Raw genomic sequence first — 144179 nt, forward strand, 5'->3', positions numbered from 1 at the left:
TAATGTGAGATTGTGAAATACAATACTCAGCAACCCTGTCAAACTGTTTCTCCAAATGATAAGATATTTGACTCTGAGATATATATTGTGTGGAGTTCAAAGTATTTTCTGTGAATTACAATGAAAAGACTTGCCTACAGAATTTACAAACCAGCCTCACTTGTGTATGTCTCCCATTCCATATTTCTAATTCTCTCACGCAGCTTGAGGGCAGAACACACACACACACACACACACACACACACACACACACACACACACAGAAAGTGATTCCCTTAGTATAATTCACCAAGTACTGCTTTGACTCTGTAGCCATTATTTCTGTTGGAATTCTTCAAGCAGAACATGCCTTGTTTTTACCAAGAAAATGAAAAGCAAGATGTTTTCTATTAGTTGTGTAAAAGGGAGTTGTTAGAGCCCACGCACCTTTTCCATACTTGCTTACTTCTCACTTCCGATTGCTCTGTCACCTATAAGTTGGGGTATCAGAAACTCCGTCATAGCCCCCTACTCAATTGGTTGCTTCTGAATCTATTTTTGAATTATGGACTTTCTTGAAAATATAGCTATCCACATCACTCCCTCAAAAAAAGGGAACAAATGTGAATAAACGTGTTTGCATCCCCCCACTGCCTCCTTAATGCCATCTAAGGAGTCCTGTCCAGAGGTCCTGGGTAATGAACTCCTGCCCATGAGTGAAACCTTGAGAAAGTAAAAGGATGAGTGGGCAGGAGAGTACCGCGTGTGGATGTGAAATCTATGATATATTTCACAATGTACATATTTATGTCCAAACTCTTGAGCAAAAAAAAAAAAAATTCTAAAGGGAGAAAATTATTCTTTAGTATTTTAATTCTCAATAACAGCACCTTTGTTGAATTCTGAGTGGAATCAATGATACAGGGAATATCGAGGGGGAAAAAATGTGCTGGTGAGTATGGTGAAAACCTCATATTCCACAGTGTTTTAGCAACATACCTTTTCCAAACAGATAAAGAATTCAATTTAAAGAATTCTTCTGCTGATAACATCATTTATTTTAATAGTAAAATTTAAAGTAAATAAATCGCATTTTAAAGCAAATTTACACTTAACAAGAGCACCAAAATGCAAATCTATTAAAAATAGACCTTATCTTTAATGTTTATTTCACATAATCCAAGTACATCCAGTTATGCAAATTTACATTTTTCACATCTTTGCCCTCCTGATATACATATAACAGTACAAAGAACAACTTTTGTAAAATCTTGGCTGGGGAAACAAGATTCTTGACCACTTTATTCTTCTGCATGTGGACAAATAACTTCTAAATTATTGGAGTGAAATCAAGACTCGTAAAAGTGAAAACTGACTAAATTTTTATTCCACCTGAGGTTATTTGAACTGTTTTTGAAATGGTCTTCTAGTTGTTGGATTACAATTCAGTGGGAGCATATTTTGGGGAGCTCCTTGAAATATTTCAAGAGGCTTAGTTGGTTATTTCTAGAGCTCTTGTAATCTGCATGAGTTGAAAGTAGCTACCCATTGATGATTCATAAGCATCATAGTGCTGTATATTCGCCTAAAATATTTCAAACAGTGGTAATCAACATTATTATCCCTCTTTGGTGAAAACATATTGCCAGGCTAGAAAACGAGCAATTATTTCTTCAATTAGGCAAAGAAAAAGAACGGACTATTTATTATAATACAGTACATATTTTAAAAAGGAACAATCACAATGAATTAAAGAATTTAAAACTTTAGTAACAAATTTTTTAAAATTCAAACATAACAAAATCACATTATAATATTAGATGACCACGTGTTCATTCTGTTCAATGTTGCTCATGAGATCTTTCATATCACTGGTTCCTGGGCTCGATTGACTGTTAAAATACAGAGTGTTCTCAAAGGTGCCCTCTTGAGGTAGGTGCACACGTCTTTTCTTATGCAAGAAATAGGCAGCAATGCCAGCACCCACCAGAATCAGGAGGATCACAAAGACCACAGCTCCTGCCACGTTGGAAGACGGTTTGGAAGGTTCCATCTTCCTTGAGTCAGCTATAAATAAAATCATTAGGAAACAAGTGGAGAGAGAGACAGGGTTATGCAATAGCACACAATACAACTTTCCTGGGCTGGGGATGTGGCTCAAGCGGTAGCGCGCTCGCCTGGCATGCGTGCGGCCCGGGTTCGATCCTCAGCACCACATACAAACAAAAATGTTGTGTACGCCGATAACTAAAAAATAAATATTAAAATTCTCTCTCTCTTCTCTTTCTCTCTCTCTCTCTTTGAAAAAAAAAAAAACAATACAACTTTCCTTGTTGAAAAACTAAAATACATGAATATTCTTTCAAGTGATATTTATCAAGCAGAAATGCAAAGCATAAAAACAAAATCAGCAAGATATATAGGATAATTTAAAATGTTAAGACTATGATTCAGTTGCAGGAATGTTGTATGTCATACCACTGAGCTAACTAACCAATATTTTAAAAATTATACACACATACACATAAACACACACACATTTTATTTCCAAGTAATTTAAGACAAACACATTATAAGAAGATAAAATAATACAATAATAATGGTTATTTAAAATTAATTAAAAATTTAGGAAAAATCTAAGAATAGTGGAGATTTAAATTCATGAATATAATTAGTACACAAATAGCACTCATGAGGATAATAAGGGCATTAGAGGAGGGCGATAAATTTCATCTTGAGCTTTTTTTAGCAGTCAATAAAATGAGTAAAATAGGATTAATTACCTAGGTTCAAGTGGTCTATAAAAGTCAAAGACAAAAACACAAAAGAAATTTTCTATAAAAAGAAAAGATTAGCCAGGTGTGGTAGTGTACATCTGTAATCCCACCCAGTCTGGGCAACTTAACAAGATTCTGTCTCAAAATTAAAAAAAAAAAATTAAAGGCCTGGGGATGTAATACTTGCCTAGCATATCCAAGGCACTGGGTTTGATCCCCAGTACCACCATCACCACACACACACACAAAAAAACTACAAGCATTGAGAAATTTCAAATTTCCTCCAGTGGTTCTCATAAATTCTTTGTAATAGAGTCAATGATGTCTTCAATGACTTCTTAGTGTAAAAATACCAACATGACTCCCAAAAATATCAATCAAGGTAGGTTGATGACATAATGAGAAAGGTTAGTTAATTAAAACAATTTTACTTAAAATGCAAGAAGAGTAGGAAGTAATTATTATGGCTTTTAAACTAAACTGTATCATAGTTTTCTTACCTTTTGTTGTCATTAATGTCTGAGTAGGTTCAGCATCAACAACTATAAAAAAAAATAAAGAATATTTATAAAAATCCATAGTAACTGCGTGTAGATAGCAATTTTTATTTGGCTCAGTGATACATGGAATCCTCCATTATTTGGTGGTATGGTATGACATGGGATGGATGGATGGATGGGATAGATAGGATAGGATAAAGAGAGAGATACAGACATAAAAAAAACTATCTCCATCTATTCTTTTGTCTATTTATGCTATAGCAGCATCCTATAGATAAATGGTAATTCTGAACACAGATTAGAAGATCTGAAAATGTGATCCTCCAACTTGTATTTGAGCACTAATACTTTTAAGAAACCTACCAAATCTACCCAGAAATAAAATATCCTAAGCTAAGAATTTTTAAGTCAGCCTACTGAAGCCTAAGGCATCACAAGGCATTTGAATGAAAAGTAAAATAAGGCAAACTTAGACCCCAGGGTGCAAACCAAACATTCCCAGAGGAAAAACCTACCAAGGAGACAGAATTAGTGTATCTAATTCGTGTACTTAAACCTCTATCTAACTAATCATTTTCTCTCTCAGAGGATATTATGCTAGGTGGAATAGCATCAAAATATTATTGAAGTCCAGACAGTGACACATGGTGAACAATTAACTATTAATTTCTTCAATTCCTTTCCTTCCATAGTTTTCCACTCTATTTCAGAGGGAGACTGAGCTGGTCTTAGATGACTTCCTCCATGATCAATTCTGTTTTCTCTTGAGAATCCCGGACTCTTCTGTTTTGGACTGGTCACTACTTCACCCCTTTCCCCCTGTACAGTAAGGCTTTTTAAATGGGCTGTCCAAATCACTTGCAATTTTGCAAATCTATAGGCATGAATATCCCATTATAAACATATTGAGAAACCAAAATTACTCTGTCGGCTAGCAGACAGAATACTGCCGGGGTCCTGCCCTAGCGGGGTCCAGGGAGTCCTGAAGGATGAGTGGCGTCGGCGAAAAGATGAGACAGGAGTCGTTCCACTCGAGCAATCTCCAGAGAGAGAGCTAATGCAGCTTTCTCTGGGTCATCTTTTATTACAATTTTTCTCATCATTATAGATTCAGAATACGTCATTGATTATATAATTTAAAACTTTGCCAAAACATGACATTTCCTTAACCATGATTGGGGGTACAAAAAAATGTAACATTAATTTACATTTTTCCAGGATATGTCCTTCAGTTATATAATTATTAAAAGTACAGAATCATTAATAAAATACGTCACTAATTTACATTTTTCAGATTTTCCCAAGATTTACTATTTTTCCCAAGATACGTTATTTTCTTATTAACTAATGCCAAACTACGTAACCAGACTCTAAGTCTCCTAACCAATCATTAACCTAAAGTACATTTGTACTTTATTTCTAATCTAAAATTCCCATCTAAAAAAGTCCCTTTAAATCTTATATTTAAAATATCCTAAAGTTTATGAATCATTCTTAAAACATATCAGAAACCTATACAACTCAAAACTTAAGAATTTCTAAACTTAAGAATCTAAATAAAATAATATTTCTAACATTATTCTAAAACTGTGTCTTATAAAGCTATTTTAATTAATTCCTAAATTTATTCTCATAAAACTGGTTGAGCTGCTTTCTCAAAGAGTTTCTTTGTTTCTCAGTCAAGGTGTACTAGTTCTCATATCTTTATAATCTTTCTCAATAGAAAGTAAATTCTAAACATCAATCCACTTTCCACCAATATTAACTATGGTCATCATATATCCCTATGTAAAGTAAGAAAGAGTTTATAAAAAGAGAAGAATATATCTTTATATGTTTTAACTTTCCTAAATGTAAAAATGAGACTACATGTGGTAAACTTTGTAAAATAAGCATACTGATTAGGTTTCCTAAGAGGCCGGAAATATGGGCTTGGGTTCTAGTTGATATAATCAATGTGGTGCCTAAAATTCTCATGACCTTTCAAAGGATGACTGATGTCCATTATCAGGTTTGTCCACAATGTACTGAGATAGAAGAACAGCCTTCTACTTTGTCCTTGATATGCTGAGGGGTAGTAGAACAGCCTCCAAGACATGAACTGCCTGTTATGTTCTAGCCATCTGAAATTTAATTTGTTTGGCATTTAACATACTCATGCCTCCTGTCAGAAACATAAGCATGAAAATATGAAGTCCCAATTACATAAAAAAGGGTCTCGTGGTTTCGGTTGCCCACCAACCAGCGTGGCTTTGCCAGCATTCATCCTCACTGTGACCCTGTCAAGACAGTGGGAGAGCAGCTTTGCCAACACTTTTTCTCACTGTGACCCTGTCAAGACAGTGAGTGGGGGATCGCCTTCACCAGAATACTGTTCACTCACTCACAGCTGGGCAGCAAATGATCGCCACAGCAGAATGGATTTTTCACTGATAATGGGAGAAAGCTTGCAATGGATCTGTAATCAGTTATAATCCCATCTTACTATATGAAAAAAACTGGCCCATGAACATATTTGCCCCGTGATAAGCTTCTTACTTACTTTTTGGTCTTTTACAAATATATCCTTTGTAGGAAGAACAGTGAATATTATTCCAAAATCCAGAAGATGCATCTACAGCTACACAATCATTCCGTTCACCAGAGGGATCTCCAGTATTCCAGTTGACAAAGGAAACTGGATTGTTGTTTATCCAGAGCCACATCCCTGATCACCAGATAAAACCAATAAAAACAGAAGCTAAAAATAACCCATCTCAAAACAAGTTCAGTTTACTATGCAGAATTTCTAAGCATATTATTTTATATTAGAATCAATAACTGTTCACAACTAAACAGGCAAACTATGATTATTATAATGAAGTAAACCACGCACAGAGAATATGTTTATTATATAGCTTGAGTTGAAAACATTTTTCTAATTAGCACAACTATTTATGCCTATCCTTCCTAGCTTTTTTATTTTGGAAAAAAAACGTTCTTTAAACCTTCTTAAACTTAGATAGAGAATACATTTTTTAATTAGCAACTATGAAGATAGTATAATATGATAAAAAACTTTAGGTTCTTATCTCAAATAATTATGAGAGTTTGAATTTTCAGACTCATCACAAATTAAGCATTATTTAAGGCAAGACTTTCCAAAACTGAAGCTTGTTTTTATACATACAACATTCTGAACTATTTGCAAGTAAATAAGAGTTCTGCAAAAGTTACCTTCAACATTTCTGAACAGTCCTATCCAAAAATTGGTTTTACTTTTAAGAGGTTCAACCCGATATGACAGAAAACTGGATTCAGCAGCATTTTCAATGGAAACCAGAGTGGAACCTGCAAGGGATAAAAGGAAATATATGAAACTTTAAGTAGCTGAAAATAATTTTATAAACAGTATTGATGGAGGCAATAAAAAATCAACCCAATAAAAAAAACTCTTCATCCACTAAAGAGGAAGAATTTCAAAGTGAGCATTTTGTTTTCTTCAGTTTCCATTCTGGAAAATGTGGCTTTTAAGACATCATTTGTGTACAAACATTGGACTAGTACCTGCAAACATGAGGAAGACATAGAATAAGTCAATAAAGTTATGGGTCAGGGACCAGTTACAAATTCAGAGTACAAAAGAATGTAATAGGAGAAAAAAAATCAGTGCAATATGCTTCAGCCTCATCAAATACCCACTCCAGGTGGTGAAGCAACTAAAAAGCAGGATGGAAAAAAATAGAATTTAATAAGATAGGAGTGCAGCATTTTACGTACAAGGGACAGAAAATAATTCCAGGAAGAAATAATAAGAGGAAAGGCAAAGAAGGAGGGAAGCACAGAACTTCTTTAGGATCAGAGATACAGGTTAGGACTGTCTGCAGATGGCAAAAGATTGGTATTTAGAGTAATGTGGTAATAAAGAACATTTTTTGAGGCTCAGAATGATGCAATGTATTATAGGAGTATTATTCCAGTTTCATTCATGAATGTCACCCATAGGACAGTTCAAAGGAAGAACAGAGAGCAAAGTGGAACACCAGACAAGCTGAAATTAATAACTCACGATGAATGATCAACATTAGATTTTATAGTAGTAATCTATAGATTTATAATAATAACTAGTATACTTCAAGCACTTAATGACAGACATTTTGTTTTGGACTTTAGAAGCATTATCTCATTAAATTTCACAAGGCCTCATTAAGTAGGTACTATTAATACCCCATTTTGTAGATAAGGAAAATAAAGTACAGAGGATAAGTAATTTGCTAAGATCCTCACACAAACAGGGTGTTAGGTTATGGTACAACTAAGGCACCCTGAATAAATTATATACCTACACCCCATTCTACTGGGTCCTGAGTTGTTCCCTTGGTTTTTATTTTATTTTTTTAATTTTTTTGCATTATTTTATAATTCATTCTTAAATATATTTTATTGACATTATCCATTAAAAATACTTGTGACATACTTTGATGAATGAAGATCATTCATCTTTTTGACCAGATAATACAATTACCTGAAAATGAAAACAAAGTTCCTATACATTCATTACAAAAATTTTAAAATGTTTAAAACATGAAATAAAACTTTTTTTAATTTTAAAACTCCAAAGCAGAGCAGGGTAAGGACTTCTAAAAATCATTTCCTTTACAAAAACACTGAGAATGACAACAAATTTGTCAAAATCAACTTTTGTCAAAAGCAACTTTTTCAGAATGCTGAAAATTAGACAGAGGCTTGCATTTTATGTAAGAAAATGATTAGATCTTGGTAATGACAGTAAGCTTTGTGGTGTTTTTCACTTGTCCTAATACCATTGCCATTAAGGTCTGTAGTGACCTTAAGCACCAACAACCCTACAACCACAGTAAAAATCAGCAGCTTACAAGCACTAAAAGAATGAGGATGGGATTGGAGCCCTTTCCAAGCTGCATTCTCAAAGAATGTCCCTTATTTATCCTGTCTGATAATTTCCTAGAAAACTCCACTTGAAAAGTGTATCCTTATTTGACCTTATTCAGAGATCACTTGTTGTCACTTTTTTCCTGGGAATGAGTTTAAAAAAAAAAAAAAAACACAAAAAAAAAAACAAAACAACTATCAGTGGCAATTGCCTAAGACATTGATAAGAGTAGGGGCAAACAATAAGCTAACTAAAAATGAAAAGCAAGAGCTAGAGAATAAAATATCCACAGGGAACTTTAAAAGTATTGACACATTTGTAGGGAACTAAAAGGTCACAGACACGCATTGGGTGTGCATGTGCCCAGGGCTGTGTGCATGCCTGAGAAAGATAAGAAAAGGTCTTAAGTTTTCACTTCCATCTAATCTTGAGGCTTTAAAAAAGCAGGAAGTGAAGGCTAATGCAGAGTTTTAAATAGCTTGGATGGGTGTTGAAAGCACATCCCAGCACACACAGATCCCCTCAGCAAAACCTGGGAGGCTTAATTAGTTCTAGGCACTATGAAACATCTGTGTGTACCATGTCTAAGAAATCCACTTCTATGCACATCATAATCAAATTGTCAAAAGACTGAGCATCATGAAACTAGCAAGAAGGACATGATTCAACACATACAGAGATTTTTTTTTTTCTTTTCTATACAGAAGATTGACCCCTGGGCCTCACACATGATAAGCAAGTACTCTACCGTGTCCCTAGCCCACCAGATATCTTAACACTGATTTCTCATCAGAAACCATGGAGGCTAGAAAGCTGTCAGAGGAAATATTCAAAAGGCTAATTGAGAAAATGAGAAATTTTCTATCCAGCAAAACTATATTTCAAAAATCTCAAGGACTTAGGAAGCTGAGGCAGAAGGATCAAAAGTTCAAGGCCAGTCTCAACAAATTGATAAGATTCTGTCCCAAAATAAAACGTAAAAAGGAGGCTGGCAATGTAACTCAGTGGTAAGTGCCCTGGGTTCAATTCTTAGTCCATAGTACTGAAAAATAAAACAAGGAAATATTAAAACATTCCTGGCTTGCTTTGTCTTGTTTTGTTTTAATGAAGAACCAGGCATGGTGGCATATGCCTGTAATTCCAGTGACTCTAGAGGCTGATGCAGGAGGATCACAAATTCAAGGCCGTCTTCAGCAACTTAGCAAGACCTTCAGCAACTTAGTGAGACCTTATCTCAATATAAAAAATAAAAATGACTGGAACTATAGCTCAGTGGTAAAGCAATCCTGGGTTCAACCCTCAGTACCAATAAATAAATAAACAAACAAATAAATAAATAAATAAATAGAAATTTTCACTATGAGATACTAAAGAGGATCCTTCTGAATGGAAAGCATCACGCTAAGTGAACTAAACCAGACTCAGAAAATCAAGGGACAAATGTTTTCTCTCATATGTGGAAGTTAGAGCAAAATAAGGGAAAGAAAGAGGTGGGGGTGGATTTAGATATAAAGATTAAGGGAAGATCAGTGGAGTAGAAGGTGGAAAACATGAGGGAGGCAGAAGGATAGGAAATATAGGATGAATTTAACATTGTTAGGTTCATATATAAATGTACCAAAGGGAATTTCACCATTATGTATAAGTGGAAAGCACCAATAAAAAATAAATAAAGGATTGAAAAGAAGATCAATAGAGGAAGGAGACGAGGGGAAAACAGGAGAGGAGGGAAAGGCAGAGCAATAGGGATTAAAAACAAATTCCTTGCATGTATGACTTTGTCAGAATGAACCCAACTGCTATGCATAACTATAATGCTATTTTAAAAAAAGGATCCTTTGGTCTGAAATATAAATCTTTGTGAAATTCAAATCCACAAGAAGAAATAAAGAGCACTAGGAAAAATTAAGTACATAGGTTAATGTAAAAGATGGTACAAATGTATATTTTGTTTATAATTCCTTTGTATTGTATCTAATTTAAATATAGCTACATACAGCAATAATTGTCAATCTGTGTTGTTGCTACAAAGTATAAAGGTGTTTTTATATGATAATAACAGCACAAGGAGGGCAGAGGAACTGGAGACTTGTAAGAGAAAATCTTATATACAACTTAAATGAAATTTATGTGAATCTGATCTAGATTGTTGCTAATAAAGAGGTTAATTGCACTTCCCTGGGCAACCACTAATAACTAAAATATATACAGATGTTCCCTGATGTAATGAAATTATAGCCTAATGATCACAATGTAAAGTTGAAAAAATTTAAGTTGATCCATAATAAATTAGAAATTATCTATATAATAAAAGAAACAATTAAAATTAAAAATTAAAAATTATCTATTTAGCATAAAATGGCAGTAACAGAGAAATAGGGAAATCAAAATGCATAAGACATACAAAAAAAAAATGGCAAAATAGCAGACCAAATCCAACCTTATCAATAACTACACTGAATTTAAATGGAGTAAACACTAATGGAAAAATTGGAGACTGGTAGTAAATTAATGCTAATTAATTAGAAAGATCCAAATAAATAATGAAAGGAGATACAAAGACACAAATAGTTTGCATAGAAAAGAATAGGCTATACAAACAATAACTTAAAAAGAGCTGGAATAGCTATACTAATCCTAGACATTTAGAAAAAAAAATTATTACTAGAAGCAATGAAGACATTCTGTAATGATAAAGTTTAATCAGGAAAAGATGATAATTGTAGACATATGACCTTATTTCAGAGCCTCAAAATTTGAGAAATCAGACTTCATCTCACTCAGAATTTAAAATTAAAGGTTAAGGTTGACTTTTGAATGAACCAAAAGGAAATGAGAATATAACCCTAACACTTACATACCTCTGTTGGATGAAGAACCCCCAGTTGGGGCAATAAAAGTGTAGCAAAGTTAAATCAGTAAATATTCAGGGGAATTTAAGTGACTTTTAAATGCACCCTGAAAACTTTTATTTTTCTTGGACTTTTCCCCAGAAGGAAAATCATTCATCTATGTCATTTCTATTTGAGTTTTGTTTTGCTTTTTTTTTTCACTAATATTATAGCCAAATGTAAAAACTTGTCTATTAACAGTCAATTACTGATAAGAGTTTGAGCATATTCTGGAAAACTGAGGATGCGCATCCAAACAATTTAGAACTCTGACAAATAATTGATTTTTATCTGCATTTCCTAAAATTTCAAAGTTACAAAATTAGAAATTACATTTAAGGGACATGATGTGGACCATTATGTTACCCAAAAAATCATTAAAAAAAAATAAATAGGTGGGCTGGGAGTGTGGCTCAGCGGTAGTTCACTTGCCTGGCCTGTGTGAGGCTCTGGGTTTGATTCTCAGCACCATGCATAAATAAATAAAATAAAGATCTATCAACAACTAAGAGAAAATTTTTTAAGTAAATAAATAGTTGATTTTACATTCCTTTTATTTGTAATTTATAATGCTATTAATGTCCTTGTACTCTATACAATTGTGGAACTTTCTTTTAGGAAATGTGGCTCTTACCCATTCGAAGACACTCCAGAGAAGCTTGACCCCAGTTTCTTGTAAATGAAGACTCAATATAGTAACAGTGACCATGGAAAGGAATCCATGCAGAGTGCTCTGACTCTGGACATCTGCCAGGTAGTTGTGGGGGTTCAGTGGCAGGTATTTCTATTAATAAAAAAAAAAAAAACATTTAAAGCAAAACCTGAAGTTTCTACAGTATAGAGAATAATATTTTCACAACTAAGGAAAATTATTATCATCTAACATAATAAAAAAGAAACTTCTAGTGCTCATCATATGGCTCCACCATTTCTATTTTTCATTTTTTACTTATCATTTTAAATACATTTTAACAGAATGCATTGAGACAGAGGATCAATAATACTTACAATTAAAGAGTATAAATCTATAAATATCAATAGTAATATTAAAAGTTTAGAAAATAATTTTTATAAAGGAATTCCCTTTTTCAAGTCACTCTTTTTTTTCTGGAACCCTAACTTCTTAATTGTCATAATGGTCTTGTAATATAATTTATGCTGTAGTTAGAATTCTAGGGCTGTGTCCATGATATCATTGGTTCTAGTGAATCTGCATGCATTATAATATAATGATATAACTGGGGGGGGGGGCTGTCATTATATATTCAGAGGACAACCTCAATAGCAGACATTCAGGGATTTAAAAAGAACGATTAAACTCTAGAAATGAAAAAATTTTCCTCTTTCCATTATTTTGACCTGTATGTATAGGTTGACAGCCAAGTCAGTCTTTTGTTAGGTGAAGAAAAACGTTTTAGTTTATTTTTAGCTATGCATGACACACTATCATTTAATAACATCAACAGTGCTAGTGCTGTGTAGGAGGTTATTCAGAAAATTCCAAATTTTCCAACTGTTTTTGTATATTCAATTACCATCTGATCTTTTGCAGAGAAAGTAAAAACTTTCGTTGCAGTATGATGTCTTCCAGTAACCATCAACATCCAGGTAAACACATGCTGATTTCATCTTTGGCTCATCAGCTGCCCAATTAGTGTACCTCATCCTCCATTTATCAGTCCAAACATATTCATTATTGGTCTGCAAGAATAAAAACAACTATGAACATGGACATCTTGCTTCATTTAGAAAATGCCAAAAGAATCAAATGAAGAAAAAATATATTCAAGGCTGTTATTGGACCAAGAGTCTTGAACATATGGGGGAAAAAATTATAAATCATTTCTACCAACTCAAATTCAGAAAAGGCATCCTTTCTTATAAAATGGTTATTTCTTGGAGATTCCTAGGAATACATCTTTTGAAGCTATTTTGAAAAACACTGACTAAAAAAGAAATCTGTCTTCTTCCATGAAACTTTCTTTATTTAAGCCTTTAGGGTGTAAGTTTGATCATTATAACAAAATATTTCTTACATTATTGAAATTATAATAAACTTTAAGTAATTTTCATTGATTCATGGACCCCTGAGAGAAGCACTAATCTCTTCTGATCTTTTCATTGTTCTGCTTTAGAAACGGCACCAGTGATAAATGACAGGTAAGGTAATTTAAGTGGGTAAATAATAGAGGCACCATGGTCTCTTGACTCCCAGTTAGGTGTCCTTTTAATGATGTGAATCATGCCATTTTTTTAAAAAGCTGGCTGTTTTATTCCACTTGCACACTAATTTCTTATCACATTTTTAAATTTTTTTAGTTGTCAATGGACCTTTATTTTATTTATTTATATGCAGGGCTGAGAATTGAACCCAGCACCTCACACACAATAGGCTCTACTGCTGAGCCACAACCCCATCCCCAATTTCTTATTACCCAGACAAATTTATGGTCACAAATGATAGCATCAAAAATATTATTTATGTCTTTTTAACAGTCAAAGGTATTTTATAGCTAAAACGTAACATTAACTAAAGATAACTGAATTTTTAAAATACTTCAAACATTTCCCCCTTTTAACTGCATTATTTAATTTACCAAGTCAATTGTCAAAGATCCAATGACAAAAAATTAAAAGTATGTGTCATCTCATTAGAATTTTTTAGTAATGTCCCATGTTTAATCAAATAATCCCTGAAAATCATTGATTCCACAGAAATAAGGGAAATAACAGTATTGCTTTAGTCATAAATATTAGCATTTTGGAGAACTAATCATTTTAAAAGCAAAGAAAAGCCTAGTTTAAACTCAAGAGAACTAGGGCCATGTCTATGAGAAGAAAATGAACAATTTATCAAGCAGATTAATTATTAAAAACACAGATAACAGAGATGTAAAAATGTCTCACCTAAGTTTAATCATAAAAATCATATGGATGATTTTAAACATTCACTTCCCTGCTTAGGAAACAGTCACTGTATAATAAATGTCCATCTCCGAATCAAGTCCCTGGAAGCTAATAACGTCTGACAGCAATCTCTTTTCCCGTTTCACCTCCCTCTTCTCCTTTTCCCTCTTCTTGACATTCCTTCTGTTCTACCATCCTATGCTACATTTAAAAAGGTTGACTTTCCCTAAGAAGCCCTCTTGGTCCTCTCCCCTGGCCCAACTCCTTCAATAACACTTCGTAGGTGCTCTCTTTAGCACTTATCTTATCGCTTAATGACCTACTAACACCTCTATTTCCTCTATTTTAGAGGTTTTCTGGTTGACTAGCTGGGTCAACATGGAAGGACAGATGGACCACAAGGAATCCGAGAAGACTCATTTAGCAATATTTTGGTAACTTATCACCACTCAGTTCCTGGCCCCTTCCCTCACTCTGCCCTATTCACTGACAATCTCCCTTTTCTATGAAAGATTATAGAAAATTGACTGTGTGTGAAATACTTCTCACAACATGGATGAAAGCTCTACAACCATGGGACCCAAAACAATTCCAGAATAGTTTTTAACAACAACAACAACAAAATGAAAAGTGTCCCCATCGCCTAGTAACTATGCCCTGACCTGATTTCTCAATCTCCATGACGGAGTTGTAATCATGACACTGGAAAGAAATAAGCAAGTAGGGCAAACTATTCAGATGTAGAATATAATTTAACTTTAAAAAGCAACAAGAGACTGAATATCGGTCAGATCATTCTGAGTTTGATTTCTGATACAGTAGGCTGTATCACTAGCCTACTGGATCCTTAAAAGGCAGGGGATCCTTAGAAGATTGGGTCTTATTTATGTTGGTACCATTCACATTGCCCACCATAGTTTCTTTCACATAAGTGTTCAACAGAATGAACAGAAAGACAATCATCCAACCACAACCACAATTTTATCAATCATGTCAGGTTGTACACGTTGTTACATCTTACCAAATTACTGTTCAGAGCAATCCACACAGGTACATTAAACGTATGCATCTGCATCCATGCAAATGCATTGCTGTAGGGATCCAGAATACTAGAAATGAGAGAATCGGAATTCTTGCAATATTTCTCGGCATCATACCATGTTAACTTCAATTTCATGAGTGCATAGCTGCTTTCACCATATTTAATAAAGCCACCCTTTGGGGTTGGTGTTGGAGAATAAGGCAAAGAAGGGTCTACAAAAAAAAATGATTATTTTTATCAGCATTATCAATAATTATTCATTGCACATCACAAATCCAAACTGTTCAGTCTTAAAATAGTTTCATGAGTCATTTTGCATTAAAAAGCAGAAACTTTATTTTTTATTCCATTAGCCTAATTAAATTAAATAATTTCTGAACTTCATTTAGAATACTAATGCAGATATTTGATCAAGTATCTAAACTAATATATATTTCAAATTCAATGTGATCTAATATCTGGATGAAAGAAATGCCATCCACGCATGAGTTTGCATCTATTCATACCTGTTTGACTCGACCTGTGAGTAATTCACTTTTCACAAGATTGTTATAGATTCTAAAGTGAAGCTCTACAAACTCAAGTTATGGATTCATTTAACCCTTGGTCTAGGATCAAGCTTTACTCTTACCAGTGATTTTCTAGGTCCTTCCTTAGGACTTCACCTCTTATCCAAACTAAGCCAGGGTCACATCAGCTCTGGATCTTTCCTCCTTAATATCCTAGCGTGGGTTCCTAATGCTTTATGTTCCTGCCTGTATTCCAGGCCACATAAACAAGACACAAGGCAAAGACTGTCTTTGTTTGCCTTAGCTGATGCCCTAGGGCAGAGGTCAGCAAAAAGCAGCCAGAGCTTTAAATCTTGCCTATTTGGTTTTCTAGCCCATGAACTAAAGGCTTTTAAATGGCAGGGCGGGGGGAGGGGGGGAAACCAAAGAATATTGCTTACAATGTAATCATGATATGAAGTTCAGATTTGCATCCATAAATAACACAGACACATTTCTTTGTTTACATGGTGTTTATGATTGTCGATGACCACAACACAGTTGAACAGTCCCAACAGACATTAGCAGCTGGCACAAGGTAAAATATTTACAACCAGGTTCTTCACAGAAAAGGTGCCCCCTGGTCGAGGTTTCTAGATATCCTTGCCTACCTGGTTTTGTCCTGGTCCATTTTCTGACCTCTTCTACTTTATACCAGCCAATCCACCACCTGCCCTGTTCTGTTACTATAGAAGGACCCAAAACTTTCTCTGAGTTGTGCCTGGTATGAAGTGACTTCATTCCAGCAAGGGAGCAGCCTCCCATTCTTCTGCTATTACTGCCATCTTGTGTTGATATAATATCATTAAACTAAGGGACCCTGACAGGATCCCTAAAATATTACGGCCCTCATGGAACTGCCCTACAGCTCCCCAACATGGGAACATTGGGCTCATAATAATGCCACTGAGAAAATTTAGGACCATTAAACGTAACAGGTGAGGCTTGAGATAAAACTAATAGAAAAAAAATCATTTCACAGGTTATACCCAACTAGGTAAACTTAGCTCCTCTATCCATTTTACTTATTCATAAAAACACACATATTTAAAAAAAGTAGAAGGAAAAAAATTAAAATATCAAGAGATTGTTTTTGGTGGTTAGAGCATAGTAAAGAAGATGTCTTATGTATTTTTTAAAACAATGTTTCTTTATGTTAAAAGATTTTCATATCTAGATAATATAGTTGTAGAGGTTTTGAAAAATACAGAATACCAGAAAGAAGGAACTTAAGCTGCCTTTTATCTCACTATCTGAAGATAATGATTTATTCCTATTTTCTCGTATTATCGCAGTCTTTTTAATTCTTGACTTTTAAGAGGGGGATAGCAATTTTGATAGTTCATAGCTTATGCAATTTGATATGCTATCTTTTTTCACTGTAACACTGTGAACTTTTCCTTAAGTCATAAAATTTTGAAACTATATTATGCATGGCAGAATATTCTACATTTATGTTTATGAGAACTAGGAAAAAGAAGATTTTGAACAAGCTTGTGAATCACTATTCAATTCTGAAAAGAGCTTCCCTCTTTGCCCAAAGAACACAGGCACAAACAGCAGCTCTGATACTACTGGCAGCCCAAGGCCAGGTACAGAGGGCCATAGTACAGGCATCTCTAGGATCAGCAAGGGAATTGGTCCCTGGACATCCCTTCCTCGCTTGGATTCAAAATCTGCAGATGCTCCAGTTCCCTGTATAAAATGACATCTAATCTGATTTAAACATTACACAATATGTACTGAAACATTGCATGGTACTCCCTTAACAGGTACAATATTGTATGTTTTTATGTAGTAGTTAAAATTAATTGAATAAACAACAAAATAAAAATGACATATAACCAATGCACATCCTCCTGTATATTTTAATCATCTCTAGATTACTTATAATATCTAACACAATGCAAATGCTATGTGAATGTTGTTATGCTGTATTGCTTAAGGCATAATGACAAGAGAAAACATCTGTATGTGTTCAGTTCAAATGCAATTATTTTTCCAAATATACGAATATCAAAGATCTGAATCTGATTTGATCCACAGGTATTGAATCACAGATACAAAGGGCCAACTGTATAAAGAGGGAGGGATATGGCCTCAGCTGACTTTCAGTCTTCTCATGAGTTGACATTAGTTTCCTGATTCCCCAGAAAGTGTTGAACAATCTGTCAGGTCTGGGAGAACAAGTCCCTCCTAATTCAGTCTCATCCCCTGAGGGCTGTTCTCAGGACAAGCCCCTTCCTACCCTCAACCCTCACCTCTAATCGATTTTTAAATTTCTGATTCTTTTGTGTAGCTAGACATCATTATTCTAGTTTCACTAAACATTGCAATGTGTTGGCACCATTATATTGATTCACAGTAAATATCCACATGTTCTCTTATATTTTTATTGAATCATGTTCAGCTTTCCTAGGAAAAGAGAAACTTAAGGCAGATATCTACATTTTTATGATACAGGATAGAAAACAAATAATGAGTCAGATATGATGCTTTGTGCCAATGGTTCTCACATTCTGTGAGTTGAACTGTAGTATTCCTGTGCTGACATTTAAAAACAAGGTACAAGTAGGACAATATTCCAGGTTTCTAACAAAGTTAGGTTTCCATGTAAAGTTTTATCTGCACAGAGCTTTCTGTAATGAGGAGGAGCAGACTCACAAATGAAGAGTAGAAACTCTATCTTCTATCACAGCCTCATATGGATTAAAGCGAGAAACAAACAAACCTATTGATGTGCAAAAATGGTCCAGTTTTTCAAAACACATTCTAAACCCTTTCTTCCACAGGCAGGTGAGGCTTGGCAGTACTTACCAGGCTCAGTCTGGCATATGTAGCCTCGCTTACTGTCACAGGTATCATCCATCCACATTCCTGCGTCTCTTGATTTGCCTCCAATGATAACAACACAGTCGGCCTGTACATTTATGGATAAAGAAAAAAAAAGAGAGAATATTACTCAGCATTAAAGGAAAATAAAATTATGGCATTTGCAGGTAAATGGATGGAGTTGGAGAATATCATGCTAAGCAAAGTAAGACAATCCCCAAAAACCAAAGGCTGAATGTTCTCTCTGGTAAGTGGATGCTGATCCATAATAGGGAGAACCATGGGAAAAATGGAGGAACTCTGATGAGCCAAAAGGGAGGGAGAGGTGGGGAGGGGGCGTGGAGGAAAGATGGTGGAATGAGATGGACATCATTACCCTAGGTACATGTATGACTGCACATATGGTGAGACACTACATTGTGTAACACCATAGAAATGAGAAGTTGTGCTGCAACTGTGTACAATGAATCAAAATGCATTCTTCTGCCATATATACCTAATTATAATTAATTAATTAACTAATTCAAATATACTTTATATTACAAATTTCTATGAGAATATTATTATTCATATAGAATGGTGTATGGGTAAAATAGAGTAATTAATATGAATTACCTTTATTAGTTATAAAATACTAAATTACAAAATAAAAAATTATTAAGAGGCAAAAAAGAAGTATGAATTAATAACTATTAAAACAGCTCATTAATAAGCAAAAAAAAGTCCCTCGGTATTCTTTGTGGAGTTTTAAGGTTGTCCTCATTACAGTATATTCAGTCCATCATTACTTTCCAACCAATTGTACCCATGTTCTATGTAGATCCCTCACATTTAAACCCTTACTCTCTGATTTGAAAACCAAACAGATTGGGATAAATTTTAGAGACAGGCCTGAAACTTTGTTATTAGAAATGTTATTAATTGCTACGAAAACTTAGGAATCAAAGTTACTATGAGAACACAGTATCTTCCCCACATGAATTCTCACTATACAAACCCAGAAGGAGGTACCTATGATTAAAGGGAAATGAGTACAATTCCTATTGTTCATCACTAACTTAATTTATAAAAGTATTATTTCAGTTTCAGAACAAATTATTAGTACAGCCAGAAAGTTTCACATCTTATTTGTAATTTTACTAGGAAGGGCTGTAAATATATTCCATTTGTTGTGAATGTGTTTTTAATTCCAAGATTCCATAGAATAGTTTAACAATCAAAAGTAAACCAAAAAAGTCTCATGAAACCTGTACCTGCCATTGGCTTTTTTTAACCTACCCATTGTAATGACTACAGTTTACATTCATAATGTTTGACACTGGTCTAAGTGCTAGACACGTATTAATTCATGTAAACTCCCACCCATCTTGTGAAGTAAGTACTATGATTGTGCCCATTTTTAAGATGAGAAAACTGAGGCACAGGGTCACATTTTGGTCCCAAGGTCACACTGATAATAAATAAAAAAGTTAGCATCCAAACTCAGGCACTTAGGCTTTAAACCTACACATTAAGGCCTAGTTTCACTGGTTCCCAAAGAGTGAGATATGTAAAGTGCCCTGGAGGCAGGAGAGCTCCCAGGGAAAGGGCTTCTTGCTGATAAAGAGCCACAAAGGAATGAAAGATTGGATGTAATGCCAGGAACTTTCCTAATCTACCAGCATGCCAAGGAGATAGAGCAGAAAGATGGAAAAAATTTGCATTTATGGTGATGCTGGTGAACCATGTATCATACTTCACAAATTTCAAGATGCATATTTTTCACATTTCTAAACAAAAGATGCATATCATAGTCAGCAGCACATCAGAGATTAACTGGCAGTTATTCTTTTTGAGTGGCACATACAATAACAGTGAACTTTTCAATCAATGTTACCTTAGGTATTATACTTTAGATATAATGAAATACTGTAATTAGTCTTTCAGACTCTGGACTTTCAATCAAGGAAAAAAAATCCATATTTCTTAGTGTTGAAACTGGTTGGTGTGTGTGGGGGGGGGTGTTTGTGTGTGCTTGTGTGTGTGTGTGTGTGTGTGTGTTTGTGTGTGTGTGTGTTGTGTTTATGGATTACAACATCCGTCTAGATAAACTCACCCTTCCATGGAACTGAGTTACTGGTGCTGCAGCCTCCTAATCACATAAAGATATTTGAGGACATGAATGCAGTGGCCAGCTTCTGAAATTTCACCTAAGTACAAGGTCATGGACTACCCCATTGGCTCCACCCAGCCCAACTCTTCAGAAAGTGAGTTTTGGATCATTTAACTTCCAACTCTGTCTTCCTTCCATTTCCTTTTCCTTTTTAACCTCAAATATAGAAAAAATGCAGAGTGTGCATTTTCTTTCCTTCTGTTTCTTTCTCTTTCACTCAAGAAAACATACCTTCACAAATTTAAAAGAAAGGAAATTAGGGCTGGGGTTGTGGCTCAGCAGTAGAACAATTGCCTCACACATGTGAGGCCCTGGGTTCGATCCTCAGCACCACATAAATATAAATAAATAAAATAGAGGTATTATGTCCAACTACAACTAAAAAATAAATATTTTTAAAAAAGAGAAGAAATCAGACACACTAAAATATAATGGGAATTAACCAGAAATCACTATTAGCTAGAAAATCTCCAAATTCTTAGAAATTAAAGAAAATTCTATCAAAGATACTAAGTCAACGATGATACACCAATTTAATTTTTTTAAATGTGATTGCAGTTCATAAACAATGCAAATGATGAAAGTGTCCTGTGAAGTAAACATAGCTTTAACCCATTTCCTGAGCCACAACTGATGGCAGATCCCACTATCATGCAGCTATCTTGTCAACCTCCATTCTGCCAGCATCCTTGTCCCATGAGCCTTAACTATCCCATACCCTTAAGTCCTACATTCCAAAGATTCTCCACCCATCCACATCCACAATCTTAGTTCTTCTTTTCTTCCATTAGCCCGACTCACAGTCTCTGCTCTACTCCAAAAATCTTGTGGTTTTAAGTGCAAGTCTTTTAAAGTTAAAAACAAAATCATACATTTCTTCATGATTTTTACAATTCCTAGCAGTTGTTTGACACCAGCAGGGTGACAGTTCTATTACATAAGAATAAAAGTAATAAAGAAGTGATAGTCTTTGGTTCATGTACAAAAACACTTAGCACAGTGTTTAGCACATAAAACTTCCTGTAAATAGGAGCTCAATAATGATAACGATGATGCTGATGATATCTTTAGAAGCAATAGTAGCTTCCAGACCTGCACCCCAAATACTACAACAGCTGCAAGGGTCAACGGACAGCTAATGGAAAGAAAGTTGATAAAACTTGGATTCAAGAGTTACTACCAGTAATCCCTTCTTATTAGAAAGCCAGTTTTCCTACTGCTCACTGTCACCCATCCCCCAAGGCAAAGAGCTCTCAACCAAACAGAAATCCCTTCCTCAAGGTATGAAATAATTAAAAGCTCTAAGAATGGACCAAATTAAAGAGTACTCTTGTAGACTTTTTACCATGGGAGGTTAATCAATAATAAGATGACCCTACGGAAGCCCGATAGTGCATAGAGAGGTGATCTGAAAGTCATATTTACATCTTCATAAGAAAGACTGCTTCTTCTTCCACCAGGGTAACCTTTCCCCCAGTTTGTATAATGAACTCCTCGCCCATCTGTCCAAAGGAACGTGTGCTCTGAATTCACATCATTCAGCCCAGTCCAGGCATTAAAAGTGGAGTCCTTCATGAGATGGGTAAGAAATGCTAAAAGAAAGTTTCAAAAACTGATTTTAAACCTCAGGGGTTAACACTCAAAATATAGAAAATATTTTTAAATATGTTCATTTTAAAATACAGAACATGTGGTTCAAGACTTTATTATTATTTAAAAGCACTTACCATGAAAATAAACACATTCTAACCTTAGTATCATGTTAGCCACTGAACTTTGGACTTTGAAAAGTTTCCTACAATAGAAGACTAGGTTTTATGGAGGCTACTGGCAAGGCAGCAGGGTGAGGAACTCAAAGGAGGCTGAAGTTCATCCTATGCCCCACTCCCCTGTTGTACACCTTGATTTGGGTTGTGGTTCCCTACCATCTTGCAGAAAGAGGTACATATTTTTAAAAATTCATAAAATGCCATCCTATGAATTAGTAGCTCTCCTAATCACGAAAATAAAACACTCCAATTATAACCACTATGGAAGAGAAGGCTCTTAATCCAGAAAACTTTCAAAAATCGAAATAAGAAGCATTAGGTTCTCAAACTAGCTGTATCTCGGATTGCTGAAGGTAAAGAGCAACACAAATGGGATTCCTTCTGGATGGGCAACTCCTAGGGATTGGTGGTCATTTGCTGAGTGTGCTTGAAACAGAGCACATCTGAGGCTGCAGTATTTCCATCATTGGGTAAAGAGATCTAGAGAAATTCAGATCATGTAGTACAATATGGTTCTTGTTCCTTTATCAGTTCTGTGGCAGAGAGGACAGCGGTAAATACCCAGGAGCTATAAAAAGGTTTAAATGCACATGTGCCCCATTCCTTTCCATTAGACCATGCCCACTGATTGCGTCACCTGCCTTCTGCTGCCAGCAACTGTTCCCGAACCATTGGTTTCTAAGTGGATGAGACTTGCTCAAAAGCAGTCTGCAAACATTTATGCTTGAACATGACTCCTGAATGTAAATTGGAAATGAAATGACTAAGGGCTTGGGGTTACTAATAGAAAATGCACTCAAGTCTACAGAGATACATTGGTCTGTTTATTGATGAACCAACAGTCCCAAGGAACCGCCATTGCCATATGCTGACTCTTTGCAGAGAGGTAGAGGCAGCAACCACCTTACCCAGAGACTTAATTTTTTTCTCAATTAACTAAAGGTAAAAAAGCAATAAAATAAAATAAAAAAGACTTCTTCCAACATGTTTCAGAGAAACAAGAGCATGGGCAGATATTTACTTTGGTTTTATTTTGCTTCATGAATAAGATCCTAACTTTTGCCTGCTTCCCAACTTGACATGAAATGTGGAAAAGTTCCACCTGCCAATATTCAATCCGACTTTTTTCATTGCCAACAGCCACTATAAGAATTCAACAACGTGTGCCTGTTTTGCCAGGAATAATGTTATTTTATCTGAAAATTGTTTCCTTCTGTACATCTCTATTACCCACGTTCTAATTTTGTTATGCCAGGAATCAGCACTTTGTGGTTAAGAGAGGAAATCCATTATTGTGTTTCTCTGCTGGGTAGCTGAGCCCCAAATGTGGAGGCCAGTTAGAGAAATGTGAATGTAATATTCTTGTAATGTGTGCTGTGGTTTGACCCTTTTCTTTGGGTGTCTGGCAAGTTGTTGAACTTGTCAAAGATTCTCATTGAATGCTTGGTTGGTTTGTTGTACAATTTGTTCTAGAAGAGCGCATGACAGCATTTATACAATAAACACGGGGAGAGCACCAGGCAGGTTTCTAGTTCCTTCTTTCTTATACTTTTGAAAACATATCATTTTTTGGTAGTAAGTGATTTGGGAAGTCAAAGAATCTCAGAACAAAGAAAATATAGAGAATATCCAGTCTATATTTTTTTTCCTATAACATCCTCAGAAATGTATATATACAACAAACATTTAATGAACCTCTTTCCTATACTGTGTAGCAGCCAATATGTCTGGCTCTGTCATATGCACCTGAATGTCCTCCAGTTTAAACATTTGTGTCCTTTGGAAACCTCAGCTCCCACATGAAGCCTCCTATCTGGTCAGTTCTTGCTATTGGGATGGCCTCTTCATTTTGAGCCCAAATCTGTTTCCCTATAACTGCCATTCCTTGGTCCTAGGTTTTCCTTCCGGAGTTGCTCAGTATAATCCTCCAAACTGTCTAACATTAGGGTCTTTTATTCATGAGTCACTTGCAGTGGTTTCCAAACCCTTTATCATTAGTCTGAATCCCCTGCAGTTGGTCAACATCCTCCCTTAAAAAGTACAAATCACTGGGTTAGGGTTGTGGCTCAGTGGTAGAGTGCTTGCCTACCATGCATGAGGCACTGCGTTCGAGCCCTGGCACCACATAAAAAAACTAAATAAGCAAAAGTATAAATCACAAATTTAAGCTAATACCTATCTTAGCAAAGCAGCCCCGTCAAAGACCACACAAAGTGATTCAGTTCCTATCTTTGATGACAGTAGAATGAATTTTACCATCTGCTATATGGACATGACAAGGTCTCTCCTTTGATGCTCTTCATTGCTCTGGTTTATCCTCACATTCTATAAAAAAAATTTTTTTCTAAATTTGTTCACAGTTCACATTTCTCCATTTTATTATAAGTTATAGGATCATGTGACTAGAGGAGAAGTAAATGGGAAATCAGCAATTTTTTTCTTTTATTCTTGGAACCACTTATCCTTGGCTCTTGGGGAAACAAACTGATTTAGTGAAATCGGCATGTGACTGAAGCTGGGTTTGATGTCAAACTCCACTTTTACCAGGCAAGTTCCCTGACTCAAGGCTCTCTGAACACCATCTCCTCACTCTCCGACTGGAATAATAATTCCTGCTTCATGAAGTGGCTATGAAAATGGAAAAGGATTTATGTAAAAGATCCAGCATGATGCCTACAACTGAATAAAATCATTTTAAATAAGTTTTGTTGTGGTGGGTTTTTTTTTCCTTTTCCCCTTACTGGTTTTTACTCTGAAAAACCAAAAAGATACAATCGGTGATCTTACCATTCCATGAGCAAACTTACATACTTAAATTCTTATCCATGACTGGGAAATGGCCTGCGTACCTTGCTCTTTTTCATTGCGGATGGATACCAAATTTCCTTTGAATCCTATACAAGTTTTTCGTGCCTCTTGCCAATTTTTTCTTTCTTCTTCAGCAAATCCAAAGATTTTGAAACACTGAGATGGGAGGAGAAAAACAGGGGTTAATTAAAGATAATAAAGTTTGCTCTATGGAAATCAAAATTATTCATTTAGCTTAGAACTAAAGGGCTAGGGTTGTAGCTCAATGGCAGAGCACTTGCTTGCACATGTAAGGCACTGGGTTCCATCCTCAGCACCACATAAAAACAAACATATAAAAGTGAAAGTATTTATTTATAAGTAAATATATATAGTTGTAGATGGACACTATATATGTAAAAGATTAGAGCTAAATACAAATTTTATTAACAACCAAATAGGGATTAAAAATCATGGTTATGCAGTTTTTTGCAAAATTTTATTCTCCCTTGAGATAAAGCATACAATGATTCAGATATCTCAAATATATATGTCCTCAATTTCTATTGAGAATTTTGTTTAAATATTTTTTTAGTTGTTGATAGACCTCTATTTATTTATTTATTTATTTATATGTGGTGCTGAAAATCGAGCCAGTGCCTCACACAGGCCAGGCAAGTGTGCTACTGCTGAGCCACAACTCCAGCTCTATTGAGAATTTGTCATAGGAACCTTCACTTATACTTGCCAAAAATTCCCTAAAGTGCTGAGTAAGCAAAAGTTAACCTTGATCTGAGAGATTTGCGTTGTCACTGCCCATGTTGGTTGATGTCAAGACTACAAAGAATTCTCCTAATACCTTATTATTGTACCAACTCCAGCCTTCTTTACAGCCACCTGGACTCGGGGGCGAAGTAGGCATAACAGTGGCATTAATGCTGCTATTGTGTCGTTGGCAAATGAAGGCATTTGGATAGCCACAGTTAATGTCATTCCAAAACCCTGGCAAAGAGCAAAATAGTTAAATCAGACTTACATGTTTATGTTTCAAAACACTTACTCTACTTTAGAAATATATTTATATTTTATAAGGGTTCTCCAAAATGGTTTAGAATATAATCAAAAGGGTTTTTTTTTTCACAAGTGACTAGAAGAATCCATGTAATATCCCTTAGACCAATAATAGTTCAACTCTACAGAGATTTCTATGAATCAAACATGTGCTTGGTATTGCAGATACATTATCTAATTAACAATCTCTATTAATAATAACAAACTAATAATATCTAAGCATCTGTACAATTTTAGATGCATTATCTCACAAAATCAGAGTAGGTCATTATTCCCATTTTAGAGCAATAAATAAAGGAGCTAGAAAAAGAGATAAAGGTGATAGATAAACATATTCTGGATATTTGTCACAAGTAAGATCATGAAAAAAATGTTTTTAAATTGGGGAAGAAATGAGAAGATTGACTATCATTTATTAGTTAAATGGTAAGCATCCTTACACATTTCTCTTTATAAATTGAATAGCTATGCCACTAAGATTAGAACTCTTGTTTTCTTGCTTGACTTAAGTGCACACTTGCTACTTTCACCCTAAGGATGTAGGAAATGACACATAACAGCACAAAACAAACTCCAGAAGACTTGTGTATTGTCTACCTGAAGTTGTATACATGGTTACACAGTTTTCATCCTCATTTGCAAAATTGGGTTCACCTGTGGCCCAAGCCACAAAATCCACTTTACTTCCATCCATCCAACTGGAAAAGAAAATTCAAACATTTTGCAACAATTCATTCAGTAACATAATGGGCTACAACCTGGAGCTGGGAAATGGCAAGTCAATCAAAGGGAAAGAAGCAAACAGAAGAAAGAATCTAGAGACACTAGCAGGCAAATCCCAAGGCCCAGGCACTTGGTTGTCCCTTGGCACCGTGCCCCTCTGAAGCAATCCTCATGTCTCTGGGTCAAATTCACAAACAATATCAAATTGGATTTAATCTTATAATACATCATCTGTCTTTGTTTTAGTATAACATCAGTCATTAGTAAATTGTCCACTAAAATGTGTTAGACAGATTTGAATGATGAATACTCCCCCCCCCCCCTGCCCCGCTTCTTTCGCTTCCCTGGAAAGAAATTACCTTTAGGCCTGAATAGGAAAAGAAATGAAGATCCCAATTGCTCTGGAAGTTGGCCAGAAGCAGAAACCTCTCCACAGTACTATTCAGGCACAATTCCCACATAACCACCCATAGAGAGGCAGAGAATATAGAATATCTCATTAGGCCCATTCTTTGAGTATTATGGCCACTCTGGTTCTTTGTAAGGTAGATGAGCCAATGCCTATTTGCCTAAGTTATAGAAACACAAAGACAGAGCTGGGAGGAAAAGAAATCACCAGACCCTGCCTTCTCATTTTAGAGATGATAAAGTAGCTTCTTTAAAAATAATGAGCTTGAAGTTACGTCGCTCAAATAAGTTAATAAACATCCCATGGAACATATGTGGCTAAGATGTTCATGCATAAGCCAAGAGGCGATATCTCCTCTTGAAATTCAGATACGTATTAATAAATAAGAAAAGAAACCCCAAAATTGTACTAATATCTTTCCTCCTACACAGTTTTTCTTGGCTTCTCTATCCAACAAATAGCAGAACAATCATTGTTTTGAAAGGAAAGTACTTAGTGCAGTTGAAAGAGTATTCAAAACACTGCAGCTGAGCAGTTGGTGTGGATCAGCAATCAGAAAAGGATCCTTTGGTTCTAGGTGCCATTAATCCAATGGGATCATAATTTTTAAAATAAATTTAGTATTAATATCTATCTAATATAATCTCCTAGTCAATGATTTACTGGTGGCTGAAAGATAGAAAGGTTACATTTTGCAAGTTAAATCCAATTTTAGTTGAGAATTTGTAACATTCAAAATATTTAATAGGATCATTTATAATTCCTTTTTACTTTTCTAAGGATGCTTTTCAGACCAAAAATATTGTATATTTTTTTAAAAAGCATTCAGCAAGCAAAACCCAAAACAACTTATCCTAAGAAAAGTTGTTTTAGCTTGATTTACTTACGTAAACTTCTTATCCAAGCTGATCAATAAACCAATAAAATATGGTGTCTGTGCACCATTCCTGTTTATCTGGAACATAAAATTTTACATAAAATTCAATTCCCGACCACATAATAATCAGGTTCTTAAATAAAACCTACATGTTAACAAGTCTATTTGGAATATTTTCTAAGGTTCATGAGGAAATGTTGTGCATGTTTGGGTATACTTTTCATAGAAATAAAAAGAAGATATACATACAATTTAGCAACCCACATTTCTAAAGGAAATTTCTTAAGTCATTCACCATAATATCAAATATCCATAATAGTTAGGTGTTGAAAACACCTTTTAAAACAAAGTAGCTAGTGGAGATTGGGTACCAAAGCAAATATATATATTTATATTTGTAATATATATATATATAGGTTTACAAATTATATATTTATATATTATATTTATATTTAATACATACTACATGCATTCAATATGTGGGTTTAATATATATGATACATGATATAAGTATATGTAATATTATAGTCAGATTACATACTCATGCCAATGTTTTCAAATGAATTTTTTTTCCCTTTCAGTACAGATCAACTTGTTTTTTGTTATCCCTCTTACCTTCTTTCTTGCAAACAATTAGGGGTGCCATGAATATTTTTAATAAGAAAGACCCTGAGCTAAGCACTCTTCGAAAAAAATAAACTATATCTTCAGCAATACCTGACAATTTGGGGACGTCCCAAGAAAGCTTTTTGCGTGAATAATCATACTATACTATCTGTTAGCCAGCAATTGGTTCAAATAAGATTTTTGAAAAATTAATAACCAAAATATATGATGACATAAAAAGAATCCAGGAGTGATATAGAATAATTAGTTAAGATTTAAGATCTTTGTAAATCAAATTAATGAATTCAAAGCCATCAAGTATGGATCTTCATAAAGTCTAAACTAAAAAATGTTTCTGGATTCCGCAATTCTACATTGAATATTCAAACTATAAGGTATAACTTCCATCAATATCTCTAAAAGAGGGCACTTCCATTATGGCCCCCTGAATTTAGGACCTTCAAGTTCAGCAGAGTTTGAAATTCTACCATGGAACACCAAGGGTACACATTATTTTTGTTTACAACATGTCACCATTTCTTAAATTAATCATGTTCTTACATATTTCCATAGAAACTTCTTTTCACTTTCACTTTTAATAGAAACGAGATCACCGAAATTCCTCTTGCAGAATGCTCGGGCATTGTCCATGGTTTCCTTCTCTTTGCTAAAATAATACTGGTAGTCTTTGTAAATAACCCACCCATCCTCAGTGACTGGTGGATCTGAAAAAAAAAATAGTGAGAAAAGGTAATGAATTTTACTTAGATAAAGAATCTATCATTGAGAGCCCAGAATAAGGAGAATTTCTATATCAAATATAGGATAAATTGTCAGCCAAATATCCACCTTTCACCAACCCTATAAAAACTAGACAGTTTCTCTCCCACCAGAGTTCCATGTGTCATTAATGGGTAAAAGAAGTCCCAGTGTTACTTTCATCAATGGGATAGCACAGCTGTAAGCATTTACATATGTGCACCCACGGTGTTCTAGGTCCAAGCAATGTGAGCTATGAGGTCAGATTTTATCCTATTCTAAAAATAACTTTTTACGGATGATCTTGGGTACATCAGGATAGAATTGGAAAACTAAGGAATTCATATACCAAGAAGACTTCTGAGGCTTCTTCCAAACAATGGAATTTTGTAGTCCTATGCGACAGGAGGTTGAACATTGGGCCATAAAGATACCTAGGTTCTAATTCCTGAAATCTGTGGATGCTTCCTTATAAGAAAAAAGAATTTGTAAGCGTGATTAAATTAAGTGTCTGGGGAAGGACAGATCTTCTAGACAGACCCTCAATGTAACACAAGCAACCTTATAGAGGGACACAGAGGGAGACTTGACTGTGTAAGGGTGATATGATAACTGAAGCAACAGGCTACATTGCTGATTTCATGGAGCAAGGGACCGAGAATGTCTGGACGCAAGGGGAGCAGCTCTAAAAGCTGGTGAAAGCACGGAACCAGGCTCTCCCTTAGCACTTCTGGAGGAGGCCTGAGAAATGCAGTCATCAGGATTTGGGCCCATTGAGGTCAATTTCTTCCAGAACTGTAAGAAAATAAGCGTGTGTTGCTTTGAGCCACCAAGTTTGAGGTGATTTGTTGCAGCAGCAGCCATTGGCCAGGTGCTTAAGAAAAAGAAATCAGGTTCTTTGGTTCATAAGCCCCATGGGAAGCTACTCTAACAGATATTATGCTTGTGCATATGAGCTTCTCTCTAGAAAGGAAAATCTAATAATCTAAAATCTAATAATCTAATGGGAATATTTTTGGAGGATGTGACTCTTGTCCTGGATTCCAGGGTGGCTTTTTGATCTTGTGTTCCTTTGGAACACTTATCTGTGCTTGGTGACTTCCTTCTTATCTTGTGAAGTGACAGTCCCTGACAGTTCCTTTATTCTGTTAGTTTGTTTGGTTCTATTAATAAAGGGATAATACAGGGGTGCCAGAAGATTACATGAGATTCTCAAAGAACTTCTGCTTTCCACCCTCCTAGGATAATTATTTCCATTGTTAAAGCGAAAAGTTGGGGGTGGGGGAAAGACTATCAATACAGTAATCAGAAAATATAGAAACACCTACTGTCTTGAGGAGCCGGTGTTGGCTCTGGTTGTAAGGTTTTTCCTGTAAAACAAGAGAAAAATAGATATAAAATGTACTTGAACCTCTGAGATCACAGATCCTTCCATTTTCATGGGTCAATATTGTTAAAATCTTAACCATTCACACCCGACCCTTTCCACTGCCCAATTCACTTTTGTTGAAAGGATGAAAATGAAGGAAAAGAGAATGATTAATTAAAACTTAAATAAATTTAGGTACAATGATGGACACCAGAAATTGGAAAATAGTTTCTAGGCACATGTGGTAGGTTATAAAGGAAAGAAAAGAACACAAGTTTTAAAGTCAGGAAGGCTAGCTTCAAATGCTAAGCCTGAATTTAACGTGTTTATTTTGTCAGTTTCTAAAAGGTATTAGTAATATGTATAAATAGGTGGGGTAAAATATGTGAGTTATTGGCATGCAGTAGGCACTCAATAGACATTAGTTTTCCAGTCAGATATCTTATAGTTAGCTGTGAAATCACTTAAAATTTCATTATTTGAAGCTACTCAAATATGAACTATTTATATATAAAATATGAATACATTTTCTTCAAAGAATCTTATTAAATGTATGTTTTACTAAAATTTAAATAATAACTTAATTTTCTGAGTAGTTAATAATATATCTGAAAGGATACTAGCCATTGGCATCCAGGAGACATTTTTAGAAATGTGGTCCCTTGTCTCCTCTGTTTCATAATTTTAAAAGCACTCTCTAAACAGAAGAAGTAAGGAAAATAAACAGTGAGCAGGGGCACTGTGGTGCCCTAGCAGCAGAGTGGGGTGGTTGCCACCATTCCCCAACAGCAGAGGGCGATGTAGTTCCATTTATCTATTTAACAAAGGAAGCTGATGTAGATTTTTGTTTCAAGGGTAGGTTGCTTGCTTGTTTGTTGTATGTTTACCTTAACATCAGAACCTGGATCCTCTGACCTCAGTGTTTGACATGGATGTGTGGAACTTCCTGAGTTATCATAACGTGGGTGGTCTAATGGTGCTTGTTCTTAATGTTGAATATTTGGCTGAGAAATCAATAAACTACTCAGGCTTGGAGCAACTATTTGATGACTAGTGCAGAAGGTCAGAGGTGAAAACCAAAAAGGAATTTCACTGCCTTTTCATGACTCTGCTTCCTAGTGCAAGACACCCACCCACTTCTGCTACTGTAGAACCTGGGCTAAAATCAGAGCTGCTTGTGGGAATAATTTTGGAGGATGTGACTCTTGTCCTGGATTCCAGGGTGGCTTTTTGATCTTGTGTTCCTTTGGAACACTTATCTGTGTTTGGTGACTTCATTCTTTTCCTGTGAAGTGACAGTCCCTGACAGTTCCTTTATTCTGGTTTTTTTTTTTTTTTTTTTTTTTGGTTCTACTAATAAAGGCAGAATACAGGGGTGCCACAAGATTCGTTCTCAGAGAAAGGGGAGAACAGTCGATCATACCTTTTTGTATTTGGCAAATCCAGTTGTTAAGATGTTCACAGTTAATATCATTCCAGGACATACCAGGCTCACCCTTCAGCTCACCACAATACTCAACATTTTGATAATTATTAGGTTCTCCATAAGCCCAGTTTTCATATGAAACCTGTATTAGAAATATTAGATTTGATCTTGGCCAAAATGCAGTGCTATATTAGGAACATGATTGCAATGATTAATGACTTGTATCAGGCCAGTGTCAATCATCTATCCAAACAGAAAAAGAAAGAAATACTTGCATTTTTCATTCACTTGTTTATTTTTTCACCAGAGGTTTGATTTGAAAGCAGTTTATGAACATGAATGAGAAAAAAAATAGCTTTTATTACATGGAAACTTTTGAAGTTGACTAAAGTAGGCAAATGATTTTTATGACATTTCCTTTGCTCTCATTAAATAAAATGAATCCAAGGGACACAAAAAGTGGGATTTATGTATAGGAAAAACTTAGCAAAAAAGTTCCACTTCTCTATATGGAAAGCTATTAAAAACCACTCTTAAAGGATAATATTTCAGTGAGTTGGTAGAAGCTTTCTTTTTATTAGATGGGTAGGATAAAGAAATGCTATTAATTCTTCTTACAAAGAAAAATACCTATAAAATGTTGCTAACAGACCAACCAAACTTTGCCAAAATGAACAGCAGAAATCAATGAAAGCCCTGCATTTAGGTTCTCTTCAGAGTTTTCATTATGTAATCAGTGCCCACAGGGTTTTAGACTAAGGATTATGAACTCTTTTCCAGAGATATAAATGTAAAATCCAGATATCCATGGAGCCACCAATTAAACCATCCTATGTACCTTGGAAAGTTGCTGGTAGGTTACAAGAAGAGACAGAACTGAGGTTATACAAAATAATTTCCCGTGACAATTAGAAGGGATAAATGTTGCCAGCAAGTGCCACAACCTTTCATTTCTCCAATTCTGAGAATTGAGAAATTTGATAAACCCTAACTATTATTAATGGGAATGTAAAAACTTGTGCCCAGTTCTGCTGATCCAGAAGGGACTATATAACACTGGGCAATTTTGTATAGAATGAAGACATTTTGTATTATACTGATGCAGTGAGTTTTTATTCTTTTTTTCATCCAGTAAATGACAGAATTGCTTTGGGTTAACAGGACAACTATTTACCCAAGAACAGGCTACTGGTCCTCAAATTATGTTTATTTTGCATAGAAAATTGACTCTAACTATCACAATAGGCTGTCTTGCTGAAAAAAATTGAGTTAAACCAAAGGATAACATCAAAATAAGTATGTGAATAGGTAAAAATGATATATTAAATTACTCACAGGAGAACCATCACTCCAGGTGAACCCCTCTGAAGGACTTCCATACGTCAATCCAAGCCAAAACAGTTCATGGTAGTTTCCACTAGTCCTAACAAAGCATAAATAAAAAATGGGATTTCAAGAAACAAGTTCAATCATCTATAAGGACTTACCAGATTTGAAAGTTACCTCCAAAATATAAATAAGCTAACACACACGTAAAAAGATTTAACAACTAAATTTAAATTTTGTAGAATAGAATTTGGTACAACCCGTAAATATACTGAAAATGGCCCACTCATTGAGAAGACATCCTTGCAAAGCCATGAAAAATGGTGATTTATTCATTCATTCAATAAATGTGTATTGAGTGTTTTCTAATTTGTAGGGCAATTTATCACTGGCTTTCAACTTGTAAAATTAAAGGAATTCAAACTAAAAGTAGATCAAAAAGGGCCCATGGATGGGGACCTCAAGCAGGTGTTTAAAGTAGCTTCCTGTGCCAACAATTTCAGAAAAGTAGGCGTTTTTCTCAACAATGTGAGAAAACATTCACCTTGACCTGAATTTGACTGAGCACCAGATAGGAATTGGTAAAAGAAAAGCCACTCACGTGATTAATCGCCATATTGTTTGCTGCTCCTCTTTGTTGTTGATGCTGGCTAGCTCTCCACCCAGAGCTCTACAAAAATCTCGAGATTCAAACCACGTTTTCTTCTCATGTTTTCCTTTTGCAAACAGCTAAAGATATGATTTCAGAAACCATTTTACACTTCATGGCTTATCAAATCAAGAGAAACAATCATCTTCCTTTGATGGGATTTCATTTATAGAAAAGCTAAACATTGTAATATCCGCAAACCATGTAATTTTCTTCATGTAAAAACAACTTATGAGTGAATGTTTGGATAAGAAAACTTGGAGGTGATTTTTTTTTTTTTTTAGAAAACCTTAACAAAATAAAAGCATTTTATTAGATTAAAATATTTCATTAGATTAAAATCTTGGAAGCCTATGGATTAGGTACATAGCTCATTGTAGAAGAAAGAATTAATTTGGTTAAATGAGAAAAGAGGCATAGAGATGCAAAAATATAATTTTTTTGGTACAGAAAAAACAAACATGAATAAGGAAAGCTTTAAGGAAATGACCTCCCTAAAATTGTGCCATAGTTTGTTATCCTATTTAGCTTAAATAATGAATAACCTCACAATCTCCCAAAACTTTGTTGACCGTCTCCTTCAAAACTACCTTTCTTATTTCCTCATACTTGCACATTTTAACAACTATTGGAGCACATGCAAGAACAGACAGTCATCTGGCAGAAATTAGTTACAAGGTAAACTACATTTAATGGATGTCATAATTTAGAGACTATGTCCTTTTTTTCCCAGAGAACTGCAAATAGAGCTATGAAATGGGATCCACAGAGACAATCTGGATCAACCTACCAGTATGGTAATAGTACAGGAATTCATCATAGCCACTGACTTATAATTTTCATTCATTGCTCTTCAAGCACATCACTCTAACAGGCTATGGGAAAAGGGATTTGCTTTGAATGGACTATGGCTGCCCAGATTGTCATCAAGTAATGTGAGAAAACCTTCACCTTGACCTGAATTTGACTAGAGCAGGTTTCCACATCAGTAGTTCCTATGACTTTCAAGTCTCCAGTGAGCATTTCACCTTGGTAGACTCTGATATCAGATTTTATTTTCTTAAAAAAAAATTACTACCAGCTGAATTTTGTCAGTTCTCACATCTTAATATTTACAAAGATGGTCTATGTATGTCCAAATAATGCCTATTCCAGCCATGTCTAAAACCACAACATTTCTAGGAAAACACATATGCTGATCCGTTGAACAGCTATTTGAATATTGTCTACTGGAATTTCCAGTTTACTTCCCAGATCTGGATAATTCCACTGCTTCTCTCAAAAAAAAAAAAAAAAAATCTGCAACAAATCTCTATAACCTACCAACCACACTTGGACAAAAGGATATAAATAGAAAGAATCTGACCTTTATGTAGTGATGAAAAATTTCCAGCAGTAACAATAAAATACTTGATCAGTTTGTGTTAGTCCTCAAATAATCCAAAATCCCCTTCTGTCTTGGCTCAATGTATTCTCTCCTATGTAAATTATGCTTGAAACCCTAACAGGTCTACCTAGATTGAACAACTCACTGGTCTCTATTGCTACGGAGGCAGGAAGGTAGACCATGCCCAGGCAGGTAGAATAAGGGCCTCAGAGGTGAGAAGGAGGGAATGAGAGCTTGTCATCCTCTGAGACCTCAGGCCTGGAGAACATCTTGTCACTGCCCTTGACAGCTTCAACCACAGTGGCTCTTCCTCAACTACTACTACCCCTACCCCTACTCCTTAGCAACAGCTAACTACCAAATTTCTATAGCCCCCTCTTGTGCCAACAAACTCTCACCCTACCCTTATGGTAATAAAGGCTTGAAAACTACTCTCTCAGGATTTATTGAAAAAGACAAAATGGAACTGAATGACCCTTTTCTGAATCCTATACCCTACCAATCACCTATAGGGACAGAGTGAGCCTATAAAAACCCCTAGGTGACAAACCTGTTGGCAACCCTTTCTTGGAACTTCTCCCTCTTTGGGAGCCCTGCTTGCTTTCTATTACTGTAATAAATCCTGTTACTTTGCTCTCACCCCTGTGTCCACGGATTTCATTCCTTTACTTCATGAGACAATTTACCCATCCACTTTCCATCCCCTACTAGTGGGAGTGACCAGCTTAACTCGCCATATCCTTTCTTGAATTAGAGGATACTAAACTTCCTTCTGAAACAAGTTTTTGTTTTTCTTTAATGCTGGGGATGGGCCTCACACATGTTATGCAAGTGCTCCATCACTGAGCCACATCTCTAGGCCTGACAGACATTCTTCATTAGTCTTGCCAAACTGACTTACAAGGCATGTCATGACCATTTGCCATAAAAGAGGTCATGACAGCAGGACAATATGTTAAGTAGTAGATACATTGCTATATTTGCCTAAGTGCGACTTTCCCTAGAAAGGATATGACGAGAGAGACAGAGAGAGACAGAGGGAGAGAGAACCCCCAAATTCTTAATTCATTGAGGTTTAATTTGCCTGTGCTTTTGTTTCTATTTCTGTTTGGCCAATGGTTTATTTTGAACTTGACTCTATCAGGAAGAAATAGATGGTCCAACCTAGGAATGTGTAAAATAATAGTAGAATACTGAGCTGTCATTTAAAGGGCACTGAAAGACCATGTGCCCCTACTTCTCAATGACTTCTTCTTCCATCAGTAGATCCATCAGGTATGAAATCAGAAAAACCTAAGTACTTTCTCTTGAATACCTACATGGCACTATTGTAGATTAGTTTGCCAATTCAGTTAGCTTAGGCGTCAACAGCAGGACAAAAAATGAGGTGCAACAGGATAGCATGAGGGGGAACAAAGCTTCTTACCAAAATGAAAAAAAATTAGGAGCTCACAATAGGATCAGAAAACTAGATAAATAGAGAAAGGCAGAGAGGGGGTGACAATGACAAGGCAGGTTAGGAAAGACTTGTACAAGTTGCATTTGCATTGTTGGCTGCGTTTATTGGTCTACATAGGCCACTAGCATCCACCCAATGGACACCCAGACCCTTTCTAGATCAATAAAATCAGAATAAAATTTCTAGGGTGTATGCTTTCTTTTTCTTTAATTTATTAGGTGAGTCTTTGGGCTGATGGATATTTCAGATTTTTTTTTTCCAGGTTCTTAATTAGCTTAGTAAGTGATGCTTACCTTGAAACACAAGCTTGTTTTACTGGTGGAACCCCACTCCTCTGGACATTTGGGCTCAGGGGTTGTCGTGGGCTCTGGTGGCCGAGTTACTCCTTCTGCCCAGTGCTTGCACACAAATTTTGCTTTTTCATCACATTTCAAAACATCCCATAAACCCCCTGCAAGCCCAGTTCTCATGGCAACACATCCTGCCTTTCGCCCTGCATTAAACAGATGAAGCAGAATTCAGTCTACAGGAGCCGGCTGCAGGCCTGCCACCCACAGCAGCCCGTTCCAGCTGAGGGTGAGGGTGCTTGCTCAAACCTTCACAGGGTAACACAAGGTAGGAGAGCACTACTGCAGCATTTAGCTGTTATTTGTTCTATTTGAACCATCTCTGGTCTTTTATTTATGTGGTCTCTATCTCCAACGGAATTATGATCTTAATTGTAAAAAGTTTTAAAACATTTTGAATTTCTAACATCCCACACATAGGCATGTAAAGTACAATATTTTTAGTATGATCAAATGTGCCACAATGACAAAAGAACTGAGTTAATGTTCCTTCCTTCATTCCTTCCTTCCTGCCAGCTGCCTGCCTGCATTTTCTTTTTAGTTCTTTAAGAACTTTTTCTCCCCTTAGGTCCTTGTAGGTCTCCAAGGCTGAAGTTGTTTACAGACTTCAAAACGAGATACTCCTGAGGACGGAGATTTTCGATAAGTTACTCAACCACTGTGAACTTGATTCTTCATCTTAAAATGCGCTTCACAGGGCCTAGCTGACGGGGTTGTGATGAATGCCAGCTTTAATAATTAAAGAAGTACATAAATTAAAATGATGACTGTGTTCAGCACGGGGAAGGAGGATGAAGGGTGGTCACTTATAGAGAGGGGAACAGAGGTATCATCAAAGAGAGTCCATAGATCACAGGATCACCAATCACACAGGACCTTATCAACACAAAGATCTGGAAAAATGAGAACTGACGCACCAACCCTCCCCAGCCATAGTTAATTATAACCTTTTAAGAGAATAATGGTTTCAAGACCATGTCACACCTACCCCTTGTGACCAGGTCGTCAGGACCCTCACAAAGGGTATTTGCTGAGAGTTATACAAGGGGTACTAAACCTCGTAAGGGGAGAATGTGAAACTAAGGCAAGAACACTATACTCTATGTAATATTCATTCCACTTTTCTAATAAACTTCTGTGCAACTCGAGTGAAATTCTTCCTTTAGGATTTGAAAAACTGGTGGCTACAGACCCCTGTGGCTGCTTTAGCTCCCGGGTGGCAGGTCCCCTCTGCAACAAATATACTAAGCTTAATAGTCTACCTTTCTATTTCCTAGTGATGGTTATTTCCAAACAGTAATTAACTAAGAGCTCTGAAAACATCATAATTTCTTGCTGCACCAATGAGCTAATATTTTTATTAATGGTATTTTAAAGATATTGAAGGGCTTAGATATAATTCTCATAATTCTAAAAAGATAAATATTTTCCAGAATGTTTTCTCTTAAATACCCTGACACCCCAAGAGATTTCTCTGAGTCCTACAATAATCCCATCCCCTTTACAGTCCTGAGTTGGAACCTGATTACTTTGGAATACAGGAGAGCTAGGGCTGTAGCAGCCCGCCAACTCCCAGAATCAGTTCATCCTAGCATGAGGGGAACCTGCCGGTCCGTTCTTGCCTGTTGTTAAGGTCTGTAAACAAGTCAGATTGGCACCTGTTATTTTGCCAGAGAAATGTTAGAGTCTATAAACAAGTCTGGATGGCGCCTGGCCAAATGCCAGAGGGAGTGGTTTGTGAAGTAACAAAAGCGAGCCATTAAGTGTGGAGATTCCTTATTGGTTGACTGCTGTATCTATTTTATGCTAATTAGATAAGCTGTGTAAAATGTATAAATACCGCTCTTATTCTACAATAAACGGCTCCTATTCCTGCTGCATCAACGTACACAAGTTATTCGTCACCGCCCCCCCGCCCCCCCCCCCCCCCCCCCCCCCGATATTCTGCTGCAGCCGGGCTGCGGCAGCCTGCTCTTCTCAAAACTGTACATTCAAGTCAAAGAGGTCAACATTTCCTAAAGGGGAACCACTAACCTTCCATCAAGGATTCCCTATAACAATGGTTGCAAATGAATTGTACCTCCAGTTTGATCTGATTTGGAGGAGGGGAGTACTAGGGTTTGAACGGAGGGGCACTTTACTGCTGAGCCACATTCTCAGAGTATTACTAATTTGCTTAGAGCCTGGATAAGTTACTGAGGCTGGCCTCAAACTGGAGATCCTTCTGCCTTAGCCTCTTGAATTACTGGGATTACAGGCATGCACCACTGTGCCCAACTATATAGTTTGACCTGTTTTCATTCCCCTCAAAGACATTCTAGGATTAATCTTGTATAATCTTACAGCTGAATGACCAAAAGAGGCAAAGTAAATGTAAAGAGTAAGAAGGACCATTCTTACCAAGATTTTTTTTTTTTAATAGACATTCAGTTCTTAATATCCTATCCGGTAACTGTAAGACTGAGCCACAATCTTATTATTTTTCATAAAGTTCAATAATTTAATAATTATACAAGAATTGCACTATTCAGATTATTGTTTTTCTTATTGGAAGCTGAGGGAGAATGCAAGTTAAAATAACTCCAGGAGATTAGGGTGTATTATTAGATCCTTATTAGATCGATAAGTTACTTAACTACTTTGTAGTAAATACACACCCTTGGGCAATTGTTGTCTTTCTTAGCTTCTGACCCAGGAACATGAAATATTTTTTATAAAGGATGTTGAATTTTTTGTGTTTTGTGGAATAAGATAGGATGGATAATAAAACAGGCAGTTAAGGAAACGGGCCACATAAAGACTTCTCTAAATGTAAAGGCCACTTCATGAGATTAACTTGTGAAAGCATGACAAACATTCCAGCTAAATGTGTTCTCAGACCTTTGTAACTTTTACAAACTCAAAGGCTAACTAATAGCCTTGGCACTTTTCCAATACCTGATTGACATAGATTTTGACCATTTGGTACTTCTTCCATGCCTGATTAGCACAGACATTGATCAATGCCCTTAGTTATATACAATGCCAGTAGTTACATAAAAACCCCTAGACTAGCGCAGTTAAGTAGCACCCTGAACGGGTCCCCTTTCACCTTGAGGGAGCTCTGTCTTCCTTTTTCCTCCCTTGAATAAATTCTACTCTTTTATGCTCAGCCATACAAAGGGTTAAACATAATCACACATTCAAGATAGTAGAATAATGAATTCCACATAAGCATTGTTTTTACCCCACGGCTCAAGAACAATATTTCTCTTTACAGTTGCACTGAGAAGTTGTATATCCATTGAATATAGGTTCAAGTTTTCAGAAAAGTTCACTATTCAGAACATCTGTGACTCCTTAGGGTTTCATAAGTGTTTTTCAAATAGACCAGTACCAAATAAACCAGCAATTTCTCTCTTCCTTCTTTTCCTTAGAACATTGCAAACTCATTGAGATTTAAAAAACAAAAAGGAAAAAAAGTAAAATATAAATGGTTTCTGAAAACACAATTGATTTCCATTGTCTACTTGGAAAGGGAGAAGTAACAGGTTTTGTCGGATGGATTCATAGAATGAATGAATCCCTGAAAAAAGGCAGGGCACGTACCTGGCATATCTGAATTCCAGTGGGTGAACCGCACCTCCTCCTCCACTGTCCACTGAAAGGTCCCTTTGTTTTGTATATCCGAAAGTCCTGTCCAAAAATATTTTTCAGGCCTCAATCCAACCAAACTAGTCAGGAATGCTTGTTCATATCTTTAAAATAAAAATTAATATTCAAATAATCTTTAGAAACATTTATATGAATGTTTAAAGTTATCAACACGAAAAGTATCTCAGTTATGTTTGAGCTATGTTGTAGTTGGTAATGCAACCATATTGTGTTATATTTAGGTCACTTAAATTATAAAAATTGCCTCTTCAGATAGGTAAGTTTACAAAGGAAAAATACAGAGCTGAGTGGATAAAATCATTCACATATACTAACGTCATTACCCCTCCTCAAAATACAAAGGAAGGCGCTATATTAACTTTTTAAAGGTTTGTTTAAACAATTATTTCAATTTTGGGGGGCTGGATTTATGGCTCAGTGGTAGAGTGGTTGCTTAGCACGCATGAGGCACTGGGTTGGTTCCCCAGCACCATATAAAATAAATAAATGAATAAATAAATAAACAAAATAAAGTCATTTTAAAAGGTCTTTTTAAAATGAAAAACAATTATTTCACTTTTTAAATAGGCCAGACACTCCACTCGATTCTTGATTAAGCAAGTAGAGGGATAGTAACGTTTATTGAAGATGTTGCAAATGGAATAATTTGTGAGGATTTCTCCCTCAATTTTATTTCTCATGTCTCAACTCTGAAAGAGAAAATTGTTAAGAAATAGAAGCAAAAATTCAGTCTCTACCAGGAACTGGAGGCAGAACACGAATTCTAACACTTTGCCTTTGCGTTCTCACCCCTGGTATTGGCATCACTGGGCAGCAATGCAATTTGTTTGGCAAAGCAACAGAAGTTTGTCTTAATTGACTGATGGCAACACAGACAGAAATCTCTCCTTGGAACAAGAGAGAAGGAGTTGACTTGAAAAAGACCAGAGAATGGATGTGGAGAGATGTAGCAACAACAGAACATTTATTTGACCATCGTCTTAATGATTTCGTGCATCAAATAGGACAAACACAAATTCCAAATGCAGTTTATTTTTCTTAAATATCCAAATTTTTTTGTAGTTTAAAAAATACTTTTATTATGTACTAAGGAGTTTATTGCCATTGAGATGTTGCCTGAGTTTCATACACAGAGATTGCATTTATTTTTAAATAAAATTACATACAAATAAATAATATAAATATGCATTTCCTTGAAAATTCTGTGACTGTTAACATAAAATGTACAAGACCCAAAGACAAGACCAAATGGAATTACAACATTTTAGCTTCTGAAATCTATTTCTAGAATAAAAGAATATACAGAATATCCAGATAGAATTTGTGTGAACAGAATTCAAGAATTATGGGAAAATGTATTGCAGAATACCTGCAGATCAAGTACCTACACCTTATGATTGGTTCTGAACATGATGTAGATAGAGTTTTTGTCCTTTTTCGAGTTTACTGATACAACAAGAGTATTTGTTAATTGGAAAAACTGCAATAAAGAAGTTAAAATTCAAATTCAACAAGAGTTAGTGGGTTCCTAAATATAAATGTCACCAAAAACACAGAAAAACTAACATAAAATACAGTGAAATCTTGTACATTGTTCTTAAGTAGACTAATAAATCAGTGATAGTGCAGATACGAACCATCCCTGTAGTACTTAAAGACAGGAAGTTTATCTTCCCTGTCAGAAGATGCGAAGTATCTTTGTTCTGATTTTCAGATGTTGTATCATGAGTGTGTCATGATGTATTAGCATTTAACTATACATGAGATGAAGATATAAGTTGAAATACAGTTGTTCTATAAATACTGCAAATATTATAACAGTCATTTTTACCATTGAATTACATCCCTGGTCTATTTTTTTTTCTTTTTTTGAAACAGGGTCTCACTAAGTTACTTCGGGACTTGCTAAATTGCTGAGGCTGACTTCAAACTTGCAATCTTCCTGCCTCAGCCTCCTAAGTCACTGAATTACAGGCATGTACCATTGCATGAAAGGATATTTAATATCAGCACTATTCCTTAGATGTTTTTATCGGGTCTGCTTTGAAAGACCAATAAGTATAATTTCTTTTTATTATGTTTATTAATACTCAATAATTTTTGCCTCTTGCTACAAATAAAATAGATATTCTTAAGTTTCTTTTAATTTTCCTGGGTGCCCAATGCAAGGCTCTTCAAAGAATTAAGTGAAGAATGAATAAGTAAAATCTGAAAGACAGATTTTTCGTTAAAGGTTAAAAATTATATAAAATCTTCTGTATCTATTTTATTTTCTTGACCTGTAAGACCATTAATGAAGTAAAGGAAAATAATGGAAGGATGGAAAGACTGAATAAATTATTCTCTATGATACTATGAAAGAGAGAGAGGATTTTGTCCTCAATTCTAAGCTCATAATGCTTGCTTTATAGTAGGTCATAATAACTCCCTCATTCCAGAAGGGTCCTGCCCCCAGGCCCTGGAGAGAGGGGCACAGAGTAGCCAAGAGGACTGTGAACAGCAGACCTTGCTGAGTTTTTCGCACCCTGTCCATTAGCAATCATGCCTAGCCAAGGAAGTCTCTGTTAAAAGCACAAAAGGACAGGGTTCAGAGAGCTTCCAGACAGCTGGACACATTGAGGCTCCCGGAGGGCAGTAGAGCAAGAAGGGCTTAGGAGTTCCATGCTCCTTCTCCCACACCATACCCTGTGCACTGCTTCATGGATATCCTTTATAATATCCTTTTCAATAAACCAGTAAATGTGTTTCCCTGGGTGCCCTGAGCTACTCAAGCAAATTAATTGAACTTAAAGAACTCCTACACAGCCAGTCTTTCAGAAGCACACATAAAACAACCTGGGACTTGTGAGTGGCATTTGAAGGGGGCTAGGGGACAGTCTTGGGACCTGAGTCCTCAAGCTGTGGGCTGACTCCATCTCCGGGTAGATAGTGTCACAGACGCACTCTGTACTGTGTCTATCAGGAGAAACAGAGTTTGATTTGGTCTTTCCTTCTGTATCCTCAGATTCAGACACTCTGTGCTCTTTTTTGGTGGAGAAAGTGGCAGAAATAGAAAGTGGGATTTTGAACTGACCAATTTTACTTACCTTTCCTGTTTTAAAATTTTGACATTTAGTAGATCAGAGAAGAGTTAATTCTAAAACTACATTCATTAGATTATTAGTAAACTGTTCTAAATATTGCTTTATAGTACTAAAAGTAGCAAAATATTTTAAAATGTTTGCAATTAACATTCAAATAAGAGTATTGTTTTTAATGGTTTTCCATTTATAAGCTATACCACAAGGTCACACATGATTCACTCAAAAATTTAGAGCATACTGATATTTCAGTTTTCAGGTCTTTTTGAAAACTTTTTATTATTTGACTATATTTTAAAATAAAATTAAAATAGTGACATACCTGTCTTCAACAGTTGTCAAATAAGCTTTCTCATTTTGGCATGTTTGGTTGGCTTCTGTAAATGTTGAAAGTGTATGTCCAATCAAATAGCAGTAAAAGCCATGCCTTTTCCAGCCCTATTAATGTCATCAAGCAATGGAGAAAAAAGCAGATTATCATGCATATATGTTAGAAACTATATTATTTTAGTAATCATTCTATCATGAAACACAAATTAATAAATAATAGGAATGTCTAAAGAATATAAACCTGAAGGTCTTGAAATGCAACAAAAATCATATACATGATTAAATACATGTATATATATATACATATATATATTCATATATTTAATCATGTATATGATTTTTGATGCATATATTTAATTATATATATATATATGATTTTTGTTGCATTTCAAGTGGGATTGAAGTATTTGTATATATACATATATTTAATCATATATTAAAAACAATCCAGTATTACATTGTCTGTCACATAAGAAATTTTAAAGGGTGGTAATTCTCTTCAGTTCTTATGTGTCCTTCAACTATTTGTGAAATAGTCACTGAAGAAACTGAACAGACCGGCTAAGATTTCAGTTCAAAAAAAGTTAACCACAGAAAATAATCTGGGAAATAGCAAGTCTGGCTGTTTATAGAGGCGATTATCAATGGTGAAATCAAATCTATATCATCTGGTCATAGGAGAGCACTCATTCAACCTCAGGCAACACAACTTGATGTGGCTCCTCTCCCATACATCAAATGGGGTAAATACATAACAATAAATTTAAAAAATCCATACTAGAGTTTGACAGGAAGAAGGGGAACTCTCCAAGAACCAAATATAAATAGGATATTAAAAGATAAATGGAAAATAGTCTATTGGTGTATCAAATCCAGACTCAGATCCAAGGGGGTTGGATATTCCTGTCCATACAGAATTCAACATTTGTTTTTTCACCCACCTGAGGCAGGGTGTTGGAATTGACGCCCCTCTGTGAAGAGGAGTCTCCTTCTGTGAATGGAGAACTAAAAACTCTAGCCACAGAAACAAAACATGACTAGAGCCTTGTCATCTGCTTGGGGTTCTGGGTATTAGAAAAAATATTCTTCACTTTGAAAATAAATGCCAGGTCTGCACCAAGATGGATGCCAGTTCTGTGCCAAGATGGATGCCAGGTCTGCACCAAGATGGATGCCAGTTCCAACTCTACACTATTCACATTGTATGAGATCCATGGTCAAAGTATTAAAGTAATACTTGGTCTACAAAGGGGGGTTTTCTTGGGCACTGAAGGAAGTAGAGTGCAAAATAACATGCAGCAGAAAAATTTCCACATACCAGGTCATCTGAGATGATGACACTTGGGGGTAGGGGTGGGAACAGTGAACCCCAACTCACAACTGAAAATTACAAACCAGTCAGTGCAGTGTGGCACAGGCCTGTAATCCCAGCCACCTGGGAGACTGAGATAGGAGGATCCCTAGTTCAAGGCCAGTCCCATATACATATATGGAAAAAGTGACTATGGATAGTTTGCTATATGCACTTGAGGTTATCTACTGGAAATGTTCTGGACAGTTCACAGGATCATAGACTCTTTTTTTATGTTTTTTTTTTTTCTTTTTGCCAACCTTTTTTAAATTTTTTTTTAGTTGTTGATGGACCTTTATTTTATTCATTTATTTATATGAGGTACTGAGACTTGAACCCAGTGACTCACACACGCGAGACAAGCCCTCTACCACTGAGCCACGACCCCAGCCCTGCGGATCATAGACTGTTAACATCTGGATGTCACTAATTCCTATGACCTGCCTTCATATCATTGCCCTCAGCAGGCTCCATGAGGCATGCTGTTTTATTCCCTGTTCAATTCTCATGACATTCTGAATGGAACCACTGATCATGGGTAGCCCTATATTACCTGCAGAGAATTTCCAAAGAAAACTTTCCACGTTGAAACATTTTGGTTCTGCAGAGAACGAAGAATTTCTCCTACAAAGTAAAGCCAACTATATCAAATAATATTGACTGATCATTGTGTATGTTCTATACTTACTTTCCGGCAGCCTGTTTCTGCTTCCTCTGTTTCTGGAGCTTGGGTTTGTGATCTCATCTTACAGATGTAATCAAGTGGCTTCTCACAGGCCCTATCTGCCCAGTACCCATCCTTGAGGGAGCAGAGCACAGAGAAAAATAAATGAGTATCTGTTCTTTGATGCTATTTTCTTGTAATTGTGATTCCATAAAGGAAAACTAAGATCCAATGATATTAAGGGACTACGGCAGCTATAAAAGGGAAAGGAAATTTCATGGTTTACATGTAAACAGCAAATTGAACTCCAGCTATACAGATGTAAAGAGACTGTGTGGATGGGGGTACCATTTATGACCCAGCAATAGGAACTTATGAATATTAGCTAATGGCTAGTTAAGTTTATCTTTGGGAGCAAAAAAAAAAAAAAAAAAAAAACTCTTTCTGGTCTTCTTGAAAATGTCATTTGGCAATACAATTGATAGAAACTCCAGAAATTAAATCTGAATCTTGGCTCAATTTTAATCTATATCAAATGATCTCAAATGGAAACATTCTCACCAAACATACGCAATAAGAGGGACAGAAGGAAGACTCCGCTGACTTCTCCCAGATGTCAGTAAAGTTGCCTTACCTTCCCTTTCATCACAACGCAGTCTTCCTGCCTGTTGTTCTCATGGCTTGGTTCTCCACGAAGCCATTTGGTAAATGTTACAGGGGTCCCGTCACTCCACTCAAAGTACATTTGAATCTTGAGGTCATTTAAGCCAATCCACAACTCATCATTTGGCTCTAAACAGGAAGAAAAATACAAAAGTAGTATATACAAAGGTTGCTTCCCAAAGGTCAACAGGGAATGGGGAAAGGAAGGCACTCTGCATTGTCAACACAACTAGACTCCCTCGATATTGTCACTGTCATAAAATGTAATCCTTTGGAGTGTTAATCTGACCTACATGCTGAAGACTCAGATGTAAACCTCATTTCATGTTGTCAGTTGTAGGTTGTGTAATGTTTTCTTTGCATTTTAAGTATGACTTGAGTATTTTAGTTGTCACTATTACAAACTATGTCTCCTGGGAGTTGTGAAAATGAAATTAATATAGGTCTACTATTACACTCTATCTTGTGAAGATGCTTGTTTGCTACAAATAATTTTCCTGCCAACAGCACTTACATCTTTGGAAATATGGTATTCAGTGCATAAAAAACTATTTGACTAGTATCAAATCTTATGAATATTTTTAAATAACAAATTTAAAAACAGTTCTATTTTACTAATCGTTGGAATTAAGAATATTCTAGTTGCTTTTGTTAATTGATCAATCACCTTATTAAGAGTAACAGTGATAGAAACATAAACTGAGGAGACAGACTGGTTTCTGACAATTGGCATTTAGTTATTAGTCTAGAAATATAAATGACTTTAAAATCATTTTCACCATGAAAAGTCAAGAAACACTAGCAGCACTCAAATAACAAGGTTAAGATTTAAAATCTGATCTTTTTTTTTCAAATTATATGGAAATCATTGCTGATTTTATAAGGAGCTACCACCATTCTAATAATTCTAAATATCACAACAAAAATGGGGGAAAAAGTTGCAGTAATTGAAGATATAAGTTTCCATGCCTGTAAAAAATAAACATTTCCAAACAAAACAAATTAAAGAATCTATAATTCAATAGCTATCTAATTTGCATAACTGAAAATCTCATCATGAATATTTGATAAATGGTCTTTTCGTGGTTAAAAAATATTTCAAAAGATTATAAAGATGATGTTTGATGGAAAATGAGAAAACTACCATATGATATAAGAAATTCCCTAAGTGGTTAAGTTTCTTCCTCCTGAAAGTTGTCATTCAGCTTTGCTTTTGGAGAAGTCCTTGACTGGCCTCATGCCAGCGCCAGCAGATGTTTCCAGAGCCACGAAGCATGAATGATAGTGCCCGGATGGCCCCCTTTTCCTCTCACTTGGAGTGGCAGATCATGCTCTTTTGAGCAACAAATATAGGTTTCAAAGAGACCTCATGCGTCCCCTAAGGATTTTAGTTGAAGACCAATGTAAGTTTCAACTCCCAAGTCCCACAATTATAATAAAGTATCAAGAGACTCCTACAAACATATTTTGTCATGAAACTGTTCTCCCCCTACAGCTTTTGTAATTCCTAAGCACAGTCATCCTACAAAAATATACAACACGTGAGTGGAAAGTCATTAGGCTAATTTTTATAAATCAGTTAAGGGAGTTGTGTTAGTTGGGAAAGGCATAGCTTATGGGTGCAGGTCCCAATGTATCCACAGGCAATATTCTTCTATAATTAAAATAAAATAAAAATAATTCTGAAGACTTTTGATTTAAAAGTGGCAACCTTCATTTTGTAACTTTCCTTTACCTTTATCAAGATGATTTTGTTTTAAATAAGTATATATTGTATTACAATGTTGTAATATTATAAATATTATATATTTTCTGGTTTTAATAATTCTTTTTTAAAAATAAAAACATTTCTAAATCACTTACTAATTCTCAAGCTGAATTTAAAAGCAACCCTGGTCGTCCAGCTTTCCACAATAATTATAGCAATAAAAACATGATTCTCTTATTGCTCAGTCACGTTATAGAAAGTAGACAAGATCTACACTGCAGCCCCGGAGCATTCTAACCTACCTGTCCCCCACTGATTTATCTGCAGACTTGATGATGTTAAGTCACTGTTATTCAGATATATCCCTTGTGATTTCATTATCACTTAGTCTAAATTTCCCAGGGGAGGTAAACATAGAAGAATTAAAAAATTGTTTATAGGCAGCAGCAGGCAGTTTTCTCAGTACCACCCTCAAGGAGGTGTGCAAGGAGAATGGTTTCCAGTGGACACAGTTGGAAGAAATAACAAGGTTTGGGGACCTTTTAAATCTTTTCCTGTTACTACTTGTTAATTGCTTTTTCTCCCCCACTACCGCCATCCATTTCCAGGCTGTATACATCAGCAGCAGCAACTCTGTCACCACCATCCACTTCCTCTTGTTTTGCTGGGTGGAAATGAAGAACAGCTGCAGCTATTCAGCAGCCTCATCAGTGGGAGATGAAAATGATAATCACTTAATCAACAAGAACGGCAGAAAGCCCGTGATCGTTATGCTGTTTCTTAGCAGGCTCTTCTCTGAGACCAGGATTCCCAACTCATTTTACCCATCTTTTATTTCTGCTTAATAAATTTTCTATGCACTTTTAAAAGTATCCACCTAGATTGAGACATCAATTTCTTTAAAAGGCTCAGGCCAACACCTAACCACTCCAAAAAAAAAAAAAAAAAAAGTTCATTTCTCCTGCTATTCAACACCCTAGCAGCCTTAGCTGCATTAATAAAGAAAAGAAAATCCAAAGTAAGAGATGGTGCACTTAAAGATATCTCTTGTGAGATAAAATACGGGCCTTAAAAAAGAAAATACATACATACACACAAGTAATTCCAAAAGTTAAAAATCATTGAGAATTTTAAGGGAGACATCTCTGAATCCACACTCTATGTGGGAAAATAATACTTAAAAACTATCCATAATTTGATGACATATTATGAGAAAATAATTGAATTACCACTTAGTGATAAAAATCCTTTAAATTACTATATAGTTTTTGCACTGTGGGCATGATTAGCCTTTATATTCAATTTATATCTTTAATTTATTTATGAATTTAAATTTGTCAAAATGAACATTTATGATTAATTTTTCAGACACTGGTGGAGAGGAAAAAGGGTTGGAGCTCAGCTTATTACCAGTATAAGGTTTCTCACCATATCCCAGCTGGGAGAAAATAAAATCAAACTCCTCAATGCTGTGGATACTTGCAAGGTCACCACCTTCCTTCCGACATGCAGTCAAAGCATCCCTCTGGATTTTCTTCTGTTCTCTGTGAATCTTGTAACAGTTGCCTGCATATGGCCACCACTGACTAGGACACTTAGTAGGCACATCACTTTCTAGAAAAAAAAGATGGTTTGGAAGGCACTTAAAAGAGAAATTTTGTCTAAAATTATAATAATATTTTCCAGCATTCTAAATATATAACAGTTCATAGTTGTAGGCAAATAAAGGTAATATTTATTTTTCACCTTTGGCATATAGATTCATAAATAATAGGCTAGACATGTTCCATTTGCCTTACTTTCAGACAAAAAAAGTGAATCCATCTTTAATGTCAAAGGGGAAGTCTCTTTAAAAATGTGTACCTGTCACAAGACCACAGTAAGATATAGTAGACTAATTTTACCAACATCTTAAAACATCAGCAAACCTGTACTAAGCATCTATTATGCACAGTTTAAATGCTGGAAGCCTGAAAGTGTTGACATAATACATCCTCTGGAATATTTCAATGTACCTTTTTCTTCATGGACCTTAGGGAGCCAATGATTCTTCAAGGAGGGCAATGCTCATAGGTGGGCATGAAAAAGATTTGCATTGAGGCAGACCCATCAAAGAGCCTCTGCAACTACAGTAGCATGAGTCAGCCACCTGCACCTCTGAACCCATCCCCCCATTTACTCACTCATAAAAGATGGTATGTTGTTGTGATAAGAGAGCAATAGAAATTCAGAAGTCTTTCAGGCAGAACCTGAATTTGCCATAGCTGCGTGATCTTAAGAAAGTGCACATACATGAACCAAAGTAATCACATATGTAATATTTTTAAACAGTATTACTCATACCAATGTTAAATTACTTATTCTGTGTTCTTTTGAAATAGAGTTGATGTTCTTACAAATGACATACACTTACTAGTTAAGAAATCAGTAATCAGCACTGTATTATTGCTGTGGATAGCTATGGTCAAATTTATAATTTTAAATGTTTACTCTTATAGAAATGAGCCAGGGCAAGTAAAGAAGCTTGATGGCAGACTCACTTCGCGCATCCCTGTATGCCCTTGAACCTGACATAGGGCCTGGAGCATGGTAGCTATCACGAGTGTTGGACAGGAGAAAAATTGAAGTTGTATTTGATATATTTTCACCATTCTATAGACACTCTTTAAAACTGCAACGTACCTTGGCTAGAAAGGGACTATATGATCAAATAAAGGTCAATTTATATATTTAAGCTTGATATTAAATGTTTTCAAACGTGCACCTTTAGCAAATGTTCAATTCGGAAGACGTATGTAGGTCATTCTTTTAAAGAGTCAATCCCATTTTCTCTAAAAGCAGATAGTCTTGGAAACATCTTTGGTTAAGCCCAGGATTCTGTGCAGTTGCAATTTAAGAAAATAGATAATACAAAGCCCTAATGCTGAATTATTGTAATAGAAGACACATATGTTAAAAATTCTATTCCCTCAATGCAGTTTAGATTCTGTATACTTCCAGTAGTAATAGGGGGAAAAAAATTTAAAGAAGGAAAGAAAAAAAAATTTTTTTTTTTTTGTTAGCATGGCTCTGGAGCCCTCTGGTGGGATATTTTAATTTTACTGTCTAAGAAACAGAAGATAATGTCAGTCAATGCTGAGGACTTTAAAACCAAAACAAATGACCTTTAAATATATTTTAAAACATGAAAACAGCTGGGCTAGGCAGTGGTACATGTCTGTAACTCTGGAGGCTAAGGCAGGAGGATTGCAAGTGCAAAGTCAGCCTCAGCAACATAGCAGACCCTGTCTCAAAAATAAAATAAAAAGAACTGGGGAGATATCTCAGTGGCAGAGCATCCTTGAGTTAAACTCCCAGTACCACTAAATAAACAAACATGAAAACAACCAACTCAAGTAAAATGAAGAGGAGTTCTCTGGGGCAGGATCCCATAAAACATCTCTATTCCTCAACAACAGCATTGCCTATGATGTAGACCACAAATGTAAGCCACACATGTCATTTTAATTTGCTAGTATCCATAGGAAATAAAAGTTAAATAAAATAGGTCAACTTCACTTTAATAATACATTTTATTTAACTCAATACACCCAAAACTTTATCATCTCAATATGTAATCAATAAAACTGGGATTTTTTTGCCTTTTTTTCATGCTGAGTTTTGGAAATCAAGTGTATTCTTACATTTGTGATACATCGCAGTTTGAACTAAACACATTTTATTTTCACAAAAGCCACATGTGGCTAGCGGTTGCTGAACTAGACAGTACAGTTCTAGACTGTCCTGGGAATTTGGGGCAAACAAGGTACTTTTGCAAGAACTGACAGGGTATGGGGTTGAGTTCTTGCCAAAGGGTTCACCAATCATGAATACTGCAAAATTTGATCTCTGGAATGCTTTATCAAGCATTGGTTTAGTAGGGTTTGTAGATAACAGAATAATCCAGATAGTATAGCTATATATATGGTTGGAAGTAAGGCAAGGGAGAAACAGTGGAGAAATAAGAATGGACTGAGTACTTGACAATACACACAACACTTTTCAGGAAGAAGATTTATTAATATTTATATTTTAGAGACGAGGAACCTGAAACTGGTGGGTTAAGCAACAAGGTCAAGTTACAGAATTCTGCCTCCCACATGAAAGAAATTATATAATAACCTTTCTCCTCTTCCCCAAAATGGCAATTGCAAGTCTTTGAAAGGGAATTGTATGAGCTCTTCCAAGAAAGAAGAATTACACTATTCTATGGAAGAGGACATGAAATGCAAAAGCGATTGTAGTCTCCCTGAGGCATGTCCACAGACATTCTGAAGTGTCTATAAAGCACAATCAAGCCCATGAACTGGTACCCTCATTTATAGCCATTAGAGGTCTTGACCATCTCTACAGCTATTGACATTACAAGCACACCTACTCTCTGATCCAGCAACTGCACTTCTAGGAATTATCATGAGCATGAAAGGAAATGTAAATAATGCAAGCTTGGAAGTAAACTACAAATCCATTAACAGAGGACTAGTCAAAAACTATAGTTTGTGCAAGGGCTATCATTCAGCCATAAAAATGAGTGCAGAAGCTATTTATGTAATATATGGAATGGTGAACAAATTACAATTAAATTAAAAAAAACTTAGGGTAAGAACTATACGGCTAGTATGCTGCCATGTCAATAAAATAGACAAAAATAATTATAAATATGTTCACTTATACGTAGATAAGGATAGACATATGCAGAAACACTGACTGTCCAGAGAGAGGGAACTATGTGGTAGAGATAAGGGAGGATATTATCATTTGTCTTTTGGCACATTTAAAAATTTTAGGTATGTCAACATGTTTTAAAATAAATGAAATTGCTTCCAAAAGTCAAGGAGAAAGAACTCAAGAATGCAGCACTGTCAGTTCCCAAGCAGGAAGAAAAAAAAAAAAAGTTAAATAAAACCCTGAGGAGCATTAGTTGTTCCTCCACAAACAGCTGATGGTAAAAAATGGAGTTTGTTTTTCATTACTTTGAAGAAAGACTCATTCCTCACCTTAGCAGTTTAACTCTTAGATAAGATTATAATGGAGACAGTCATTGAAGTTTTTCCTGGGGCCTCGCCTATTTATGAAACATTCTGTGACTACTTTTTGAATATTTTATTCCATTCTATGAAAACTTCAATTTTAGATGCTGCATTTAACAATACTGGAGCCCAGATTGATCCCTGAGGACATAATAAAAACATCCCTTCTAGTATTTATTTCCTAGCTCGGATTCCAATGTTGTCCTAAGTGCAAGTGGTACATGTGCTATGTGTATCTTGTTCCAATTCTTTAACATGTGAAAAATAATAACAACCCCAAAGGCTTGGGAAGATTCTTATTTATATCAAAGGTTTTGCACACTCAGGAAACATTACAACCACTGGTAGTAACCAACATCCAAACTGTATACCCATCAACTATTAACAAGGCCTCTGGAGTCATTCTACACAATTATAATGAGGCTGTAATTTTATTTCCCTTTAACTTCTAATATTTTGTACACTTCAGATCAAGTTGATCACTCACCTGAAGGAATAATGAAAGTATCCAAAGTATTGTTGCCCCTTTTACATATGTAGCCTAGTTTCTGAACACATTCCAGGTTTTCCCATTTAGCATTTTTTCCAGGATTTAGTGACACACAGCTTTTTCCAGGTTCAGTTGATGGGCTTCCTTTGAGAAAAACAAGAAAGTTTAAATGGCACTCTTACACATATTATAAGTAGATAGTTCCCCAGTCCCACAGCTTCATCCTCGAGATTTAATGGATCCCCATTCCGTCTTTTGCTACACATTCACAAATAAATATTTACTGAGTGCAAAGCAAAAGACATGATGGGTATCTATTCGTTGCCTTATTGTTGGATCATTCCAATCCCGAAAAATGTTGATTATTAAAGTATACTTCCTTGAAATAACTTTTTCTCTATTGTCCACTAATAAAGCCAGACTTAAATTTAAACAGTCATCACACTAGATCACATCATGTATCACAAAGCGGTACCTGTACATTAAACACTGTCAATACCTACTGAAAAACCAAGTCACGTTACCAGGGTAACTGTGAGAACCAGGCTAGAGAATGTGCACATAGGGAGACTTTCCTCAATGAGAGGGAGGAGACCAGAAAGAAAGACAGTGGAAAGGACAAAGGCAATGCGAGGGAGATCTGGAATGACAACACGCTAAGCTCCCAGAATTAGGTCTCAGTTCCTTCCACTCAGCCCCCTGAAGAATAAGTTGAGGAGTTAACTCCTCATGCACTTCTTACTGTGAACTGATTAAAGATCCAGAGAGATGACATTGCTGAGCAGTGGTTCCATGTATTGCTACCTACATTTCTCTGCTCTGTGTTCCTCTGCCGTTTGAATTTTAAACCAGGACTTCAAACACTAGCTACGTTTCACGCCTGAAGTCAGGGCCAAGGAGCGACGCTCTGCTAGTGATTTTACTCTGTGACCTTGGATGTGTGTATAACCTATGTATTCCTGAACTTCCCTTCCCCCTTCCTGCAAGATGGAAATCATGTTACCTGCTCTACGAAGTTTCAGCAGAAAATTTTCAAATATTTACACAAAGAAAAAACAACTGTGAGTTATAAATATAAAGATGTTTTTAAAAGTCTGTTGAAACTCTGACTAAAATACCAGGGTAACTAAACTAACAAGTAAGTTGCCAGTACTAGAGAGAAACTTTCAAGAAACAATAGTACACTTACAGCTGTTGGTTAGTAATTTGTGTATTCAGTAGTAAATCACAGTTGATTGGCCAAAACAATGCCACTGCCAACTTTAAGATATCAAACAGATATCTTTACACATTTGAATTCACACTAATTCATCCTTTGTGTAAAAGAATTTTTAAAAAGTAAATGTATTTTAACAAATGACCACTTGCTAAGTGCTCAATTGAAATGTTTGACTGAATGATTTATACAAAAGCAATTTAAAGAATTCCACGAAGTTTCTAATTTTACTTTGAGAAATCTCTTGTGCTATTTCAGAAGGTGATGTAGTTCTGTACCTACTTTTCAGGAATTGGGACTAATGTTTTCCATTAATATTCTCCTTTTACACCCTCACCTTCACCAAAGTTAACCCCCAAATTCTCTCAACTGAACTCTTAGAATACAAGTGCTTAAAAATTTTAATTCTTACTCCCAAACTGAATAAAGAAAATGACCTGTTTTTACACTGTACAAAATTTTAGCCACTAAGAGGAGAATAAATTCTAGTCCCTAACATATGATTATTATTGTCTAATGATCTATTGGAGCCCAACTAGTAGATTCTCCAGCATAATTTGACAGAATGAATAGGCAGACGAATGAAATCCTCACTCTTAAAAAATACATCCCTTATAGTAATATTTACTTTCTGTATTCCAGAAGAAAATAAAAGTGATTTTCCATGTCAAGCTTAAAGCAACAGGACTGAGGTATAGCTTAGCAATAGAGCATGCACTTAGCATGCATCAGGCCCCAGATTTGATACCCGGTACACACACACACACACACACACACACACACACACACACATTAAAGCAACAGCCCTGCAGCCATCATGCACTGAAGGAATATATCCAATAGAATTTCAAAGTAAAATCTAATCAATCTAAACCAAAACATAAACTCTAAAACTTCTAGAATGTTTTAACATCTATATAGTGGAATACTATTTTACCCAAATTTCTTCTTCTTTTTTTCTTTTATTTCTCTCTTTTTAAAAATACTAATCAATATAGAAAATAAAAGTTTAGTTTTTTTAAGCTAAATGAAAAAAACATTTTTTTCAGTTCCTTTAAAAGATGAAGTCTGAACATATCAAAGAACACACTGCCTTGATATTGTCGATAGTAGAAGTGATAAAGAAAGATGTGACCAATATGCTACTGTTTTCCTTTTCCACACCGATGGTAGACATTACTGATTGTTAGTTGCACTTTTTCCTGAGGAGCCAGGATTGGTACTGTAATGGGATTGAAGGGATTGAAATCACACTCCATAGAGGTTCTCTAGCAGCTACTAACAGTGAAAAACACAAAGGTGGACCAGGATAGGGAGATAGGATAAGGGCTTTAGAGAAGGGAAAGAGGGAATGAGACCATGCCGACCTGAAAGGAGACTTTGGGCCTGGAGAACCTCCTGTCACTGCCCCTGAAAGCTTCAACCGCAATAGCTCTTCCTTATTTTCCCCTACCTCTAGCTCTAACCCGCCAACCGCAAAATCTACCCCTACCCCAAGCTCTTCCTTTTGTGCTAACCAATGCTCACCCCCACCTTTTGCTAATAAAGGCTTAGAAATCACTTTTCCCAGATTTGTTGAAGAAGATAAAACAGAGTTGATTGGCCCCTTTCTGAATCCTATACCCCATCAATCACCTATAGGAACAGATCCAGCCCATAAAAACCCCAAGACAACAGATACCTGTCAGCAACCCTCTCTTGAGATATCCCCCCACCACCACCACTTCATGAGCTCTGCTTTCTATTTATGATAAATCTGGTTATTTTGTTCTCACCCTTGTGTCTGTGGATTTTATTCCTCAAATTCATAAGACCAAGAACCCATCCATCCACACTGTATTACAACATCAGTTGGTGTTAGTGAATAATGCAAAAACTTTTTAGCATTACTTTTTTTGTTTTCTCTGAACAGTGGCTTTGTACATACGACTTACCTTCAGGAATTAGTCTCCTCATCTGTTACTTGTATGTTATGACAATATAGAAATAATTAGTTCATACCATTTTATATCCTCTAGAAAATTAGAAAGCCATTGAAGTTTTTGTCTTTCCCTGACTCTAGTTTTCTGCAATCAAACTACAAATTTTCAAGAGAAGTGCTAATTAACATTTATGCTAGTATTGTGAGCTGTGACTGATATTATATTTTTAATCCAATTGTACTACACTAAAAACAGCAGAAAATGATATCAATGTAGACCTTAAGGTCTTTGTATTAGTAACAGCAATATTGTAAATATTGCACAACTGAATTAATGAGAAATTTGTCAATCAGGATAATTTCAGTTCATTTGAATTCATAGTGTGCATATGTAAAAAACTGTAGAGTTATGGTGTGCCAGCTTCCTGAGATAAGAACTTGTCTTCCAGGATTATCCCCAATTAATAAAATCATAAATCCCCAATTATTAAAACCATAAATCTTTGACAATTGTATGTAACGTTATGTATTACATATTATAAAAATATTTTGTGTTTAAGCACTTTCAGGTAATTTATGGATAAGCACTTTCAACTGCAATGTTAAAGAAAATTCCAAAAGGACAAAGATTCAATAGTCAGACATTGAAAGAATTGAAATCACCTTGCCAAACTTTGTAAATATTTGGTGAGAAACACTTTCAGAGATGATGAGAAGAAGAAGTGGATGCAAGAACATGTGTGTGTGCATGTGTGTGTGTATAATAATAATAATATCTGTTACTGTCTTTAATGAATTATAGTTCAGACTAGCTATAAAATTTGCTTTTAAGTATAATACCTTAACAAATCAAGAATATGCTAAGAATTCATACTGTAAACAGAGACATGGATTAATTTGGAATAATCCTGGAAGACAAGTTCTTATCCCAGGAAGCTGGCAGTCTATAACCTTACAGTTCAAGGATATTCAAATCTAGCTGGTAGATAGCCAACCAGGGTGAGAAATGGACTGTGATCAATGAAGTCTCCCAGTTCTTCTCTTTGAGATCTTCATGTGAGATCAAAAGGTCTTAACAGCATCCTGGTTAATTCAACCACAGACAGGCTTAGCCTTACCTGGTAACCAGTTCAAATATCGGAATGGACTGCCGCCACTCCACTGCCAACCAGTGGTGAAACTCAGACTGTTAAGCCCAATCCAGAGTCCTGAAGTCAAGGAACTGGTTAGTCCTATACAACAAGAAGCAAAACCAAAAATAAAACAGATATTCCGAAAACATTGAAGATCAATTCAGAAGTAAGTGCTTGAATCAAAATGTAAGAGAAATAATAAATATCAAGCCTGACCTTTCTCCTTTGTTCCTACTAGTCATCAAAAGCAACCAGAACTACTACTGCACTGAAAGAGAAAGAAATTGAGGCCAAGGGAGCATAGGCGAGCTAGTAAGACTCTAGGCTAAGGTTTTAACCCAGATCTGACCATGACAAACCCATCCTCCTGTCCACTACACGCTTCCTCGAGGATATTATGGATGTGCTTCTTACTTTGATATAACTTAACTGTCTTTAACTATCATCAAATAATGACATTTTACTTCATTTGAGATTAAAAGTAAGATTGTTTCATATAAACGCCAAAATTCTCTGTGACTCAAAAATTTCAATGAACTTTTTAAGCTACCAGGTTCATGAGCCATTATCTCAACTCAGAAAGTTCTTATCATTTCAGAACTTACTTTAAGAATTTTATATTTTTATAAGTCAATTTTTCTTCTTTATTAAAATGAATGATTCGATTCAAGGCATTAAATGTTTGTTACTCTAAACTCTTTACTTAGGCAGATAATAAATCATAATTACAATGTTTAAAACTCTGTTCAATCCTCAGCCTACTGTGGAAGTTAAAAAACAAGACAAAACACAGAAGCAACATGGATCTCCCAGGGTGAAAAACTGACCATTATTACCTTTATCTTTTTAAGAACCATAGATACGAATTCCCTGTTCTCTTTAAATTCTTTTAGTTGATTAAAAACAAATTTTAAAAAACACTGTTCTTTGTGGTAATAAAAATACCAATCTAAATATGTATGTGTATGTATGTATATGTGTGTGTGCTGTGCGTGTGTATGTATGTGTGGTGTGTGTGTGTATGTACGTGTGGTGTGTGTGTGTATGTGTGTGTGTGTGTATGTATATATATATATATTTATATATATTAATATATATTAATGAAACATTAATATATATATATTAATGAAACATTAATATATATATATTAATGAAACATTAATATATATATATTAATGAAACATTAATATACATATATATATATATATTAATGAAACTGAGCAAGTTTTTTGGATATACTCCCCAATCTTTCAGTGCTAAGAGTTACCAATTATGAAGCACTTATAATGATAAAATCAGATTAGGCCCAAATTTCCTTAATAAGACTCCTATAGCACAAGAATTAAAATCAAGAATTAATAAGTGGGATGGATTCAAACTAAAAAGCTTCTTCTCAGCAAAATAAACAATCAGTGAGGTGAATAGAAAGTCTACAGTTTAGGAGCAAATTTTTACCATCTGCACATCAGATAGAGCATAATCTCTAGGGTATATAAAGAACTCAAAAAGCTAAACACCAAAAACAAAAACAAAACAAATAACCCAATCAATAAATGGGCCAAGAAACTGAAAAGACACTTCTCAGAAGATGATATACAATCAATCAACAAATATGTGAAAAAATGTTCAACATCTCTAGCAATTAGAGAAATTCAAATCAAAACTACTCTAAGATTTCATCTCACTCCAGTAAGAATGGCAAGAATACAAACAACAATAAGTATTGGTGAGGATGTGGGGAAAAGGTACACTCATTGTTGGTGGAACTGCAAAATGGTGCAGCCAGTATGGAAATCAGTATGGAGATTCCTTGGAAAACTGGGACTGGAACCACCTTTTAACCCAGCTATCCCACTCCTTGGTCTATACCCAAAGGACTTAAAAACAGTATACTACTGAGTTGGAACTGTAGCTCAATAATAGAGCGCATGCCTCGCATGTGTACAGCACTGGGTTAGATCCTCAGCACCACATATAAATAAATAAAATAAAATCATTGTGTTCATCTACAACTAAAAGAAAAAAAAAACAGCATACTACAGCGACACAGCCACATCAATGTTTATTGCAGCACAATTCACAATAGCTAAACTGTGGAACCAAACTAGATGCCCTTCAGAATGAATGGATAAAGAAAATGTGGTATATATACACAATGGAATATTACTCAGCAATAAAAGAGAATGATAATCATGGTATTTGCAGGTAAATGGATGGAGCTGGAGAATATAATGCTAAGTGAAGTTAGCCAGTCCCAAAAACTCAAATGACAAGTGTTTTCTCTGATATAAGGAGGCTGATTCATAGTGGGTTTGGGAAGTGGAGCATGGGAAGATTAGATGAACTCTAGATAGGGCAAAGGGGTGGGAGGGGAAGGGAAGGGCATGGGGGTAGAAACGAGGGTGGAATGAGACGGACATCATTACCCTAAGTACATGTATGAAGACATGAATGGTGTGAATATACTTTGTATACAACCAGAGATATGAAAAATTGTGCTTTATATGTGTCATATGAACTGCAATGCATTCTGCTGTCATATATAACAAATTAGAATTAAAAAATTTTTAAAGTAATTAAATGACTGTATTTGCTCATTTAATCCTCATAAAGTTTTTGTTTGTTTGGTTGGTTGATTGGTTGGTTTGGTTTGGTTTTTTGGAACAGGGAATGAAAGCCAGAACTTCACATATGCAAGGCAAGAGCTTTGCCACTGAACTACATCCCAGCGCCCCCATAAAGTTTTATAGATGAGGAAACTGGGTGTTTAAATGATATAATAGAACTGGAAATTTGAACCATGACACCAAAGTTCAGACTCCATAATTCTAAGTCATTAAATTTTTACCAATTTTTCATGAGCTTGTAGAGACACACAGTCCTGTCATATGTTGACATGGGTGAGGAGCACTGGATCTCAATGTCAAAAGTCATCTCACAGACTGGGGATGTGGCTCAAGCGGTAGCGCGCTTGTCTGGCATGCGTGTGGCCTGGGTTCGATCCCCAGCACCACATACAAACAAAGATGTGTGTCCGCTGAAAACTAAATAAATATTAGAAAATTCTCTCTCTCTCTCTCAAAAAAATTCATCTCACATTTTTCACACCCCAGTTCTGTAAGACTGCAGTGTGCAAACAGAGAACCACTTGAGGATACTGATAGGTTGAAACTGATGAAGTAGGTTGAGGCTTAATAAACTGAACTGACCTCAATACTGGATGCTTGTCCTGGAAAGTAAACCCTACTATGATTACTTTAAATAAAGCAATAAAAGAAAATGGGATAGAATTAAATACTGACATGAAAAATCAGTGGGAATTAATTAAAATCCACTTTTTTTATTGGTTGTTCAAAACATTACAAAGCTTTTGATATCATATTTCATACATTAGATTCAAGTGGGTTATGAACTCCCATTTTTACCCCAAATACAGATTGCAGAATCACATCGGTTACACATCCACATTTTTACATAATGCCCTATTAGTAACTGTTGTATTCTGCTACCTTTCCTATCCTCTACTATCCCCCCTCCCCTCCCCTCCCATCTTCTCTCTCTACCCCATCTACTGTAATTCATTTCTCTCCTTGTTTATTTTCCCATTCCCCTCACAACCTCTTATATGTAATTTTGTATAACAATGAGGGTCTCCTTCCATTTCCATGCAATTTCCCTTTTCTCTCCCTTTCCCTCCCACCTCATGTCTCTGTTTAATGTTAATCTTTTCTTCCTGCTCTTCCTCCCTGCTCTGTTCTTAGTTGCTCTCATTATATCAAAGAAGACAATTGGTATTTGATTTTTAGGGATTGGCTAGCTTCACTAAGCATAATCTGCTTTAGTGCCATCCATTTCCCTGCTTTTATCAAGCATTCTAGGAAAAAAAAAAAAAGTTGAAGAACTAGTACACTGTTATTTAATGTGGAAGTTACCTAGTTCAATTCTTTTGCTTTATGCATGAGAAGAGAGAGTCTGAGCAACTTATTGAGAGTAACGCAGAGGATTAGCAGATCAGGATGGGAACACAAGGTTCAATTTAGTTTTCCAGTGGATTTAATCCTTACTGAAATTAAATTTGCCTGTGAATTATTATTACAATACCTTTTTGAGATAATTTTAAATTGTAGAACACCTTTAAGCAAAGAATGAACTAAGCAGATATTTCTAATACACATTTTAGCTTCCAAAACAATAGCTCACTGCCAGGACTCACTCCTGTCACCTATGAAGACTCAGCCTTGGATTTTCAAGGTTAGAATTGTACCACGAAATCCGGAGATATGTATTATGAAGTTTTGCCAAGGAAATGACATTATCAAAAAAGGAAATATTTGTTTAGTTTTAAATCTGTGGGATAAACACTATTAAGAATGACTATATTCATTTAAAAAAATGAATTAGTCCATATTAAAATCATTTTATAATCATTCATGTCACCAATTACTTCCTTTTATCATTTTTAAATATTTTTTTAGTTGTCGATGGACTTTATTTTATTTATTTACTTATATGCGGTGCTGAGAATTAAACCCAGTGCCTCACACATTCCAGGCAAGTGCTATTACCATTTAGCCACAACATCAGCCCACTTCCTTTTATCTTAATAATATGACAATTATTTTGAGTACTAAATTGGTATTTGTGTTCTTTTAGGAGAAAGAAATCAACTGGAGTACTGGCCCTCCTCATTACGAATAAAGTGCCAAGAAGAGACACCTGTTTACCATACTGTACCTTAGAAATATTCTGAGATCAGTATAATATTGATAATATTCTTTATATTAATAATTACTCTACTAATTACTGTTGAACATTGGATAGTTTTTAACAAATTATTTAAAGTTGTATTAATTTGAATAATATTTATCTCTATACTGGCGGAAGGGTAACCCTAAAAGAAATACTACATAGCTATTCCCAAAACCAACTACTCTGGGATTTTACAAATTTTTCAGCTAAGAAAAGAAGCATAATTAAATTCTCAAGACTAAATAATTCATTAATTAAAGAAGCATGAAAGTATATTTTGTCTGAGATTGCTTATGTAAATTCCTCTTTGGTGTGATGAGAAATGACTACAACTGTTTACAGCAAGTATCTATCCTTTGACCTTCATTTTTAGTTCTATGTATTTCTAAGTTTGTCTTGAATAATTAAATTAATTAATACTTTTAAAAATAGAACTTGATGTATTGCGTTTAATAAATGTGGTTCCTATTAACATTATTATTACTACTAATAGCTACATTTTGAATTAAAGTAAGCAAAGATGTGATTTAGAAACAAAATTCAAATCTTGGGTTAAATGATCACTTAAAGGCCTGGAATTACAGCCAGTGGTAGAGCACTTGCCTAGGATGCACAGAGCCCTGAATTTAATCCCCAGCACCAGGCATATATACACAGACAAAATCACTTAAAGCACAAAAGCATAATCCACATTTTTTTTCTAATGTGCATTTGTTATTTCATAGAGGAGCAGACCAAATATTTTAGTGTTGCTAGACAAAGCACCAATTTCACATGCTAAATTTATTTTTAAAATAAATTCTTCTGCACGTATTGTCTGAAATGGGATAAACCTGCTTTTGAACTCAGTTATGATAGAACATGTATTCACATCCAGTACTAAGTCCAATTTTGTTTTCTAGGTAGTCCCAAAGGAAACTGGTAAAAACATTCAGAACAACAAACCAAATTTCGCTTCCTCTATCTCATTTCAGTTCTGTAAATCCTAAGCCTGCACAGACATAGTTATAAATCTGATTCAGGAATTGAAGATTAATAGAGTTGTCCCAACATTTTTCAGGGCAGAAACAGAAGTGAGATAGTGAAGTGGCTGAGGGTGATGTTGCCAAGGAGCTTCTGGGCAGAAACTTTAGGTACTGAAGACTGTATGAAATCAGATCTCCAGTTTGTAATATCTTTGCTGGAGCAAGGAGAGGTCAGGTGTAAATTAAGGGTTTCTAGGAGAGCTCTGGGGAGTACCGGAAACCTGTCAATTCTGTTATACACAGAAAGGGTGAAATGGAAGACTGAGATGAATTCCAGTTCAACTATTTTCTGAACCAGGGGCATTAAGCAAGTTTCCTAACATCTCTCTGCTTGTTTGTGACCTGCTTATGGGGATAATAATGTTTATTTATAAAGTTGGTGTGGACTTTATTTCTGGCTCACACCAGCTGATCAATAAGTGACAGCGAATTTAATGTCAGAATTATCATGTTGGCTTACTCATTTTTAAAAATAGTATTTATTTCTCAAAATCCTCATTTAAATAAACCTCATTTTAAAAGTATAATAATTTGTGGGTTCATTTTTATGGCATAGTTCTCCAAATAGAAAGTGTCACAAACACCTATGTACACCATTATTTCCTAGATTCTTCTTCATATATCCCAATTAATATTGACTGCTGTGAATATCATTCTTTCAGAAAAAAAGGAATGCCTTCCCTCTATTTTATTAAAATTTTTATACCTTAATTTTACTTATTTTTAAAATGAGGATCAAACCCAGTGCCTCACATATGGTAAGCAAGTGCTCTACCACTGAGCCACAACCCCAACCTCCCTCTATTTTTTACATTTCCTCTTAGACATTATTTCCTGATTGATTGATATTTGTTACTTAGAAAGGCATGAAGTACTCAAATTTCATTAGAAAAGTCACTCTTATCCAGGTTCGGGTTAAACTTTGCTGACTAAAATTCCATACCCTTGGATAAAGATTCAAATAAGCATCTGAAGTCAACCCAGCCCTGGATCTCTTGGAGCTTTTTGGCTCCGCTGGTGGGCACACTGATGGTGCTTGTTGACCAGGGAAGCATTTCCTGTCTTCCCAGTCTGATAGCAGAGTCCAGGGACCAGGATATGAGTCTAGCTGGGCAGAGATGCTGTCCACTCCTATCATCCCTTCCTTCTCTGGAATTGGTGAAGAGAATAAAAAGTGAACCATGCTCCATCCCTTGACTTTCAGAAAGCCAGAAAACAAGTAAAAATTGTAGAAGACAAGAAAACGCAACCTACAGATACCAAAAATAGAATACACACCAAATGAAACCATTTCAATCCTGACTCCCATTTCTCCAACATATGCAAACGTGCAGGTAACTCCAGCATCCTCTTGAATCTCCTTTTTCTATTTCTTCATCACCTACATGAATTTACATTGATCTCTGTCCATGCCTTCTTCTCTTTCTCCCTTCTTTACTCATGGTTGTAAATATTAATTGCTCTGATCCTTTGTCCCAATATTGGAAAGGCACCAAAGACCAACACAAAATAGAACAATTGAGCAGACCGAAGCGGAATCCTATCTCTAGGTTTATGAATGCACACAGTGAAGTAATATTGCTTTTCTATCTACACTCTGTTTAATAATAGCTTAGAGGAGAAATGGGTTCCATCTGATGAAAGATGTCATCCAAAAACAGTTGGAAAAAGAAAAGCATTAGGAAATGAAGCAAGCCTGGAAGTCTGATTGCAGAGTCTACACCCTTGGCCCCTCCCCTTTGCTGTCTGAATATAGCATGTGCTGATACAGTATTTCACCAAGTGTGATCCCTCAACTAGCTGCCCCTGAATCACCTGGGTGGTGGATTAAATGCAGATTCCTGGGCCAGCTACTGGTCTGGAATCTCAGGGATCTAGGTCTGAGTAACAACTTCACTCTAGAAAAATTCCCAGATCATAAATAACCATCTTCACTTTTAAGAATCACTGCAAGCACTGTCTTCTTGTCTCATTGTCCAAACATTAGGTAGAATTTCAAAATAAAATTATTTTTATTTTGCTGTATCACCATTTGTGAATCAGCAAAAATTCATGGAAACTCTCCCTGGAAGTTTCTGTGTGAATTTGCTTGGGGCAGGGTGTACATTTTCATAGGATGTTCCTCTTTTCAGATATTTGCCCCCCTAATCCAGTCTGCACACAGATTTCAGATCCCTTCCTCCGAGGCCTGTGCCAGCATTTGAACCTGTTCATTCATTTTCTTTTTAATGTCTGTCTTACCCCTTAGACTTAATGTCAACAGGACAGGGTTGGCTTTAGTGTCCCCAGAACCTAGCACAAAGCCTGACACAGAGGTACCTGATATCTTATGAAATGAATAAATAAGTAAAATAATAATAATAACAACAACAAATTAATGTATTTATACTCTTGTGGGGGAAGTAGGGCACATAACTGTTATTAAGGTGGGACACAGATAAGAGAAATGCAAAGGGAAGTGGACAGAACTACATTGAAACTATATAAGATTTTGCAAATTCCAGGTTTTAAAAAAATGGGATAGGAAAAAATGCACAGCTGAGAAGTATAGGACATGTATGTCACCCAGAGCAACACAAGACTTTTCTTTTATAAAGATGACAAAATGGGCTGGGTGCAGTGGATTATGCAGCCTATAATCCCAGCTGCTCAGGACGCTGAGGCAGGAGAATGGCAAGTTCAAAGTCAGCCTCAGCAAAAGCCAGGCACGAAACAACTCTGTGAGACCCTGTCTCTAAATAAAATACAATATAGGGCTGGAGATTTGGTTCAGTGGTCGAGTGCCCCTGAGTTCAATCCCTGGTAACCCCCGCAAAAAAGATGATAAAATGCATGAAGGGGAAGAACAGTAGATAGATACATGATAGCCTATGAATCAGGCAAAGGTTGCTTTAGTAACTATTTGATAGGAAATGAGAAGCTAGGGTGTTTGAAACAGGGTAGTCACAGGATAGGAGATATATTAATCTAATAGCAGCATTAGAGCAGACTGGCATGAGGGGACTCTGGAGGCAGACAATTGAAGGTGGATTTGCTCCCATACTTATTTGTGGCCCTAGTCTCTCTATTTTGACTTCAGGTTAGACCTGAATAATGATTATTTAACCAGAATGGTCCACGGCTTTGTGTCCAAGAATGACATCACCCATTGATTGTGGCATCCTTGACTCTGAGCCATATTAGTCCTCAGAATCTTTCTTAGCATACTCTCTAGAGTCACAACCAATAAAACAAAGGTGGCCTATGAAATAAGACCTATTTGTCACTCCTGGCATTGTCATCAGAGTGTAAATTTGTCATATCCTCTGAATTATCTGCCCAGGGACCACTCATATCCTGATGTTTATGATCATATGTGCTGAGTACTTTTACGTTCAGTTTATGTAGAAATAAAATAATTATGACTTGACTTACAACTTCGTGTTCTTTTCATGTCATTACCTGTCAGGTATGTTTGCTCATGAATCTCTGAGACACTCAGGAGCTCAGCATTCTGTTGTTGACAGCTCTTCCTTGCCTGGTGCCAAGTCAAAGCAGATTTGGAGTTTATCTGGTAAAGAACGTTGGTCAACGGATCTTTGGTCCATAAGTTTGCACTGCCCTCAACTGCAAAAGAAGTCAGACAGAATTTGCTGCAATGGACATGGAAACATTTCCAGCAAACAATATTTTTTAGCCCGTTCTATTCGCCGTATTGCCTGAAGCATTATCTTTTTATTTCTTTTCTCTCTTTTTATTTCATCTTCTTTCTCCTATTGATAAATCCAGTTGGATTTTCTTCACTTCTGAAATGAGGAGTGGGTATTTCACAAAACAATCACATCCAATCCCTTCCAGGAGCCTAAAGAAAGAAAAGGAGGCATCCCTTCTGTATTCTCCTTCTGGGTCATGGGGCATCAGATGGGCTAGAAGTGGGGCAAATAAAAAGATCAGACACCAGCCCAAGTTTCTTAATCTACAAAAAGGTTTAAGTAGGGGAGGGGAAATAAATATATGTCTTCTCTCTGCAAGTAGGTGCTTTGCCACATTCCAGTTTGGTCCTTATCAGAATAAACAGCCTCCAAGGGGAAGGTCATGGACTCCCACAGGCGATTCATCTCTGTGTCCCAAGGGCTGCCAGTCTCTAGTAGATTGACCTCAGTTAAATTGCTATTGGAGCCTCATTTTCTCAGTGCTAGAATATTTTCCATCTAGGTGAAGCTCTTAGCAATAGTAGGTGCTGATTATTAGCTTTTCTTCCCTCAGAGTAAAAAATACATATATTATTTTAGCTTATCTTTTTCTTTGCTTATTGTATGATTCCCAAAGTACTATACTCTATGTAAGGCCAATGAGATAGTACTATTTTAGCCTTTTGCACATAAGATATTTGGGAAGTTAGTTAACAAATGTAATATTTTTGTATGTTTGATGTTATGAAAACTTCCCTTTTCTCTTCCATAATATGAAATCCTGCCTATAAGCCATGTAAAGTAATAATCTCATTTATTTGTAAGGAACAGGTAAAGGATTATGTGACTTCTCAAACTTTCTGAGAAGTACTCTGCTTGCTAAGATACGAGGCTGTTTTCCTTAGGCACTGAGTCTCCACCTTGATTCTTAACTCTGGATCTGTTTTGCTTTTGTATCTGATGAGGAAAAAAACTGCAGACGTTTCTGTCATACACACACCACACCCTGTGATGTGAGATGTGCAGTCCCACGGCACATCAAAGAGGAAGAAAAATATGTTCTAATTTAATGCAGACAACAACATAGAAATTTCTATGGTTTTGTGTGTATGTGGTGCTGCAGACCAAACCCAGGGTCTCACACATGCTAAGTGGGCACTCTACCACTAAGCTATGCACCCTATAAAATAACTGTAGTGTTCATATGTTTACATAATACATTATGTGTTTTTATAATACATTAATATTTAATACTTGTGTATTTACATTAATATTTAGTATTTACATTATATGCTTATATGATACATTATATATTTATACAATCCGTTAACAAGTAATGTGTTTATATAATGTTAAACTTCAATTACAATGATCTGAGGCCTTACAAGTTTAATGTCCACGTAAGTGAGATCATTCAGATGAAACCAATTCGGGGTTTGTTTGAAAATGAAGATGTTTTAAACAAATATTTTTAGAAATTTGGGGAGGGTTGTTTATAATCTAATAATAAAGAGATGATCAAGAAGGATTTTTTTCTTGCGTACGAGTTGAAAAAATGGATATAAATGACCAATAAAGGAAGCACAATTGACTCTTCATTTAAAGAAGGTATATTTTCATTTTAAAATCAAGGAATTTAAATGTTGTCTCTCAATTGATGTCTAGGTTTGCTGGCTGGGCAGATATTCCCAAAGAGTTCAAATTCCCACAGTAAGCTACAGAGAATTGAGAGAATGGGTATTTTCCTTTTCCTATTCTCATAGAGGGAAACATTACAATAAACAATGTAAAAGACAGTGAAGAACATATATTTAGTGTCACTAGGTCAATAACTGGTACCTCATTTTCCTGTATTGAACCTGCTTATTTTAGGCTAATATAAAATAAAGTCCTGTTCTGAAAGGAATATAAAGTGAAATAGAGTTTGACATTATAAAACCCCTTAAGACATGAAATTTATATATTGGGCTTTAAATTTTTAATACATATTGAAATCAACCAATTTTTTAGAAATATTTTGTTGTTTTTTTTTTAGTTATAGTTGCACACAATACCTTTATTTTATTTTTATGTAGTGCTGAGGATTGAACCCAGTGCCCCGCACATGCTAGGCAGGCGCTCTACCATTGAGCCAGAAACCCAGTCTCCAATTTTTTATCTTCTACCATTATTTCACATTTAACAGGGAAAATATATCATTTGATTTTGAAGATATAAATTAGAAGAAACAAGACTAAAACTTTTTTTTAATGAATTTACTCAGGATCTCCCTCCAACACATATCCAAGGATAGCTAAGGCTGTAAGTCTTCTTTGTGATTAGTGAATTATCATTTATCTCCACATTCTAGTCATTAAATCACATGTTGATACAACAGCTCCTTTTTGAACACCACAGAAGTGAAGGATGCTATAGTCAGACCTGTGCAATAATATATTTAGAAAATAGCATTCCAACTAAGTCCTCAATCACTGAAAAATGAGTATGTTTTCTTAAAAAAAAAAAAGTTCAATTTTTTCCAGACATATATTAGATATCTATAAACCTTTAATGGGGTATTAAATCTCTAAACACTGATAGAAAAGAGACAAATTCTATCTATGAGATGGAAAGCTGCTACCCTTGTGGACATTCACCCAGAAAAGCTACACATAGAGACAATTATAACAATCTATGAGGCTAAGAAATCAAATTTGCTTTTTTTTTCTTTGATACCAGGAATTAAACCCAGGGGCACTTAAGCCCTGAACTATATTCATGGTCTTTTTTTTTTTTTTTTTTTTTTTTTTAAAGACAGAATCTCACTAAATTGCTTAGGGCCTCGCTAAGTAGCTGAGGTTGGCCTTGACTTTATAAGTGAGGAAAACTCTAAGATGTCTCTTTTAATTTAACAAATAAAGATATTTTTGAAAACTGTGATGTTTTATAGTAACATTTGGCATAAAGTAATTACATGTGGATTTATGGTCATAAAAGTTTAATAGTAAGTGATGCTATTTCAAGTCAGGGGCTGCTTGGATGCTCTTCCTCACCCCCACCTCTTTGCAAGGCAGCAGGAGAAAGTTCTGGGGGATGCCAGGAAACTGCAGCTGCTCTGATCTAGTCTAAAATAGAAGGTAAGAGAGGTCAGGGGTCAGAAATTTAGGAAGCTGGCAGCAGGAAGGATGTATGTGATGGGAAAAGTAGAGCAAAGAACCCATCCTCTTCCCTTTCCTCAGCCCCAGCTCCCCTCCCAACGCTGATGCACTTTTCCATCTACTTAAAACCTGCTACATTGCTTCTTTACAGATTTGCAAGCATGGAAAGAGCACCAAGAATCCATATGTTCTGGCAGTTTGCCACCAATAAAATACAGTGCCACTTATTTTGCAATTACCTCAAGGACAACTAATCTTTCATTTTAAAAAGATCTTCAAGCATATAATTTACCCATTCCCATTGATGCATAGCTATGTTAAATTAAATGATACCCTCTTTAAGTTAAGCGATCATTTTCTCTGTGAGGAGCCCCTTTCACTACGCTGACACAAAATGCAGAAATCACGCCTCCCAGTTCCAACAAAACACATCATTTAAATTCTGTGTTTGATCTAAGGTTTGGTGAAGGTAAAGCATATGTGGATTGGGGGAAGGGTATGCCTACCTCCAGTGTTAAGTATACAGTCTTAGAAATAATTGAGAGTTGGTAAAAATTAAGGGGTCATCTAATGCAGGGTATGTTGGGACAATGGTGGAATCTTCCTTAGCAACATCTAAATACACATAAAAAGCCCCAAGGATGAGAGTCAGATCTGTTTTTGTCTTCAGCCCATATGAACCATTTTCTCCATTACAAAACAGGAGCAATGATGCGTGGAAAGGGTCCTGGTAGAATGCAATGAGATAAAAATGTGAAATAACTTTGGGGGGAAATGCTGTAGAGAAACAAAAGGTTTTATCCCTATGTTGCAATACTGAATATGCCAAACTTTCTTTGATAATAAACAGTTACTTACATTTCAATGGACAGAATCCAAAGAGCTTATCAGTGTCGTAGTCTGTGGTGGTTCCACACCAGAGCCATCCATCTGACCTCCCGGCACTCGTGCAATCTGCATACCACTTGTTTTCAAACTTGAATGGAAATGCACAGGTGGCGCCATTTGCATTGCCCAGCAGCGTGTACAAAGCTAGGAAACATGGATGGGCACTTAAAATGTGAGTGCTACTTCTTAATATTGACTTTTCAGTAAGAAGCACACAAAGGAATTCGTCTTATTCTTCTCTTCATACTTGACGTATCCACAGGGGGTAATCTTTTATTTTTTATTTTTTTGGTGGGTGCAGGGGTCCAATTTCCCCTTCTTCCCCAGTTTTTGGCTGGGTACCCACAGCAGTCTGTACTTAGTACCATGTCTTTTCCACTGCCTTTTGAAACACATTTTCCTCCTTCCTCTTACAAGGTAGTAGTGGTCAGTTCTTTTGATTCCAGCATTAACTTCTGCATTTCCTCAAAACAGAAGAGAGGCCATCCTTCCTCTTGGTTGGAATCACAACATTATTGAGTCTTTAGATAGGAAATAACTTTAAAGCTGTGTAGCCCAAAACACACAAGCAACACTTAAATCTCCTCCAATCACTTCCTGTCCAACCAGCCCCAACTAAGTCTCTCCACAGTGATTATGAGGAAGGATATGAATCTGGACCTAGTTCTCTAATCCACATCATGAAAGAAACTCAGACCTATTCAGTATCTATAATCGAACCTGATACTTTCTGAATTCAAACAGATTAGGTGGGAAGCTCAGGATTTAACTAGAAAAGAACATTGAAACAAATGCAGAATCATGGTTGATTATGGCTTGGCTTAAGACAATGGATTAGAAAAGTTCACACCTATCTCCACCCACAACCAAACAACTTGATACTGAATTCATCAGGGTCTCCAAAGTCTCTGTGTTTGAAGGAATCCCCACTTTGAGAGGTAACAACCATCTACATTGAAGTATTTGACCTTTTGCCACTGGTTGACATTCAGAATTTATTTTAGGTAAGAATACTTTCCTTAACAGATTCCATAACTTGAAAAAGTTTTCAAAGACATTTGAGCATTTAGATAATAAAAAGTTTATAAAGCATATGGCTCATATTAAGGGTATAATAAATGTCAGGTCCCCTTTTTTTCTTTTCTTTTACTTATATTTATTCCAGCAAGTTCTATCTTTAATTAACTCAAAATTAATTGTTTATCAGTTAGCTAGTTGCTAATCATTTCAAGACACTATTCTATCTTTAGTTTTCCTAAGTTACAGGACTAGTCTTCCAAATCATAAATTACCTAGGGATGTCCTAGATTCAGAAAGAATCATGCCAACTCTTAGTCACTGGAATTCCTGTTCCATTCTATAAAGAAAATCCATTAAGACCACCTCAAGGCAACGTGTACTATTTTTTAAGTTTGTTGAAAAATTTTCCTTGCTGGATTTATAGATGCCAACAATAAATGTCTCTTTCAAGACTAAGTTGGCTTATTGGACAATTACTGAGACATTCTTTACACCAGGCATTGATGAGGCCACAAGAACCAGGCTCCACCCCAGTCACCTCATTAAAGAATCCTAAAATTGCTCTTATTATTCTCCAAACTCCCAGATAACCTAAGTCTATCCAGGTCTACAATTCTGATTCTATTATTCTAAAATAATCCCTAGTCTCAGCCAGTCCCCCCAACTATAAATTGTCTTCAGTTCTAATGTGTAGTCTTGTTAATGGACCTCCAGGTCACTCTGAGGGGCTAGACCCTCTAGCAGGATGACTTTTTGATAGATCATTAGAGAGTATGTGATCAATGGACCATTTGCATCAGAATCACCCAGGTCTTTATAGAAATAATTCAAAAGTTTCCTGGGCCCTTGCCCTTATATACTAATGCAGAATCTGACTGGGAAAGGAAGCTTGGTATCTGCATTGTTAACCAACTTCCCAAATAATTTCTTAAAACATATTAATGTAAGAAGACCCCTCTCCTAAACCCTATGGATATTTTTCTTCAAGTAAAGGGAGAAGAGAAAAGATGAGAGAGGGGAGTATGCTACTGTATTTTACAATAAAATGTCTGATGATGTCTTAGCACTGATTTTCAAATTGAATCCTCAATTAACACAGTCGTCTCTTCTGTGGAATTTGACCCACTTAAATTTGATTCTTCATTGTCCTGCCCTTTAATTTTCTATGGGTTTTCTCCCGGAGAGCTGTGTTGCTTAGGTTGCCTCTCTTAAAATTTCTAAATCTACATCATGGCCAATCAGTGCTATGGAATAGCTTTTTTTCTGAGCTCTACTTTCACCATCCCTCAATTATACTCTCCTCTCCTTTTTATCTGGACAGAAAATGGAAAGCTGAGAAATTATCTTCTCACAAAGAACATAATTTATTCTATGCTCTGTCTTGGCTGTGATAAGTTACATTCAACTCATCTTAGCCATCCCAGTAACAAAGTAATTTTGAAAATAACTGTCTCTTGTTCCCAAGGACATATTTCTTCTCTGACCTTGAGGTTGTTCTAGATAACTCTTTCCAGTAACCAAGTACCTAAATGAAATGGGGTTATAACATCAACTAACTCAAGAAACTAGCCTTTGCAAAAGGTTTCAAGTTCTTTGTATTGTTTTGTTTCCGTGCAACTATCAGAGAATAAAATTTAGCCAAGATAAGGGAAGACAAAATACTCCAATCTTACTTATTCTTCAAAAGTTCAAGAAACCAACTACAAAAAATGTTCTCACCTTACTCCTGCTACCACTTTCTAAGAGAGTTAACTAAATGTGTTGCCTGTTAATTTACAAGTCCTCAGTTTTTTCAACCTGTATATCATAGTATCTAAATAACCAAAGGGTGACAAAATGAATTGGAGACATTTAGAAATCCAAACTGTCAAGTAATTCACCAAAATTTCATTTTAGGCAATCTAAATTTGTGAAGAACATTGTTCTGAGAAATCTCTGGGATTAACTTACATAAAAGAAAAAGGAAAGTTTGGTTAGAAGTTTTCATCACTACAGCTTTATAATATTAAATAGGAGGTTTGGGATCAAAACTTATAGTGAAAATTGTTTTCTAAAAACCGTACCCCATTGTTTTAAAATATATGTAATTTAGAGAAATTCAAAAGAAATGCTTTCCTATTAATTACAAATAGCGTAAGTATTACTCTCCTCTCCTCTTTATCTGAACAGAAAATGGAAAGCTGAGAATTTATTTCATTTAATTACTATCATGTTCTTCAAAAACAGAATAATTCAAAACATAAAGAAAGTGATCAATTAATATTTCTACTACAGACCATACAAGAACATGTTCATTTGCTTAGATTTCAACTAAGAAGATGAAAGAAATTGAACACAAAGATAAAAAATTCCAAGTCTCTTACCTTCATAACCTCTAGAGCACAGATGATCTGTGGTTCCATAGATCTTCCATCTGCTCCATAAACCAGATCCCTTGTAAAGCATAATATTCTTTTCTTGTCTATTGCCATAGTTGAAAAACAAATCTTCATCCTTGATCCCAAAAAGTGTGTCATTTTTGCACTCCCATTTCTGAAGTTGGCTTTTCGAGTCACAGGCAAATAGAGTGACAGGAACCCAATCGGTTTTGGATGGCACCCCCAAGCATAATTTAAAAGCAACACTCATAACCTGGGATTCGGATACCCATCGGAATTTCTGTGATTCAGCATTCGGGTTGCATACTGCAGTTTGGACTGCACTGGGATTTATTGCTTCCACACAGCGCTTGTGATCCTCATTGTAGATTAAAAACTGCCTAGTGTCTGTCAAGAAGAAGAAGGAAAGCATTGGTGAGTGTATTCACAGAAAGAGGACAATATTTTAGGTCCAAAGCTCCCAATAAAGATTCATGATGACAGGAAATGTCCTGAAGGTCATCGTACCCTGAGCCAGCTTGTTTTCTCCCTGGGCTTCCTGGAAGCCAGAGGGAGGGATGAGACTGAAGGGTCCCCCAGAGTTAGCACCTGTAGCTGGTGTCCTCAAGATGGCCTGATCATTATCAGGAAAAGGCTCTCCTTAAATGCTCAAGAATGGCAGTGGAGGGAACATGAAGGGCAGATAACAGAAAAATTAATACAAATCTGAGAAAAGAAAATGTGCATAATCAAATATGATAATCTTTAAAATTGATACATATATAACCTAAACCAGGATTTTTAAGTGTGATACATCCTAACCATTTTTGAAGCATATATATATATTCTAGTGATAGCACTAGGAGATTTTTAATTTTAAAAAATATTTTATTTTACAAATTATATAAAATCAAATATATAATTTTGTTCTCCAAAATTTTGAAGTGTTTTTCTTGGTAGTCCAGGTCACGCTAACACAACAATTTTTTTTGTTTTATTTTGTTTTTATTATTATTTTTTCTCTCCCCATGATAAGTCACTAAAAGATTTAGTATCTAGAGCGTCTGTATTGTTAACTTACATTTTAATGTCTATACCTTTTTATAGCAAAAAGATACAAAAATATATTTAATTATTATTTGTGACCTTTTCAATAAAAGATTCATCTGAGACAATATTTTACATCAGTAAGTTTAACAATGTATTTTGTGCTGATAATTTGAAACTGATGATTTAAAGAAATGTGTATAGAAAGCTTTTACTTATAGCACATAGCTGCTAGCTAGCAAAACAGGACTTCCTCTTGTTAAAAAAAGGAAAGAAAAAAAATCTGGTAAGCATATTTTTTTTCTTTTAAATCAAAATTGAATTCATGTCAAGATTTTTCTTTTTTCTTTTAAAATAATGTACAAATGAAAAGAAATGAATACAAATTAAACACTTCTTTGAAGTCTTCCTAAATGGGTTCTATTGATTTTTGCATGGTACTTTCAAAACGAGCTGGTAGTTTGGGCAGATTTTTGAGAGTTTGAATAAAGGAGCTCACTGTTTTTAATCAAATCATCCCAGTGAAATAAAACAAAGATTAGTACCACTAGATCTTCCTCTGTTTTCACAAGCCACACCACATTGACTAGGGTCAACTGTCCAGTGAGGTTAGCACCACCTGCACTCCAAAATCTTTCAAAGGATCTGGATCTTTGAACTTAAAGCTTATGATGAACCTCAGTCTCAAGAGATCAGGCACATTCCTCCATCTGCTCTTGCCCACACTTGCTGGAGACCTCTTGTCTGTATACTACCTGGAATCCTAATTCTGTGCTACTTAGAACTGCTGCCTGAGTTCCTCAGCTCTTCCTCATGGTTTTTTAGAATACCTGCTTCTGTTGGTGTCTGTGGAGACATGCATCAGCGGAACATGCCATATCTGACCAAATCTCACCCCACAACCTCCAGACCAGCAGAACTCCTGCCCATGCTTCATCTCATTTTCTTGCTGCCCACGCCCTCATGTGACTTCCTGCCTTGGCCATAAAATTAAAAATTGAATAACATGGTGCCTTGTTCAAAATAAAAAATAGGACATAGGAAAATATAAACCTCCTTTTTGAAAAAGTTACTATGGTCATTTACCACACACAAATGCAAATTTGGTCTCTCCCAGTCTACAAAGGTAATTGTTACGGTTTAGATATGAGGTGTCCCCCAAAGCTCATGTGTGAGACGATGCAAGATTGTTCAGAAGTGAAGTAATTAGATTATGCAAATTGTAACTTGATCACTGGATTAGTCCACTGATGTGGGTTAACTGAGTGGTAACTGTATGCAGGTGGGTTGTGGCTGGAGGAAGTAGGTTACTAGGGTTTGGTGTTTATATTTTGTTCTTGGTGAACAGGGCTCTCTCTCTCTCTCTCTCTCTCTCTCTCTCTCTCTCTCTCTCTCTCTCTCTCTCTCCTCCCTAGCTGCCATGTCCTGAGCTACTTTCCTCTGCCACACCCTTCCCCCATCATGTTCTCCTTCATCTCAGGCCCAGAGTTATAAAGTCAGCTGACCGTGGGCTGAACCTCTGAAACAAGAGACCAAGTAAACTTTTCCTCTAAGTTGCTCTTGTCAGGTCTTTGGGCCACAGCAATGCAAAGCTGAAGAAATCAGTAATGAATTCTGAAACTTACTTTGATTCATTTTGACTAGCCCCTCTGCCATTTTCCTATCTGAACTTGTCTTTGACTTCTCAGATGGCTTTGCTCAGTAATATCTCATTGTTAATAATAAATATATCTTCCATTTCATAGTTCAGCCATTTTTATTATGTTGTTGCAAACACTAATTAACCGGTCAAATTTGGTCAGCAATCCAAACACTAATAAACTGGCCACACTTGGTCAGCAATCCAAGTGGTAAACAGCCACATAAGGTTAGGTGCATACAAGTCAATGCATGACTAGTGTTTCTCTTTCAGATGATTTATACTTATTTGACTTTTATTTTATTTTGGTATCAGGGATTGAACCCAGTGGTGCTTAATCATTGAGCCACATCCCCAGCCCTTTTTCTTTTTAATTTTGACACAGGGTCTAGCTAAATTGCTTAGGGCCTCACTAAATTGCTGAGACTGACTTTGAACTTGCAATTCTCCTGCCTCAGTCTTCTGAGCTGCTGGGTGCCTAATTTTCATCTGTAGCTTCAACTTAATTCTATTTTAATTATGGTTGTATTTAATGAATAAAAATCCAATATACCTTTTCTTAATAGCACCACTAGACACCCAGATTCATAAACCAAAAACCCTAGGGTTCAACCCAGATTTTCAGTTTTCCCTCTTGTTCCAGGACAATAACTGAATCTATTAATGGTAACTCAAAATACGGCTTGACGGCTAATTGTCTATATCAACCTGGTGGGGTCATGGTAATCAGATATTGGATCAAACACCAATCTGAGTTTTGCTGTGAGATCTTCTTCTAAGATCATCATTTTAATCAAGAGATTTTTAGTAAATTAGATCACCCTCCATAAAGTGGGTGGACTACATCCAATGATAATGAAGACCTTAAGAGAAAACAAACCAAAGAAATTCCTTGAGGAAGAGGGATTTCTACCTCTATATTGCCTTTGGAGTCTGCTACAGTTTGGATCTTGAACAGACTCTAAAGGCCCATGAGTTAAAGATTTGATCTGCAGGGTGGTACTTCTGGGAGATAGCAAATGCTTTAGGAGGTAGGGCCTTATGGGTGGTCCTTAGGTCACTGGGAATGTTCTCTTAAAGGTCCCTTCCCCTCTCTTTTGCTTTGCAGGGCACTCCCACCATGATGTGCTGCCTCACCGCAGGCCCCAAACAATGAATCTAATCAATTGTAGGTTGGAACTTCCAAAACTGTGAGCTAAAATAAAACTTCTCTTTATAAGTTGATTATCTCAAGTACTTTGCTTTACTCATGGAAAGCTGACTAAAACATATAAGCTCTTTTCTGAGTTTCTAGCCTGTCGATTTTGGATTTTTTGGCATCCAAAACTGTATGTGCCATTTCTTCAAATAAGCCTGCTGCATGCCCTTCTCTCTCTCTCTCTCTCTCTCTCTCACACACACACACACACACACACACACACACACACACACTTTATTCCTCTGCCAAACCCTGACTCTAATACATATGCCTTCATCCATTCTCTTCTCTCCAACTTCATGGTCACCAACCTACACCAAGCTACCATGGTCTTGCTACACTCTTACCCTTTCTTTGGAATGGAATCATCAAGGAAGATAACACCTGAACTCCCTGTTTCCTTAAAGGATGTGGGCCTGACTTGGTCTCTGAGTCCATATTGCAAAACCTACCCCCATGAAATGGTTGAATCCACTGAACCATATAAAAGATACATACATAATGGTGAGATTAACTGTTATATATTCATATATGCACAAGATACAATATGATTTGGCCAGTGGTATTCCCTAGTATTTCCCTTTTCCTTCCCTCCTCCCTCCCCTTGGTCTCCTTCCTCTATTCTACCAATCTACCTATGATTTCCGAGAGATTTCCATCCTCCTGCCACCTGCCACGTTTCTTTTCCTTTTTTCCTCTTTAGCTTCCATGTAGGAGAAAAAACACCACCCTTGACTTTCTGAGCTTGGCTTATTTTGCTTAACATAATGTTAAGCAGATCCCAATGGCATAATTGTTGAGTCTCTTTATTGGATCGCCTGTGACTGCACGTCACACTTTGGCTGCATGCTTACTCAATAATCAAAGTGTTTTCTTTCTCTTCCACCTTTATGGAGACAGTTTGGGGCTGGGAGGAGACTTTGCTCCTAACTGAAGTTCATTTTCCAACAATAGAAACCCCTTGAGAGTGGTACCAATGCATCCAGGGAGAAGCCATCTGACTTCCACATCACAGCCTTCTGGTGAAGGCATGCTCCAGCCCTGTGGTCCCTCTGCCCTCACCTCCTCTCACCACTCGTACTCTCACTCACCACCTTCCAACCACACCGCCTTTCTCTTCCTCAAACACTCCAGGCTCATTTCCACTTTAGTAACTTTATATTTTGAGTTCCTTTTTTGGAGATGCTTTTTAAAGTTCCTGCAGATGCCCTTACTAGCTAGTTTTCCCTCCTCTCTTCTATTTTCTCTATAATATCCATAAGTATCTTATGATATATTCTCTTTCTTTCATTTATTTACCCATGTTTTGTCTGTATCCCTCCCCTGCCAGGTAAATGCCATGAGAAAGAGAAACGTGATCTTTCTGGTTTGGTACTGGAGTCTGTCTTTGGAAAGCACAGATTGTCTCTTAACAAATATTTATTGAATGAATGAAAGAATATTTATTAAATCTGAAGCACCTTGACTAGTAACTCTGGTGAATTATTTTATTTAATAATGCATACATGATTGTGGGTCTATTTAAAACGAGGGTTTTACCTGAAAGTTTATTTTTTTTCTCGTAGAGCAATTTATGAACATTTGTACTTATGAAAAGAGTACTTGAAATGAAAGATTTCTATTTCAGTGTACACTTATCTACTCGTTTCCTTTGCTTATCTTTTGACATTAGGAAGCAGTGCAAGTTCGATATTGCCTTTGTCAGACAATACAAGGAAATGTAACATTATCACACTGCGGTGATACATTTCATGCATTATGATTCTCCCCAAATCATCAGCATGTCATTTGACTTTTATCATTGTCTCTGTGAAATCAGATGTAAAATGCTATACTTCTTCCTCTGAAAGTACACTTCCGGCCTTGACCCAAAAGCAACTTGTCACATTTTTTGTCACTCCTCACCACACCAATGTAACAGTTATAAACATCCTAATTATCCTTCTGTAATAGAAATACTGCAAAGTGGAACAAATGACAGTGGAATAGCTATACTCATTTCTCAGCAGTCTCATTTATGGGACCTAATACATGAATTTCCTTTTTTAATATTTACACATTATAAATTTACAGAATTAGATTATCCCTCCGCCTTAACTACACTTTACAATCTCATAATTACTTTTCAACAAGTATTTGTCAAACAACTACTTTGTGCCAGGCACTGTGCTAATGACAATTCAAGGACAAACCAAAGACAAGTTCCCTGCCCACACCAAGCACACACCCCACGGTGATTATTCCCAGGACAGAAACAGGAAGAGCAAAACTACATCCAGAACAATGTGATAAATTCCAATCAATTAGCTCAGGTTAAAAGTAACTGAAGATTGTGGAGCCAACCTAAATGCACTTCCACAGATGAATGGATTAAAAAAATGTGGCATATATACACAATGGAATATTACTCAGCAATAAAATCATGGCATTTGCAGGTCCATGGATGGAGTTAGAGAAGATAATGCTAAATGAAGTTAGCCAATCCCCCCAAAAAAATAAATGCCAAATGTTTTCTTTGATATAAGGAGGCTGATTCATAGTGGGATAGGGAGCGGGAGCATGGGAGGAATAGAGGAACTCTAGATAGAGCAGAGAGGTAGGAGGGGAAGGGAGGGGGGAAGGGAGGGGGCATGGGATTATTAATTATGGTGGAATGTGATGATCATTATTATCCAAAGTACAAAGGTATGAAGACACAAATTGGTGTGAATATACTGTGTATAAAACCAGAGATATGAAAAATTGTGCTCTATATGTGTAATAAGAATTGTAATGCATTCTGCTGTCATATATAAATTTTAAAAAAGTGAAGATTAAAATATCCAATATTATTGGAGACAAACTTTCTATTAGGCAAGTTTTGACATAATTTAAAATTATATCCATTAACATAAAACAAGTATTTACATTTCTAAATCTACCAGTAAAGAAACTTAGGATATAAAAGGTGAGAGCGCGGTGGCACACACCTGTAATCCCAGCAATTCGGGAGGCTGAGGCAGGAGGATCGCAAGTTTAAAGCCACCCTCAGCAACTTAGCAAGGCACTAAGCAACTCAGTGAAACCTTGTCTCCAAATAAAATATGAAAAAGGGATGAAGATGTGGCTTAGTGGCTAAGTGCCCCTGAATTCAATCCCTGGTACCAAATAAAACAAAATAAGAGGTGAGTATTTAGGAATATAACTGCTATTTGATATAGTTTCTAATGTATTTTTAGACTTTCTCCACTGTATACAAATAAAATGCTGGTGTTAAAACATGAGAAAATCACTTCTGGAAGAAAGAAAAACTGAAGAAGAAAAAGATAAGCAAGAATTCTGTAGCAGGAACTGTCAGAACCCCCTTCCTTCTCCTTGGCCTTGCTATTTCAGTCATGGTGGCCCCTCTCCCAAAATGCCAGCACCACATCTTTCGGCCTGGGACTTCTTTTGTCCATTAGGTCCCCCTAGGCCTGCACACACACCAGACTAGAGGGGTCAGAGAATGAATGCCCTTATGTGCCTCCTTTGCTGGTGGCTCATGGGAATTGATGAACTCTCCCCATGCCCTGCCCCTCGTATGGGATGACACAGAGGCACATATTGCACACTGTCACCCAGAGCGTCCCAGCAAATCTGAGCTCCTCTGGTCTACAGTGGTCACTGGCTTGTCAACACACTTTCCCTCCCTGTCTCACTTCCCCATTCCCTGACAGTGCTTCCTGGGGCCTCCTCCCTACAAAACTAATTGACTTCAACTCACAGTTCAGCTGTCAGATGTCATCTTCTAGAAGAATCTACACTGTCCATTAGCCTCACTAAACAAATGTAAAATCTACAATGACTCCTCCCCAAAAAAACAATTTGAGTGAAAAGTGCAATTCATACACCATATGAAGGGCTTTGCCAGGTGCTGGGGGAAGGGGAGAAGTGGAATAGTCATGGTATCAGGGTTAGCAACATCAAACCTGCAGATTGACTCAGATTTCCACCTGGATCTTTCATTCATTCATGCACAGATATTTACAGAACCTACTCATTCATGTCACTGCCTTTGGCCATTTGGGGAGGATCAAATATGAACTAGAGTCTGATCTCAGGGAGGAAATAGAGGTGATGAGACTTTTCCAAGGTCACTCCCACTTCCCCCCCAATATGGATTCCCCTGGGTCATGCACTCCATCTATCTCACTGGAAGAGGCCTCTCTCCCACTGCTGACCTCGCCTCCTCCCTCCTGCTCATTCTCCTCTCCTCTCCTCCTGTATCACCTTCAGAATCCAGCCTCACCCTCAGCTTGAGGACAGACAAACCTTTCAGGTTAGGAAGTTGACTCTATTCTTCTCTATCTTCTTCCACACACAGACATGCTAATGTACTAATGTTCTGTATCCTGTCTTCCTGGACACGATCCATCGGTCCATCAGAGCTTCAGTGTTTGTTTACCAAATAGTCAGATCCCTCTGCTCACAGGCTGTGAGACCTTGGTCAACTTTTAGTACAACTCTGTGCTTTCATTTTCCTATATGTACAATACACGGGTGGTAACAGGTCCTATTCCTATTCATTGCTGAAAGGATTAAATGAGATAATCTAAACAAAGTGCCTAGGACAGATCCTGAACAGAAATTGCTCCATCTGTGTTTTTTATTATTACTATCATTAACTTTGGGGAAATCAATCTTGAACACAGTGTGAAATGGGTTCTGAACAAGATGAAATTTGAGACAACAAATGGGCTCATGCAGCAGCCCAGAAAGAGAAAGAGAAGAATGCAGGCAACAGAGACCCCCGGTTTCCAGCTTTAGAGTCGGCAGACTTGGAATCCAATTCTGGTCCCACCTTTTCTTAGCTGTGCTGCCTTAGTTAAACTCACCATTCTAGCCTCAATTTCCTAATCGGTGAAATGGACATAATAAGGTCTTCTGAGAGTGTCTTCTAGATGAGTGAACTTCTATGAGAGAAAGTGGGTAAAGCTCCTGATGTACACAGTAAGCACTTGATAAGTATTAATTCCCTCCCTATCCCCTTTTTTTAAATAAAAAGCTAAAAAATAACTGAAACAAACACAGAGATCTAAGTCTTTCTTTTAAGGTGCTATTGTTTTGAGCCACATTTGTATTTTCTCTAAGTAACACACTCCCACTAATAAATTATTTCTACCTCTTAGCCTGAGTCAAAAAAGCAAGATCAAGAGTTTCTCTTGTCCTTCCTGGCATGTAGACCTCAGCAACCCATTTACTCTTCTGAGCCTCTGTTTTGTCATCTAGTAAAAGGTAGAGTGTGGCACCTTCCCACCTTCCCATCTGCTTTATGTGATTTTTAGGGGCCCCTGGGACCTAAGTTAATTCTACAGTTACATTAAACCCAAAATTACACTTAACCATCCAAAATTGGATCTAGCTAGCTGTCCCCTCTGGATATTAGCACAGACTTCCAAATACTAGCCCTGAAAAAGGTGTGCAAGTCGAGGTGAGGAGGAGGTATTTTTCTTCTACTTAATTGAGAATAATGAAAAATAAAATACACTTAAGGATTAATATTGCAAGACATGTCTATGCTGAAACCCCGGTTCCCAAGAGTGGTAGTGAGAATTGGTTCTATGACAGTAATCATCTCCCTTAGCATTTAGATGAGGAGTCTGAAGTAGGAAGAATATGAGGATTACACAAATTAGCAAGGTATCAATGTCAAAATCACAATTGGATCGACTCACGCCCACTGCGAGCTCCCTGCCTGTACCACAGGGGCAACTTGATCTGCATTCGTTCAGTCTTACATTACAGCAAGGTCTAAAGGGAGCTGAGGGTAAAGTCCTAGGTTTGCCTCTACCTGCCAAATGGTGACCTTCTGGACATTTGCCTTGCTAAACCTGTTGCCTTGTCTGTAAAATGATGATTCAAAACATCATTTCCAAGTTGTTTCTTGCTTTAATGACATAATGCCATAGCTTCTCTCTTACACCAAGACTCCCTTTCATTTTCATGATTAACCCTGGTTCTAAGCTTCTTCATACCACTTGGTTCCCTGTTTCAGCTGCATCCTGAGAGCCTGGAAAGGTTCCGTGTTGCCCTGTATCACCATCCCCAAAAGCTGGCTGTCATTTCTCCCCAACTCTGCCTTATATGTCACCATGTAGTAATTTGACATCAACCATCATGGGAATGCATACACCATGAAAATCAGTAAATACCCCAAGTCAAATTGATGCTTTCTTTCTTCTGAAAACCAGTTGTTAAGTATACCAGCACAGCACTGCCAGGAGCCAAACCCTCCCATTTCCAAGTTGAACACTTGGTCCAACCTCGGTGTCTGAGCAACTCTCAGAGCGTCTCTCCTAGGGTTATAACCCACTGAGGCCTACAGTGGCAATGAAGTCTGGGAGATAACAGGGCAAGAAGAGTAACCAGGGCACCCTCTGCTCACCTCCCTGGGCTCCTCAGGGTACAACCGGCCTGTCCATTGGCATCAGCCCACTGTGACCTTACCGGGCTAATGGAGTGGAAAGCTGCCTTGGAGGTAAAAGGGTTCTTGGTTGAAAGGAAATAAACCAACCAGAAATAGGGAGACCCTCCCATGGGTAGGAAGCCAGGGAAAGAGGTCCTGAGAAGTCACATATCCTTCAGTCTGTTGCCAACTAAGCAGGTGCTCTGCTTTTATCAGAATCCTGTGGTCGTGTGCTACTCGGAGCAAGGGAAGGTAAAATAAGGATCACAGGCTGTTGAGTAAAATAACAACAACAAAAATCTGGAAGGGCTTCTGTACCCCCCTTTTATTGCTTATTAGGTTTTAATTCTCTAAGTAAACAGATTTCAGTACCTCCCTCTGTCTCCCAATATCTGTGCCCGCAAAGAGGAAGATATTACTCAGAGGAAGTCTTCCTGCTGTCTCAAGAAGAGAAGCATTCCTACGAAAATTGAGAAACACTGCTTGCTCCAAAAGCATTGAATCATTTCAAAGAAAACTAGGGGTTGTATCTGTGCTGTCCAAGATGCACGGCAGCAGCTCCATGTGACTGTCATACACTCTGAATGACAATAGTGCCAGTCAAGACATACAGCAAGTAGTGGATGATACACGTCAGATTATAAAGAGTTAATTTTGAAAATGGATGTGCAATGATCCCCATGATTTTTGTATTAGCTAAATTGAGGTGATAATATTTTAGATACATTGGGTTTAAATATAATATATTCATAAAATAATTTCACTTATTCTTTTTAGGAATGTGGCTTCATCGTGAAATAAATTATGTTTTTATTGAACTGTGTCACCTTACAGAGACCAGATCTCATAAACTGCCTGTGAATTGTTCATCCAGCATCTGTCCAAAGACCTTCAGTGACAAGGAACTTGCTATTCTTCAGCAAATTCCTCTGCTTGAGAGAGCACAATCCTTAGAAGATTTTTGCTATTTGAGTTTTTGCCTTTAACCTTGAAGACTATTTTAATCCTCTTGCCCAAGACAGATATCTTGGAAGAGATGGAGACGGGATAAGTCCTCACCTACACTGCAGTCTTTTCATGGCTGGGTTAAGTAGCCCCTTCTCCAGCACCCAGGATTAATTGAGAGAAATGTTTTGTAGCCCTGGCTCCTTCAGCTCCAGGAATTTCTTTTCAGCATTTTTTTTTTCTTGAGAAACTTTTCCTTTAAATGCTTAATATCCTGCTTTGGACTTATTGGACAATTGATTACTATTGTGGGGGAGGGGGTGTTGCTGCTTTTAATAGCAGACTCTCATGAAGCATTTACTATGGGCTGTACTTCTTTCTAAACAAACATATTTTAACTCATTGAATCACCACAACTCATGGGGCAGGAAATATCATTGTCCAAACTAAAATACAAGTCATAAATCACTTGCCCAAGGTCACACAGCTAGCAAATGGCAGAGGCAGGGCACAAAGCATATTGTCTTTGCTTGTGTTTTGATAATCCCTGCACTTAAGGCTTTTTAGAATTTAGCATTTTCTTTTATCAGATTCTCTCTCCCTGGGGAGCTCACAGTCCCAGCAGGTAGGGAGAGGATACCTACACAAACTGCACTCAGTGTTAGTTGATTGACAGGAACAAAGGCGAATAAGGAACCCAAAAAAAAAAAAAAATCAAAATTGAAATCCCTTGTATATCATCTCAAAACAGAAAGGAATGAAAATTCTCCCAGGCTGAGAATTTTCTTAAACAGGCTGAGTCTAGAGAAGTAGAAAGACTTAACAATGTCTTTGGGAATCTGATAAGATCTGAATCCATCCCTGATGTAGTCATTCATCTTCAGACAAAGAGTAATAAGTAAAAACCCCAATAAATCCACTTATGAGACACTTAGAACAAGTAGAACACAGACAAGAACCCGCTTCAAGGCAATCAAAACTATGAATGATTCAAATGGTTCACAGGGAAGAAAAAAATGGGTACAAGTGACATGGAATCTACTTTGGGGTGCTCCCTCGTCCTCTCCTAAGGCCTGGGATAGGGGAAGCCTTTGCCTCTTCCTCTCAGCCAGAGACACTTCCAAGATATTTGTTGGGAGTGAGATGTCAAGAGCATACATGGAAAAAGAGAAGGAGCAAACCCAGAACAGGAAATCCTTGCATGGATAAAACAGAGAGGAATGCCTGCAAAAGAGAGGGACCTGCTAGATGGGGGTAGGGGGCTGCGGGCCAGACAGCACCCACAAAGCAGCCCCTTCCTCCAGCTACCAGCAGCCGGCTGGGGCCATAAGTTGCAGCAGAACCTGGTGCTGCCTGGGGCTGTGGGTGCCTCCTCTCACGGTACTGACAGGACCCAGGTGTTCATTTAACCCCAGATGGAGGCTGTGTCACAGGCCCCTACATTGGAAGGCCCCCACCACAGCGCAGACTTACCCAATAGCTGCACAGCAACGGGAATGACAGAGACAAAAACCAGGAATAGGGACAGACTCATGGCCCAGAGTTGATCCTTTCATCCACTGATGGAGAAGAGGACGTGAAAAAAGAAGAAGAAGAAAGAAAAGAAATAAAACAGCCAGGGCCCCTGCTTGGTCCAGGTTCTCAGAGATGCTCAGCTGAAAAGGAGGACAGAGGAAACCGTCCCTTTTAAAGGGCTCCTGAATTTAGGAAAAACCTCCAATAAGGAGATATCCTGTCACATGAGGGTGGCTAGAAAAACAGGAATTCAAAGTTACAACTTTGCTTCGTAAGCTAACTTCTGAGAAGAGCAGGCACAGGGGGAAGGGGACAGAGGCGCACGTGTAGGAGAAGGGTGACCATGGGGGAGGAGGGAGGCCAGAGTGAGAAGTGAGCAGCCAGGCCTGGCCTGCCAGGGGAGAAGTGAAACCTCCCTGACCGGACCTCGGCCTCCTGCGGCAGAGCTGGCTGGGACACACTGCGGGCCATCACCTGGGCCTTGGGCACAAGCCTCCACCCCGGAGACAGACATGGCAGGCTCTGAAGGGGATGGCTTCATGGTGGAAACTGGCACCTAAGGGTTGACACTGACCCCCCTTATTCTCTATATCCCATGCTTAGAGTTTCTCTATCTCTTTTCTTTCCTTCCCCTCCTCCTTCTCCTCCCTCTTCCTCCTGCTCCTCCTCATTTCTTCTTCTTCTTGGAAAGCTTCAAAAGACACAGTTCAGTTAGAGTTTTCCTCCTCTAATCAGGAGAAAGGTGAAAAAGAAGCTCATTCTAAGATGGGACCCCAGGGAGGCCCAGAGGGAGAAAGTTCTAGAAGTCTTTTTCTAGAAAGCCAGAGAAAATAGTGGCAAAGGATTTACCATAAAGCCTTGCTGCCCAGTTTCAGACATCATGGCCCTCTTCTTGTTCAGAAGGGTCCTCTTGCTGGAAGAAAATCTGGTCTTTTGGTCTGAAGATGTGTATTGGTTTCTTAACAAATGGAATTCTTCTTAAAATACAAAGGTCAATAGATCTTTCATTCAGCACAATATTAACCCCCTCTCCAAACACCTATTTTGTTATTTTTCAGGAGTAAAACAAGAATTAAGAACATTTTGAAACATAGTAATGACAAGATAACCCACTGGTAATTCACTGTCTTTGTGATAAAAGTATAAGCTTTACTTCCTAATAAAAATTGTGACACAGTGCTTTCTTTGATTTTTTTTTTTTTTAGCATGCTAGATTTAAAATTATTCTGACAGGAAAAGATGGTGACGATGTATGACTTGACTGATTAAAAAAAAAAAAAAGCCTGAAAAATAGAGCAGATGAAACAACAGTTTCATTCTCAAACACTGTTTCACTGATTTGGGATTTAAAATATTTTAAATGAATCATTTGTGACTTTTAAACATAAATAACTCATATACCCTTCAAATATTTTTTCCTAACTTAGATTCATGTTGATTTCAGAAGGAAAGAAAATTTAAGTAAATTATCTCTACACTTACCTTCTGTCTTTAAAAATTAAACAAGTGTGTCATTTATGTAATTAAAAATCACAATCAGTAAGTAAAATAAAGCCAACTGTCACACAAAAATATTTGCCCATGACCTTGACCTTATTGAGACAAAGTTTTGCCATGCTTCAAGAGATGATCAGACCAAGGCAAAAAAAGAAATCAACTCTTAAAGGAATCATATTTCAGATGATGATAGAGTAGGAAGTTCAGGAATCAGTCCCTCTACCTAAATAACCATGGGACTGGCAGGAACTGTCTGAAGGACCTTGTAATTCTATAGCCTCATCTCAAAAATTTGGAGCATCCAAGGGAGAAAGTAATAAAGAGGCTGGTGAATTTCAGTGAACTTTCACTTTTCACTTGCTGCCACCATCCTCCATTCCTCATTCCTCATTCCTCAAGCAGCTGTGTATTGAAAAATTAGAAAAGGAAATTAAGGCTGGGTGCAGTAGCACATGCCTGTAATCGCAGTGGCTAGGAGGAGCTGAGGTAAGAAGATCTTGAGTTCACAGCCAGCCTCAGCAACTTAGCAAGGCCCTAAGCAGCTCAGTGAGACCCTGTCTCTAATAAAATATCAAAAAGGCCTGGGGATGTGACTCTGTGGTTAAATGCCCCTGGGTTCAACACCTGGTACCAAAAAAAAAAAAAAAAAAAGAAAGAAAGAAAGAAAAAGTTTACAATGGTAAATTTTATGCTATATATGTTTTACCTGGATTTTTAAAAATCCAACCTTTGCCCTCCTCCTTATACCCTTCAACTAAGTTTTGGTTCTGGTTTTTGGTTAGCTGTGAATGGTGATGTTTTTACCTAGGCATTTCTTCAAGCCAAAATAAAAGGAAATTCTCATTTCTTTTTGGAAAGACGATTGCTAAACTATTTCATTTCCTCTCAATCTTTCTCTTTCTCAAACGTCAGCCACCTCATACCCATTCAATTCCATAGATGATGAACTTAGGTTCTGCTTTGTTCTGAAATAGTACCAAGAAAATTAGCTCAACAAATTCCGTGGTAACCTGTCACAGGACTACATTGGAGATATGAGGCTCAGTTCCAGACCACAGCAAGAGTGAATATCATAAGAAAGCAAGTCCTACAAAATGTTTTATTCCCCAGTGCCCATAGAAGTTATATTAACAATCTACTGTATTACATGTGTAATAACTTTCTGTCTATAATATGTACATACCTTAATTTTAAAAAGTTTTACTGCAAGACAGGCATGGTGGTGCATGCCTATAATTCCAGCTATGTGGGAGGCTGAGACAGGAGGATCACAACTGAAAGGCCAGTCTCAGCAACTCTGTCACAAAATTTTAAAAGAAGGACTGGGATATTGTTCAGTGATGAAGTACTTTCCTAGCATGCCTGTGGCCCTGGGTTCAGTACCCAGTACTGCAAAAAATAAAAGGAAAAAATAAAAAGTTTCATGGCTATAAAAAAAAAAATCTGACCTTCACATGAACCTTCAGTGATTCAAATGGAAAGTTTTGCCTCGATGTGATGGCTGCTGACTGGTCAGGGGGTGGCTGCTAAAGACTGGGGTGACCACGGAAATTTGAAAAGTAACACAGCTTTGAATTTTCCCTCCTGGATTGATCCCTCCTTGCATATAAAAGAGCACATCTTTTGAAAATAGTGCCAATAGACTTCCTCAATGCAGGGAAGGTTGTCTCAACCTCCAATTTGTAAAAAAAAAAAAAAAAAAAAAAAAAAAAAAACTCAATATATCTTTTAAGCATAATAAGCATAATAAAGAGAAGGGTAATAAAAGTATATTATTTCCCATAGATGAAACTGGTGATCCAGGCAAAGATAAGTAAGCTTATCTTTTATGGGCAAATTTGCTTAAATGGTATCAAGGTAATTTCTACTCAAGCAAAAGAAAAAAGAAGATATAATAATGTACTTGAGTATGAATCTTTAAATTTAGAAGATAGACACTTTTTTTTTCCAGTACTGGGGCTCAAACCCAGGAACTCATGCCTGCTAGGCAACCACTAAGCTATATCTCTTATAAACTTTTATTTTGAAAGGGTCTCAGCAAGTTGCCCAGGCAGAACTTGAACTTGTGATCCTTCTGCCTCAACTTTCTGAGTAGTTGGAATTCCAGGTCTGCCTGTTTTTTTTTTTTTTTCTTTTCTTCTTCTTCCATATATTTCAGTTCTTATCCAAATAAAGCAAAATACCAACAATAAATTCACAGTTTAATAGAGAACAATTATACTAATCATGTTTCTTCACGTTGGATTATTTATCTAAAATTTGACTTTAATCTCAATCATCTTCAGAGAGAACATTTAGGTTTCTGTACTCTATAACATTTGTGTCCAGATTACTTGAAGGAATCCATAAATTTTACAGTTCTATAACCAATGCTTTATTTGGTATTATCTGACATGGCACAGATTTATTATCTTATTTAATTTTACAAAGTAATTAATTGGAATATTACTCCCATTTAATATTTGGGAGAAAATGAAAAATAAGATGAAAAATGTAATTATAATCTGAAAGTGACCTACGCTTCACAGATAGAAACCAAGATACAAAATACTAGAATTGCTCTTCAGAACCACACCAAGTGTTTAACGTTATCTATGGTTTTCAACAATTGGAATGCAAACTTTGTGTTTATTCCCCCATATATTCTAGAATATCTATTCTAAATCTTTGGTGGTGGGGGGAGAAAAATTTTTACAGAAAGAGAAAGTTTCCTGAAAAATCCATTAATATTCCAATTTCAATGTAAGGAAAATTTTGAATATTTTAATAGACATTCTGGAAAATTAAAATTTGTATATGTGTGAATGTCAACTTTTACAACAAGTATCACTGTAGTAAATATTGTCCTCAAATTCATATAAGATAAATTTGATACATTTAATATTAAGCTACTTTTTAAAGTAACTTTGATCATTTTATTAAGACTTTTCTGTAGATTACTGATTCATAAAAACCACACCTCATCAATAACAGGTACTCAGATTTGCTGAATGAATGAACTAATGAAATGTTCAAAAAAATAATCTTCAGAATAAATGGGGTAATATGTGTAAAAGATCTTGTAAATAGTCAACTGTATACAATTTTTTACTGTTACTGAAACTATTAACCATAGGTACTCTGGCTTTTATTTCCCGGGGATGTACAGTTTATGCACTGCTCAACCAGAAGGGGTGCTCTTCCCTGAACTATGGTAGTCCAATCACAGATGTCAGTCTTGATAAATTCATAGGGTAGTGTTTTAATCAGCTTTTTTATTGCTGCAACCAAAAGATCTGACAATAACAATTGTAGGGGCTGGGGATGTGGCTCAAGCAGTATCGCGTTTGCCTGGTGTGCGCAGGGCGCTGGGTTCAATCCTCAGCACCATATAAAAATAAAAAATAAAGATGTTGTATCCATTGAAAACTAATATATATATATGTATATATATATATATATACATATATATATATATTGAAAAATTCTCTCTCTCTCTCTAAAAATAAATAAATAAATATTAACACTTGTAGATAAGGAAAAGTTTATTTGGGGGCTCAGTCCATAGACAGAGGTCTCAGTCTAATGACAATCAGCTCCATTCCTTGGAGCTTGAGGTAAGGCATCAAAAGAGTGGCATGATGGCAAAAGAGTGTGGCAGAGATAAGTGGCTCATATAATAATCAGAAAGTGGAAAGAGACCCCACTTGCCAGATACAAAATGTATACACACAGGCTTGACCCCAGTGATCCACCTCCTCCAACCATATCCTACCCAACTTCAGTTACCACTGGGTTAATCCCATCTGGGGATTAATTCACTGATTGGGTTAAGGCTCTCATCGCCCAATCATTTCTCCTCTCAACCTTCTTGCATTGTCTCGTATATGAGATTTTGGGGGACACCTCACATCCAAACCATATCAAGAAGTATAGTTTTGAGTTTGTGAATTAATGTCTTGAAACACTTCTAACAGATTGATTTAGTTCTTAATGTTTCTCTTTGTCTCTCTCTATACACAGATATATGTGTCTCTATCACCTCTGGACTGCACATTTGGACTAAAAAGCCCAGAGGGTAAATGAGAGATAGGCAGCCAGGAAGCTAAAGATTAAGTAAAGGTCATCCTTTCATAAGGAAACAAACTTCACAACAAAAAATTTGCTTAACCATACAAATTTAATTAGCAAATAAAAAAACATTTCATAAAATAAAATGACTCCAGCGATGGATATTACATGCATTTTCTTTTTGTTATTTATGGCAAAAGTACTTATTTTCAGGCAGTATAGTTTCTAAGTGATATATTGCCATTTTTAAAATTTTAACTCAATGCATATTTCAATGCCTACAATGACATTCACTGAGTCAAATCCTGCTCCAAGATTTACTACACAAGATAATTGTTAAGCAAACTGCCCAACGCCCAACATAAAATGTACATTCGACAAACTCTCTCATTTCCCTTTTCTTTTCTATGACCTATTGCAATTGTCACTCAGTGAAAAGGGGGCTGTATATGAAAAAAAAAAGACTAACATTCACACATTGTAATTTCCAACATAAGCTTTTAGAAAAAGACACTAAAAAATCTATTAAAGAATGTTTATAAAAATCATTACATCATACAATATATTTGATCATAGAAAAAATGCAAGTGTATCTTTCAACAACTAACTTTATATGAATGTTTAATGAGGACATAATTATCAGTTGGGCTTCAAATATTACTTGGGATGAAATGTCATACTATAGATCTGGCTACTTTTTTCCATAAATGTTTTTAAATAGCAGAAAAGTAAACTTTTTATCATGTTCAAAATGTATATGGGCCTTAATACCAATAACCATAGAAGCTATGAGAATCACAATACAATTTTAATAACATAACTTTTAATCACACAAGGTAGAATTACAAGTGTTTCATTAGCATAATTTATTGTAATATTTACTTAAATACCATAGGCTTGAAGTCAATTAGATACACAATTCTTTTCCTCCTGCACATAATCTTTCATACATGCCTTCATTACTTATTCAAAGTGTTGCCACTTCCCAAATATCAGGCACATTCATATTCAAACACTACATACAAAATGCATTCTAAACTCAAGTAATACTTTTGAGTTTATAATTTCAACACAAAGATTAATACACACTTATGTAAAATATTTCATATTTAGGAATATTATCAATAAATCACTTAGTTATATAGAATTTTCTTAATAAAAAATATTGCCATGGAAGAATTTGAAAGAAATTTTATGTGTACTATGTATTTTTTTAGGTTATGAGTATTATAAATACTCGTAAGATTGACAGATAAAGATGTGCATTGTTAAGCAGCATGCTCTGAGGTCTTTCTTTAAAACATTACAGATCAAGGAGGAACTCAAGGAAAAAACACATAATTAAAGACTTAGAAAACATGCTACAATTTGGTTTATATGAGAACTCATAGGAGGGATATTCACGCATCTAATGAAAGAATGCCTATATTCACTTTGAAGAGTCAACAAATTGCTCGTTTTTGAACTTAACAACACTTGATCAAAAGTTATAGCCTTAGGTAGCCTTAAGGTTTTACATATTATTTTTCACAAATGCAAAGTTTAAATTATCATTCCCAGAGGATATGCAGGGATGCAGAAAAGAAAAGAGGAAAATTAAAACAATGCATCTAGTTGCTTGCTTCTTGGGGACAGTGCCCTTAAATACGAAAGATTTATCAAGTTATTATTGTTTTCAGACAATATGCTAAGGGAATTACTTATTCTTTCATTGACTCAATCCTATTAAAGTAGAAGTAGTATTAGTTCATCTTTTACATGCATCCCACAGTGGTCAAAAAACCTTTGCAAATCATAATGCTAGCAGTCAAGCTTTTGACAGTAGACCTTCTCTTACAGTGTGAGAAAAACCATAAAACCTGGCAAAGTGAGCCTGGGGGTCATTTGGTGGAAAGTAAGGCACACAAGATCATTTAGCTATTCTCACACTACCTGTTACCATGTCACTGAAGAAACTGGTTAGAAAATCATTGTTCTGGAGACAAGTTGCTCACAAGATTCTCTTATCAAATGGTGAGCCCCAGCTGCAGATATCAGAGTGTCCCAACACTGAGAAAGCAAATTATGTGATTATGTACATAATTATTTTAAGGTTTCAAGATATTCATGACATAGTACCACAGATTGTTGAAGTATGTTGACTTCATTATATTAAACAACACTCACGTTAGTACTATACCACTAGCAAAATAACTAAGGCTTAAACTGCATCAAATATCTGTTAAAGTAAATTGCTTTTCATGAAATCAATCAATTATGTAAAAGTCACTTGCAGCAGAGGAAACCTGTAATTCCAGGGTTGAGGGATATAGTTGCTCAGTGACCAAATACTTGGCTAACATGCATGAGGAGCTGGGATTGATCCTCAGAACTGCAATAAAGAAAAAATAGTGGTATGTGTGTATAATTCTATGTTTGAAGGAATCCCTACAACTTCAATTTTCAGATTTAAAGAAAGTTGAATCTAAAACTATTCAATAACTTCAGGTATATTTCTTAAAAACTAATTTTAATTAATTAATGTAACTTTTTAATATTTTTTAGTTATACATGGACACAATATCTTTATTTTATTATTTATTTATTTTTATGTGGTGTTGAGGGTCCAACTCCTCACACATCTAAGGCAAGTGCTCTACCACTGAGGTATAACCCCAGCCCTCATGCAACTTCTTAATGTAAAAGATATACCTCATTCTTGAGCTAAATTACAGGGTAAACATTTCCATTTTTAAAAAGTCTTTATTAAAGAGTGCTTTAAGAAAAAAGGCAGTATACATAACTAAACTTAACTACTAACATTTTCTTGTGATCCATTGTAGCTCACTTATATGAATATAACTGCTTAAATTTAGCACCATTTTTATATATAAAATTGATATGCTATAGTTATTAAAAATGCTTTTTCTCTACAATCTATTCTTCATGTCTTTGTATAGTACAAACACAAATGGTCTAGAAAAAAAATTATTACAAATGTGCACATATGCTTAATGAAGTCTCAGGGTTTTTCCTTTCTTTTTAAAATGGTGATGCTTCAAAGGTAGAGAAAACCCTGAGTTTGGTTAAGTAATTGAAGTAAACATAAGAGAGAGTCACTAGTATATTTTTAAAAAGTCCCAGTATGGGTGTAATAGTCCCCAGGACAATAATTAAACTAAGTCTCACAAAAACAAAGGGTAAATCCTGTAGTAGGATGCCCAAGGAATTCAGAAGAGGGTTCTTGGGAGTGAATATTATTCGAAGAAGAGAAATGAAACTGAATATGTAGACTGGGTACAGCCAGCCCGACTTGTACACAGCCGAGTGACCAGCGACACGCAACATTTCCACGGTGTCTGACCACAGCAGAAAGCTCCACAAGAATACCTCTGCCCGGACATCTCTGCGGGACATTGTTCTCAGGATTCCAGAGTCAAAGGAGGGCTCCTGGGGTCCCACTAAGACGGGAACATGCCTTTGAGTAACTGCTCCTAGTGGCCGCGACACTTGGGTGGGGTTGGCTCTCTGGGGAGACGCAGGGCTGACTTCATTTTGTCTCACTTGCTCCGTCACAGTTTTTATTTGTTGCAAAGAGGTTGTGTGGATGTGCCCATCTTCATTGCCTGCAATCAATGGATTTATTTACATTTTAATTTAAAATTTTAATATAAACTGTATTAAAATTTAAAATCCCAAATTTGCCCAGCATGGTGGTGCATGTATGTGATCCAAATGAGCCTGAGGCAGGAGGATCACAAGTTCATGGCCATCTCAGCAATTTAGTAAGACCTTGTCTTGAAATAAGAGTGGTAAAGAACCCCTGAGTTCAATCCCTGGTACCAACAACAACAACAACAACGATAATCTAAAATTCAAGTTAAAAGAAAATTATTAGTTTTCCTTTTGGAAACCTTATTAGGTTTCCTTATTTGAAGCCTATTTTTTTCCACACAGAATATAAAAATGTGCTGCATGCTGAAAAAAATACAGAGGTTGAGAAGGTTCTTAGTGTCTGAGTGTCTTTCTGGTTATGAATCCTAAGTACTTTTTTGAATTGATTTTATTTTTTAAATACACAACAGCAAAATGCATTACAATTCTTATTACACAATTAGAGCACAGTTTTTCGTATCTCTGTATATAAAATATATTCACACCTATTTGTGTCTTCAAACATGTACGTTGGATAACGATGTCCATCACATTACATTCCACCATCATTGCTAACCCCCTGACCCCTCCCTTCCCCTCCCACCCCTCTGCCCTATCTAGAGTTCCTCTATTCCTCCCATGCTCCCCATCCCCTCTCCATTATGTGTCAGTCACCATATATCAGAGAAAACATTTGGCATTTGTTTTTTGGGGGTCGGCTAACTTAGCATTATTTTCTCCAACTCCTCTCCTCAGTCTAAGTCATTTTTACCATTTTATTGTAACAGCCATTATTTTTACTGAGTTAAATACTTTTATGCACTATTTAGTCCTCAGGACAAAATAAGTGTATCTCATTTTACAAATTGGAAACTGAGGCCCAGGAGGTTAAATCCATACACAGTTAGTATGCACAGAGTTGGAAGCCACACCCAGATTTCTTTGACTCTAATTGACCAACTCTTAACCTTAAAGCTGCTATTACTAGTCTAAAAGTATTACAAAAAATATGAGCATCAAAAAATCAAATTCAAAGTGCACCAGTCCAACTTTACCATTTTGTAAGATAAACAGACTGATGAGAGTCTCTTCACCCCCATTCTGTAGGTGGGGAGTTTAACAGTAAGAGGGAATCTGTATAATCACTAGAGAATCAGAGTAAAGAGTGAGAAACGGAATTCAAGACTTTTAAGTTGTTCTTTTCCAAAGTTTTTGAAGTGGTCAGTAGGATTGGTTAGTTTAAAGCACCTGTCTAAGGCCATGAGTCTGTACACACCAGCTATCTGAATGAAGAGGGCATTTGATTTACCCCATTGTGTGGTGTGGTGGTGGTGGTGTTGTGTGTGTGTGCGTGTGTGTTTTCCTCACTGTGTATACATAGGATGTGGAGGTTGGAGATTATGAAGGGACCCTCAAATATCAAGACCCACACCGGATGTTGATGGCACTGACCATTTTTGCTGCTGTCTTTGATGCTGGGGACTAAACTCAGGGTCGTATGCATGCTAGGCAAGTGCTCTACCACTGAACTCCATCTCCAGCCCAATGGCACTGATTTCATACATGAAAGGTATAGCACATTCTTTTTCAAACACTTATCTCCTTAAGCATTATTTTTGTTGCTAGGAATTCGCCAGGCCTTGATAAAGTTTACGCAGTGAACATACTCAGCTGCCAAGTTACCTGATAAGACTGAATTTCAAGGGAGTCATTAGATTGAATAGCTCTAAAGGTCAAAGAGACAAAATCAATAAAAATTTGCTTTGAACAGCACTGAGCTGAAAACAAGAACATTTTAAAATAAATTATGATTAAGGAGTAATAAAATGCTTGGTGATGACAGGAGTGTTTTGTTAAAGGACACAATAAACTTTGTTTTCATAAAACTAACTATTTTTAAATTTTAAGATTGAATTGAGTATTTTTTATAAACTAAAAAGATTATCTAAATTCTTAATGAAACATTAGTTCTGGTGTGAATTATTCATAAGTAAATAGTAGGACCCATGATTCTTTGAAACCTCTTTACAAACCTCAGAAGTCACAGTGGCTTCAGTGGGTATCATCTTAACAAACAATACTCAAGTCAGAGGTAAAATAATACATATTATTATTATTTATTCATGAAATTATCTCTTTTTAAACTTAGAAGGTCATTTGCCCTTCTCATTTAATTTTTTTTAAAAATCAATAGAGAAAGAATGGTTCTTAATAGAAAACAGTAGAATAGCTGAAGAGGTTCAGGGGAGCGAAAGTGGAGGTACTGGGGTGTGACACCCTGCATAAATATGTCACAGTGAATCCCACTACTATGTATAATGCAGCAATTTAAAAATATATAAATTTCTTGGCATATGTCATGCTGTAGAGAACTCTCCTTCACCTTCCTTAGTAGAAAAAGTTCTTTGAATGAAAATCTAAATCCCTTTGTGAACATGAAGAGCCATAGTGTATGATTTGGACTTTTGAAAGATGATTGCAAATTCAGCATTGTTTCAAGGCCAGGAAGTGGCTGGCCATCTAAGAAGTGAAACATTAACATTTTCTAAGCAGTCAGTGAGATTAATAACAGCTGAGAGTAAGAGCTATGGGTATGAACAATGAGTTCCACGCTGGAGTTCATTTTTGATGAGATATTGGACTCTAATCCATGTGTATTTTGTCCTCTTTTCAATTTAATACGGATTAGTTCAGATTTTGAGGTACAGGGACTCTGTCAGGTTTTTGTTGGGTTTTTTCCCAGCAAAAAAGTCCAGGAACTATTAACTGGAAATTTCTGTTGCCTTCCCAGCAGGGCAAAGGTGAGTTAAAAAGCCAAGAAATCTTTTTGTCACTGGTTTGGATCAGCAAACATATCTCTAAACATTTGTATACACAATATTATATAAACATTTGTATACTCAATATTATTCCCTTTGGCTCTGTGATTAGGTTCCTCTTCAAATTAATACTTTATAAACTTCCACTTAGAGCTGAGATTCTTTCTCCTGTTGTTAGTTTGTTACTTGTTCTATTTTAGTTAATATGTGTGTGTGTGTGTGTGTGTGTGTGTGTGTGTGTATGCATCCCTAAAAGATACAGGCATGAAGAGAGCAATCCACTCATATACTAAGAGATCACAGTGACCGTAACAAGTAAATATAGCAGCTACTCTGCATAGCTCTCCATATCTAACGTCAGTTGCTGAAATTACTTTTTAGCTTCACTGCAAACTAAATAATTGAGACAGTGTTATCTGGTAAGCAGACAAATGTGGAAGTAACTCACTCCTTATCTATTTGACTTTACTACTATTTCTATTGCTTTAGTTCTACTTCTAACTTTTTCCCTAAAAGCCTATGATAGTTTAGGAGGAATGAATACAACACAACCTGACAAATCGGTAGTGAGGCATTTTCTATGTGACTATGTATTCCTCCTGCAAAGACAACAGGAACACATGAGTTACCTCAATCAAGGGGGAAGAAAAGAAAGAGGAGTCACAAATCAGGACTGAAGCTGATATTGCAATGTGCTAGTTGGACTGCCAGCTGCCTGGGTGTTCAAGTGCTGCATGGAGCCTAAACTGGACATCAGCCAAGGCAAATAGTATGGAGACAGTCGGCTCCTCATGCCTATGAGTCTCCTTTGCTCATACCAATAAATACAAAATAATAAATAATAAATGATGACAGGTCTTTGAAAGGAAAATAGAGTCATCCCTCAGTTCTGGTTCCTAAACACCCATGGGAACCAAAATCTATGGATGCTCAAGACTCACCCTCCTGTCCCCCTGCCCCCACCCCTGCCATGTACCACCTTCTTCTTCCCCCCACCCCAATACTTTTGGTTCATGGCTGGTTGAATCCTCAGATGCAGAAACTATGGATATGAAGAAGTGACTGGAACTTCTGAAATGAGAGACTGTCTCAGGGGAATTCAAATTGGCCTATGGAGCCAAGGGAGGCTCATCTGAGCAGCGATGACTAAGCAGAGACAGGAAGAATAAATAGGGATTAATTAGGGGACAAGTGCAAAAAGAACTTTCCAAGTGGTAGGAACAGCATGTGTAAAGATTCTTCCAGTAGCATGAGATGAGGGGAGAGTTCAGGGAGGGGTTAGGGAAGCAGGAAAGGCAGAGGAAAAGGAGAGGGGCCAATACTTATGAAGTGCTTTCTTCATACTGATCAGTATTATAAGCTTTTTATGTGCATTAACTCACTTACAAAAATCCTAAGATGTAGATGCTATTATATTCCCATTTTCAAGATGAGTAAATTGAGGCAAAGAGAGACTAAGGACTATTCCCAAGGTCACACAGCAGGCTAGTAGAAAAACCAGAATTTGGATCCCAAACCTTAACCATTATACCACATTGTCTGTGGCAGAGACTGATTAGATACATCCTTAAGGGCCAGGAGGAAAGTTTTGGTCTTTATTCCAAGTAGAAAGCCTTTGAAAATATCTGGGCAATAGACAGACTCACTTAGAGAAGATGGAAGTCAAAAAAGGACAGTGAGGTCAGCATAAAGGCAGCTGACATATAATAAGATTCTGACTCATTTCTCAGCAACTAGAAGACAAAGAATTACTCGGAAACCAAGTATGGCCAGTCTTAATTAATAGTCTCCAGATTCGTTTTTTCCTTCAGCAGAAAATGTTCTAATTAAGAAATCTAACTGAATGATTCTGTCATAACACTGAGAAGAAAATCTAGAGAAGAAAATTAATAGTTCTATTAAAATATTTTTTTTAAAAAAAACAAGCATGCACAGAAGTTTTAGTCAATGCTCTCAGAGAATGAGAACAGGAAGGATAAGGCAACAAATTAGAGTACATACAAAGGAAAATCATAAATATTGTTACTTTGACACCATACACTCATTGAGGGAGGAAGACAAGTAATATCACGAAGTAATAAATGCAGAAATGTGGTACCTATCTAATAGGGGTGGCCATACTGAGGGGAAAGTCAATTTCTATAAAGAAAATAGTGTCTGGCACCTAGAACAATCACATGGGTTAGATAAATTAAAAGTTGCAATAGCTAGATAATTGACTGCTTTAAATTAATTTGAAAAAGTAGAAAGTAACAGAGCATAGTAAATAGGAAGAATGATGGTGGCTTGTTAAACTTTGGCCAAGGTCACATTGTTACCCAGTATCCCATCCTCTGAGTATGTTCAAAACTTTGAGAAACCGTGTCACACAAGTTCATGAGTCAATTTCTCATATATGCCTGTTAACATCATCAAGAACTCTGCAGGTGTAATATCTGTACAGGTGAGGACAGCTTCTAGCAGCTACCTAGAGCTCATTGCATGCTCTTCTTCCCAATTCCAACATTGGTATTCAGGAATATCACCTTTGTAGCTTGAAGCTGGTCACATCAGGAGGGTTTACAGCCCAGAAATCGGCAAACACCGCAAATCAGAGTTCTTCCACCCACATCTCCACCTTGGAGGAGCAGCTGGGTATACATTAACTAGCTTACTATTGTCTGTGCTTAAAACTGTATATGAATGTGATGATGATGACGGTGATGATGAATCCAAGACCATATTCAGCCCACCATCAAGAGTCTGGAAAAACTGATGGTCACTCATTCCTACCTGGGAAATAATTGTGGCAAGTTTCTTTAGGAAAGACACTATATTGTTATGGAGAAAATTCAAAAGTCCTAGCATCTACTTTCAGTTCACTTCCTTGCATTGTGTTAATTTGACAATAAATAAATGTATCACTTCTGGATTTTATGCAATGTAAAATTTTAAAAGAATTCTTTCATCTGAGAACACAACTAGGAAGCTAAAAGCCCTCACAATTGTTTTTTTCCCTCTGCTATTACTTTTAGATTCATCCAGTACTGCGCAAGAATTGCCAAGAACTGATCACATAATCAATTTTAAATAACTCTATTTTTAAAGATTGAGAAAATTTTTCTGATCTAAACTTCCAAATCTTCAGACCTTCCTTTACATTCAGGCCCTCTCCATAGTTGATATCAATGTTCAGTCTAGAGGATAGGATCTAATTTACTATATAGAAGTAGAAAATCATATTGCATAGTTATGTTACTAATATATGATATGTATTTCTAGATGTTGATCAAAATATGTAGCATACAAAAATAATGAACGTTGTATTATTTGTTCCCTTATTTCTATTAGGTTCCTTCAAGTATTTATTTATTTTATAATATATATAAAGAGTATATTTCAATAAAACATAAATAGTAAGATAAAATGTTGGAAAGCATATAGTGTGTCTCATTGACAGATATAAATAATTATAAACTTTAAAATGGTTTGAAAGGCCTCTATTAGTTTTCCCCATATTATTACAAACACCTAGGAGTGTTAAGTTCTCAGATACAAATGAGAGCTAGGCATCCCACCTGGATCCAAGTTGGGTGAAAAAGAATGATACATAAGGGAATAAACTTGCTTTATTAGCTCCAGAACATCTATCTCAGCTTTCTTAATTATACTTATTTATGAGGGTAGTTATTAACAGCTTCTTATGCCCACTAGACCAGGAGATTCACAAGAGGGGGCATCTTTCTGTTTTCACTCACTATTGCACCCTCACCACCTAGTAGAGTGCCTGGTTTTGGTAAAGAATAGCTCCAACCTAAACGTTTGCTGAATAAGAGATGAGAGGAATTTCTTTTCTGGGGTCTGTTAGCAATGCACATCTGGTAGGGGAGGGGTATCTTGCACTGAGATCAGTGACCCAAAGCATAAAAGCCTGGCCCAATAGCAATCCCCCTACAGTCAACAGGTTGAAGGACTTTAGAGGCCTGCACAGGGCCCACCACTCAGATGGCCCTGCTCTGCCTCAGATTGCTACTGCTCTGGCCCCAGTCCTAGAGAGAGCCCTTTAAGCAAGTCCATATGGACTGATTCCACAAACAAGCCCTGGAAGCCATCAGGAGAAGCTGGCAGCACAGCCTTGGGAACCTGCATAGCTCATGGGTAAGAGAAGATGTAACGTGGCAGGGGTCCCAGCAGAGCATGCCAGGGTGGTGTGGCACTTGCATAGCCCAGCAGGATTCAGGCAGACAGACAGATGGCACCAGCAGCAGCAGCAATGGTTCAAAGCATTTCAGAAGATTCTCAGGCAGCAGTCATCCCAGAAGTCACCGGGCAGGGCAAGAAAAGGGGGCAGATGTGTGATTCCAAGAAGACTGTCTTTGAATTCATAGGAAAAGACTTTATCACCACCCCCGACAATAACCCATGCACATGCTCAGAAATAGGGGTACTTGGCACCCTAAGATAACAGTGGAAGCAGAGCAGGAGAAAACAGTGTTCCTAGAGAAAGGACCCCACTATTAATATACATACAATGTGAACAAAAAAACGACCAAGGACATCTGCACCTTAGGCCAGGAATTAACTGCTCAAAATCCAAGACCAGAAAATTTAGATATTGAAAAATCATTGACCTTTCATTTCAAACTGAGGTTAATATAATGACACGGAAAAATCAAATTTGAGCATTCAAAAGAAATGCATACTGAACTTTTATGTTCCCTTTTTCCTATCAGTCTCAGGAAAATTTACTTTGACAATATTCTGCCACCCTCACATGTCTCATTGGACATACTAAAATTGCACACATTTCTTTTTTGCCTGTTTAGGAGAAAATGAACAATATAATAACAAATTGTTAAAATTATGCATAGCTCTCCCAATCGGATGGATCCTTCACTCAAGGAAAATTTTGATGGCCTCTGATGTCCCATGTCTGTTGGCTCAGACTCCATGAGAGGTTTTGGCCCAACCCCCATGGATCTAATCCCGACAGCTGGTACTTCATTAGAAGGTATAAATCAGAAATTCTATCCTCCTCTTGCCCTAGCCTAGTAAATGACCACTTATTTCTTGAGAAGAAAAACGCCTGGAACTGACACACTTTCCTGAAACTTCCCTCTTCTACAGAGCTCCCGGAGGGCGGGGGAGGAAGTACCCTCCCTTCTTGGCATGGCCCTGAACACAGTGTTCCTCACTGTCATCCCTGGACACATTGCAAAACACTGTGTTATGGAAATCCAGCTCACTCTGGACTCATACTGTATAATAAGCTATTTCTTAAAAAGAAACAAAGAGGAACTCAAAATGCCATTCATTTTATTCAGAAAAAGCTCCCCACCCGCTGCCATTCCTGCCCCTACTCGCTCCTTTCAATCTTTGTGACATCTCTTGCATTCTAACCAGTTAAGGTGTGATCTATTATATTTCAAGAAAATCTGGAAAGTGAGTTCCTTTAGGAATTTAGATTTGGCCTCTCGACTTTTACCTTGATATTAGTCGCAGCTCCTGATACTTTTTATAATTGAGGATTCTTATCAGAGTGGGCATCAGGATTGTTATGGAGCTTTAAAAGTTTACAGATGGTAGGTTCTCCCCTTCCTAACTGTAGACAGAGTTCCTGTGTGTGTATCATGCCGCTGGGCACCCACAATTAAGAGCCCCTGCATATGTGTTAACAGATGGCCCCGACTTCTCAGAAATAACTTCAAATTTCAATAAAATCATCACTGCCATTCATTTAAAAAAACTGTGCTTGGGGGCTGGATAAAAAGCATGTTTAGCATGGGTGAGGCCCTGGGCTCGATCCCCAGCATCATTTAAAAAATATATGGAAAAGCAAATTGTTTTTGGTTTTGTTTTTTGTATTTTATTTAGAGACAAGGTGCCACTGAGTTGCTTAGCACCTTGCTTTTCCTGAGGCTGGCTTTGAACTCTAGATCCTCCTGCCTCAGCCTCTTGACCACTGAGATTACAGGTGCGTTCCACCATGCCAGGCTAACAAATTGTTTTGACAAGTCAATATCAAGAAGAAATAATACAGGAAGGAACAGTTCCTTTTCCTGCTCTACAAACTCCTAAACCTGGATCCGTTTTATAGTTCTACCTTTTCTACAATCAATGCCCAGATTTCTACCTATCACCGAAAAAAAACCACATAAGAACACACTCCCTGTTTCACTCCTTACTGTAACCTTGGCCTGGCTCATCCACCCCTCTCCCTGGCCCTGGCCCGCTTCACTCCCACCCTGTAGCAATTGCTTCAGAGCTTCCACATTCTGTTAGTCTCTCCCTATCACTCATCTCCACTATTCTCAGCAGAAAATGTGCTTCCTGTTTCACAAAAAAAAAAAAAAAAAAACAGGGCATCATTAGTTGTAATTTCCCTCTGCTTGCTTTCTTTTCATTCTTCCTTGTTACTTTCATGATTGTAAACCCCTTGGAGAGTTTTAAAAATTCCTAGAGCCTGGCTTTCATTCCAGGATGCAAATATATGAGTATGCACCTTGGTGTCAAAACATTTTAAAGCTCCGTAGTTGATTCTAATATATAGCCAAGGATGAAAAACACTGCCCTGCCCTTAATTAGAGATTAAAAAATTAGAATCATTCAATGAGATTTTCTTGTTGAAAATCTGTACATGCCTAATTCACATCCCCAATGGTTCAGAATTAGTTGATATGAATGGTTATACTTTGCATTTATGTTTGTAAAGCACACTATTGTTTGTTTGGAACATTGTAGCTATTGGAAAAATTGGATAAAAATTAGCCAGATGCAGTGGCACACTGTAATCCCAGCAGCTCAGGAGGCTGAGGCAGGAGGATCTCAAGTTCAAAGCCAGCCTCAGCAAAAGCAAGGCGCTAAACAGCTCAGTGAGACCCTGTCTCTAAATAACATACAAAATAGGGTTTGAGATGTAGCTCAGTGGCTGAGTGGCCCTGAGTTCAATTCCTGGTACTAAAAAGAAATAAGATAAAAGCATAAATAAAAACACTTTGTCAGATCACATAAGTTAATATATTGATTATTGTTATGGTTTGGATGCGAGGTGTCTCCCAAAAGCTCCAATATGAGACAATGCAAGAAAGTTCAGAGGAGAAATGATTGGGATGTGAGAGTCTTAACCCAATAAGTGAATTAATCCCCTGATAGGAATTAGCTGGTAACTGAAGTGGTAAATTGTGGCTACAGCAGGTGGGAGTTGGGGGCGTGACTTTGGGGTATATATTTGTATCTGGCAAGTGGAGCCTCTCTCTTTGCTTTCTGATCATCATGTGAGCTGCTTTCCTCCACCACACTCTTCTACCATGATGCTCTGACTAACCTTGACCCCGGAGGAATGGAGCTTGCTGTGTATGGATTGAGGCCTCTGAAACTGTGAGCCCTTCAATAAACTTTTTCTCCCCTAAAATTATGCTGGTTGGGTCTTTCGGTCACAGTGATGAAAAAGCTGACCAAAACTATTAACATGTTTAATTTATTGGCTATTTTACGTTAACCAATTTGCACTCTACAGAGAATTCAACTTTTCTTCATTAAACATTTAAATATAACTTTTTGAAAAAATAACTGATAAATAATTTACACTTTCAGTAAAACTAAAAAAGACCTTTTAAGCATAATACCAAAGACTGAACCAATAAAGAATGATAGCTTAAACTATGCCAAGAGTAAAAATCTTTTTTTTTTTAAGAGAGAGTGAGAGAGAGAGAATTTTTTAATATTTATTTTTTTAGTTTTCTGCGGACACAACATCTTTGTTTGTATGTGGTACTGAGGATCAAACCCGGGCCACACGCATGCCAGGCGAGCGCACTACCTCTTGAGCCACGTCCCCAGTCCAAGAGAGTAAAACTCTTGACATCAAAAACATCATAGTAGGGGCTGGGGATATAGCTCAGTTGGTAGAGTGCTTGCCTTACATGCAAAAGGCCCTGGGTTCAATACCCAGCACCACAAAAAAAAAATTTAAAAATCATATTAAAACCAAAAGGCAAATGATAACTCTGAAATACGTGCTACATATATGACAGACAAAACTTCCTTAACATTTATAGAACGCGTGAATCATTAGTTCAAAAAAAAAATGGATATACCATCAGAAAAACATATCAAGGAAATAAATACATTATTTTTCTTTAAATTTAAAGTGCAAAAAAAAGAAACCTATGAGAAAATGTCAAACATGTCTCCTACTTTATAAAAGCAAACTATGAAGGTAATAAGATACTACTTGCCTGTGAAATTGGCAAAGATAAAATGGAATAAGTTACAAGGTTGAATAGAAGCAGGTGTTTCCTTACACTGCCATTTAGAAGGTAAATTAGAACATTTTTTTTTTTTTAGAGAAAGCAATTTGATTACTGACATAAAAAGCCTTAAAATCTTATGTGGTCGTTGAGCCAGAAATTCTGCATCTAAGCATTTCACCTACGGAAAGAATCATCTGTGCTACTGAGGTCCCTGTAGCACTTGGCTTAAGTCTTTGGGTATTAAAGAGACTGCACAGAAGGAACTGGACTAGGGCCCCTGTGAGCAGATTTATTTGAAAACTTTACCCTGCCAACATCATACCTGGCACCTCTCACTGATGTGACAGTGGAAACCACCTCCTTTGCAAGTGCTGAGGTTTTCCACTCAAATAGCCTGTTGACTTCATCTCCAGCAAGTCACTTCTGACTCTTCAGTGAGCTCTAATGTAGCCAAATCACTCTTACCACACCGTACTGTTCGTACAATCCCCTTATGGGCCCCTTCTATATCTCTCCACATGTGCAGCCAGTCCATAATAGTCACTTTCTTCGGGCAGCATTGTTGCCAAGAAGTCTGGGCATGAGCAGATGCTCCAGGTCTTTTGAGGACACTCTGCAGTCATCATCCTGATATCATTCGGCTCTTATCCAGTAGCAGTTAACTCTCTCCCTCCCCAGCTTCTTTTTGGCCAGTTACCTCACTGAGTGGTTTCTGGCTCCCAGACATAGCACAGGGTCCCTTTCAACACTGACAACCTATGCCTTATAATACATGAGTGTGCTCTACCATAACTTGTCTCCCCTCCCCAACTCAAACACACATGGCCTCATTCATTCTAACCATACCTTGTCCTTTGGCAGTGGCAGTGCTTATAACAGTATAACCAGAACAAATCTAAGTGTCCAACAACAGAGGATTAGCAAAATATATTATGGTTCACTAACATGATGGAATACTATTTGACCAATAAAAATGATGCAGGGGGTGATTATGTAATAACAAGAATAACACCTACCTACATATTGTAAAGGGAAAAAAAGTTACAAAATCCATTAACTGAACACTATACAATAAGATGCTATTAATTATAAATCTCTAGATTATGGGATTATGGTCAACTTCCCTTTTTTTATTTCTATGAAAATGGATATGTATCCTTTTGAAAAAATCCGACACTAAAATTAAGACAATGTGAAATGGCATATTAAAAAACTTATGTGCTTTTCATAAATGTTGTGCCTCAGAGGTTGTAGAGTCCACCATGATGGGCCTCCTTTACCAGCAAAGCTGAATTTGCCCAGAGCACTGTGCAAAGTCACAATTCCCAGAGAATTAGACCTAGAGAGGTAAAGAGTTGGCCACTAATCTAGAAATGAGTACAGCAGTTCTAAATGAAGGCCGTAGAGTATTGGTTTTAAAATATTTAGCATTTGTATTTCAGGGGAAATCTTATCATTCCTAATCTGGTTGAAGTAGAAATTGGATCCTCTGGAGACCCCAATTCAACCTCTCCCACTTCCACTATTACCTTCTACCTAGGTTTTCATAGCAGCTCCTGAAAGCAGCCTCATAGGTTTCCAAATGACAACTTGATAAGCAAGTAGCAATTGATTTTAAGAAAGTCATTTCCACTGTGGCAACAGTTTTGTTGACTCAGGGTGTGAAATCCAGCTGAAGTTATTTGTACTTCCCAAACACACCCTTTCACCTATATGCACACCTGAGTTCCTTGAGGTGTAACCTGATGTCAAAAACTTTCTTCACCATGTTCATCTACAACTCCTACAAACCCCAGATCCCTACTTTTGTCCTTTCTGACCTCTAACACTGTAGAGAAAAATTAAGCTTTTCTTCCCCTAGAGCCCCATAGTAGTTTAATTATATCTTATACCATTTTGTAACATGTTGTCCAAGCTGGGCTATGAATACTATTTAAGGAAGTCCCACGGGTAGGATTGAAAACTCCTAGCCATGGACACACCTTTATGATGGATCTGTTTGTATCTGCTGGTTTATAGGGGGATTGAGGAATCTAGGTAGTGGCAGGGGAGAAGAATCAAATAATGATCATGATTACAGGTTCAGACAATATAGGGAATCCTCATGTAAGGAGAAAGTATGAGTCCCCCATGGGGGGGAAATACCTCAAAAAAAGGAGTCTGGCTCAATAGGTTCAGCTACGGGTAGGAGGACAGCGGCAGTTCCCAGTGGAAAAGAAGGGCCATTATTTGAAATCGACAGGCAAACTGTTGATACATGTACATTCTGGGGATAAAAGACTGTGTTTCCAAAGAAAAGAAGTATCTAAACATCTCCAGAAAAATAGAATTCAGTGGATTGAAGTCAATATTCTAACTGGCAGCTGTAATCAGTCTACTTAAAACACCACAGGGCATCAAGTCATATCCCAAAGACAACCACAGGACTAACCACGTTTAGGGCAGGGACCAGCAGGCATGGTGGGAAGCAGCACACAGACTCTCTGTGCACCAGAGGGGCAGCTAATAGTAAAGCAGGAGCAACTGGATGTCCAATAGTCTGAACCAACACTTGAGAACAGAAGAGACCCACCACAGATCTGGTTTTAAATTAGGAACAGGAACAAGATGGGAGAGGAAGAGGAGGTGCAGGTCCTGTCTTTAAAAGGTTGGAACTCAGCTAGCAAACTTGAGATGGAAATATTAAGGTGCACACATTTGTATCCACAGACCAGTAAGGGGGTAACAGTCAAACTATAATTTTATTCTTGTCATCTGCTTATATCACTTGGGATTGATATTATTCAGGCCTATGTATATCTGTGATATTATCACAGACACGAAAGGATGTGTTCAGAAACTGTGACACGGCAATCAATTGATATAGAGGTATTTCCAATGGTAATATTGGTGTTTCCAATGGGAAACTTTCTATTCCATATTTCATACATAAAATAATGTAAAGAATAATTTTATTTAAGACTTGGAAAAGAAAAGATACATAAAGATCAAAATTTTGTAGCTTTGAATTAAGTTGGTAAGGAGGATATAAATGTTCATAAATCCAAGCATTTTAGTCTACCTTAGTTTGATATAGTATAAAGTCCAGATTGCTACAAACTAATTGATATGTACGTATTTCAAATTATCTAAACAGAGCACAGAACATACTTTTCCCAAATTGTCTAAACCTTATTCACCATCCATTCCCACCCCATTTCTTTGATTCTGAAGTCCTACATGGAATAATACTATATTTAGAGTATACTTAGGTTCCAATCTATGTATTAAGTTTTGTATCTTTGTTGTTGTTGTTGTTGGATCATTTTATTTCTAATTCTGCTCTCTCAAAATCCAATATCCACAGGTTTGCCATGGTGATTATTCCAAATGCATTGTGATCATGAGATACTGATTATACATGATATCATTTAGCTTTCAGTTGAAAAAATTAGCCCTGTTTTTAACTACAAAATCTTACCTATGTTTAAAAGATACTATAAAGTGGACTTGATATCTACAGAATATTGTAAAAAACAATAGATAAATATATATTTTCAGCTGCCCATAAAACTTTTCCCCAAGTACATTATATTTTAGGCAACAAGGCCAATCCAAACAAATACAAAATTATTGAAATAATCCCTTATATCTTTTTGTTATTGTTGTTGTTGTTGTTTGGAGTTCAATCCCTGGTACCTACCCAAGATTTACATCTTAATGTTTTTAATTATTAAGTTAACTCCCAGGGGATAAATGGCAATACCACATGAATTAAAAATTCACATAATTTATTATAGTAACATGCATGTTAAAATGTGTAGGAGACTGAGTTAAAAGTTTGCATCACAATGTGTATGTATGTATCCTTAATATTTACAAAGGTATTTTTTAAAATGTTAGTTTTTTTGGTGGAACTATTAAACCCTATATAATTAACCCTTCTACATTTGGGCAAAAAAAAAGAGCTCAAAAAAGGAGCATCTTAAAATAAAAATCAGTTGTACAAGATGTTCTGGAGTCTTTTCCAAGACCAACTTCTTTGAAATCCTTTATTTTGATTCCCACAGTCATCCTCACTACTGGATACAGAGAAAAATCCCCTTTAAAACTCCAATTCTTCACTAACTGAAATAAAATGCCATTAATTTATTCTCCTCACCAAAAATATGCATTTTAAAAAAGAGAATTTTCACTTCAACAGAAAACACAGTCATCACAGTCTGCTTTCAAAATAGATTTGTGGTTTTGAAGAGTCAAGAGATGAATTAAAGGATTTATATATTCCCAAATCTCTTCAGTTTAAGACAAATACACTTGGCTCTGAAGAACAGGTGTAATTGAGAGTGGTTTTTCCTCAATGGAGGAGGAAGAGGCTGACTGCCATCTTACTTCCTTGTCACCTGTGTCATTTTAAGTATAACAGCTCATCGTCTCCCACCTAAGAACAAAGTGCAAAATGAGAGGCTCAGAATTCCTGATGGCCTCCAATTCAGTTTTGCTTTCATTTTGTGATTCAAGAAATACTGAAAGGGTGGTTGGTGGTTCCCGACCCATAAATGATTGACTGGCTCTAGTAGTTACCCTGTCACTCTGAAGCATGCTTCTATAGCTCATTCTATCCACCCCATCAGGAAGTGATCTTACAATATGTGCCGATTTCAAATGCATAACATGACAAAATCTCAGCCAAGCAATAAAATATTATACAAACTATGACATGAAATTAAATGTAAGCTAAAGGAATTTATAACTGAATAAACAACTGAATCACTCTGGAGGAATATGGTGTATCTTGGTTTTATTAGTGTGATCTTTGATTTTTGTATAATCCACAACTAAAAACACATAATTCTTTAGGACCTTACTGTAATAGTCATAATAATTTCCATAGCAAATTAATTCATCTAAACTTAAAGATTTAAGACAGTTCCTAGAAAAAAAAATATAATTCTTTAAGAGCTAGATAATTTCCTTGCTAGGATAACCACTAAAGTTTTTAGCATTAAATATTTGGCAAAATTTATTTATTTATCAGTACTACCAAAATGCAAATAAGAAATAACTGACTATGAAAGGAGGTTTAAAAACTGTTTTGTTCAGATATCTTCATTTTCAATCCTTTATCAGTAATGTTAACCCCAAGAAATGGTATCATGGAACATACCATCAGAAAACAGAGTAGCAGAAAGATAAAAGATATATCAAACTTTTAAAAATATTTATATTCAGGAGAATACTTACTCTCTTCACTTCCTCTGAGGGGATATATCCTGATTTTTTCAATAATATCAACCAAGATCAAGGATAACAGAACCAGGGATACTGGGAGATCAGGTAAGGCATCAGGCAATAAATCTGCAGAGCCATTGATGTTCTTTTGAACCTGTTTTTAGAAAATCAATTAGACTCATTCAATGATTGTGCTTTTTTTTTTTTTTTTGGTTGTAGATAAACACAATACCTTTATTTGATTTATTTATTTTTATGTGGTGCTGAGGATCGAACCCAGTGCCCCACACATGCTAGGCAAGGGCTGTACCACTGAGCCACAACCCCAGCCCTGATTGTGTTTTCTTTATTCAAAATTCTTTTAATACTCTGCTAACAGTGCTAAATTAATTATGAACACATATGATGAAAAATTTAAAGTTTAGTTGTAAGCTTCTCAAGTTTTAAATTGCACAAGATTTTGAATCATTTCCTAAGAGAGAATAAGGGTTCCCATAAATGGAAGAGTTTTTCATTGTAGATGAAGCTTAATAAATATGTGCAAAAGTATAATAGCCAGTTCTCAGTAATAGTGGATTGGGCAATCCTTCCAAATCCACTGCTAAACAGAGCTTATTGACCTTTTAGATCTTCCAAGGAGGGAGAGCCCAGGTGAACACAACTTGGCTTTCTTCCTTAATCTGCAGAAAAGGTACCTAGAAAAAGCCCTTAGCAAGCATCATATTAATGGTGAAATGTTGAAGGTTTTCCCTCTCGGATGCTACCATAAGCATTTATATACAGCATTGTATTGGAGGCCTTAGCCAGTGTAATAAGAGAAAAAAATATACAGGTTAAGTACTGAAAATGAAGAAAAATAGTATCATTATTTATGGACTAGATGATTATATATGGAGAAAATTCTTCAGAATGGATGAAATATTTCTAAATACCAATGACAAAGAGTTAAAAATGAGACTTTTGAGAAAATGATATCATTTAATGCAAATTCAAATGCTATCTGAATTTTTGTGGAAAATAACAAGCATTCTTAAAATTTATGTGGAGATACAAAGGGAAAGAAATTCCAGAAGAAAAAGAAAATAGGATGATTTGCTCTTCTGGGTATGCTGAACCATTATAAAGCTATAAGAATGAAGACAATGTGGTGTTTGTTAGCACAGGAATTAAAAATCAGGCAATGTGACAGATCAGACAGCCTAAAAATCCCAGGTTATGTGTATGTGCATCTTATATCAAAGACAAGACTACAGAGAAATGTGGGAAGGATGGGCTTTTTACTAGTTGGTGCTTAGTTCATTGGATGTTATTTGGAAAAAATAAAATAAAATTTGGCTCTCAAGTACACAACATATACAAAAATCAATTCCAGAGGGAGTGTCAGTCCAAAAGAGAATGGAAAAGCAACACAGCCTCTAAAATGTAAGATTGTGGAATGTGTTTATGATTCTGAGTTTCAGATTCACAGTACAACAAAATCTTCTCAAATATGTGGCCAGAAGCTTTATTCATAAAGAAAATAAACTGACAAATGGTCTGTTTTTGAGTTAGGAACTTCTGTTCTTCAAAAGGTATCAGTAAGAGTATGAAGGGAAGTCAAGAGCACAAAACATAACCAACAAGGCCGTTGTAATCTATGTAAAAGACACTTTCAAATCAACTCAAGTGTTGGTAAGCATGCATAGCAATAGGAACGCTCATTCTTTGTTAGTGGGTTCTGTACTGTAAAAATCTCTTTGGAAACTAGTTTGGCACTAGTTGTTGGCAATTAAACACTGAATATCTTATGACTCATCAGTTCTACTTCTATGAATTTAACCAAATGAAATATGGCTCATGTGTATAAAAGACTTGTTTAGGATGTGTACAGTGGAATTATTTTTAATAGCCAAAACTGGAAACAACTGAAATGAACATCAAGTGTAGAACTGATAAATAACTTGAAATATTGGACTGGGCTTGTCTATGATGCCCAGCACTATGTTATGTTATTCATTCATTCATTTATTAACTGTAATATCTTTCTTTTTCTTTTCTTTTTTTCTTTCTTTTTTTTTTTTTTTTTTTTGGTACTGGCGAAAGGATTCAGGAGCACTTAACCACTTAGCACATTCCCAGTCCTTTTTTGTATTTTATTTAGAGAGAGGGTCTCACTGAATTGCTTAGCACCTCACTAAGTTTTGAGGCTGGCTTTGAACTTGCAATCCTTCTGCCTCAGCCTCCTGAGCCGCTGGGATTACAGGCACGTGCCATTGCATGTAGCCAACTGTAATATCTTCATGAAATGAAACAGTGAACAGCAATGAACTACAGCTACATTTAAAAAATGGATGACTCGATTACTATGTATAATTATGACAATTAGATTCTCTAATAAAAAATATATTTAAAAAAAGAATGACTTTCACAATCATACTTTTGAATAAAAGAAGACAGTCATGATTCATGTTACATATAAGATCATATATATATATATATGTCACATGATAATATAGACAGATCATATATCCATTTACATATATAGGACATATAATTTGATTTTCCATTAAAAAAATAATTTAAAAAGAGGCAAACTTATGAGGTAGAAGTTACCTTTGGGGAGGAAGGAAAGGTCATCATTGAGAGGAGCATGGTTTGGAGAGGGCTCAGTTTTATTTCTTGACCTCAGTAGTGTTTGCACTCACTATGGTACATTTATGCTTTGTGAACATGTTTGTTTGTTACACCTCAGTGAAAATATAAGAAAAAGAGGAAAGAAAAATAGGTAACAGGGGGCGATAGATAGATCATAGAAATGAACCAAAAAGGGCCATAAAACTCCAGATATAACAGCATTTTACTATAGTAGTTTTCCTTGGAGGTTGTAAAGTGAATTTGTAAAGCTCTTGGAAATCTCCCAAGTTACTCCCTTCCTATTTCTCAACAACTTTCAAATTAGTAAGATTAGTGGAACATTCCTCTTTGACCTTCTTGGATAATAAAATGTTCACCTACAATATTGTAGTACCTACAATATTCCTACTTGTGGATGCCCATTTAAGTCCCTTTTGAAGCCATATTTAGTCAAAACATAATGTTATTTTTAAGTAGACATCATATGCAAAGCATTCCCCAGGGATATCTTTTTTTTTTTTTATTTCCCCCAGGAATTGAGCCCAATTTCGATTAACCACGAAGCCACATCCCCAGCCCTTTATATTTACTTTTTTATTTTGAGGGAGGGTCTCACTGGGTTGCTTATAGCCTCGCTAAATTGCTGAGGCTGGCTTCAAACCTGAGATCCTCCTGAGTCATTGGGATTATAGGTGTGCCTCATTATGTCCAGCACGGATATCTTAATAAAGATCTTAGCGTGTAAGAGGTTATTCATCTGGACCTTGTCATTTTCCATTTAGAACAGAATTAAATGTTAAACTTTCCTCTACAATAACAGAGGTAACAATTATCTCATTACTTAAAATATATATATATATATTGTAATTTGGAAGAAGACTAGATTACATAAGCTTTATGCAATTTTTGTGGGGGTATGCTGCTCAATCAAATTCCAATAACAGGAAACTTTTTAAATTTCAAAACACTTGCAGCAGAAGAAATCAAAATTCCATACCTCAGTCACTGCTATAGAAAAGCTGAAGCTGGGAAGGGTGGTGAGTACTACACACATCATCAGAACAGGTCTCCTAGCAAAGGAGAAAAAAATAAGCAAAGCAATAATGTACCAGATCAACAGTTCCTGTTATATTTTGCTAATTTTGCAGTTCCTGTTCTATTCATCTATAGTTTTTCTAAGAAGCTAACTGCTTCCCTATTTCCATTTCCCAAATGTTTGAGTATGGCAAAAAGTAACATGTGCAAAAAACAGAATTGTTTTCTCGAGCAAAGGGGAGACGGATTTCCAGATAATCTGAATAACTAACAAATCACAGACTCTTGAAAGCATCAAAGTACCAATCCAATGACATTTAACATTTCCACAATTCATTACTTCAAAACCTACCCAAGAGGACAAGCCAGCTCTGGTGACCAACTAAGAAAACAAGAATAGCACAAATTTCTCAAGCAATAATGTACCCCATGTTGTAAAACTTATTTTTTTAAATTAGATTTAGGAATGATAAACTATTAGAAACTTAAAGATCATTTAAAGATCATTTGGATATTTTTTACTTTAAGCAAAAAAAAAAGTCACATACATAATTTTTCAAACTTCTTTTTGGGTCACTTCTGAAAACTTACATAATAAATTAATCAAATAATCAAATAGTGATTGAGATATACTCTGACTATAATACTATATCTTATGAGAGATAAAATTAAAATAGTATTTGGCTTCACGGATTTATGAGAAGACAATTCAAAAGTTTTTTTATGATAAATATTGGCCTTCTCTTTTCTTAAAAACATTTTTATGTTAATTACATTTATATAATATGTTTTGAACGTTTTAAAATTGTTAATAATTTTTGCTTGACTTTATCATGTATGCCCTGTCCTTGCCACAAGGTAGATGTTGTAGACATAAGTTAGCAGGGTAGAATGTCCTCTCTCTTAGCCAGACCCAGCAAAACATGGCTAACACCAGTTATGATGGGATTTGAAATTGGTAGCTTTGCTTCTTTGTATGAGTCCAGACCCGTGTTCCTGCAATACACAGCCCCCTAAGGGAGAAGTCAAGATGGTGGAGTACAGAGTAGAGAAAAGCTAAGGTTACATTTGCAGTTGCTGCCTGGCTGGGAGTTCATACAGCAGGAGTGCTGTTCCTCAGTGAGATGGGTGAAAGTGGGAATTCACTGAAATTCAATATCAGACAGAGAATCTAAGGACTCTGAAATTTGGCTGCATTGAACAAAGGGGGCGGGGGAGAGTAAATTGGGGCCAAGCTAATTGTTGCAGTGGCAGCAGCACTGGTTCACCACAGAGGGGAGAAATAAAACAAGCACAGGCAGAAAAACAGTGGACAAATTTGGCATGGAAAATCCCACAGGACAGAAAAGCAGTCTGAACTTAAATGAACTGGAGGTTGCACCCGTGAGCTAGTGTTTGACAAGCGTTCCGTTTCTCCACTGGTAAGTGGAGAGTGAAGCAAGAGCCACAGGTTGCAGCTTGGTGCTGTAGAAATCCTGGGGAGCACAGCAAATATACTGTTCTGGAAAGCACCTGCCATACATCTGAAGGTGTGCCTACCAGAACACAATTGAAACAGGCACAGAGAAGATTTTACCTAGTGGGATTTAAGTCAGAGATAGGGAGAGATATGCAACTTGCTTTCCCTTGGTGTTTGGCAGCTCACATGACCAGCTTAAAAAAAAAAAAGCCAGAAAACTGAACAGGTGGGCATGATTGCACTTGGGGACCGGACCTGGAAAGGCCATATTCATGGGTGGTGGTATGTGAAACTCAGAGGGTTGGCTCCCCTACCCTATCAATACTGTTCTGGGAATACTCCTGAGATACAGATGCTCAGCAGAAACTGTCATCTGCCAGCCCTGTGGGTGGGTTAATGTAATCTCTCCAGAGCAGATACCACCCAAAATAGTCCCAAAGGCCTGATCAGAGCTAAGTCCTAGCTTCTGGAACTTCCCATTTAGAATTGTACAGCAGCCCCACCCTGGGAGTATATCAATCTGGTTTGTCCTGATAAACGTCCAATCAAGGGTACTTCCCATTCTATCCTGCCTTATACTGGTGAGAAAGAAAAAAAAAAAATTGAATGCTGTTTCAACCAGCTTCAGCTTTAAGCCACTCCAGCTGGCAACTTGGGGTTCAACACAAAAAGAAGTGTTTAACAACTCCCAGCCTTTGCTTTCTCTAATGGGTACATAGCCCAAGAATAAAGTACAGGAGGACACAGGCAGTGAACATCCATTGAAAGTTTTGTTTTTTGTTTTTTGTTTTTTTAGCTTCACATAACATTACAATGATCTTGGCAATTCATACTATTGAAAGTTTTTTATTGAGAGTTTTTTCCATGTAGTGGAGACAATTCTTTTGCATTAAGTATCCCCTGCACTCCCTGCCTTTTAAAATTCTTTTTAGTGTTCTTGCTGTGCTGATTGGTTCCTAGATATTTATGCATATACATACTGTCCCTTTTTTCTTATTCTTAGCATTTTCCATGATTATTGTTTTTCTTTATCTTTTTTTTTTTTTGAGGTTTGGGGGGGGGGTTGTTCATTTATTTTGGCTTTTTGGGGTTTTTTTTATTTGTTTGTTTGTTTTTCTTGTTGATCTCTCTCCTTTCTTCCCCTTCTAATAGCCAAATTCTCTTGTTCTTACATTCACGCTCTCTTTACTTGCTTTTCTTCTTTTATTTTTCTCCTTTTTCTTTATAGCTATCATTTGTTACATCTCTTCTGCTTTCTTTCTCTTCACATTTGAATATTCTAAATTTTCTTGTACCTTCCTATCACATTTTCTTTTCTCTTAATGAATTATATTTTTGCCATCTTTTAGAACTATTTGGTTTATAAAATTGCTGCCCCCAGTTCATGTTGTTTCCGTTATTGGTATGGTAGATGGTATAGTTGACACTAGTTGCTTACAATAATGCTACATCTAGTTCATAGTTATGTATTATTTTTGCTGTTGACAGTTGTTGACACAAACTAAACATGCTCAAACTTCAATGATAATTTAATACAATGAATAGAAGAGATTTTAAAAAAAAACAATATAATGATCAGGATCCAAGTAAGAAGGCCAGGGGCTGGGGTCCCTCAGGTCTCACTCATGAACACTGACTGCTACAGCAACAAAAAATAAATTAATTAATTAAAATAAAAAGAGAACAAAAAGAGTGTTAATACTCTACAAGGGGCCCAAATCTAGATTGCTGAAAAGTGAGTTTATAATAATATGTTCCAAAACATATTGAAACAAAATAATTGTCAACCAAGATTACTGTAAACAGCAAAGCTATCCATCCTTCAGAATTGAGGAGAAAAGAAAAACCCTCCAAGACAAGCTGAAACTAAAAGAATTCATGATGACTAATAGGCACCACAGAAAATACTTAAAGAAATACTACACACAGAAGAAATCAAAAACAAATGCCAGAGCTCACAAATGGACAAATCTCACTTGAAGAGTAATTAATCAAATGAGACACAGCACCAAATTAAACATTAGAAGTAAATCAAAATGGTAGGAATTAATAAATGTCTCTCTATGGTAACCTAGAAGAAATGAATACTTATGACCTGCCAAAATTGAATCAAGAGGACACAGAAAACCCAAACAGACTAATAACTAGCAATGAAATATAAGCTTATAATAAAAAGACTCCAAAAGTCCAGACCAGATGAATTCTCAGCAGAATTCTATCAGATCTTTAAAGAAGAACAAATGTCTATGCTCTTCAAATTATTTCATGAAGTAGAAAGGGGTGGAACATATCCAAATTTATTCTATAAAGTTGGGTGAGTACATACCAAAGAAAAAATCTCTGATGAACTTGGGTGCAAAAATCCTTAATATAATATTAGAAAATCATATCCAACAATATATTAAGAAGAGTGAACATTATGACCAAGTTGGTTTTATTCCAGGGTTGCAAGGGTGATTTAAACTACATGAAACAATAAATGTGATTCATCACATGAAGAGAATTTAGGACAAAAATCACATAGCAATCTCAATAGATGTAAAGAAAACCATCAACAAAATTTGGCTTCCACTCATGAAAAAAAATAGCACTGAAGAAACTAGAAATAGAAGGAACTTACCTTAATACCAAAAGACATATAGTCTATGGCAAACCCAAAGCCAACATCATTGAGAATGGGGAAAAGCTGAAAGCATTTCCTTTAAAATCAGGAACAAGACAAGGCTGTTTCCTCTCATCACTCCTATTCAATATAATACTATAAATTCTAGCCAGAGAAATTGGGCAAGAGAAAAAACAAAAGGAGTAAAAACGGAAAAGGAAAAAAGTCAAGTTATCACTGTTAGTAGATGCTATGAGCCTATCTTTAGACAATGGGAAAACCTCCATCAGAACATAGCTAGAACTAATAAACTAGGGTTATAAAATCCACAAACAAAAATCAGTTGCTTTCCTATGTACTAATAATAAATCTAGTCATAAAAAAAATCAGGAAAACCATCCCATTCACAATACTTTTATTAATCTAACTAAAGGTGAAAGACCTTTACAATGAAAGTTATAGATCACTGAAGAAAGACATTGACAAAGAGAAAACAAGATAGAAATACCTCCCATGGAGAAAGGCACACTCATACACTGCTGATGGGACTGCAAATTGGTGCAGCCAATATGGAAAGTAATATGGAGAGTCCTTGGAAAACTGGGAATGGAACCACCATTTGACCCAGCTATCCCACTCCGTGGTTTATACCCAAAGAACTGAAAAACCACATGCTATAGTAACACAACCACATCGATGCTTATAGCAGCACAATTCACAATAGCTAAACTGTGAAATCAACCTAGATGCCCTTCAGTAGATGAATGGATAAAGAAAATGTGATATATAAACACAATGGAATATTATTCAGCATTAAAAGAAAATAAAATCATGGCATTTGCAGGTAAATGGATGGAGTTGGAGAATATTATGCTAAGTGAAGTAAGCCAATCCCCCCCAAAAAACAAATGCTGAATGTTTTCTCTAATATGAGGATACTGATCCACACTGGGAATGGGGGTGGGGAGCATGTGGGGAATGGAGAAATTTAGATAGGGAAAAGTGGAGGGAGGGGAAGGGAGTGGGCATGGGGATAGGAAAGACAGTGGGATGAGATGGACATCATTACCCCAAGTACATGTATGAAGACATTAATGGTGTGACTCTACTTTGTGTACAACCAGAGACATGAAAAATTGTGCTCTGTATGGTACAATAAATTGAAATGCATTCTGATATCATATATATCAAATTAGAATAAATAAATAATTTTTTAAATGCCTTTAGGAACTAGAAAAAAAAGAAAGTCCTATAAATAAAACCATACAGCATATAGTCAAAAAAAGAAAGAAAGAAAAGAAATACCTCCCATGTTCATGGGAAGGTAGAGTTAATATTAAAATGGCCATAATCCCAAAGCATACACATATCCAATGCCATCCCCATCAAAAAACAAATTACATTGTTCATAGAAAAAAAAACACAGTCTTAAAATTTATTTTAAAAACTAAAAGACCCAGAATAATCAAAGCAACTCTAAGTGAAAAAAGCAATGATGGAGACATCACAATACTTGTTCTTCAAATTATGCTAGAGAGCTACAATAACAAACACGGCATGGTGTTGGCATAAAAATTCATGCACAAACCAATGGAACAGAAGAGAAGGCACAGAAACAAACTCAAACAGATACAGTCATGTGAACCTTGACAAAGTTGCCTAAAACATACACTGGAGAAAACAGTGCTAGGAAAACTGTTTATCTGTATGTAGCAGAATAAAACTAGAGCCCTGTCACCTTGCACAAAAGTCAACTTCAAAATTGATCAAAGACCTACTGATAGAGCACTTGCCTAGCATGTGTGAAGCAGTGGGTTCGATTCTCAGCACCATAGATAAATAAATGAATAAAATAAATGTCCATCAATATTGAAAATATTTTTTAAAAGACCTAGTAATTAGACCAGAAACTATTCAAATCCTAGGAGAAAAATGTAGGATCAACACTATAGGCGACAGCCGCCCAGCCAGACCGGAGCAGGAAGCCGAGACAGCCGCCCAGCCAGACCGGAGCAGGAAGGCGCCAGCCGCCAGCCAGACCGGAGCAGGAAGGCGCCAGCCGCTCAGCCAGACCAGAGGAGGAAGTCCGGTCCCGCCCTGAGCGCTAGTCTCCAGGAAGCCCATCAACCCTTAAAACCCATCAAAGTGGGTGTGGCTACCAGCACAGTTGCGGCTGATCCAGGTACCCGGTTTCCAACTCCCCCACCCTTAGCTGCGATAACTCAAAATATTTCCCACAAGCTTTTGGGGATTGTAGCTATCAACACAAAACAACAACTGTAGAGGCCCCTGGTTTCTACCTCAGAGACTAGAGTAGGGAAGATACAGGTGGAAGCTCATTTCCCTTCACACTGGCTATACCCACCACCCTGAATACAGTGGCTCAAACTAGGAATAGACAACGCCACCTACTGGAAGCAAGGAAAACAGTGTTCTGAGAGACTTTTTTTTTCCTCTCTTTCTCTTTTCTTCTCTCTCTTCCACAACTTCAGCATATGTGAAACCAAGAACTGAGCATGAACAACTGAATTACCAAAGTAATATAATATAGAGGAATTGCATATACCCTACCTCCCCCCCATTTTTTTTCTGTATTTCTATCTTACTTCCCTTTCCCTTCTCTTATTTCTCTTTTCTTCCTTGTTATTTCTTTTCTTTTCTTTTTTTTAATTCATATTCTCTCTATACCACTTTCAATCTCCTAACTTTTGCTATCTATACATAGGGTAACTATCTAAATAGGAGGTTGAGTCTATACATTCTTCCATAAATTACCAGTCGAGTGGTTAGAGTTCTCCAAAGGTGCTAAGTTAGTTTAACCTCATTCCCTCACTCCTTTCTCTTTAAGTATAACATCCTTCGTCTGAAATTAAGTTTTCTATATGCCACCAGATATGGTACGCCTTTTATGAAACTAAGGAATATATTCTTAAGTAATAATTAAATCCAATATCTATAGTCTTAGAATCTAACTATAAATGTATTAATAATGAAAACTTGTCCTTAGATAATGTACTGTTGATATTGGGATCTGTTAACATTGTCTTTCTCCGAAAAAGAGGGATATTGGAGCTATTCAAGAACAATACAAATATATAAGGGGAAAAACATTAGCTCAACAGTTTCACAAAGCTAGAAAGAATCATGAGCAGTATGAAAAGACAATGAAAGAAAGGACCACAAACAATACAGGTCAATTCAACATTAGATGAGGTAATATCTGCAGCTGATGGAATGTCAGACAAAGAGTTCAGGATATACATGCTTCAGATGATCTGGAGTCTCAAGGAAGACATTATTCATCAAATTCAGACAATGAAAAATCACTTTGACAATGAATTACATAAACAAATCCAAGAAGCAAAAGATCAACTCTATAGGGAGATAGAGGATATAAAAAATAAACAAACAGAAATCCTGGAAATGCAGGAAACAATAAACCAAATTAAAAACTCAAATGAGAGTATTACCAGCAGAGTAGAACACTTGGAAGATAGAACTTCAGACAACGAAGACAAAGTTTTTCAACTTGAAAAGAACATAGACAGCTCAGCGAGAATGTTAAGAAATCATGAGCAGAACATCCAAGAATTATGGGATAACATCAAGAAACCAAACCTAAGAGTTATTGGGATACAAGAGGGTACAGAGGTCCAAACCAAGGGAATGAGTAATCTATTCAATGAAATAATACTAGAAAACTTCCCAGACTTAAAGAATGAAAAAGAAATCCAAATACTAGAAGCCTACAGGACACCGAATATACAAAATCATAAGAGATCCACACCAAGACATATAATAATGAAGATGCCCAACATACAGAATAAGGAGAGAATCTTAAAAGCCACAAGAGAGAGGAAGCAGATTACATTTAAGGGTAAACCAATCAGGATAACTGCTGATCTTTCAACACAGACTCTGAAAGCTAGAAGATCCTGGAACAACATATTTCAAATGCTGAAAGAAAAAGGGTTCCAACCAAGAATCATGTATCCAGCGAAATTAAGCTTCAGGATTGAAGATGAAATAAAAATCTTCCATGATAAGCAAAAGTTAAAAGAATTTGCAGCTAGAAAACCAGCTCTTCAAAACATCCTTGGCAAAACATTACAGGAAGAGGAAATGAAAAATAACAATGAAAACCAACAACGGGAGGTAGTACAATAAAGGAAAAACTAAGCATAGAGGAAAAACTAATCATGTTAAGTATCATACATAACCAAATATGGCTGGAAATACAAACCATATCTCAATAGTAACCCTAAATGTTAATGGCTTAAATGCACCAATCAAAAGACATAGGCTAGTAGAATGGATTAAAAAAAAAAGATCCAACAATATGCTGCCTACAGGAGACTCATCTGATAGGAAAAGACATACACAGACTGAAGGTGAAAGGTTGGGAAAAATCATATCACTCATACGGACCCCGGAAGCAAGCAGGGGTGTCCATACTTGTATCAAATAAAATAGACTTCAAGCCAAAGTTAATCAAAAGGGATAAACAAGGACAATACATACTGCTCAAGGGAACCATACACCAACAATACTTGACGATCATTAATATAATGCCCCAAACAATGGTGCAGCTACGTTCATCAAACAAACTCTTCTCAAGTTCAAGAGTCTAATAGACCACAACACAATAATCATGGGAGATTTTAATACACCTGTCTCACCAATGGACAGATCTTCCAAACAAAAATTGAATAAAGAAACCATAGAGCTCAATAATACAATAAATAACTTAGACTTAATTGATATATACAGAATATACCACCCAACATCAAGCGGATACACTTTCTTCTCAGCAGCACATGGATCCTTCTCAAAAATAGACCATATATTATGTCACAGGGCAAAGCTTAGCAATTACAAAGGAGTTGAGATACTACCATGCATTTTATCTGATCATAATGGAATGAAATTGGAAATCAATAATAAAATGAGAAAGGAAAAACCCTACATCACATGGAGATTAAACAATATGCTACTGAATGAACAAAGGGTTACAGAAGACATCAAAGAGGAAATTAAAAATTCTTAGAGGTAAAGGAAAACTCAGAAACAACATATCGAAATCTTTGGGACACTATGAAAGCAGTACTAAGAGGAAAATTCATTTCATGGAGTTCATTCCTTAAAAGAAGGAAAAGCCAACAAATAAATGACCTCATACTACACCTCAAAGCCTTAGAAAAAGAAGAACAAATCAGCAGCAAATACAGTAGAAGGCAAGAAATAATTAAAATTAGAGCAGAAATCAATGAAATCGAAACAAAAGAAACAATCGAAAAAATTGACAAAACTAAAAGTTGGTTCTTTGAAAAAATAAATAAGATTGATAGACCACTAGCCACACTAACAAAGAGAAGAAGAGAGAGAACCCAAATTACTAGCTTACGGGATGAAAAAGGCAACATCACAACAGACAATTCAGAAATACAGACGATAATTAGAAATTATTTTGAAACCCTATACTCTAATAAAATAGAAGATAGTGAAGGCATAGATAAATTCCTTGAGACATATGAACTACCCAGATTGAATCAGGAAGATATAAACAACCTAAACAGATCAATATCAAGGGAGGAAATAGAAGAAGCCATCAAAAGACTACCAACCAAGAAAAGCCCAGGACCGGATGGATATACAGCAGAGTTTTACAAAACATTTAAAGAGGAACTAATACCAATACTCCATAATCTATTTCAGGAGATAGAAAAAGAGGGAGAACTCCCAAATTCATTCTATGAGGCCAATATCACCCTGATTCCCAAACCAGAGAAGGACACCTCAAAGAAAGAAAACTACAGACCAATATCCCTAATGAATTTAGATGCAAAAATCCTCAATAAAATTCTGGCAAATCGTATACAAAAACATATCAAAAAGATTGTGCACCATGATCAAGTAGGATTCATCCCTGGGATGCAAGGCTGGTTCAATATACGGAAATCAATAAACATTATTCACCACATCAATAGACTTAAAGATAAGAACCATATGATCATCTCGTTGGACGCAGAAAAAGCATTCGACAAAGTACAGCATCCCTTTATCTTCAAAACATTAGAAAAACTAGGGATAACAGGAACTTACCTCAAAATTATAAAAGCTATATATGCTAAGCCTCAGGCTAGCATCATTCTAAATGGAAAAAAACTGAAGGCATTCCCTCTAAAATCTGGAACAAGACAGGGATGCCCTCTCTCACCACTTCTATTCAATATAGTTCTCGAAACACTGGCCAGAGCAATTAGACAGACGAAAGAAATTAAAGGCATAAAAATAGGAAAAGAAGAACTTAAATTATCACTATTTGCGGATGATATGATCCTATACCTAGAAGACACAAAAGGGTCTACAAAGAAACTACTAGAGCTAATAAATGAATTCAGCAAAGTGGCTGGATATAAAATCAACACGCATAAATCAAAGGCATTCCTGTATATCAGCGACAAATCTTCTGAACTGGAAATGAGGACATCTACCCCATTCACAATATCCTCAAAAAAAATAAAATACTTGGGAATCAACCTAACAAAAGAGGTGAAAGATTTATACAATGAAAACTACAGAACCCTAAAGAGAGAAATAGAAGAAGATCTCAGAAGATGGAAAAATATACCCTGTTCATGGATAGGCAGAACTAACATCATCAAAATGGCAATATTACCAAAAGTTCTCTATAGGTTCAATGCAATGCCAATCAAAATCCCAACGGCATTTCTTGTAGAAATAGATAAAGCAATCATGAAATTCATATGGAAAAATAAAAGACCCAGAATAGCAAAAGCAATTCTAAGCAGGAAGTGTGAATCAGGAGGTGTAGCGATACCAGATTTCAAACTGTACTACAAAGCAATAGTAACAAAAACAGCATGGTACTGGTACCAAAACAGGCGGGTGGACCAATGGTATAGAATAGAGGACACAGAAACCAATCCACAAAATTACAACTATCTTATATTCGATAAAGGGGCTAAAAGCATGCAATGGAGGAAGGATAGCATCTTCAACAAATGGTGCTGAGAAAACTGGAAATCCATATGCAATAAAATGAAACTGAATCCCCTCCTCTCGCCATGCACAAAAGTTAACTCAAAATGGATCAAGGACCTTGATATCAAATCAGAGACTATGCGTCTGATAGATGAAAAGGTTGGCTCCGATCTACATATTGTGGGGTCGGGCTCCAAATTCCTTAATAGGACACCCATAGCACAAGAGTTAAAAACAAGAATCAACAAATGGGACTTACTTAAACTAAAAAGTTTTTTCTCAGCAAGAGAAGCAATAAGAGAGGTAAATAGGGAGCCTACATCATGGGAACAAATTTTTACTCCTCACACTTCAGATAGAGCCCTAATATCCAGAGTATATAAAGAACTCAAAAAATTAAACAATAAGAAAACAAATAACCCAATCAACAAATGGGCCAAAGACCTGAACAGACACTTCTCAGAGGAGGACATACAATCAATCAACAAGTACATGAAAAAATGCTCACCATCTCTAGCAGTCAGAGAAATGCAAATCAAAACCACCCTAAGATACCATCTCACTCCAGTAAGATTGGCAGCCATTATGAAGTCGAACAATAACAAGTGCTGGCGAGGATGTGGGGAAAAGGGTACTCTTATACATTGCTGGTGGGACTGCAAAATGGTGAGGCCAATATGGAAAGCATTATGGAGATTCCTGGGAAAGCTGGGAATGGAACCACCATTTGACCCAGCTATTGCCCTTCTCGGACTATTTCCTGAAGACCTCAAAAGAGCGTACTACAGGGATACTGCCACATCGATGTTCATAGCAGCACAATTCACAATAGCTAGACTGTGGAACCAACCCCGATGCCCCTCAATAGATGAATGGATAAAAAAAATGTGGCATTTATACACAATGGAGTACTACGCAGCACTAAGAAATGACAAAATCATGGAATTTGCAGGGAAATGGATGGCATTAGAGCAGATTATGCTAAGTGAAGCTAGCCAATCCCTAAAAAACAAATGCCAAATGTCTTCTTTGATATAATGAGAGCAACCAAGAACAGAGCAGGGAGGAAGAGCAGGAGGAAAAGATTAACATTAAGCAGAGTCATGAAGTGGGAGGGAAAGGGAGAGAAAAGGGAAATTGCTTGGAAATGGAAGGAGACCCTCATTGTTATACAAAATTACATATAAGAGTTTGTGAGGGGAATGGGAAAAAAATAAGGAGAGAAATGAATTACAGTAGATGGGGTAGAGAGAGAAAATGGGAGGGGAGGGGAAGGGGGATAGTAGAGGATAGGAAAGGTAGCAGAATACAACAGTTACTATTATGGTATTATGTAAAAATGTGGATGTGTAACCGATGTGATTCTGCAATCTTTGTAATGTTTTGAATAACCAATAAAAAAAATAAAATTAAAAAAAAAACACTATAACATATAGGCACAAGCACCGATTTTCTCAGTAGAACTCCTAAAGCTCAGGAAATAATACCAAGAATGAATGGGATGGTATTAAATTCACAAGCCTCTGCACAGCAAAGGAAATAGCAATGTGAAGAGAGGACCTACACAATGGATGGAAATCTTTGCTAGCTATTCTTCTGACAGAGGATTAATATCCAGAAAATATGAAGAATTCAAAAAATTTAACACCAAAAAAGGGAAAATTAAGAAATGCTCAAATGAACTAAACGAAACTTCTCAAAAGAGGAAATACAAACAGTCAGGAAATGACTAAATAAAAAAATATTCAACATCTTTATCAATTTAGTAAATTCAAACCAAGTCAAAACTATACTAAGATGTCATCTCACTGCAGTTAGAATGGCAGCCATCAAGAATACAAACAATAAAATAAATACTGCAGAGGAAGTGGAGTAAAAGTAACAATTTTACATTGGTGTGGGATTGTCAATTAGTACAACCACTATGGAAATAAGCATAGAGGTTACTCAAGAGACTATGCATGAAACTGCCACACGACCCTGCCATATCTCCTCAGTATTTATCCTAAAGAAGTAGTCATTATAGTATAGTGATACCTGCCATGCCCATGTTTATAGTAGCACAGTTCAAACTATGGAACCAGAATAAGTGTCCATCAATGTATGAACGGATAAAGCAAATGTTGTAATATACATAAAGGAGTTTTATTCAGCCGTAAAGAAGAATGAACTTATATCATTTGAAGAAAAAATGGATAGAACTTGAGAACATTACGTTCAGCAGAAAAAGCCAAAGTCAATGTTTTCTTTCATATGTGGAAGCTAGAGAAGAAAAGGAAAAGAAGGTTGTGGGGAGTGTCTCATGAAAAATGAAGGGAGACCAATAGAGTAAAGGAAAGATCTACTTCCTCCCAAGGAGAGGGGTGAGGAGAGGAAAAGAGGAAATACTGGGGAATGATAATAACCAAATTATATTGTTATATCATGCACATGAACAAATATGCAAAAAACAATTCCACCAATATATATAATATTTATACCAATAAGAAATATACCAGAAAAAAAGGGTTCCTATGTAACCCTTCTTAAACCACGTATAGAGCCCTCTTCCTTTCAACTTGACCTCAGGAAGAGGAAAGTGCCCCAACTTCCTGAGCCTCCTCTTTATCTAAATTATGTCCCTTGATTATTTCATCAATTTCCATGGCTTTAAATACCACCCACTTTCCCATGACAAATATATGCTTTCTCTTTTCCTGAGCTCGGAACTTGTAAACCTGTTTGACATCTCTGCCTGGATTTCAGAGGCAATTCAAACTTAGCCTGTCTGAAACAGAACACAAGTCCTCCTCCCTACCCATTCCAATCCATCATCCAACCCTGTCTGATTTACTACCAAAATTCATCCTCTGCTACATTCATCCACTATCATCCTTCATCTGAAATATTTTTCCTATCTTGCCTCTTGTTAGCTAGTACTTCTCTTCTTGCCTACCCACATTCTGTCCATATTTTAAAATATAAAACATATCTTATCACTGCCCTGCTTAAAATATACAATGCTGGGGGAGGGGAAATTGGGAATTAATGTTTCATGGCCATAGAGCTTCCATTTTGCAAGATGAAAACAGTTTTGTGGACGGATGGTGGTGATGGCTCACAACAATGTCAGTGTGCTAAATGACATTAAATGGTACACAAAAGTGGACAAAGTTATAAGTTTTATATTATGTGTATTATGACTACTCTGCTCAGAAATACATTATTCTTTTTTTTTTACCAAACTCATTAAGTCAACCTTACCCTAAGACCACAATCTGATCTTATTCTCCAACACTTAATAACATTCCCTGTCTATACTACAGCTTAGTAAGCTCACACTGCATGCCAAGTACTGTAGAAAAGCACGCTACACACATTACCCAAACCCCACAATTCTCCAAGTGATGATGAAACTGATGTCAAAGGTTTAAATAATTTGCCCCAGTTCCCACAGCAGGAAGTGAAAGAAGAGTTCTAATCTGTCTTTCTGACTGCAAAATTCAATAGGTTAACCACTCTGAAGTACTACCCAGCTCTCTACCTTCTCCTTTCTAAGCAAGTTGCTCTCTCCTACTCCTTAAAAATTTTTATGTAGTCCTCATAGTCATCCCTTTCCTCTGGAATATTCCCGTGCTTCTGTCTTGCCAAGTTTAGCTCAAATCTTGCCTCTTGAGACTTTTTCTGGCTCCTCTAAAGCACAGTACTCTTCTAATAAACCTAAATCCACACACCCCATGTACAGGAAACCTGCTGGGTGCAAGGCCTTAGGGGGTGCTGACAGGAGTGGGACTGGGGGTGAGGCAGAAAGAATGAGTTGAAAAAGAAGACACCTTCCCTACTGTCAGCGTTAAGTTGTGATGACTCTATACTCTGGACTAATAAAGAACTTGTAGAGGGAGGTCACATAAAAGGCAGTAACTGATTGCACAGTGCTTTAAATTACCTTAATTTATCAAGTGTAATTGTGTAGTCTCCACAGTGGACTACAACATCCCTGAGGAAGGATGCAATGCCAAAGGGAGACAGGTATTACCCTACAGTAGCCTGGGAATAGCATTAGCTAGAATGAAGAATGTGTAGGAGGAGGCAGTCAGCGGGTAGATGGTTTTGAAGGCCCGGCTGAGTCCTGGGATACAGTGAGGGTATCAGGTATGTATGTGGCTAGTACACAGGGTGTCAGCTTGTAGACAGGACTGCCACGCTGTCAGGCTACTCAGCAAACACTTACTTAAAAAGGGATTGAGTGAATGGGAAGTGGAAAGAGGAAAGAAATTCAAATAGGTAAATTTATAGCTTTTTAAACAAACCCTTCAGGTGGACTAGTGGATCACTATGAACATGAAGGACTTCATAGGGATTCTCCAGCTAAGATGTTTAGTAATGACTCCCCAAGGAGACTAAGAAGATATGACATCCATCACAAATTCAAGTGGGACTGCTAGCTTATCAGGTAGCCATAGTGCAGCCATTATTTTGTCCTAGCACAGAGGAACATGTTGGTAGTGATACTGGCACAAACACATATGCTGAGCTGCCAGTCAACTGAAAGCATAGCAATACAATTATGTACCATATAAAACACTCAATAATGATAATAGACTGCTGTTACTGGCTTATGTATTTACTATACTATACTGTACTATAGACCAGTAGGATAACCAGGATTGACAACAACTAACTTGATATTTAAAATGAGCTAGGAGAGAAGAATTTGGATGTTTCCAACTGGAAGAAACAATAAATGTCTGAGGAGATAAAAATGCCAATGACCCTGAATTTATCATTACACAATGTGCATGTGTTTTGAAATGTCACACTATATCCTACATATATTATAATTACTATGTATCAATTAAAATTAAAACATATTTTAAAAACAAAGAAAACAGTTTAAAATTAATTTAAATAGTTTTCCATAAAAGTGTATGCCCTGTTATGCCAACAGTAGCCTCATATATCTTGTGTTTATGGCTCTGTTGATTGCATCAAGAAGCATGTTTCTCAGAACCTATCTATTGTTAAACATATATGACTGTACTGCCCCATTAACAAGCACTCAGAGTAAATAAGGGGAAGAAGCAAGAACACCAGTTGATAAAGGTTGCCAGACCCTAGAATTAATCAACAAAATGCTTTTTATGTTTCCTTGAATGAAAACAGTCAGGACAAATAGTCCAACATTGGATCTGAATACACAAAAATTTGGGAAACGATGCCAGAAAGTCAAGTATATGGTGACCCCAGAAATAAGGGTCTAATTGGAATAAGATAGACAATAATAGGGAATAGGAAGCTGATGCAAGAGAGAGGAGACAGAAGTTATGGGATATGGGGACACTGCATATGGTGGGGAGAGAAAAGAAAAAGTATACTCTTGATGATTTATGGGATTTGTAGGGGAAAAGAAGAGAAAAACTACAGTCAAGCGTGACTACATTATTGACACTGAGTGTGTGAGAAGGTGACAGATCCACAGGAGTGTTCTGGAAGGAAGTAGCTGTTAAGCACCAGTGTTTGGTTAATGGTATTTTACCAATGAATGATCTCTCAAGGTGCTAAAAAGAATAGGCTCTGCTTCTTGCAGATTAGCCAGTCTGGGTAGCAGTGCACAGCTGTTACTGATATGGTGTGTCTCTTCTGTGTGTGCTGCTGCAGACAGCCAGGTGCTCCCAAGACCAGGCTTTGGACACACAGCAGTCTCATCTCAACTCTTCCTGGGCTGTATGATTTTTAACTCCTGTGCTTCAATTTCCTCATTTGTAAAAAATGGGGACTATAGTTCTTAAATGGAAGGATTAGGGATTTAACTAAAAAAGAGTCCAAAGTGTTTAGAATTATGCTTAATACATAGAAAATGTTCAATAAATATGTGTTCTTATTTTACTATGAGTATACCTACTACCACACTATTACCACTACCCAACACACAGCAGCAAACTCTCCTCAAACATATTAAGGATTCAAGCAAAGTAAAATGTAACCTAAAGTACAGGGGTCTTTGAAACTTGACACCACCCAAGATTCCTGACATGTCATAGTCTAAAGTAGTTGCACTCTGAAGGACCCAAGGGAATTCCTGAGATATGGAGTCCACAGACAGTCTGGGAATCTCCATGAACCCTCCAGGATTATCCTTCCCCCAAGGTGCTTTCTCAGTGGAGAGCTGCTCTAGTTTCAGGTTAGCCTTGTAGCTCATGGTTTCGCACATTTATTGGTATTCCAGGAAAAGGTCTCCCTCGTTTATTGCAATATGCACTTTGGTATTTGGAGATATATCTTTTCTTTACTCCTCCCAATATCTCCCTAGTCCATTATGAATTATTGCAGGCAACCCTAAAAAGGAATAATAGTTTTAAAAGAATGAGGAAGTGTTAATAAGGAAAGAGCACTGGATTATAGTTCGGGTTCAACTGTTGATTTAGCGTATAGTCATGCTCTGTGAAATTGTTTCCTCCCTTATAAAATGGGAATTAGTCCAATTGGTCAACTTTACAACACCATCATGCAGGTTAAGTAAGAAATTGAAACATAAAAGCAACATGTAAATGCAAAATATTTGATAAGATATTAATTATATCACTATATTGGTACTCATTATTCTCAAAACATAGAGATTTAAAATATTCTCCAAATTCAAGGAATATCACTGATAGCATATAATTGTCTTCAGTTTTATCATCACATCTATCACTTATCAAGATCACTCCAAGGACTAAACAAAATCATGTTTAAATAACCATAATAAATTCAGCCTAACACTAACATTCATTGAGTCCTTACTATCTGTTAGGCACTGGGCTAAAGTCTTTATATGCATAATCTTATGCAGTTTCTTAAAAAACACTCCAAGAAGGAAATTGGATTGTCTCTGTTTTGTTCATGGGAAGACAAAAGTTCAAAGAACTTACATAACTCACACAAACTGTCAAAGTCAAGGTTAAAGCTGGGATTTGAACCCAGCTCTGCTCTTTCATAGCTATATTCCTGGGACAGACTCTACTAGCTCATAGCTCCCTCTCTTTGAAGACTAGCCTCAAAGGTGCACGGTGCCAATATGAACCTTCACGGAGGCTTCCAGATACTCTCATCAACATTAAATTTGTGCTTATTAAGGATCCATGAAATTTCAAATATACAACTATTGGCCTAATTATTCTTCAAAAAAAATTCATACTTTCAAACCCTACTTTTCTAACAATGGCAATAAAATTTGTATCATCATCATTTAGCAATTAAGATTTGACACATTGTATGTATTAACATGTATAATTTCCAAATGCAAAACTTTGGGAATCATATATAAATAACAATGGAATATCCATCTTTGGAGAAATGTATCCTAATGATATTAAGAGAGTTGCAATTTCTTGAAATACTCTTGGCATTGAAAATCAGAAAGAATAAGAGATTCAAGATGGCAAATTAGAGGAAGATTGCATTCCTAGTTGCTCCAGAGCTGGGGATTCAAGTAGTGGGAGTACTTCTTCTCAGTGAGTGGATAAGAGAAGAATTCACTGAAATGCAATATTGGACCATCAGAGATTCTGAGAGACCCAGAAACTGGGGGGGGGGGGGCACTGAACACCCAAACTGGTGATAGCAGTGGCAGCAGTCCCATTTTACCAGAAGGGAGGCAATAACACACACACACACACACACACACACACACACACACACAGAAAACACAATGGACAAATTTGGTATAGAAAATCCTATACAGAAAAGTAGTTTGAATTTAGTTACATAGTAAACAGGTATTTGAAAAGTACTCTGTGTTTCTCAACTTGCATGTGGAGAGCTGAAGACAGTAACTATCTTCAAGAGGCCATGCTGTATCTTGCTGCTGTGGGATCTTAGGAGATCACAGCAAATATTGCCATTCTAGCAGATTGTGATAAAAACAGGCACAGAAAAGATTGTATCTGATGGAATTCACGTCAGATATATGGAAGGGAGTGCAGCTCACTTTTCCTTTGAGTCTGGTGGCTCACATGACCTTATTGAAGAGGGTCAGGAAGCTGTACAGGTGTAAAAGTAATTATATTTGGGGACTCAGTCTGCAAAGTCCAAATCATGAATGGCAAAGTGGGTAAGACCTGTGAAGAGGTTAGCTCCCCTGCCCTGAGAAGAATTCTCAAGAGGTCTCTGAGATGCAGACACCCAGCAGAAATCACTAACTTCACAACATTATGGGTATTTTGATCTAACCTTACCAGAGAAGATACCACCTGACAAAGTCCCAAAGGCCTGATTAGAGCTGAGCCCCAGCCACTGGAACATCCCATTTAGAATTCTGCCCCAGCCCCACCCTGGAAATGATATCAATTTGGTTTGTCCAGACAAAAGTCCAATCAACAATTTTTCCCATTCTGTTTACCTTACACTGGGATGAAATGAAGCTGGTAGCCATTCCAGTCAACTTCAGTTTTAGGCCACTCCAGCTGGCACCTCAGTGAGCAACTCAAAAAAGAAAGGGTTTAACAACCCCCAACCCTTGTTCTCCATAAGGGGTACATGACACAAGAAGACACAGAAGGAAAGGCTAGGACATCTCAGTGGTGGAGTGCTTGTCTAACATGTGTGAGGCCATGGTTTCCAGCACACGTGCACACACACACACACACACACACACACACACAAGAGAATGAAGGGCAATAAATGTCCCTCATTGTCTACAGTATTGGCCATTTCAGTGATGTAATTTTTCTTATTTCCCTTTTTGCCTTTCTTTTATTTTTTTAATTTTATTATTTATTTACTTATTTATTTGGTGTCCTTGATGCTCTGATTGGTTCATAGATGTACATACACATGCATAAATATTCCTTTTTTCATCTTAATAATTTTTAATGTTTTTTAAAATTTTTGTTTGTCTTCTGGGGGTTAGGAATTTTTTAATTTTTGTTTTCTTTCATATATTTTTGTTTGTTTCTCTTTCTCTCCTTTCTTCTCCCCATAATACTCAAATTTTCTTGTTCTCTCTCTTTTTTATTTTTTTATTTGGTTTATATATAAATTTTTTTAAATTTATATATGACAGCAAAATGCATTACAATTCTTATTACAGATATAGGGCACAATTTTTCATATCTCTGGTTGTATATATAGTATATTCACACCAATTCGTGTCTTCATACATGTACTTCTGATAGTAATGATCATCACATGCCACAATCATTAATTACCCCACGCCCCCTCCCTTCCTCTCCAACCCCTCTGCCCTATCTAGAGTTCATCTATTCCTCCCATATCCTCTTTCATTTTTTTTGTTTTGCAAATTTTTTTATTTTACTTTTTTGTTTTGTTTTTGTTTTGTTTTAGTTAGTTATACATGACAGTAGAATGCATTTATGCACTTTGATGTATCATACATAGAAATAATATAATTTCATTTTTCTGAGTGTACATTTTGCAGAATCATATTGATCATGTAATCACATATATACATACAGTAATAATGTCTGTTTCATTCTACTATCTTTCCTATTTCCATATCCTGTCCACTCCCCTCCCATCACTTTCCTCTACCTAATCTAGTGCTATTCTTCCCTAGTGAACCTCACCTTATTGTGAATTAGTATCTACATATTAGGGAAACATTCTGCCTTTGGTTTTGTGTGATTGGCTTATTTTGCTTAGCATGATATTCTCCAACTCCCACCATTTACTGGCAAATGCCATAATTTCACTCTTCTTTAAAGCTGAATAATATTCCATTGATTATATAATACCACATTCTCTTTATTCATTCATCTATTGAAGGACACCTAGGTTGGTTCCATAGTGTACCTATTGTGAATTGAGCTGCTATAAACATTGATGTGACTGTGTTACTATGGTATGCTGATCTTAAGTCCTTTGGGTATAAACCAAGGAGTGGGAGCTAGGTCAAATGGTGGTTTCATTCCCAGTTTTCTGAGGAATCTCCATTTTGCTTTCCATAGTGGTTGCACCAATTTGCAGTCCCACCAGCAATGTATGAGTGTACCTTTTTCACCACATCCTCACTAACATTTATTGTTGCCTATATTCTTGATGATTTGCCATTCTGACAGGAGTGAGATGAAATCTTAATCTTAATAGTTTTGATTTGCATTTTTCTAATTGCTAGAGATGGTGAACACTTTTTCATATATTTGTTGATCAATTGTATTTCTTCTTCTGTGAAGTCTCTGTTCAGTTTCTTAGCCCATTTACTGATTGGGTTATTTGGTTTTCTTTTCTTTTTTTTCTTTTCTTTTTTTTTTTTTTTTTTTGTGTGTGTGTTAAGTTTTTTGAGTTCTTTAGATATCCTACAGATTAATGCTTTATTGGAGGTGCATGTGGTAAAGATTTTCTCCCAATCTTTAGGCTCTCTCTTCACATTATTAATTTTTTCCTTTGCTGAGAAGAAGCTTTTTAATTTGAATCCATCCAATTTATTGATTCTTGATTTACTTCTTGTGCTTTAGGAGTCTTGTTAAGGAAGTCAGATCCTAGGCTGACATGGTGAATATTTGGACCTATATTTTCTTCTATTAGGCACAAGGTCTCTATTCTAGTGTTTAAGTTTTTGATCTACTTTGAGTTGATTTAAACTCTAGCCAGAGCAAATAGACAAAACAAAGAAATTAAAGGAATACAAATAGGTAAAGAAGAACTCAAATTATCACTATTTGCTGATGATATGATTCTATATCTAGAAGATCCAAAATATTCCATCAGAAAACTTCTAGAACTAATAAATGAATTCAGCAAAGTATCAGGATATAAAATCAACACCCACAAATCAAATCCATTCCTATACATCAGCAATGAATCCACTGAAAGAGAAATTAGGAAAATTACTCCATTCACAATAACCTCAAAAAATATAAAATACCTGGGAATCAATCTAACAAATGAGGTGAAGATCTCTACAATGAAACTACAGAACACTAAAGAAAGACACTAAAGAAAGACACTAAAGAAAATCTCAGAAGATAAAAGATCTCCCATGCTCTTGGATAGGCAGAATTAATATTGTAAAAATGGCCATACTACCAAAAGTGTTATACAAGTTTAATGCAATTCCTATTAAAATCCCAATGACATTCTCCATAGCAATAGAAAAAGCCATCATAAAATTTATTTGGAAAAATAAGAGAACCAGAAATGCTAAAGCAATCCTTAGCAAGAAAAGTGAAGCAAGAGGCATCACAATACAAGACCTTAAATTATACTACAGAGCAACAGTAACAAAAACGCATGGTATTGGCACCAAAATAGACTTGTAGACCAATGGTCCAGAATAGAGGACACTGAGACAAACCCACATAAATATGGCTATCTCATACTAGACTAGGGTGCCAAAAACATTCACTGGAGAAAAGATAGCCTCTTCAAAAATTGGTGCTGGCAAAACTGGAAATCCATATGTACCAAAATGAAATTAAACCTCTATCTTTCACCCTGCACAAAAATCAACGTATCCTCTTTATTTATAGCCATAACTTGCTATGTCTTTTCTGCTTGCTCTGTGTTCACAATTGAACATTCTAATTTTTCTTTTACCATTCTGTCACATTTTCTTTTCTCTCTCTCTTTTTTTCTTTGGGGGCAGGAGTGTGTGGGGTGAAGTTACTGGGGATTTAACACACAAGGATGCTTTACCACTGAGTTACATCCCCAGCCCATTTTTATTTTTTTATTTTGAGACAGGTCTCATTAAGTTGCTTACAGCCTTGCTATGTCACTGAGATTGGCCTTGAACTTGTGATCCTCCTACCTCAGCCTCCCAAGTCAATGGCATTACAGACATACATCACAACACCTGGTAAATTTTATTTTCTCCAAATTAAACATTAGAAATAAATCAAAACAGCAGGAATTAACAAATATCTCTATAATAACAATGAGTGATATCAACTCTCCAATTAAAGACATAGAGTAGCAGAATGGGTTAGAAAACAATACCCAACTATGTGCTGTTTCCAAGAGACCTTACTTGCAAAGTCAGCCACAGGCTGAAAGGGAAAGATGAAAATTGATATGCCATGCCAATGGAGCCTAAAAACAAGCAGGAGCAGTGACTCTCCTAGCTGACAAAGCAGACTTCCAGTCAAAACCAATCAGAAGAGACATAGAATGTCACTTCATATTGGTAAAAGGAGCAATATAACAAAAAGATATAATTGATAGTAAACATTTATGTTCCAAATGTCAATGCATCTGATTACACAAAACAGATACTACTCTACGTAAGGGCTCAGAGACTAGTACATGATACTGGGTTATTTCAACATACTTCCCTCACCAATAGATAGGTCATTGAGTCAGTAAAAATTATTCAGACCTAAAAAATATTATAATTCAAATGGACTTAATAGATATCTACAGAGCTTTTCATCCAACAAGAGCTAAATTCACTTCCTTATCAACTTCTTGTGAAACCTGCTCCCAAACGGACCATATTTTTAGGCAACAAAGCAACTCAGCAAATACAAAAAAGTCTCTATAATTCCTTGTATCTTGTCTGATCATAATGAGATGTACCAAATAAAATCAGTACCAAATAAACTATTTAAATACATGGATATTGAATGATACACTTGATAATGATAAGTGAGAGATGGAAGTCAGGGAAGAAATTTAAAAATTCTTAGAATCAAATAAGAACAGTGACACAACACCAGATGCTCTGGGACACTATGAAGGCAGTCCTAAGAAGAAAAGGGGTTTTTTTGGTTGTTTTTTTGTTTTTGTTGTTGTTGTTTTTGGTTTTTTGTCTTGTACCAGGGACTGAGTCCAGGGGTGTTTCAACACTAAATCAGATACCCATACCTTTTTATTTTTTCTTTTTTAGGTTTGTGACAGGGTCTTACTGAGATGCTGAGGTTGGTCTCCAACTTGCAATTCTCCTGTCTCAGCGTCTCAAGGCACTGGGATTACAGGCATGTGCCACTGTGCTCAGTCTAAGAAGGAAACTTATAGTTACAAATGCCTATATAAGAAAATCAGAAAGATCCCAGATAAACAGCTTAGAGATGCAACTCAAGATCCTTGAAAAAAAGAACAAAAATATTCTAACACCAATAGAAAGAAGGGAATAATTAAGATCAGAGTAGAAGTCAATGAAATAGAGGATAAAAAAAATTAATACAATGGATTAATAAAACAAAGACTTGTTTCCTTGAAAAGAAATAATATTGATAAACTCCTAGCCAAACAAACTCAAGGAACAAGAGAAAAGACTCAAATTAATAGAATAAGGGATGAAAAGAGATAAATCACCACAAATATCAAAGATATCAAGAGGATCATTAGGGATATTTGAAAATTACACTGTAAAAAATTTGAAAACCTAGAAGAAATGGATACATTGTTCTAGATGCATATGAACTGCCAACATTGAATCAAAAGAATATAGAAAACCTAGAAATCCTAAACAGACCAATATCAAGCAGTGAGATTGAAGCAGTAAGTTTTTCAAAAGCCTCCAAAAATAGAAAGAAAAAGAAAAGAGAAAAGCTCAAGGCCAGGTGAATTATTGGTCCTTTAAAGAAGAATTAATGCAAATGCTCCTTAGAGCTTTCCACAAAATAGAAGTGGAACATTTACAATTTTATTCTATGAAGTCAGAATCACACTAATACCAAAATCCAATAAGTTCACATCAAGAAAACAACAGATCAATATCACTTTTGAACTTAGATGCAAAAATCCTTAACATAAATATTAGCAAATCATATTCAACAAGATTATACACCATGACAAAATTGGTTTCATTCTGTGGTTGCAAGGACGGTTTACCATATGCAAATCAATAAATATAATTCACCACAGAAACAGAATTAAGGACAAAAATCACACAGTCATTTCAATAGATGCAGGGCAAACTTTCGATAAAATTTAGCACTTACTCATGAAACAAAACAAAACACTGAAGAAACTTGGGATAGACAGAACTTACCTCAACATTGTAAAGGTTATATACAACAAACCCAAAGCCAACATCACAGCGAATGGGGGAAAACTGAAAGCATATCTTTAAAAGAACAAGACTAGGGTGTCCACTCTGACTATGCCTGCTCAATACAGTACTAGGAGTTTTAGCCAAAGAAGTTGGAAACAAGAGAAGAAGATGAAATGAAGAAAAAATGAGGCAAGATAGATTCAGGACTCATCTCAGGCCCCACTCCTCCTCATAGCAGAGCTGATGTGAGCCTGAAAAGCCTCCTTTTCATCCTGCACCACTGCTGTTACTGGAGGAGCTGACTTCCACAAAATGTAAACGAAAAAAAAATTTTTTTTAATTGCCCAATCATCTAAAGGAGCATGTGCAGAGATACCCAAGTTTGACCTATGATAGCCTAGAAGGGAAAATCCCCTACTGTACTACCCCATACATATTACTTGCAGCTCATACACCTAATGTAAAGCCTGAAAGAAACTTTTGGTGGTTATGCAATAAGAATTATGGCTAAGGCACAAGAATCTGTTAATTACTTGTTGTTTAGCTTAAATCATTCCTGGAAAAAATCTTGCCAAAGGCAAACAAAGAACACAGAAGTGCATATAAGCCCAAAGCTCTCTGATGGGTGGGCAGATGTGTTTGTGATGCTACCATTGCAAGGCTGCAGCATATCTTCCTCCAATAAGTTCTCTTAACTGCTTTCCTTTGTCTTGAACTCTCATGCCCCACACATCAACCATCTTCTAAAGGTCCCATGAAAAAATTGGGGGAGGGAGTCAAATTATCACTGTTTGCTGACTATATGATCCTATGCTTAGAAGATCCAAAAAACTTCATGAGAAGAAATCTAGAACTAATAAATTCAAAAAGTAGCAATTCACAAAATCAACAAACAAGAATCTATAGCTTATCTATATACCAACAATGAATCTGCTGAGAAAGAAATTAGGAAAAAAATACCATTCACAATACCCACCCACCCCACAAAAAATGAAATATTCAGGAATAAATCCAACCAAGGAGGTGAAAGACCTTTACAACAAAAACTATAGAACACTGAAGAAAAGAAACTGAAGAAGACACAAGAAGATCTCCCATGCTCATGGATAGGCAGAATTAATAACATTTTAGTAACAATGGCCATATTACCAAAAGCAATATATAGATTCAATGCAATTCCTGTCAAGTTATCCTCATGATATTCTTCATAGAACTAGAAACAAAAATCCTTTGAAAGAATAAAAAGTTCCAGTATATCCAAAACAATTCTAAGCCAAAAAAAAAAAAAAATGTGGCAGGAATCACAAGAGCTAACTTCAAATTATACTACCAAGGTTTAGTAACAGAAACTGCATGATGCTGGCATAAAAACAGACCAAGGTAACAGAATAAAAGACACAGAAATAAGCCCACACCAATACAGTCATCTGACCCTTGACAAATGTGCTAAAACACTCACTGGAGAAAAGATGGACTTTTAAAAATATGGTACTGAGAAAAATGGTTATTGGAATCTAGAAAAAATAGACTAAAATTTTATCTCTTACTCTTACACAAAAGTCAACTCAAACTGGATCAAAAGCCTAGAAATTAGACTAAAAACTATGCAACTCCTAGAAAAAACCATAGGGTCAACTCTCCAACATATAGGTGAGGTAATGACTTTCTCAATAGAACTCCTAAAGCTCAGGAAATAATACCAAGAACTAATAAATAAGATGGCTATCAACAT

General features: G+C 36.4%; 2 protein-coding genes and 1 non-coding gene across 3 annotated transcripts in view; 1 reads left to right on the forward strand and 2 right to left on the reverse strand.

Annotated features, from left to right (window-relative positions):
• Nucleotides 1–1116: 1116 nt before the first annotated feature.
• Mrc1 (mannose receptor C-type 1) lies at nucleotides 1117–88502 on the reverse strand. The gene is made up of 30 exons (XM_076831579.1): nucleotides 88336–88502; nucleotides 75616–76017; nucleotides 72203–72376; nucleotides 67978–68142; nucleotides 58748–58861; nucleotides 54490–54636; nucleotides 50362–50547; nucleotides 47197–47354; nucleotides 46587–46697; nucleotides 44540–44655; nucleotides 41072–41220; nucleotides 37430–37629; nucleotides 34243–34370; nucleotides 33651–33738; nucleotides 32313–32457; nucleotides 30849–30890; nucleotides 29323–29486; nucleotides 28166–28233; nucleotides 26744–26844; nucleotides 25935–26077; nucleotides 25138–25252; nucleotides 21945–22111; nucleotides 18353–18455; nucleotides 14967–15199; nucleotides 12574–12739; nucleotides 11673–11822; nucleotides 6473–6586; nucleotides 5799–5963; nucleotides 3257–3298; nucleotides 1117–2046 (listed from the first exon to the last, which is right to left on the reverse strand). Exons 1-30 carry the CDS (start codon nucleotides 88394–88396, stop codon nucleotides 1796–1798), a joined length of 4368 nt encoding a protein of 1455 aa, XP_076687694.1. The 5' UTR covers nucleotides 88397–88502; the 3' UTR covers nucleotides 1117–1795.
• An 8443-nt stretch (nucleotides 88503–96945) lies between these two features.
• Nucleotides 96946–144179, reverse strand: part of Tmem236 (transmembrane protein 236) — a 51525-nt gene continuing 4291 nt past the window's right edge. The window contains exons 2-4 of the mRNA XM_076872755.1: nucleotides 117429–117501; nucleotides 113831–113972; nucleotides 96946–97529 (exon numbers count right to left, since the gene is read on the reverse strand). Of these exons, the coding sequence (XP_076728870.1) occupies nucleotides 96946–97529; nucleotides 113831–113972; nucleotides 117429–117501 (799 nt within the window). The remainder of the gene's footprint in view (nucleotides 97530–113830; nucleotides 113973–117428; nucleotides 117502–144179) is intronic.
• Nucleotides 108241–108314, forward strand: Trnav-uac (transfer RNA valine (anticodon UAC)). Its single transcript has one exon. It is a non-coding gene; the product is annotated as a tRNA-Val (tRNA).

Source organism: Callospermophilus lateralis, chromosome 13 (genome assembly GCF_048772815.1).
Source record: "Callospermophilus lateralis isolate mCalLat2 chromosome 13, mCalLat2.hap1, whole genome shotgun sequence".
In the NCBI taxonomy this organism is placed as follows: Eukaryota; Metazoa; Chordata; class Mammalia; order Rodentia; family Sciuridae; genus Callospermophilus; species Callospermophilus lateralis.

Bases quoted from the DNA above. Each gene is read 5' to 3' on its own strand.
- Mrc1 (XM_076831579.1), bottom strand. From the start codon at position 88,396: ATGAGTCTGTCCCTATTCCTGGTTTTTGTCTCTGTCATTCCCGTTGCT. The intron at 29,487-30,848 runs GTAGGTGTTTCT...TTTTTTTTTCAG, and splicing joins AACACCGGCTCCTCAAGACA to ATCCACCAGTCACTGAGGAT. The intron at 28,234-29,322 runs GTAAGAACATGA...TTTATGTTCCAG, and splicing joins AGAAGTTTCTATGGAAATAT to ATAAACAGGAATGGTGCACA.